The 144,179-nt window shown below is 36.8% G+C and overlaps 8 protein-coding genes and 1 long non-coding RNA gene across 10 annotated transcripts in view; 5 read left to right on the top strand and 4 right to left on the bottom strand.

The window, feature by feature from the left end:
- Window positions 1–2,462: 2,462 nt before the first annotated feature.
- On the bottom strand, window positions 2,463–6,488 carry LOC131436827 (uncharacterized). Its single transcript, XM_058605755.1, has 6 exons — window positions 6,337–6,488; window positions 6,145–6,278; window positions 5,956–6,075; window positions 5,350–5,839; window positions 5,131–5,293; window positions 2,463–3,737 (listed from the first exon to the last, which is right to left on the bottom strand). Exons 1-4 carry the CDS (start codon window positions 6,473–6,475, stop codon window positions 5,633–5,635), a joined length of 600 nt encoding a protein of 199 aa, XP_058461738.1. The 5' UTR covers window positions 6,476–6,488; the 3' UTR covers window positions 2,463–3,737; window positions 5,131–5,293; window positions 5,350–5,632.
- Window positions 6,489–6,656: 168 nt separating this feature from the next.
- On the top strand, window positions 6,657–8,985 carry LOC131436826 (zinc finger protein 317-like). Its single transcript, XM_058605754.1, has 5 exons — window positions 6,657–6,749; window positions 6,813–6,969; window positions 7,030–8,057; window positions 8,182–8,389; window positions 8,454–8,985. The coding sequence occupies exons 1-5, from the start codon at window positions 6,742–6,744 to the stop codon at window positions 8,907–8,909; spliced, it is 1,857 nt and encodes a 618-aa protein (XP_058461737.1). The 5' UTR covers window positions 6,657–6,741; the 3' UTR covers window positions 8,910–8,985.
- Window positions 8,986–9,749: 764 nt separating this feature from the next.
- On the top strand, window positions 9,750–11,164 carry LOC131435842 (programmed cell death protein 2). Its single transcript, XM_058604074.1, has 6 exons — window positions 9,750–9,962; window positions 10,017–10,114; window positions 10,179–10,476; window positions 10,533–10,724; window positions 10,778–10,885; window positions 10,977–11,164. Exons 1-6 carry the CDS (start codon window positions 9,786–9,788, stop codon window positions 11,145–11,147), a joined length of 1,044 nt encoding a protein of 347 aa, XP_058460057.1. The 5' UTR covers window positions 9,750–9,785; the 3' UTR covers window positions 11,148–11,164.
- LOC131435843 (probable 3-hydroxyisobutyrate dehydrogenase, mitochondrial) lies at window positions 11,152–27,841 on the bottom strand. The gene is made up of 3 exons (XM_058604076.1): window positions 27,519–27,841; window positions 11,677–12,182; window positions 11,152–11,624 (listed from the first exon to the last, which is right to left on the bottom strand). Exons 1-3 carry the CDS (start codon window positions 27,672–27,674, stop codon window positions 11,309–11,311), a joined length of 978 nt encoding a protein of 325 aa, XP_058460059.1. The 5' UTR covers window positions 27,675–27,841; the 3' UTR covers window positions 11,152–11,308.
- Window positions 27,842–52,615: 24,774 nt separating this feature from the next.
- On the bottom strand, window positions 52,616–113,644 carry LOC131435154 (WD repeat, SAM and U-box domain-containing protein 1-like). 2 transcript variants are annotated; one of them, XM_058602747.1, is made up of 8 exons: window positions 113,207–113,644; window positions 110,475–110,589; window positions 84,645–84,844; window positions 84,382–84,503; window positions 74,565–74,654; window positions 74,259–74,496; window positions 73,792–74,123; window positions 52,616–52,904 (listed from the first exon to the last, which is right to left on the bottom strand). In XM_058602747.1, the coding sequence occupies exons 1-8, from the start codon at window positions 113,308–113,310 to the stop codon at window positions 52,897–52,899; spliced, it is 1,209 nt and encodes a 402-aa protein (XP_058458730.1). In that variant the 5' UTR covers window positions 113,311–113,644; the 3' UTR covers window positions 52,616–52,896. The 2 variants fall into 2 exon arrangements, with proteins under 2 accessions (XP_058458730.1, XP_058458729.1); XM_058602746.1 differs by lacking the exon at window positions 52,616–52,904 and adding an exon at window positions 59,734–60,425.
- LOC131435156 (uncharacterized) lies at window positions 53,228–54,457 on the top strand. The gene is made up of 3 exons (XR_009230464.1): window positions 53,228–53,324; window positions 53,393–54,128; window positions 54,188–54,457. It is a non-coding gene; the product is annotated as an uncharacterized LOC131435156 (long non-coding RNA).
- On the top strand, window positions 59,291–92,497 carry LOC131435155 (uncharacterized). Its single transcript, XM_058602748.1, has 6 exons — window positions 59,291–59,497; window positions 59,664–59,709; window positions 90,049–90,142; window positions 90,211–90,565; window positions 90,626–90,945; window positions 91,005–92,497. The coding sequence occupies exons 4-6, from the start codon at window positions 90,265–90,267 to the stop codon at window positions 91,233–91,235; spliced, it is 852 nt and encodes a 283-aa protein (XP_058458731.1). The 5' UTR covers window positions 59,291–59,497; window positions 59,664–59,709; window positions 90,049–90,142; window positions 90,211–90,264; the 3' UTR covers window positions 91,236–92,497.
- Window positions 107,903–110,395, top strand: LOC131435153 (anaphase-promoting complex subunit 5). The gene is made up of 2 exons (XM_058602745.1): window positions 107,903–108,438; window positions 108,499–110,395. Exons 1-2 carry the CDS (start codon window positions 108,103–108,105, stop codon window positions 110,377–110,379), a joined length of 2,217 nt encoding a protein of 738 aa, XP_058458728.1. The 5' UTR covers window positions 107,903–108,102; the 3' UTR covers window positions 110,380–110,395.
- An 18,728-nt stretch (window positions 113,645–132,372) lies between the features above and the next one.
- LOC131436252 (aspartate--tRNA ligase, cytoplasmic) overlaps window positions 132,373–144,179 on the bottom strand; it is a 12,742-nt gene continuing 935 nt past the window's right edge. Inside the window, exons 2-6 of the mRNA XM_058604874.1 lie at window positions 134,651–134,753; window positions 133,835–134,570; window positions 133,536–133,770; window positions 133,094–133,476; window positions 132,373–133,032 (exon numbers count right to left, since the gene is read on the bottom strand). Coding sequence (XP_058460857.1) covers window positions 132,869–133,032; window positions 133,094–133,476; window positions 133,536–133,770; window positions 133,835–134,570; window positions 134,651–134,722 — 1,590 coding nt within the window. The 5' untranslated portion in view covers window positions 134,723–134,753 and the 3' untranslated portion in view covers window positions 132,373–132,868. The remainder of the gene's footprint in view (window positions 133,033–133,093; window positions 133,477–133,535; window positions 133,771–133,834; window positions 134,571–134,650; window positions 134,754–144,179) is intronic.

The raw sequence follows: 144,179 nt of genomic DNA, 5'->3' as shown, positions 1-144,179 counted from the left end.
TAGAATCGGAGGTAGTTATTTTTCAACAACACTCAGACAAAAAAACTAGCAATATTCATTAGTTTGCATTATGTTTTTTAGCCACAAGGAATCGGTAAACTTTTCATTGATTTGCCTTATGAATTTAACCGAATCAAGTTTTAAGAGTTTCATATCTTTTTCATAAGGTAGCGTTATGAAATTTAATGATCAAACTAATGGTTTCCAATCTATAACATTTATCTAAATCATGATTTTATCACACAAACATTGTAATTCCTCATATAGATTTCGAACGAAATTGTTTGTGAATTGTTAAACAGTTTTTCTCATATTTTTTGTTTTTAATATTGTTGTATTATGTTAATATACATAAAAATTAATTAGCAAGACCTGGGTTATGAACTTCTGTATTAAATGAACTTTTATCAAATCATTTTTTTTTAAATTTCAATACATTAAAAATTTTATTAGAATATTTATATTGCTTCATACTTTTATTGGTGATGCTCTGATGAATGATGTGAAATACATTCCAAAATATGTATCTGAATTGTAACGATTAATAAACACATTAAAAGTGTTGTGAAATACATAGTGAACGCGGTAATAAAAATATGATTCTAGTGAAGTTATTGTACTGAAAAATTAAGAGACAAATTAGTGATTTAAATTTTATTATGTACATTAACACAATATTTTTAAGTCGAAAATGCCAGCTTGATCAAATCAATAATTATAACAAAAAAATGTTTGATTTGTGTATTATCTCATTTCTTGACATAGATAGTTTACAGTTTTTATCTGCATGTACATACATATTTATAAACATTCAAATTTATATAAAGTTATTGTTTTTCCGAAAAAGGTATTTACTATCAATCTCATGAACACTGAAAGGCGAACCATCGATCTTGCTAATGTCCAAAAACTGTATTGTTCCGGTTCTTTCTTTGGCTTCAAACGCTAAATAATGTTCTTGAAAATCTCCTACCTTCCACTGTCTACACACTACAAATACTTCATCGTTATGTTTAACAAAATCTTCAATTTCGAAAAGATTAATCATTTGCTTTGTCGTTATTGTTATAAATTTACCAACGGTTAGCTCGGTACCTTTGAAAGTGACACTCTGAGCAAATAATACTTCTTCATCTTCAGGAAACGGACACAGAGAAATTATTTTAGAATGATATGGCCTGGATTTAATGGATTGCTGTTTAAAATTACCCTCATTATCAGTAAGAGTGAACAGCTTATTGTAAACGTTGAAACTGAACTGTAAAGATGATTTGAGACATAAAGTATACGCCACATTAATGCGGGAAGAAACCACATTAGCATATTCTTTGAAACTCTGATGTCTTGATTCATTTCTAAAACACATCATACGCTCAATAGGACCACATTCTTTTATAACTTTAGGATAGTGCAGAAGAAAATGTTGCTTAGGTTTAAGATTTTCACAAAATAACTCTTGATATAATCGGTGATGTGAAAGAATTAATAGTTCCATCTCGTTTAAACTAGTTTCAGTGAAAGATCTGGCAAGAATTGAATCAATTATTTTGATTAAAATTTTACAAAAGGTCCATACTGGGTCATTATTTGGCACATAGGGTCCTACTATAAAAGTAAAATTTTTATAGAAAGATCTCGTCTCAGATGCAGTCATTCTAATTGTAATTATTTTGCCTCTGGTTTTCTTATCATAAGTCTCATCGAAATCTGGTATGCGACGCAAGCTTGTATCTAACGATGTACGACTAATGAAATGCAGTCTTGTATTTAATACGGAAACCGTAAAGAATCGTTTTTTGTAAATGAAGTAGTTTAACGCAGAAAGAAAACCATACTTGCAAACACCATTGCTAAAAAGGTCATGCATAGCATCAACGCTGGGATTTTCAATCACGTGGAAGAACTTCAATTCATTGAAGGCGGATCGTCCAACGATGCCAGTGTCAGAATGATTATCTATTCTAACATCTTCTTCATAATTTTCTACGTTTCGTAAACTGTCAGTGTATTCCTCGCAATCACCTTGTAGGTTATGTCTATGTCTACGACAAAACCTACAGTAGTAATTTGCATTAAAGCCAGCAGACAAGAGCAATAATGAATGTACACCCAAATTGTCGCCTTGGAAGAGACATAATACAAAATAAACTCTGACATATTCCTCATTTAATTTCAGAACAATCCCTTCTTCTTCTAATTTTTTAAATGGAATGATCAACTTCTGCACAAGTTTATTCATACCTGTTTTGTTTATAATAACTTTTCTGATCATTCCTGCAACAAAAATATTACACAGCCTAGATTTAAATTCATCCGGAAGCGTTGGGAATTTGTAATAAATTCCACAAATCGAATCAATTTTGCTATGCGAACTTTGAGGATCGTTCACCTCGAATTCGTCAGCGTACAACCACAACGGTATGACATAGTTAACTTCTTCATTATGGTTAAATTTAGATTTTATCTTCTTGTACACATTTCCATTAACAAAATGAACAATTTCACCTGATCGTTCCAATTTTCGCGTATGTTCCATAGTTTTACAAAAAATATTTTCCATTTGAAAAAAGGATTTTATTTGAAATTCGATCTGATTCAATACCAAGCATGACTTACGACATTCTTCAGTAATAGAGATTTTCAACTCATTTTGTTGTAAAGTTAATATATTTGGTGGTTTGAAAATGCCTATGTCCTCTATGTGTTTTAAGAACTTATGATCTGTATCTATAAAATCAAAACTATGCTTCAATTGTGATAGGTATTTTTTAAAAGTGTAATTGATCTCAGTACTATCAGTGCATGTGCTATATTTTTCAATGTTTTCAACAGCTTTCGAACAAAATTTTTGGGTAGCTTTCTGTATTTCTCGCACATCGCTGCGAGCCAAATTGGGTCTTTGATGTAGGTTTAACGTAAATTCAACAGCCAATTTTTTCAAATCGTTTAAATTAGCATCTAATATAGAATCACTGTTATCTGTAGGTACCGTATTACCTTCGACTTTTCTCACTTTGTTTGTTGGCAAATTAAATTCTAAATTAATATCATTTTCTCTGTAATTGTAACGTATAGGTGTAACAACTGATTCCGAACTGAATTTATGATTTTTTAAATGCTTCGTGTATCTATACAGGTTAGTAAAAATTTGTATGCAAGCGGGAAACGTGCATTTATACTCATAAAAAACGGGCGGTCGATGAACATTTTTCACGTGCATTATCAACTCATTTGCCGTTGCAAATGTGTCAGCACATGTAGCTACAAAACATGCTATCATCATTCCTGTTGATTCAAATAATCCACGAGCTTGTTTACACACAGATAATACCCGTTATCCGGCAAAACACCATATATGAATTGTTCGATGAAAACCCAAACTAACTTCGAGAGCTTTGATACTGGTAGTCCTAATATGATGCGAAGTTTCACTAGAACATCAACTCCGCGTACAATTGTTTGAAGCTTATATATTATAGACTTGTAAATCACCATACACTCTCCAGTAATTGATGCAAGATTATCTCCCAGTACAATCAGCTTTGGAGGTATGGGAATTTGTTGCTCTTCATAAACTTTGATGTTTTTTTCCAGTTCAGCTTCGAATTCGTTATGATTTTAAACTAATAGAAATGTATCCGCTTGTGCAGTAGCAACTGTTGGCTTGAATCCTTTTGCAGCTTTTACTGGAATCAAAACGGTGTTCAATGCCAATAGCGTGTGTAACAAACGTAAATCTGCAAAAAAGAACTATATTAATGTATTTACACACAAACTTTTTAGAATTTAAAATTATTAACTGTTTTATCTGCTTAAGATACGAAATCTTATTGTTATCATGTAATACAGTGATGCCAGGTATAATTTTCATGTATTTTTGGATAGAGTTTAAAAAATCTTCCAATTTTAACTAAAATCTGTGTCCCTTTAAGCATGCAAGCGGAATCGATTTAGTGTGGAAAAGGGCCTTGTTAACTTGAAAAGTCTGTACATTTGACGAATAGTTGTAAGCCGTCAAATTACCAAAATTTTACAAAAACTAGTAGCATCTCTAAGAAATTTTCAGATTTTGGCATCTCTGACAAGATAACAATATAATATTCTAATCACGATAGAGTATAATAACGGTGGTCGCATGCGTGATTATGTTAATTATTCTTTATGAACAGGAAAAATTAGAAAAAAAAACAAAGATGCTTCGAATTGTATCTAGTTGTGGTAACTAAAAATAGAATTTAATTCAACCTTTATCCTGTTAATAACATTGTTTTACTTGTAAATAAACAGAACGTACCCCAAACAAAATTTGAAAAGTCTCCCAGTGGGGACGGGTATGGGTTAGTCGATGCCTCTCATGAAGCACACCTGGACTCGATTCCCAGCCCCGATCATAGGGCCAGAAAGAAGACATAATGGAAATTGTAAAGCAGTTCAATGTGATCACCTATACTACATTGCATCGTGGCCCTTAATAGTTTTCAACCGCCACACGTCAAAATTATATGTAATATAGTTGCTATAGTTTTCCTATATATGTTCATATTTCCTTATTTTGATTATACCCTCACTTTTTAGAACCGCTAGGTAAGAATAGATTGCCAAGAAGATCAATTATTATTTATATATCGATGTTATATCATTATTAGTTCGTGGAACCCTGCAGTGCACAGATGAATACAAGGAGAAAAATGTTCTACTGGAGAAACGAATTTAGAGCATATCTAAAATTTCGAGAACAGTAAATCACAATATGATGGATTCGGTGACAGAATTCATGGTTTTCAGACAGAATTCAATAAAACCATAGAATGAATCGAGCAGTTTTGGAGGAAAAACTTCACATAATTGTGAAAGTGCCGAATATTATGATGCAGTATGAACAACATTTTTGATTATAGATAGTGTGTAGAAGAGTGTAGATATACATTAAATAACAAACGCAGCCGAACTAATGGACGAACTGAAATATGTTTTGGTTAGTCACATACTGTAATTCACTAGAGCTATTCGGAAAAGTTTTGAGTATTGTTGGTCGATCAATAAGATTATAACGATATTGAATTTGAATATGTGTCAAGATTACCAGGTACATATAATAAAATGAATTTAAATAGTCTAAAAATATCTCACCGGTGGAATGGTTTGAGTCCTCGATTATCCGAATTAACTCTTTAGATGTAGGATCTTTTGCTCTTTTTGCAATGAATTTAGCGATAGATTGAAATAATGAATCCCATTTTTGACATCCACCGTGGGGGTTTGTTAGGCCAAGTTTTTGAAAGTCAATATCTAACTGAAATTAGAAAAAATATATATTAAATTTGTTTTTCATCGGAACATGATATTTACAAGTTGATAGCCATATTCCTCTCTCAAATGCGAATATGTTTGGATGACTGAGCTGGCTTTATTAAATTTTTGAAGATATTTCTTCCTCACTGGGAAACTGACTTCCCATTGGGATAACACCGTAGTCCAGGGAAATTTATTCAACTCCAACCATGATAGAGTTGCTGTAACTTCTGGAGTTTCGATAGCCTCAAGAGAAACGGTGTTCGGTTGACTGTTTTCTAACTCCTGCCGGTCCCTTTTTCTTTCAGACTGCTTAATATAATTTATTCTGCTATATAATTTACCTCTTGGGTTTGCTTTGCTTCTGCAATACTTGTTTACCGTATATGGACTGCTCAAGGAGTTGTCGTAGTCTGTTCGGCGTCAACAACGGGTTTAAACTGGGACTGCACTTCGGTTGTTCCAGGTCCCTTTTGTCTACAGTGTCTGTTACAATTTCATTTTCCTGATCCTTGAAACTGCTGTTGCAAGCTTCGAATGATTCGCACTGATTAACAAAAGGTTATGACACAGTTAGTCATATTTTTTCTCTCTCTTCCTTAGCTTAGACCTATCGGTCCATAAAGCCAAGTTAGTCACACTTATTTCACTCTATTTACATACCTTATTGAAGTCCATCTCCATTTCATTATTTGAATGAATTTCATCCAAATTTTCAACCGGTTCGGAAACTGTAGATCTATCTACAGGCTTGACGTCAACAATCGTCGCATTGACTAAACCCTGGGAAATAAGAAAAATAACGCAATAATGTACAATATTTAATCGAAAGTTTAAATAATTAATACTTACGTTCCGTTTGCGCCAATTTTCCACCAAGGACCACAATTCACTTGCCTCAATTGTTGGCTTCGGTCCACTGCTGATGGCTTCGATGAAATTGTTTTCACTCAACGTGACCAAGTGAACCGTTTTAAGTCCGACACCTGTACTTAAATGGATTATAAAAAATTAGTTGTTTCAGTTTATTTTTAGTTACGGTACCTTTGAAAATATCCAGGCAGGTCACAGGAGCTTCTGTGAGCCAATCTGCGATTAGCACGAGCTCGTCGAACTCAACGGTAGCCATTTTTTTTATTTCAATATGATTATTTTTCACACTAGTGACAGATATAAAAATCATAAGGCGACCCAATGAAATTTATACGCATGTTCGTTCGGTACCTTAGTTTTTGATTATGGAAATCATTCAAATGGAATGAAATTTAAATGGTTCTTATGAAAACGTGTTTCTGTATTTTTTTATAGCATCATAAGGCAAATTTTATGAATATCAGCAGTCAATTTATCTGAGTGAACGTATGGTAAATAATCTGCCTTTCGTTTCAAGCGAATCCTAATTCCTACTAAATCATCTGGCATCTCTGTTCGCCATCACTCAGCCTAAAAATGAAGAAGTAATTTTGTGTATATTGATAAGCTCGTACCATACTAGGGAAGATATTTTTCTTGTATTTCAGAATGACTTTATTTGAACTAATGAAATTTCCCGACGTTTGTCGAGTTTGCCTGCAACCGGTAGCAGAACAGTTGTTACAACCATTAGACAAAAACCTTACAAACTCGAAATTAACAATCGCTGAATTTTTAAACGAACTTACATACAAAGTACCGGAGGTTTGTGAAGAAAATTGTATCAATGTCCAATAAATTGTTTAATTGATTGTCTCTTTTAAGAATAAACTGGATATGTTACCCAAAACGATTTGTAGAATGTGCGTAGAAGTACTGGAAGGTTTTTTCATCTATCGAAATAGGTTGATACTTACTTTGCGTTTCACGGAAGCATTGATAGATCTCCGAGAATCTAACACAAAACCTATTGAAGATTTGTTCGAGACTAACAAATCGGAACTGACAATACTTTTTAAGGAATTGAGCATTTGTAGCAAGGAAGAGCCAGCTGTGGATGATTTGCTAGCGGAGTTTGAATTATACAATTTTGCAAATCAAATTGAAGATAAAATTAAAGTGGAATTACCGGAAGTTGGAATTGAAGACGATTGTACGGGTTTAACAGTCAGTGATCACGGTAATGAAGGTCTGGATGTGAAGAACTTTGACGTGGACTTACATGATCATATAAGCGACAAAGATAGCGATTGGAATCCGAATGAAATAGTGTATGCGGAATCTCTGAATCAAAAGGATCAAAAAGCATCGACGAAAAGAAACCGAGCGCAGAGAAAAAATTCTCGGAAACGTCAAACATTAGAGGAGATAACGGTGCATTCCGCACAGTCGGATGTTGCTGTTGAAGGGAATTGTAGTCCACGTAAAAGAGGTCGTCCTAGAATACATCCAGGTGGTTCATTTTTAAAAGAACCATGGAGTTGCGATAAATGCAAATTCATAACTAAATACAGAGTAGCTGTCGAAAGACACAAAGCTGTTCACTATAAGCGTGAAAATCGAGCTTATCCTTGTACAGAATGTGATTTGATATTCAAATATTACGAAGAGATGAGAAGTCACAGTTTGAGTCATCCAGAAAATAAAGTAGTGTGCGAGGTATGCGGAACAGCACTGAAAAATGCTTACTCCCTCAAGGCTCACATGGAACGTCACGAAGACAGTCGGAAATATTCTTGTGAGTATTGTGACTACGCTTCTAATACTAAATTGGCTCTCAAAGCACACATGAGCATACACACTAAGGATAATTGGAACAAACGATGTCAGGTTTGCGGTGTCATGTTCAGGACGTAAGTATTAAATGAGCTTAAATCTCAATTCCATGAGTGCAGTCCAACGTACCATTTAGCATTCTATTGTTTTTACACATCTCATTTATGGTTGTTATTTCACCACTAATCCCACCATTCTTAGATCCAGTCGTTTGAAGCGCCACATGGAGAGTCATGAAAACGAACGAAAATATGCTTGTGAGCAGTGTCCGGTCCGATTCAACACTACAAATGCTCTTCGTAACCATTTTATACGAGTTCACTTGGCAATTCGACACTCGTGTGACCACTGTGACAAAACTTTCGACCAGAAAATTGCTTTAAGAGATCACATCGAACGAGTTCATCATGTGAGAGAAATTCTTTACTCTTTTCAATTACTGAGATGCAATTAATTCATTCATCTTATTTCAGATTCAATGTAATTTTATCTGCGATATTTGTGTCATGACATTCGACAGTCAACAAAAGTTAGACGTGCACAAACAACGCCACACGAATCCCAAACCAATGGAATGCAGTATCTGTTTGACACTGCATCTGAATCAAGACGATTTCGACACACACCTGTGTATTAGTTATCAGGAAGATTATCATTGTTGCAACAAAGATCTTCGCAACTATATCCAGTATAATAAGCATATGATGGTGAAGCATGGTATGAAAACAAATGCCCGCGTGAAACCTATCCCAGGCATGTTGTTAGGGCAGCTTCGGGGAGCACGAAAACGCTTGGAACAGTGTCGAAAGTGTGACATTGCTTTTCCGTCTAAAGCACTTAAACTGGAACATTTAGCTATATGCAGTCAAGGGCAGCAGTCGGCAGGACCGTCAAATGCAAGAAATCTCGATTCAAGTGGAGAAGTGTAATGAACAAGATTCAAGAACAAAATAATTTTTAAATGTGTCGTACTGTATTAGAAACTATTGAATAGAAATAATGTTACTCCAGTTTAATCGTGTATTGTTCTTGTTGTAGGTTTTCAATTTCCATTACCTAATTTTGAAAGAATGCAACGATGCATATCGTTGCTTTAAGTTTTCACAATTCTCGGTTGATTCTTCATTAGGGCGTATGAGCAAGTGACAGTTTCTCTTTAATCACTCTCTCTTTCGATTATTGTGATGTGATTAAAAAGATTTTCTTTGATATTCTGTTTGAAAGTCGAACGTTTCGGGTATCATTCCATGCAAAGAGTTGAGTGATAAACGTGGAAACCGCTTGGTAATTAATAGAAAAAAAAGTAAACAAAGAGAAACTGTCACTTGCTTATACGCCCTTTTTTAAAAATCAACCGAGAAATGCTCTGCACCTCGTTTTGAATCGTTTGAAAAATCTTTTTTTTTGGTTTGACGGGTCGTGTTGTTTTTTTAAGTCGTCCAAATTTTTCTGCGTGTATATAATTTTGGCATCTTTCTTATTTTCAATGATTTGCCACAAGGGTTAGAATGCTAAGAACCAGAGACATCAGATTTGCAAATTGATCTGTAAATCTACCGATTTCCTTATTTTTGCGTTGTCAATAACATGACCCGATTTCTTATAATTGCTGAAGATGTTGTAAACATTTTTAAATGTTACTGAGTTGTTATTTACGAAGATATTCTGCAAATCTCAGAAGTTTATTTTAGAGACATTGAAACTGAGGAAACTGACTCTACCCGTTTTGTTTTGCATCGTTAAATCTGGCATCTCTGCTATAAACGTGTTTGGCTTAATTTCAAGATTTTTGGCAAGGAATAGCCATGTGCAGCTCTGTTGATTTAGGATTTTTAGAAACTTGTGAAGAATGGTTATTGACAAACAAGTTTTTTCGAAGTAAAGTAGGAGGTAAACCGGCCTGGCTTGATTTGAAAAACATACCCCAACCGAAGGATTTACTTTGTGATGAGTGCAATGAGCCGACCATCTTCATGTGTCAGGTACGATGCAAAAATTTTGTAGGATAATAATCTTCTAATACACTGCTTTTACAGATATATGCTCCACTGGAAGAGAAGGAAAATTGTTTCCATAGAATGTTATTTGTATTCGTTTGTTTAAAATCGACTTGTTACCAACCAAACCAGTGTAAGTAAGTAAATTTGATGCAAATGCAACTATTTAATAGTACGTAACGATTTTGTTGTAAATCATAGAAACATCAAAATATTTCGGTCTCAACTGCCCCGGAAGAATGATTACTATGAATACAATCCTCCAAGTGAGAATGCTCCTTCGGATCCACTCCCGTCACCTGTTCCGCTCTGCGTTGTGTGTGGGTGTAGGGGACCACAGCTTTGCTCGAAGTGCAAAACTACCAACTATTGCGGGGTAGTTCATCAGCGTATCGATTGGAAGCAGGGTCATAAGACAGCATGTGGTCAGGAAACGACCAGCTCTGTTTCTAGTATATTGTTTCCACAGTACGAGATTGTCACGGAACCGGAAGACATGGTAAGCGAGTTTCCTGCGTGAGAATTGAAATTGATACTTTTAGAACTGTACTTTAGGAACCAGTGAAGAAATTGTCCGATCAAGAAAGTGAGCAGATTCAGATGGAGCAGTATCGTAAGTTGGTGGAAGATGGTAAAGCCGGTGACATGGAAAATCTTTCCGAAAGTGAACTTGAAAGCTATGTTGACCAAACAGAAGACAAATATTTTTCCAAATTCAAAAAAAGAATTGCAACTGATCCTGACCAGGTAAGTTTTGAACAATTAATGCTTCTATATCTTAATTCTTCGTTTTTCTTCAGATTTTAAGATATGAACGAGGAGGAAAACCACTCTGGCTCTCGTCGGTTGTACCAGAAACTGTCACTCCGTGCGATTACTGTGGTTCCGCAAGAATATTTGAGTGTCAGGTGAGTATTTAATTTAAGTTGTTGCTTATAAAATATTGTCTACGTAACTATACCAAATTGGCATTGCTTCAACTAACTTGTGTTTTTTTAGGTAATGCCCCAATTGTTGAACAGTCTTAAAAATGAAAACATTGATTGGGGCAGTTTGGTTATTTACACATGTGAAAATAGCTGTGATCCACCCAACAACGGATATGCAAGGGAATACGTGTTCAAACAGGATGTTCTCAATAATGATCTCCGTAACTCTAAGAATAAATAAACGGTTTTTCATAGAAAGCACATGTATTTTTATATCTATTTACTGAATACAACAAATGCGACTGTTCTTATCCTTCGCAATTAGGATAAAATGATAAATGCATGCTCTGGAAGACGTAACTTTGAAAGTAGAAAATGCTTGCACTTGATTATAATATCGACCTAAGCTTTATCGTTATTTTTAATAAAGTCGTACACGACGGAGAAGTCTTTGTTAGCCAGTCCTTTGGCCATTAGTGTGCGATAGATTTGGTGAGTCAGAGCTCCTAATGGAATTGGCGTATTTGAAGTGGTTGCCACAGCAGAGGCAATCCCTAGATCCTTGGTTATCAAGCCAGTAGCAAAACCTCCAGCGTATTCCTTTGCTGCTGGTGCGTTAGGAATCAGTCCAGGCACTGGGTTATTGACTTCCGAGGCCCAGCAGCGACCAGTGGATGCATTGATAATATCAGCAAATACTTTCGCGTCCAACCCAAGTCTGTGGATAACATCATTATTAACTACCATTTCCGGATAAAATGTGTTCTCACCTGATCGCCAGGTTCATGCACTCAGCCAGTCCGCACATCGAGATCCCGAGCATCATATTGTTACATACTTTTGCAGCTTGACCCATTCCGTAACTTCCACAATGAGTGATTTTCTTGCCCATACCTTCTAGCAAACCCTTGACGCGATCATATTCCTCCTGAGTTCCGCCAACCATAAACGTCAATGTGGCATTCTGAGCTCCAGGTACACCACCGGACACCGGTGCATCGACAAAAGTGCCACCGGCTGCCTTTATTTTCTTCTGAACCGCCTTCGCCACATTAGGATCGATAGTGCTGGAATCGACGAACATGGTACTGGTGTTGATTCCTCCGGCCAAGATGGTGTCATAGGTGTTTGCCACAATGTCGTTGTTGGGCAGCATCGTGATAACAAAATCCGATGCTTTGGCCAAGTCCGAAACATTTTCGTAAGTGGCGGCACCTTTGGCTTTCAAGGCATCTTTAGCGTTCGCCGAAATGTCGAAAACGTGGAGTTTATGTCCCTGAAAAGAGTAAAATTTTCTTATATTATTCATCAAAAGTACGTATTGTATATTAAACATCAAAAGTTTGTATCTCTCCAATATCTCTTCGCCATTAACAAATTTTTAACCGTTGTTATTCTATTGCCCGTTCCGTGATGAAACATTTGATTCTTCTTTAAATATCGTTAAAAATATTGTAATTCAACTGCTTCGGGTTCGACATTACTTCAATTGTTCAAGTAGAAGTAAAATTAACGAGTTTCCAAATTTACGTTGACGTCAAATGTTAATTTGAAAATTCAATATTTTTTTGGTATATAAACACAAAAAACTGCAAAATATTCATTAGTGCACAAATAGTATGATTATTAAAATTTATATTAACACACGGAGAACCCCAATTGTTTCGTGCCCCAGTTATTTTAACTAAAATAATGTTTCAACTAACATATCGGTTGATTTTTACATGACCATATAGGTAAACAAAATTGCTGTTATCGAAAGCTGCCAGTTGGTTTCCTCTTCACTTTACGCGAAAGAGTTCATTTTGAAAATATTAAACGGCAATTGAAGTTTTAATTGTGCTGAATAGATATTGCTAAGGTATAAATGTTTAAATTTCACCTGCGAGTAGTGTATTGTCGAACAGTTCATGCCAATGTAATTAAAAATGCTTGACGCGTGAATCAACAATCGTTTATTTGTATCAGATTTTAACCAATAAAATTCAGAAAAAAAACAACTAATATTTTAGTTGTTTTGCGACCGTCGGCTTTTCCGTGCAGTTGGGAATCCACAGGGACTATAATTAAATTGCATTTTGTGACAAGTGCAAATTAATGTATTTATGTTCCGCGTAAAAACTATACATCAATGGTATATTTATCGGTATCTTGTTTAACATATTATGCACTTGAAAACGAGATGATTAGGTTGGTGAGAATCGATGCGTTCTTATAGCGCTTTTCATACTTGATTAGACACCTGCGAAAAAAATATTTGCACAGTCCGTTTCCCGCAGTACACACATACAAATAAGTCCAGTATATGAAAACTAGTGATGCAACTTATGCAGATTTATACCTGAATTTACAGATTTCTGATTGACGCCGCAGATATTTAAGGATTGTACTTGTTCACCCTCATTCTTGTTTACGACCGAATCCGATACGTTCGAAAGTATATCAAATTCGTATTCCCGTTTACGTTCGAATCAATCACACTTTTAAACATCGTACAACGCCCATCCATCTTTAAACTATCAGTTCTGGTACAGGCTTAAGTTGTAATGAAGAAGGTTTGATAACATTTGTTACTTCTGTATGAAATGTTCAAAACGACGAATGTAACAATGAGAGATTCTCTTTGTTTACTTTCTCTTTCGATTATTACGGTACTCTTAGCAATCCTTCACTCCATTTTTTTTACCGATAATAGTAACTAAAGCTATCATCTTTGAATCTGCACTGAAGAAATTACCGAAAAAATCAGAAATGTTTCACAATAATCGAATAAGAAAGTAAACAAAGAGAATCTCTCATTGTTACATTCGTCGTTTTGAACGTTTTATCAGCGCTGCCAACTATACCGATTTATCGGTATTTATACCGATTTTTGGACTCGATACAGGAATACAGATATGCTCTCTCAAAATACCGATATTTCAATTTTCATACAGATAAATACCGATTTTCAGTTTTTGTGTTGGATTCCATAGGGGTAAATCAGATCGAACGACCTTTTGTTTTGGTCGCAAAATCAGTTTCCGCACTAAATCGATGTTTGATTTTTCGAGAAAGATATTGTACAGATAGATTTTTCCGGTAAATACAGATTTTTGGAAAAAACAGTTGACAGCACTGCGTTTTATACAGATTTGATCTGTTTTTCCCGCTGATTTTGTATCACCACCCGCTTGTAAGGAATTCTGGCAACCGTCAGAAGGCTGGCTGCATTCCGGCAGCTGTCGAAATTGACCAGGCGAAATTGCGTCATTATCTCGCCGTACGTGTCTTGTTTATTTCTCTCCTCTTGCTTTTTTATTTCTTTTTATTCGATTTCATTTGATATTCGTCAATCCCGCATGTACATACAAGAAACGAATCTTGAGACGAGGTAAATAAGATTAAATTATGGATATGTTTGGTAGTGAGAAAGCAATGTTATTGACAATAACATTTTCCATAATTAGTATATATGAAGGGCAATAACTTATTGCCTTTCATATGTACTTTTTATTGAAAAAATAGATCCAAGACGCTAAAAATGTAGAACCGATTCAAAACGGTTCTGCCAATCTTGTATGGCAAGAATCCGACAGAAAAAGAACCGTTAATAACCGCTAGGCGAAATTCTCTGCCGGAAACGGTTGTTGCATTGTTGCCAGACTTTTGCCGGAATTCTGGCAGAATTCCGGCAAAAATGGCTGGCAGATATAGCCAGCCGTCTGGGGGGAAATCTGCCCGCCGCGTGCAAGTGGGCATGCTTGCTTACGTCCGTATCGACTATTCGACGATTCAGGCTACGAATCAGTTGGGTTTGGAAATATACTGGTATAAAGGACGTAACCGACAACACGCATTTTTTCTCTTCGTTTTATTGAAGTCTTTTTGTAATTTCAGAGAGGAAACCAAATTAACGTGCACCTTTCGAAAACACGGAAATCGAAGGTCAGTTCAGCATCTCAATGCACTCCAAGGTCACACACTTGATTGACTCTTGAGATAATTGTACTATCAATGTTATAGTTGAAAATTACAGGAGGTTTAATGATGGGTTTATTTTTCGCAAGTCAATACCCGAATAAAAAATATTTTAGAAAACAATACGATTTGTTGTTACAAAACCATCCACAATTGCTTTGACCATTGAAACAATATTTTAATATATTGTTATACACTATTCAATTAATTGTGAACTTGCTTTTTACAATAGAATGTATAGGTTGTTAAGTATCGTAACAATTCAAATCATAAAATTTTCTCATACATGTTTTGGAAAACAATCAGTTTTACAGTTTGCATATTGTTTGAAACACCACGTTTACAATAAATTCAATTGTGAATCGTAAAAACGATATATTGAGTGGTTGGAAATCTTGTCAAGATAAATAAAATATGTATTAATAAAATGTATTGTAATCCATAGATCTAATTGTGAATCAATTGTTTATGCTGTAAAATCAATGGTTTATATTTTTACGGGTATACAAACAACGTAAGCAGGAATAGTAGTCGCCTGCAATCTTCTACTCTACAAACAACGAGATACAGCTTCAAATCATCTGTGTAGGCTAATTTAAATCCAGCTCCTAGAAGCTGCTCCTTAAGGGCTGAGGCCAGTAGGTCGCGTATAACCACGTGGCTCGCTCTGCGTATTACGTTTCCCCCAATGCTCTCTCGCAAATGTTCTGAATAACTCTCGATGTGGCCGAGTGACCAAGAAAGTTTTGATATTTTCGGTTACAAATTTGACTACATCACATAAAATACAATAAAGCTACCGCTTGTTTGGCAGCCTTGCTGAGCCGATTATTTCTCTCTCATGTTTCGTTACGTTACCAGGGAACTAAAATGGCGCCGACATAGAAACCGACTTACCTCCACAAGAATAACTTTCGCTTAATTTTCATCGCGACAACATTTATGTTTTTATGCACTAATCGCATCTAAACTAAATTATCTAGACATTTTTTTTTTTCATAAATACGTTTATTTCTTAAGGCAGTTTACATAAGTTTTTCTTCGCCGTAGCATCACTTTTACATAATATTCTTATCCTAATTTAATTCTAACATAGTCACAACGTTTTGCATTTATTAAAACATATTCTCTTATTACTTAAATATCATCTTAGGTAACTCGTCATTAATTATGAAATCTACTCGGAAATATTATTTGAACCAAACGATTAACTTCTATAAATTATAAAATAAGCTGTTATTTTCAGACATTTTGTTAATAATTTCATAAACTGTTTCGAGTTTGTTTGTATCATTACATTATTTTTATTCTAATTTAGCTATTGGTTGAACTCATGGACGCAGCTGGGATCAGAACTAAGTCTTGAAAGGGGCCTTTATTAAATTGAAACTCCAGTTTTCTTTATGAAATGATAAATAAGTTTCATGTATGAAAGGTCACGACAAGCAAGAATGTCTCGAACTGGGATATTGGATAGTCTACCTTGGGTACGCAAAGAATTTATTAGTTGAGATCTGACATCACGATACTCCACGCATGTCCAAACGACATGATCAATATCTCGATAACCTTCGCCACAAGCACAATGATTAGTCTCGGAGAGCCCAATTCGAAGGAGATGTGCATCTAACGTGTAGTGATTGGACATGAGTCTGGACATCACACGAATGAAATCTCTACTCACATCCAGTCCCCTGAACCATGCCTTTGTCGATATTTTCGGAATAATTGAGTGCATCCACCGACCCAGATCATCTTTATCCCAAGAAGCTTGCCAGCTGGCAAGTGTTCTTTGGCGAGACGAGCTATAGAATTCGTTGAAAGCAATTGGTCTCTCATAAATTTCACCCTCAATAGCACCACGTTTGGCTAAAATATCGGCTCTTTCATTGCCAGGAATGGAGCAATGAGCCGGGACCCAGACTATAGTGATTAGATAATTATTGTTCAATATGTCGTTCAGGCACTGTTTTATTTTGCCCAGGAAAAACGGTTCAGTCTTGCCAGTCATGTTTGAGCGAATGGCTTCAATTGCACTCAGACTATCTGTGAAGAGGAAATAATGGTTTGGAGATAATGTGACGATTACACTCAAACTATAATGAACTGCTGCTAACTCTGCTATATAAACAGATGCAGGTTCTTGAAGCCTAAATGAGGCCGAAACATTATTGTTGAACATACCAAACCCTGTCGCTTCTTCAATTCGCGATCCGTCCGTGTAAAACATTTTCTCAGAGTCAATATGCCTGAACTTACTTGAAAATATTTTTGGGATTTCCGTCGAACGTAGATGATCCGGGATTCCACGCACTTCGCGCTGCATGGATGTATCGAAAAATAAAGTTGAGTCAGGGACATTTAGGAGGCTGACACGGATAGGAATATATCTTGAAGGGTTGATTTCCTGTGACATATGGTTAAAATATACTGTCATGAATTTTGTTTGAGATCGAAGCTCGACTAGTCGTTCGAAATTATTAATTACCATGGGATTCAGCACCTCACATCTTATTAGCTCCCAAAATCGATCTTTTAATGGAAGAACTCCCGCCAGAACTTCAAGACTCATTGTATGTGTCGAATGCATGCACCCTAAAGCAATTCGCAAACAACGATACTGAATTCGCTCCAGTTTGATAATATGAGAGTTTGCAGCGGAACGAAAGCAAACGCATCCATATTCCATCACTGAAAGTATCGTTGTCTGATACAATTTTATTAGATCTTCCGGATGAGCACCCCACCAAGATCCTGTTATTGTTCGAAGAAAATTTACTCTTTGTTGGCATTTTGTTATCAGAAACCTAATGTGTCCTCCCCACGTGCATTTGGAATCGAACCACACCCCGAGGTATTTAAAAGTTAAAACCTGTTGGATCATTCTTCCCATCATATGGAGCTGAAGCTGCGCGGGATCATGCTTTCTTGAAAAGACGACTAACTCTGTTTTCTCCGCAGAGAATTCGATACCAAGATGAACAGCCCAATCGGACAAGTTATCTAAGGTATCTTGCAATGGTTTATGCAGATCAATAGCTTTGGGTCCAGTAACTGAAACCACGCCATCATCTGCCAATTGTCTTAGTGTACATGGGGTTACTAGACAGCTGTCAATGTCATTTACGTAAAAATTATAGAGGAGCGGACTGAGGCATGAGCCTTGCGGGAGACCCATGTAACTATTTCTGAGTGTTGCCAAATCGCCATGTGAAAAATGCATGTGTTTCTCTGACAAAAGGTTGTGCAAATAATTATTTATAACCGCTGGGAGTCCATTTTGGTGAAGCTTGTCTGAAAGAACATCAATGGAAACTGAATCAAATGCTCCTTTAATGTCTAAAAATACAGATGCCATTTGTTGCTTTTGAGCGAAGGCAATTTGGATGTCAGACGAAAGTAATGCAAGGCAATCATTCGTCCCTTTATTTCTACGGAAGCCAAACTGAGTATCTGACAACAAACCGTTCGTCTCGACCCAAGTGTCGAGACGTCGTAGAATAATTTTTTCGAACAATTTTCTGATGCAGGACAACATCGCAATGGGTCTATATGAGTTGTGATTGGAAGCTGGTTTCCCCGGTTTTTGAATGGCGATAACTTTCACTTGTCTCCAGTCAGGTGGAACAATATTTTGCTCAAGAAACTTGTTGAACAATTCCAACAAACGTCTTTTTGCGAGGTTGGGCAGATTCTTCACCAAGTTGAATTTAATTCTGTCCAACCCTGGAGCGTTATTGTTACAAGACAAGAGTGCTATAGAAAATTCCATCATTGAAAATGGGTTATTAATAAAACCATTATTAGGAGGAGATTCCCGTATAATGCTCTGCGTAGGAACAGAATCTGGGCAAACTTTCCTAGCAAAGTCAAATATCCATCGGTTCGAGTATTCATCACTCTCATTGCCCACGTTACGATTCCTCATTCGTCTGGCCGTGTTCCAAAGAGTGCTCATTGAGGTATCTCTTGACAAACCTTCGACAAAATGTCTCCAATAGCTACATTTTTTGGCTCGAAGTATGCTCTTGTACTTGGTTTCTAAAACCATAAGTTTTTCAAAATTCTGAGGAGTTCCTCCTCCCCGTTTTAGAAACGTCTTGCAAGCATTTTGTTTTGCGAGTTTAGCCTCTGAGCACTCTTTGTCCCACCAGGGGTTGGGAGGCCTTCTGTTAGTCGTTGGCCCAGGAAAGCGTTTAGTTTGGGATTGTTCTGCTGCCTCCAGAATCGAACAAATGAGGAAGTCATATTCTTCAAGTGGAGGGAGCTCTTCCATTGAATTCAAAATACTAGAGATACTACTTTGGTATTTAATCCAGTCGATATTTTTTGTCAAATCATATGGAATACTAGCGGAAGTAGCAATGCAATTGCTACTGCTAATTGAGATGATGATTGGTAAATGATCGCTACCGTGTAAATCAGGCAGTATTTTCCAGGTGCAATCTAGTCGAATTGATGTTGAGCAAAGAGATAGATCTAATGCACTTGGGCGTGCCGGAGGTCTTGGGATCCGTGTCATGCTACCCATATTTAATACCGTCATGCTAAAATTGTCACAAATGTTTTGTATTAAAGATGATCTGCTATCATTGTAAACGGAACCCCACATAATACCGTGCGAATTTAAATCCCCCAGAATCAATCGTGGTGCAGGAAGGGCTTCAACCATTTCATTAAGCTGTTGCTGTCCAACTTGTGCTTTTGGAGGAATATAAACCGCAGCTATGCAAATATCTTTGCCTTTAATGTTTATTTGGCAAGCAACAACTTCTATACTAGAAGTTGAAGGGATGTTTAATCTATAAAAGGAATAGCATTTCTTAATTCCCAAAAGCACTCCACCATACGGAGAGTCTCTATCGAGACGTATAATGTTAAAATCATTAAAATTTAAAGCTATGTTTGAAGTAAGCCATGTTTCGCATAAAGCAAATACATCACATTTTTGACTATGCAATAATATTTTAAATGAATCAAGTTTTGGCATGATGCTTCGACAATTCCACTGCAGGACAGTGATTGTATCATTTGCGACGGGTGATAAATTATCCATCAAAAGATACAAAACCTGAGACAATTGGCCATTGAGCTGATAACTGCTTCAAAAAGGTTCTAGCTATTGGAAGGAATGCCATTATGAGGGTCTTTAAGGGTTCAGATATATTGAATGCTGAGAAAATCCATTCAACAATTTCCGAAAACTTCAGTAATCCTGTTGGTGGCTGTGAAATGGAGCCCACTGGATTATTATCTTTTTCTGTACTAGATCCTGGATTGGTTTGTGAATTTGACAAACCAGGAGGCACAGTCTTTGGTTTTGACTTTTTTTGTTTAACACGGGGATCTTTTTTTGAAGATGAAATTTTAGGTGTCATTTTTGGTAATTTGGAGGAAGACTTCTTTCTCTTAACTGACCCTTGGGTAGTGATAAACGAATTACCTTCACTATTTTCGTCAGAGTCAGAGTCCTCTGGTTCCTCTAGATTTGAAAACCCGTTTTCGGTTTCCAAAGGAGGGACATCAATGACCGTTTTAAGCATTTCTGCATATGTGCGCTTAGACCGTGCTTTTAAAGAAAGCTTAATTTTGTCTTTGTGCACTTTAAATGCAGTGCATACTGAAATATCATCATGAGGACTATTCCCACAATAAATACATTTTTCAATTTCCTTGTTGCAATCATTATCTTTATGAGGCCCTTCACACTTAATACATTTTGGTTTATTACTACAGTAAGTAGCTGTGTGGCCGAATTTTTTGCAGATCGTACAATTCATTACATTTGGAACAAAAAGCCGAACAGGGAGGCGAATTTTATCGACATAGACATGGGACGGCAACGCAGACCCGGCAAATGTCACTCGAAACGAGTCTGATGGGCGATAAACTTTTTTTTCCTCTTCATGAACTACTGAGTACAGTTGTTTGCACTCCAGTATTTTCACACCCTCAAGCATAGAGTTCTTGAAACGACCAACACCATGCTTGAGTAAATCATCTACCGAAAGACTCGCTTCGGTAACAACACCGTCAATTTCGACATCTTTGGAGGGTATGTAAACTTTATACTCTTTATTGAAATGTTCCGAAGAGACAATATCATTCGCGTGTTTCAAATTATTTACCACAACACGAATTTTATCGTTATTTACTTTTATGATCTCTTTGATTGAAGAGTATCGTGATGTCAAACCTTTATTAATTTGAAAAATGTTTAATGGCTTTGATATACGTCTAAAAAAGACTATCCAAGGCCCAGAAGAGCTCTCCTGATATTTTTTCGTTCGTGGGGGTATCGGATTCATGCTAGGATTTACGTCCATGGATTCATCCATTACATTAAAATTTTTAACTAAACTTTAAAATAAAATTTGAAACCAACACTACACAGTACTCAATCAAAAGGAAAAGAAAAAACTTCTACCTTGAAATTGTTGTCTATCTCCGTTGCACTGCCGTGTAGATTCTCGTTGCTCTAGATGTTCTTGTTGGATGTGATGCTACTGCTACCTGACATCCAGCACCACTCGAATTCCGATTTGCTTTCGTCTTCGCCAGCTGTAACCAGCGCAGGTCACCGGTGTATACCTGCGTGTTGTATGGCAGTGGAAAGACCGAGTTGTCTTGTCTCCTTCTTCCTTGTGCTCCGCACCGATATGCTTCTGCACCGAAGTGCCTTCGCACCGGTGTGCCTTTGCACTCTCCTGCTTCTATGTGCCTTTGCACTCTTCCTCTTCGATGTGCCTTTGCACTCTCCTGCTCAGCACTTGTGGCTGTATATTGCGGCCTGGGTAGAGTTTGGGAAACGCCCTTTGTTGTTTCCTTCACCAGCTTGGCCCAGCACTAGGGCTCTCTTATGCAGCACGACTATACGTTTTAACGGCTGCTGCCAACAGGTCTCTACCTGTAGTTCAACCGTTGTCGTATTTAACGCGTGTAAACCAACCAGCGTTATTAAACTGTACGCTTCTATACACAACCTTCTCGGTTGAACGGCTATTACTGAATGTATCTAGACATTGTCAGGATAGATTTTTAATCCATGCTTTCGAGGGCGAGATATTCAATGAACAAGTTGAAAGACGGCGTTTTCAGCTATGAAAAGCTCCCTCAGAAAGAAGACTTCCTCGACGTTCAGAAAGACGATGACGACCTCGACTAATTTTCTAAGAGATTGTCAGTTGGGTTTTTTTATATTCGTCATCGTTTCTGAGAAAATCAGATTTGAAGCGTGAAAATAGCCCTCTAAATCACCCTAAAATACACTGGCCTCAGCCCTCAAGGGCTGAGGACTGTACCGTAAAGTGGTAGGTTTTTTGCTATTTTCCCGTTTCAAATTAAATTTTCTTGGAAACGGTGCAGAATATAGAAAAACCCACCTGACAATGTCTTCGTAATTTAGTTGAGAATATTCTGTGAAATTTTCAGAATGATTCATTGAGTTTAGCGGTCTTGTTGTATTTTTTTCTGACTGAAGAACTGCTGAAAATTGGAACGCTCGGAAATGCATACCTCTACTTGTTCATCGAATATCTCGGTTTTGAAGGCTTGTATCATAAATCTACCGTGACAAGGTCTATATAATTTAGTTTAGATGCGATTAGTACATAAAAACATGTTATGTTATCGCGATAAAAATAAAGTCTTGTATTTTTCTGTGAAACAAAGTCAGTTTCAATGCATCCACCATTTTTTTTCGCTTTGGTTTCCTGATAGCATTCTGAGAAAGGAGAGAGAAATAAAATTGGCTCGACAAGGCTGCCAAACACACAGACATTCAATCTTTGTGAAAGTTGAATATTTTTTCATTGTTCATTGGAATCCATGTAATGCCCAACCCATACGATAGATTAATGTGATAAAACTTCTCATCAAAATAATAAAATGTATGCTGGTAACCCGGTACAGTTTGCTCATATACGAGAGAGAGTACAAGAGAAATACAATGCGCAAAGGGAATTGAGCGAGCCACGTGGTCGATTTAAAACTCAACACGTGGCTCTCTGTCCTCAGACCTTAATGTCCGTCAATTATTTATCACTTACTTTGTATTCTACACACTAAGATTTTATTTCGCTGTTCGGTAACTTCTCTGACGAAAACTTTCGGTAAACATTAGAAATAACCAATTTTCCGGTGTACGAATTTTAGTATTATGTAAATTTTTACAGTACGATCAGTTGCACGCAGTTTTTTTTACAGAATTAGGTTTAAAAAAGCACATTTGATACGGTAAATATGAATAGTCGCCGAGTATGGTAAAAACATACCGTCCGCACTGTAAAATAATTTTTTATTACCGAACTTCGGGAAATATAGAAACGAAAGAAAACTAACTGTCAAACAGTAACCATTTTGAGAATTTTAAACGCGTAGAATTCAAATCATTCTAAAAACGCACTTTTTTGATATGCAATGCGCGCTATGTCAATTTTTATTCCTTGAAGCGACATATAATTGAAAAACATCCGACTGAAATGTCCATTTTGCGTAAACAGTGAACGTTTTCTCACCTACAGATGAGCAGTATGAACTTCAAACTTCGACATTGAAATCAATGGCGAAGAAAGTAATACGCTGGATAAACTCAAACACATTTTTAGTTTGGGTATTTGCCAAATGACGGCTGAAGTTAAATTTTTTCACACTTTGCAGCGAAAAATCAAGGAATACACATTTCTAAAATAGAAAAGCATAATCAATGAATGAAAAGTTTTAATTATTTGGAAATCCGAAAACCTTTTTCAATTGATTTTTAATTTTAATTTCAACCAAAATTAAAAAAATTACCGAACCGTCCGTTAGTTAACACCACTAAATTTACTGAATGTTCGGTAGTTTTTTGACAGGTCAACAAAATTTCCATTACCGAACGCTCAGCAATCAATTGAATTACCGAACTGATTACCGAACGGTCAGCTGTTCAAAATTCGGTAATATTTTTATTCTTTTATATGAATCTATTGCTAACCGGTTCTTGAAATGATTAAAAGGTTATGCGACTTGTTGATGTCAAAAGCATTCGTAGTAATTACCCTTATCAATAAATAACCAGAATCAGCCCACCGGCTGAAACGACCGGTAACATGTGTGCCGGAGTGTGCATTTTACGTAACAATATGAAACACTGATAAGCAGATAGCATATGAGTTTGTATATATGAGCGACCTGCAGACATGCCCCTCAAACACTGTTACTGACGCACAACAAAATCACGGTAAATGAAAGAAATGCGGCCGGCCTCCCAGTAATTTCTTTTCTAAATTAGATATGATTTTTGCTGGCGATGAATGAGAAATGTTCACATGGTTAACAGTACTGACTGTTAAAGTCGTGGGTTATGTAAACATTTAGTTTGAACTTGACATTTCGGTCAATATATCTTCTATATAAATGAGTTAAATTTTATTTGATAATTGACATTTCAAAGACAATATTCATTCCACAGCTGCATGAGTATCTTGAACAATTTTGGGATTGTTTCTCAGTGTGTCTTTTACGGATATTTTTAACAGACTTTTCCACTGGAACTTTTATTGTATTACATTTCTTTACGGTTACTCTCTTGTTATTTCTATAACACATGTCTGATACCTTCTAATTAAATATCTGTTTTTAATGCCAGGGCCCCCTCTGGGTACGAGACTGCAGAAAGATCATAAAATATTTCTCGGTTGATTTTTCATTAGGGCGTATAAGCAAGTGACAGTTTCTTTTTAATCACTCTCTCTTTCGATTATTGTGAAGTGATTAGAAAGATTTTCTTTGATATCACTATTCTGTTTGAAAGTCGAAAGTTTCGGGTATCATTTCATGCAAAGAGTTAAGTGATAAACGTGGAAACCCCTTGGTAATTAATAGAAAAGAAAGTAAACAAAGAGAAACTGTCACTTGCTTATACGTCCTTTTGAAAAATTAACCAAGATTTATCAATCTGCAAAAACCCTGTTTTATTCCTGGTGATTTATCTATGCGTTTATCTTATTACTATTATTCTCATATATATTATTGTGGTATTATTCAAAAAACCTTTTTTAATCCACCTAGTGGTGTAATGATGCCTTTCTCATATTACTTATATTTTCAAAAATATCACTAGAAGATTCTGTGAATTAATTAGAATTTTTCTTTATTTTGCATCGTCGCACTAAATGATTAAACACTCTTTACCCTATAGGTCTGGAACCGGAAATCGGACCCGGATAAAATTAAACAGCAACCTATGAAACTATAGGCACTTCTTTTAGCCTGTTTGTGAAAATCGAACAATTCATCTCTGAGAAAATTGAGTGAGTTTCGTTTTAAACTGTTTGACCACTATTTCCGCTATTTCTGGAACCGGGAACTCAGAACCATTATAGCCGAAATCGGTTCGTTTAGTAACTAATATAGCCTACAAATTGAATCAGTTCTAAGCCAAATCTAGAAGAATATTACCCTTTTTGCATCTTCGCACTGAATGACGGTGTTAAATTCAATAGCAACCTATAGGACTATGAGCTCTTTTATTTTATGAATGACATTATTTGCAACATACGCGCACACATACACGCATAGACACATGATAGTGTCGCTATCATGATTTTTATATAACACTAACAAGTAGGTACAAATTAAATAAAAGAATTAGAAATTTATTTTTTTTGGCTGGAAAAAAATATAAATTTTAATGTGGCAACTCTGCCCTATAATTTCGGAATCGGAAGTCGGATCTTGATAAAATTGCACAGTATATTCAAATACAAAGAGAGCTTTAATTTGTATCATGATTCGTGAGAATCAGCTTAACCGTTGCTAAGAAATCGAAGTGAGTTTCGTTTTTGGAGATTTTCTTCACTATTATCGGTGCTTTCGGAAGTGGAAACCGAGGACTAGTAGCCCCAAAATAGTTTTAAATATTCATTCACTAACAAGTTCTACCAACTAGAAAAATTTAGCAGTAAGTATTATAAAAATGTGCACCTCGTTTTGCTATCGCTTATGAAAAAAATACTCTTGGAATTGAAAATTTTCACTAATCGCACTGTAATCCCGGAACCGGAAGACGGATCTGGATGAACTTAGTCGAATGGTATATGATACTCCGAGTCTCCGTTCAAAAGAGTGATTGAATAGCCTTTCTATATGAGAAAGGCAAACCATTTCATTGAACGATTTGTGTTAGCTTTGTTATGACGTAGAGCCGCCTTGTGCTAGTTTTCAAATTTTATACAGTATCTGACGATAACAAAATACTATTATAAAAATAAAAACTGCGTAAAAGTTACCACAGAGACGGGATTCGAACCCGTAGTTTTCTCCCAACCGAAGAAATTTCATTGACTCTTTTTTTATTCAATAATATAATTTTTAAGGCACACTGCTTAAGCTCTAAAATGCCAAGGACAGATTCAATATTTGATTTGATAATTCTGTGATTAACAATTAACACATTTTATTTTGGAAATCTCGTGTGATTAGCACAATTACTTTTGGAAGAAAAATCTAATAGCTTGAATACGTTAATAGAAAAGAATGACATAATAAGAAAAATAGTGAAGATTCTTTTAGACGCGATTCTTGAGCAATAAGTTCGATGAACAGTGACTTATCTTTGGACTCACATGTGTATAGTTAAACTTAAAGATTATCTAAATTAGGTAATGTACTTTACAACAAAAATTGTTTCTGAAGGCCAGGTTCTTTCAAAAAACGTGTTTTTTTTAAATTCCACTTATTGTTTAAACAATATCTCAGATAAAAGTACACATATTAAACTTCATGAAAGAAATCTTCTTTTTATTTTTTTGAATATGGCAAACTGCTGCTCAAACTCGTTCGATTTGTTGGTGGGTGTCATCATTTCTTGCAAGTCAATCATCGGAAAGTAAAAAGCAAAACAGTTCCATATTCTGTATCGAATTGGATATGATTTGGGACTAGAATAAAAAAATGCCAGAGAAAAAACCCAGTTGAAAAATGTGGTTTCGAGAAAAACCCAAAAAAAGTTTTCATTCGTGACTAATCTTGCCCTGGGCGCGCATAGTATCCCCTTTTTTCTACCAATCTGTCCTTAAAAAATCCTTCAACGAACCTCTAGCTGCGGTGAACCGATAAGTCACAACTAGTTTTTGACAGGGATGTCAATAAAGACATTATGCAACGGTGCAATAAAAATAGTAAACCCCAAGCAGAGTTAAATTTCACGCACGCTTAGCGGATAAAGTTGAACGACAATGCAGCCCGAGCAGTTTAGTTCGAACTGCTATGCACCAATAAATCAAACACGGAACGTAAAGAATAATGTTTTCTAATTTACAACGACTTTTCCTAAAATTGAAATTTTTTTTAACGACTTTCAAAAATTATATACATTATGACATCAGTTTATTCTAGTTTTAAATTTGACATTAGACCTGTTTGAATTTATTAAATTTTAACATTTGTATGGGCTTAGTTTTAATTTGAATTTCCCATGCAAATTTTTCTCTACTAGGAATGCAAATAACATTGCAATTACACTGAGTTTTGTATAAAATATATAAGTTTTGTGTTTTTTGTAAGTCGATGATAACATTTTATATCGACAACACTGATTCGTGATCCAACTAATATGAATACAAAAAATGGGGGCCTGGAAACAGTGAAGACCTCATTACATAACACTAACCTTTGCCATTAGATTGCTGGCCATGGGTCCACCCATATTTCCGAGACCGATGAATCCAACATTCTTGGGTCCACTGCAAAAGGATCTAGACAGCAGTTCAGTGATCAGAGCGGTATGCTTCAAATTATTAGAGAACGATAGAACACGGAAAGCCATGACTGCTGGTGTTGATGATGATTATATCACTTTTAGCAGTCGTATACTGCGTATTTTGACGAAAGTGAATTTGCCAATGACCCTGAACTTGCCGGTCCAAAAACTACACACTCCCTCTCTCGACGAGCGATATTTGATGACTACCTATACAAAACACTGCGGTCGCCCGATATCGGCGCTGTACGATCCGCACCAACATGCAGGATCTTCATCAATCGTTTGTTCGTTTGTGACCATACATAACTAACACCATCATAGGAAAGAACGCGTCAATCGGGATAATTTCTAACTTGTGTGCAAAATATTTTTACTTTCTTTGTACAGTTGGTCGAGAGATGTAGTAGTGACGATTTGATACTACCGGATTAGATCGATACATGAACAATATACAGTCAAGCCCCTGTACTGTGAAACACTTCTAAAAAGTTGAGATAACACAGAAAGCTGTAAACAAGTTGTGTGTATTTCCATAACATATTGTATTTTATCATGACACTCGATATCCATTTAATATAGTTATTGCTGAATGTGTAGTGAGGTAAATGCCGGAATGAAATAAACGCAATAATCAATAAATCAATTCGTAGTATTTTGCTTATTTTCTCCCAATAACCAGCAATTTACACCTTCTCACTAAGCAGTGAATTAATTTTCTTTTTCCTATCAACTCTCCTCATCTCTTATTAGTTATGTCAAATGCAATTTGATAGTGAGTGAAGAGTAATCTAACTTCTCTGTTCAATTCACCATCACCAGCACGGAACGCAATTTGCTACAAAGATTAAATATTTTTTGTTTATTTCATTTCATTACTCTCGTTATCACGTGATTTTGCCACATGCCCAAGGTAGCTCGATTAGCAAGGTTTTTGAAAATTCAGGTGATTAGTTTACAGTAAGACTAGTTATTATTAATTCATCTATATGTTTCAAAATGTTACTCATTAAGTATTGGAAACCAAACTAATGCTTTCTGACGTGAATACGTCTTAATTTACTATGGAGCGCCTTTCCAAAATTTACCCCCCTGAGAGAGTGGTTCACATTTTTAAACGTATTTGAAATTTCTTTTGTAGTACACTGGAATCTCAATTTACGCGCAAAGTCGGGGGTGCGCAAATAAAATAAAACATCACGTTAAGTTCCATTCGATTGTAGTATAAATAACATTAAATTCATTCATTAAATTCATTCTATTATGTACCTACGCAAAAGCATCTATGACCATTTGATTATATTTTGAAACTATGGAAATCCGTAAAAGATATTCCAATATCCAAGAACTGCTAGGAATATTGTCCTCAGGGACTACACTGAGTCACAGTAAGAACTACGACGGCTAATGTCTATTTTTTGCTTGCTGTTCATATTTGTAAAGTTACACATTGCTTACTAGCTTACGTATAACTGTTCCAGGTATGTTCACAGTCATCCAAGAACTTCAGTGAAAACAGATCTCAAGATCTGTACAAGCAAACAGCAGGTTATGAATAACTTTTCAATTCTGTTTATAGTCATGGAGCAACATACTGCTAACTTGTCTAATTTGATCTGATCCAGATATTCCGGTTGATCTTAAGGCCTGATCTCCAGGCATTATTTGGGTGACCCAGAGCATCTACAATAAGCCTACCAATTGTAAGTGGTATCACGAGTATAGACCGTGCAAAATAAAATTGGTAATGCACTTTGTTATGCTGGTAGATCATGAAGTCTGAGCTCCAGGTAGCACAAGCACTTCTTCAGAATTCATCACAATGATACAGCGAGTACGGACCACGAAAAATAAACTCACTAATGTCATCGGTTATGTTGGTAGACCTTAAGGCCAATATTCAAAGGAGGTTTAGGATGAACAAGAACTTCCACAGACATTATCACAGTATGCCAATTTGCCTTATATAGTACTACGAACACATACTACACTCAGAAGTCATACAAAAGTCACCAGTCACGCGTTCATACACTGATTTTTGATTGCCTTAACCCAATTATATGAAACCAAACCATTCTGCATTGTATATTTCATTATATTGAAATCACTGAAGTATGTTGGATTGCTTTGTATTCGTATACATAAAAATTTCCTTCATTATGCAAAAACTTTTTTACGCGATCGTCGCGTAAATTAAATAGAAAATCGCGGTATTTCAAGTAAAAAAGCGTAAATTATAAGTCGCGTAAATTGAGGTTTTAGTATATTTAACGAGTATTTTTTTTATCTCATAATTTTGTACATGATCTTATAACTATTTCAGGTTTGTTTGTATCAGTTCATCACTTTTATTCAATATCATATAGTTGGCTATTTGTTGAACTCATGGAAGAGAAAACAGTCTAACATAAAATAACATTTAAATTGGAATTCCAATGGATTTAATGAAATGATAAAGAAGTTTCATGTATGTAAGGTCACGACAAGCAAGAATGTCGCGAACTGGGACATTGGATAGTCTTCCTTGAGTACGCAAGTAATTTATTAGTTGAGATCTGACATCACGATAGTCCACGCATGTCCAAACGACATGATCAATATCGCGATAACCTTCGCCACAAGCACAATGATTAGTTTCGGAAAGTCCAATTCGAAGGAGATGTGCATCTAACCTGTAGTGATTGGACATGAGTCTGGACATCACACGAATGAAGTCCCTACTCACATCCAGTCCCCTGAACCATGCCTTAAGCTTGACAGCTAGCAAGTGTTCTTTGGCGAGACGCGCTATAGAATTCGTTGAAAGCAATCGGTCACTCGTAAATTTCACCCTCAATAGCACCACGTTTGGCTAAAATATCGGCTCTTTCATTGCCTGGAATAGAGCAATGAGACGGGACCCAAACTATTGTGATTTGATAATTATTGTTCAATATGCCGTTCAGGCACTGTTTTATTTTGCCCAAGAAAAACGGTTCATTTTTGCCAGCAGCGTTTAAACGAATGGCTTCAATTGCTCTCAGACTATCTGTGAAGAGAAAATAATGGTTTGGAGATAATGTGACGATTACACTCAAACTATAATGAACTGCTGCTAACTCTGCTATATAAACAGATGCCTAAGTGAGACCGAAACATAATTGTTGAATATACCAAACCTAGTAGCCTCTTCAATTCGTGATCCGTCCGTGAAAAACATTTTCTCAGAGTCAATATGCCTGAACTAACTTGTAAATATTTTTGGGATTTTCATCGAGCGTAGTTGTTCTGGGTTTCCACGCACTTCGCGCTGCATGGATGTGTCGAAAAAATAGAGTTGAGTCAGGGACATTTAGAAGGGTGTCACGGATAGGAATATATCTAATATTTAACGAGTATTCAACATAGCTTTTGTTACATGCTATGGTAAATATGATTTCTCAGTCGTATGACAATTTTTGAAAATTTGAAAATACAGTTTTCTGAAATATTTGGCATCAACGAGCATCGAAGAGGAAAACTCCTGACGACTAGTGCGACGACGGTTTTGATGTAGTAAGTGACATACTTGGTAGTTCCTGCGTTGTACATTTAAAGTCTCCACCATTTTTCGCAAATAATTACTATGATTGGTATTAGAAAATCGGCATTTTGCATATTGCCTTTGTACGTTCGCATTGCTTACTCTGATATGGGAAAAATTACGGCGAGATTTATTTTGTGCACCGTTTGCAGTGTGAGTTTTACTTCAAACAAGAGCGACTAACAGTTCGGCTGAAAAGTTCGTATCGTTTAATAGAAACACACATTTTTTTGACAAAATTCATTTTTATTATTCAACATATAACGCCATAACCTTACCGGCCGATTGTTGAGTCTTTCCACGCTTTGGGTTCGGTTCATCGCTTGCAGTCCACTCAGCTGACTGTCGATTGGACTCCGGAGTGAAGTGATGGAGCCATGTTTCGTCCAATGTTATATATCGACGAAAAAAATCGGTTTTATTTCGATATAACAGCTCCAAACACTGCTCAGAATCATCAATTCGTTCTTGTTTTTGATCGATTGTGAGCTCACGCGGCACCCATTTTGCACAAAGCTTTCTCATATCCAAATATTCGTGAATAATATGTCCAACACGTTCCTTTGATCTTTAGGGTGTCAGCTATCTCGATCAACTTCAATTTACGGTCATTGAAAATCATTTTGTGGATTTTTTTCACGTTTTCATCGGTAACAGCCTCTTTTGGGCGTCCACTGCGTTCATCGTCTTCGGTGCTCATATGACCAGTACGAAATATTGCAAACCACTTACGAATTGTTGCTTCTCCCGGTGCAGAGTCTGGATAACACTCATCAAGCCATTTTTTGGTATCGGCGGCACTTTTTTTCATCAAAAAGTAGTGTTTCATCAACACATGAAATTCCTTTTTTTCCATTTTCTTCACAATAACAAAAGTAGCCTCACTCAAAATGCAATATCTCACAAACTAATAATCAGACAGCTGTCAAATTTATACACGTATTTTTTGAAGGTTGGTACTAACTGAAAATGGTATGGATTTAATTCTAGTGGCGCCCTCTCCTAGAAACGATACGAACTTTTCAGCCGATCTGTTACATTAGCTGCTGGTCGTTTGAATTGGAACAAAATATTCATAAAAACGAACAACGACGAAGAAAATTCTACAAATCAGTCCTTATAAGGACTATAAATGTTATTAAAAGAGCTACACGCTTAAATTTTTTTGTTGAATCTCGGCGAAATAATTGCCGAGGCACAGCCGGTAACCTTCTGGGCAAAATGTATAATTACTGAGAATCTCGGCAATACTGAATTTGGTAACTGTTGATTATTGCCGAGCTTGCCAGCTCCGCAATAGCGTTTGAAATCAATTTTATTAATGCTCACTTTAATTCAAAATAAAACATGCAAATCTCGAAAAGAAATATCACAAATAAAAACATTTGCTTCCAGTGCTTTTACCTAGAAATAAACAAATACATAAATAAACATAAACATATACAAAAAAAAACATTTTGATTCCACTTAGATTTTCACGCAATACAGAAATCATTTTCTTTCGCCCAATTCGTATATATTTTTCAACTCCACGAGAAATGGCGACGTCCGGTGCTGTACAAAATTTATAGGTGACACTAGATTACAAGTGCCTCGCCGAATTTCAGTAAAAACTAACACACTTTTAGAAATCTCGGCAAACGAATTTGCTGATTTCGGTATATTTGTTGTTTACGGACTAATAGTTGATGATACTTGTGACTCAACGCACCCGTCCTAGAGGGTGCCTTGGGCCAAATGTCAACAAAATCTCTAGTTCAATTCTTATGTAGAAATTACAAAAGTATCTGTTTACAAAAAAAAACACAATAAGGGTCAGGAGATATACTAAAATGCCTAAATGCGGAATATTCAAATACCTTTCATGTACAGTTATAAAAAATGTTAAGTGAAAAATGGCCCAAGGCAGTTGATTACCTGACAAAAATGGAATAATTTCTTTTGTGTATAACTTTTTATTGACTTAGTAAAAAATCAATAAAATTCAGGAAAAAACTAGTTTTGAGTGAAACGTTTATATATGCAAAATTTTGTTACAATCTGTCAAATGATTATCAAGACGGTTTCCAAGCAAGAAGTGCTCAACAAAAAATGTGCGCTGTTATCCAGGCCAGTCCCACATTCAGCAATAAAGCGGGTCGGACTGCATGTCGATTTAAAAAAACAAGTTCAGATTACACCAGATTTCGACATTTCATGCATTTCTAAGACAATCGACTTCAAAAAAAATTTTCGATTTCAAAAATTTCAAAATCCCAATTTGAAAAAAAAAATTAATGTTATACCAGATCTGGATGTTTCATGCATTTTTAAGACATTTGGCATCGAAATAAAATTTTCTTTCATTTAGCGTTTTTTTTTCTACGTGGATTTCCGAAGTTACCCGTTTTTCAATGCGGTACGTATCCCCCGCGTAAAAAGAGACCTTAGTTTACGATAGCCAAATCCCACTCCAGAACTTCTCCCCACAGTTCTGGGGGATTATGAAGAAAAAAGTTTCGGAAAGCAGGTAAGGCCTTCAAGAACGAAAAGGATTCGAAGAAAGTTGTCATTATAATGCACAGATAAAAATATTTTGTGAATTTACATTTATTTTCATGCACATATTTGGAGCAGGTAATTGAATGGAAAGTTACATTACAAAACTAAGCGATTTGTAAATATACAGTCTTGTTCAATGAAAAAGTAAATGCATTTCAATGTAATTTTACATCAATCATGGTTTTAAATCAGATTTTCGTTTCAACTGATGTCTGTTTAATAGTACTATTGGTTTACATGTCGTGTAAGTTTCATCTTTTCGTTCTGTGTGTGTAAGAAAGATGGAGCAAGTTTTGCACAGAATTTGATGGTTATACAGATAAAAATGCTTTGTGAGTTTACATTATTTTCATGCACATATTTGGAGCAGGCAATTGAATGGAAAGTTATTTTACAGTTTTTTATTTCTGTGTAATTTTAAGTCCAACTTGCGGGCATATATCTAAGTACCAACTCGCTTACTTAGCTAATATGTATGTATTTAATTTCTAAGAGTTTGAAAAACATCCGATATAAAATAAATTGTAGGTGATCATTTTTGTCTGATGATTTTTTTTCTCGAGTAAAGCCCTCATTACGTTCACGACTGCATCATTGAAGCTACTGCTGCCATTCAGACACCGACACGGAAATTCATTTTGACTTAACACATGAATCAATAAGTCCCGAGACTAACAATGGAAACATTTTTTTTGCAAATTTTTTTTTTATTCATCAACATAATCACCCTTTAGGGTGATACAATGGTTCCAACGTTTTTCCAATTTTTCAATACCATGTTTATAAAAAAATTTATCTTTCGCTTCAAAATAAGCTTCAGTTTCAGCGATGACCTCCTCATTTGAACCAAATCTTTTTCCCTGGAGCATTTTTTTAAGATCAGCAAAGAGCCAGTAGTCACTGGGGGCTAAATCTGGTGAGTATGGGGGGTGGGGAAGCAGATCAAAGCCCAATTCGTTCAATTTCGCCATTGTTTTCATCGACTTGTGGCAGGGTGCATTTTGTTCCATCGAAAGCAATCGCGGCACCCACTTGGAAAAAACCTTTTTCATGCTCAATTTTTCATGAAGGATAGTAAATACATTTTCATATGATATCTGTGTCATCTCAGCAATCTCACGGAGCTTCACTTTACGATCTTTCATTATAATTTTTGTCACTTCACTCACATTTTCCGGTGTAACGGCTTCCACAGGTCTACCCGAACGTTCCGCGTCATTTGTGTCGGTACAACCACGTTTAAACTCGGCGAACCACCGACAAATCGTTGCTTTTGATGGACAAGAGTCCGGATATCATTTTTCAATCCATTGTTTCGCTTGCACAGTGTTTTTACCCATTAAAAAACAATGTTTTATCAAAACACGAAACTCGGTTTTTTCCATCTTTTAAACAAACTACAAAACGACTTTACTCTAACCTCGATAACTCAGCTGTTTCTGGTCGGATCGACTTAAAATTTTGAGCAAAGATTAGTACCCGTTTCAAGCAAAGGTTAGTACTCTACAAAGACGTGGTTACTGGTTTACTACGAGAGCCATCTCTGCTTTAGTCTCGAGACTTATTGATCCATGTGTTAGCAGTTCCAGTTTTTGAAACCTTTTATTAGTGAATTAACTCTAGGTTGAAAAAAATCCATCGGTTGCCACACGGCTTACCTGTTTCAAGGATTCCTACCATCAAGACAGGTGGATTGATCGTAATGTTATTTTTTATCAATTGAGGAACGCTACCGACATTACACGACTATCTAGGCTGCTTGGAAAGAAAAGTTGACGTTGAAGGTGAGTTTTCAAAAAGCCACAATTTAATCTATTGCATCCGCGTTAGCGACAAACAACGCGGTAGAAACAAACATTCATTACCAGTACAATAAATTTCGCAATTTGAATAGCGCTCGTTGCAGTATATTTCACGTGAAGAAGATTTTGTAATGAAAACTTCTGGAAACGCCTAGCAGGTAGGCAATATATGGTTATAGTCAGTGTTTATTAAAGCTTTCAAATTCAAAGCTAATTTATTTAGGGTTGTGCATACCCGACTAAAGAATGCACACGTCTTTTTAAATGCTTTTTCTTACGCTTTTTGTATCATACTTTCGAAGGAATGCTGATGTTATCTCGACAACAAACATTTTTATGTGAACTCTCAGGGACTTATATTTCCAAGAAATATTATTCGAAATAACACCACATCTTTACGTTTCATGCGTTTCTAAAACATTTGGCTTTAGGAAAGTTTCTCGATTTCGGAAATCTCAAAATTGTTCTAAGTCCCAAAGTCGATATTTAAAGAAACCTGGCCAGACAGAAACAGAAACGAAAAAAAGTTTTAAAAATATTATAGAGCTGTTCTGCCCATACTCGCATATCAGTCCCATATCGATTTTCATCAATTTTGAGTTAGCTTGAGAAATGAAATCTATCCTCAATATACTCTTAGGAATTGCAATAAAAGTTGAGAGTTTGTACAGTAAAATGTGAAAAAATATCAACTCATGTCTGTCCCATATGCAAAATACTCGCATATCAGTCCAATTCAGTGCAAATTTCAATAATTTCATTTGTTGCAATATTCGAATAGTAAAGGTGTATTACCGATATTTCAAGTAATAATACCATGACTGTATTACCGATATTTCAAGTAATAATACCATGACTTAGCATTAGGTTGAACAATAAATAAAAAAAATCGGAAATAAAATTTCAATCGTCTTTTTCTAGACATGCCGATTTTCCATATGGGACTGATATGCAAGTATGGACAGTATACGTTACGAAGTTTTTTGAGGCCTATCAGAGTTAACGCCTGAGTAAAGGTACTATGGAATGTTTTTTTTTGTTCCGATTATAGAGGTTTTAACTTTGAGGTCATTAGCCTCTTCGGGCGCGCGATTGGGAATCGAACCCATACGGGTTGCGTGAAAGGCATCGACTTACCCATCACGCTATACTCGTCGCCAATATGGAAAAATGTTTCACTTCAGGAAGCGTTTCACTCGATAATATCGTGCGTTACGTTAAGTTAAAGAAGATAGGAAGCGTTACATGTGATAATTTTCTTAAATATAGGGTTACTAATCATTTGAGTTATTTTGTGGAAATTATGAATATTAAAAACCGTTATAAAGGATAGATTCTTGCGGTAAACGATGTGTTACTTTTAAGGAAGTTATAGGTGTTACGAAGTGTTATATACATCGCTCTTTTGTAAGTTATAGGCGTTACGAAGCGATGCATGCATTAGTTTTGTGTAAGTTAAAAACGTTACGAAGCGTTACATTCGTTACTTTTTCGTAAATCATAGGCGTTACGAAGCGTTACATACGTTACTTTTTTGTGAATCATAGGCGTTACGAAGCGTTACATGCGTTACTTTTTGTAAGTTATAGGCGTTACGAAGCGTTGCATGTGTTACTTTTTTGTTAGTTATAGGTGTTACGAAGCGTTACATGTGTTGCTTTTTTGTAAGTAATAGGTGTTACGAAGTGTTACGTGCGTTACTTTTATTTAAGTTACGAAATTTTACAGGCGTTACTGTTTGATAAGTTAGAAGCATTACGAAAAGTTACATTCGTTACTTCCAATAAGTTTTAGGCGTTACGAAGCATTACATGCGTTACTATTTTGTGAGTTATAAGCGGTACAAATCGTTACATGGGTAACATTTTTTGTATGTTTTAGGTGTCACAAAACGTTACATGTGTTATATTAAAAAAAAAGAATAAGCGTTACGGCGTTACATCCGGTACTCTTTCGTAAGTTTTGTTTGTTAGAAGCGTTATATGTGTTACTTTTTGTAAGTGACAGGTGTTAAAATGCGTCACAAGAGTTTCGGCATTCCAATTTCAACATATTGAAGAGTCACTTATTTGCGAAAACCACTGGGGCCCTGGTCTCTTCCGAAATCAGAAACAGACTCGAATAAAAAGTCTGAGAAATATAGGGCTGTTGATCCTGTAGATTACACCGTGAGATAGAGGTTTTGAGAGTTACGTGATGGTCAAAACTTCAGTACCGATAAAGCACGCAGTGGCAGGCTCTAAGAAGCAGAGCAGAGTCAAAATCACATAAAGTATTCACTGCATTTTTTTATCGATGTTTTGGTATACCTTATTTGTTGAAATTGAATAAAAATTTCGTTTTGAAATCGTTTATGAAAAGCAAAATGAAAGTTCAGTTTCATTCCACTAACCGCTCAAACCCCAAACATTGATTTTTGTCCGATCTGATCGACATAGAACCATTAAGAAATTCGCTCCTTTTTTTATTCTCATTTATAAAAACACTTTCTCGAATCAATTCATAAAGTAAAAAATGACCGTGACTATAAGACCCATTCATTTGGATCAAAGTTTCGTGGAAATCGGTCAAGTCATCTCTGGGAAAGCTCAAATGAAGACCATAAGTGAAAAAGTATCTAAAAAAGATTCAAATTCATAAAACGCGTTTCAATATGTGGAATTTGTTCAATGCAAACTTAAATGTTACTTAGTACTATGAAAGGTTTGTTTTTGTGTCAAGTTATGACTCGTTCTAAAAGCATTCACTGTTTAATTCGTTTTACAATGTTTGACGAAGAATGATAATATATTGCGCCAGAAAACTGCTTATCACGTCTTGGTTTAACTTGGCCGCATTAAACACCGACATGTCGTGGCAGGTGGAAAAAACTTCGTTTACTTTGGGAAGAAATAATTACCTTTATTCAATTTACCTTTCTTATCTTATCGTTCACAAAGCAGCATCCCAATTCTAATCTTCCACTCTGTCTCTCTCTCTCTCTCTCTCTCTCTCTCTCTCTCTCTCTCTCTCTCTCTCTCTCTCTCTCTCTCTCTCTCTCTCTCTCTCTCTCTCTCTCTACCTCCTTAAAATTGTGTCATGTGAGCTTTTAGTAGTGTCAATGTAATCGAAAAATACAATACAAACCTCAGAAAAAATCATAAATTTGCGCCTAAATTTTAGCTTTGGTCGAACTGTAATGTCAAACTTTACCAGTCTGCAGGATAATATCATGTAGGACATGCCATTCTGCTAATTTAAAAAATTTAAGGCATTGCAATTCGAATCAAGTAAATCGTTCGTTATTACATGTAATAGCAAAACCATAAGTTCACTTACCCCATACTTGAAGCAATAATAAATTCAGAACTTTCCTGCGCCAAGATTATAGATACCTTATTATCACTGATAATGGCGATACATTAAACGATGTAAGCTTCGCGTTTATTAAATTACGGTTATCTGAGTTAGCACGTCACAACTTTGGAAAATATTTGCACTTGAATCTTGGAGGTTCCATTATTTGATGATATTATAGCAGTTATCATAAATCGTAACATCTTTGCCCATCGGTAGTGGCAAATCCATGACACAGATTTGAAGTACAGGTGTTTATAATTTATTTGTTTATTCAACTGATGAAGACTACAAGTTATGATATATTTTCCCTCGTATGTTTTCAAAGACTACGATGTTATATTTTGAAATAGACAGAAAACGAATTAATTGTCACTCATTTTCTCTAGAGTATTCTTTGTAAAGAGCCAAACGTTTTTATTAGGTCCCAATTATCGTGGCACACACCTCTCTGTTGTTTTTTGAAAACAAACTTTTACAACAATGGCTATTTTCCTAAGGTTGTAAGTAGAACCCCAAAACACTGTCCGAAGAGAAAATTGATCTAGAACTCCCTCCAATATGGGCATCGCATAATTCTTATTTCGTTTGCCCGTTTGGTGCCTTTTTGTTGATTCGATTGGTTCTTTCTTGCTTCTTTCTGAAATGTTTGGTATAAACGAGTATGAAATAGGATAACTCATAAGGCGCGTTTGCCTTTCTCGTATTTCGAAAGCTCATAGCTCAGTGATCTGTAGAAGGATTTATATAATTTAACTACCAATAGAATCGAAAAATTTCAACTTGAACGTGTATTGCAACAACATTGAAGTTTTTCAATAGTACACAATTTTTATTATTATTATTTTTATTATTATTATTATTATTATTATTATTATTATTATTATTATTATTATTATTATTATTATTATTATTATTATTATTATCATTATTATTATTATTATTATTATTATTATTATTATTATTATTATTATTATTATTATTATTATTATTATTATTATTATTATTATTATCATTATTATTATTAAAATTACTCTTGCATACCGAAGATCGTCGTTACATTTCAGACCAGGCCATTGCAGTTGTCTCGTACTGAAATTTCGAGAAGAATCAGATATCTTCGAACTTCATAGCTTCAATAAAAATAAACTACCTAGCCTCCTATATTAGCAAATTAAAAAGAAATTGTTTCAAGTTTGGAATATATAGTTGTAGTATAGTAGCTGTTTAATGTAACTAATTTGTACTTTAATGTAGGTGCATCGCTTCAAACTCTATTAGTGAAAAAGGGGAAAGCTTGCACAATTCATACAATCAATCAACTAACTGATATTCGGAAAAGTGATGGGAGTGTGCCAGTTTTTTCGTATTCACGACATCTAGTTATGTCTATGACATGACCCACCCGCCTTTTTTTTAATGCAATAATCTATATGATTATGCAAAATCGCGTTTTTTTAAATTATTCAACAAGCTTCTTGAGCAAAATATTGTTCCGCATGATTCAAGACTGGTAAAAGTATTCATCATTAAAAAAGCGAAGAAAACGGGTACCGAAAATTGCAAGAGAAAATTATTTGGCGACGAATCGATTAGTACCGATTTTCGGTATTTGACCCTAAAACGATTTAATCGAAATTGGGTTTTTATTACAGATGTTGTACAAATAGATTTTTGCAACTAAAACACATTTCTGAAAATATTTTCTGGCATCCCTGATTCAATTCAATACCAAACTGCTACATCATCACGATCGATAGTGTAGACCAAATACAAATAATAATACCCCTAGGTCCCATATATTCGGAGCGTCAATGTTTGGTTCACAGAATGATCAGCCTGTTTTACTGTTTCGTCTAGAGTGACTATAATCAGAGTGGCGACAGCTGTTCGTTTGGAATGACAGCTCCCATTTCCAAACGAGCAAACGACCTGTCAATTCAATGTAAAGCTAATGGAATGTTTGGAATTGTTGCCAAAATTACGGATGAGATGTCGTCACTCTGGTTATAGGCACTCTAGTTTCGTCATGATAGCTTAGAAAAGTTGAAAAAGAATATCTCTGGCAACGCTACGACATCAAAGTATGCTGGTAATTATCATGAAAACAATGCGTCGCTATCGAAGAGCGAATAAAAATAATTTGTATTTGGTGTAGACTTGTTGATTCGGAATGCTTTGCAAATATAAAAAATGTTCGTAACTGTATGGCAGGGACATGTTAGTTTAATTGTGTTAGTTTGAAGTGTCACCACATTGATGTATATTTATATTCCCAATGATCTGTATTTTTCCCGATAAATGCGACAATACTAAGTGTCAAACATATAATGAAAGAGCTTTGAACAAAATGGCTGCAACAATCTTCTTTGCAAAAAATGAACCAAGTTGTCCATCACATCTTAGAATTAAGTACCTTCATTAAATCGCTAGTGATTCTTTTCTAAAAAAACTCCAGTGAAGGTTTTCCTTTCTTTATTTGACGAGCTCAACTCTTCGTATGAAACGAAACATCCATTATCAACTAAATATTGTAAAATTGGTGGGAACGATTATAATCGCATCACAGCGATTCCGACCGCTGTTCCGCATCGCATCTTCCGAGATGACATAGAGAAAGACCAGCTGTCACTTGCTGATGCTCCAAAAATTGTTTTTGCTTATTTGTATGATTCATTGAATGTTTGTGTTTCTAGGTAAAGGAATTGTGGATTATCAAACTAAATCGTTCAGTTTATTCAGAAGATTTGTATCTGCCAACGGTAACAAAAGACATATTTTTGCAAACAAATGATAAAATTAAATCAAAAAATAAAATAAATTAGAACTTCAAAGCAATAAACAATAATTAGCAAATTATTTTATTATTTATTTCCAAACGATGTCATTTCAGAATGAAAAAGTATTTTACAAGAAAATTGAGTGTAAAATCTGTTGACATTTAGATATTCCGATTTGCTTATATGCTGACAATTCGACTGTATGTGCCAAGCCATTTGAAAATTATATGTCATACATTTAGATTAAATCTGCTATTTGGTTGGTGGAATGGAAGTGTATTATCTTTAGAATTTATTGTGATTTCATTTGAAAAAGGATTGAAGTGTTTTACACTCGCATTTGAAGTGTCGAAAAAAGCGGTAATATCAATTGTAAAACACTGTCCACTGTCGATTTTTATCAGTGCATGATATTGATCATGTTGTTTGGAAATGCACCAAATATCGAGACGGCAGGTCTCAGCTCAGGAAGCAGAACAAATTTGCTCAGGTGACAAGTTTCCCTGGCTATTGGTAATTTTTCATCGATTTTAACAAATATATAAATGAAAAGTCACCTTCATAAATAAATCTCAAACTTGATGAGGGTCCAATTTTCGGTTCCTGAATTACAGGGTCCTCCATCTAACATTTTTTTTTGAACTAGCGGTTAATTCGACATTGGTAACCTCAATATCACTTTTGAAAAATAGTGCAGTTTTACTTTGAAAATCAGACGAAGAAGACGCCGATTTTTGTCAAAAAATCATCTTCTCGGATGAGGCATATTTTCATCTCGGCGGGCATGTTAATAAGCAAAATTGTCGCATCTGGGGGACGAAAACCCCCCACGTTATCATGGAGAAGCCGATGCATCCTCAGGGAGTGACGGTTTGGTGCGGATTTTGGTCTGGCGGCATCATTGGGCCCATTTTTCTTCGAAAATGAGGCAGGAGCCGCCGCCACGGTCAATGGCGCCATGATTAGCGATTGGTTCTTTTCGTTACTTGAAGAGGAAGACTTGGACATTATTTGGTTCCAACAAGACGGCGCTCCGTGCCACACAGCCAACGCTACGATCGATCTTCTGCGCACAGTCTTCGAAGATCGAATTATCAATCGAAATTCGGATGTCGTTTGGACGTCTCGGAGCTGTGATTTGACGCCATTAGACTTATCTTTGGGTGGGCTGTCAGAGATAAGTGTTATGTGGACAAGCCAGCGACAATTCAAGCCTTGAAGGACAACATTCGTGCAGCCATAGCTGAAATAAAGCTGCATACAATCGAAAAATGTACTAAAAAACTGGACCGACCGTATGACGTACTGGAAGGCCAGCCGAGGCAGCCATTTGAATGAAATTATATTCCACAATTAACCGGAAGGATTGTACTTTAATATTTGATAATAATATTAATATGAAAAAATAAATTTTGAAATCGGACGAACCGTTTGTGTTTTATTGCATGTTTAAAAAAAAAGTTACATGGCGGACCCTGTACTTTAAGTTTCTATTCCGAGAATGTGTTTTTATAAGTGATAAGTATAGACAAGATGCCAATTCTTTAATATCAGTAAGTAAATTAGGCGGACGGTCGAAAGACTAAAAAGTTCATCGTGATAGCAAAATTGTGTGCGTGTATGTCAAAAATACTAATACTGACTAGATTGATATTCGCAAAATAAAGAGTTCAAATATAAATAAAAAGTTATGTCCGGTACCTGAATTACAAATTTGGATATTTTGAAATTTTTAAATGTTATTAATCCGTAATAAAGATTCAAGATATGAATCAAACTGTCAAATGATCTCACTAAAAATAATGTTGAAAATAGGTAGACTTCAGTAAAAAAATGCATAAAATGCATTTCCGTTTCACATCAACATTTTGATTACTAACATAATCAAACGCAAAAACAGTTGCTTGATCAGTTCAGATTTCTGAACGCACCAAAAAGCAAAAGACTTAGTTTCACAAATTATTATATCATGTCCCCTCAACAGTCGAATTGGCGTGTTTATTTGTTTCAGTGGTAATAACAAAATACCTGGGTCGAAAGTTCAGAGTATTAGGCGCTGGTCTAACAAGCCAGATGACGTCTGCTCGAGTTCTGATCTATAATGATTCTTAGTATCCGTAGGATCGAAGTACTAGCCATGCAATAAGTCCTGTACACTTACGAGTAGGCTGCGGAATCGAGTTGAACAGAAGGTCAAGTTCCGCATCGAAATGTAGCACCCTGACTTTTCTTTGCTTTGATTATACCTAAATGAGTTTGGTTCGAATCGGATTGTCTAATACGTCATGTCTATAGAATATTGAAAGCTTCTGCTAAATCAATGGTTTTAGATGTCGTTTTACTTTGATTTTTTTGAATTGTACACTATCCATTAGTTCAACCTATTTGCATTCCACAGAAAGAATCCGAAAATTTCATAACTAAACTGCTGTTGTACTGTTGTTCAGATTTTAAACTTATTAGTGGAATAATCCAAATACAGCCACTGATTGCATGGTGAGCTAAGTTTCTTGTCAACTTGTACAGTATGAAATGATTACAAATTTCTTGTTCGACCGAGAAACCGTATGTAGATTGCTGACTATCTTGTGATGTTTGTACAGCGTTGTGAATTATTCGAAATATATATGGTTATTTAATGAGATTTATTCGTTTATCTTATCTTCTTCACCTGATGCAGACGTCTGTCATCAAAAGCATGCATTGTATAAACACTGAGTATCTGCCAAGACGCCATGAATTGAAAGTCTAGATTTAAAGCATCGTTTTAAGATTGATTTGTACTTTTAAGTAGTGGTTTGGAATGACATAACTTTCAACATAATTTTTTCGAAAGTTCTTATGAACCAAAACTTGGACAACCGGCTTCTGAATCAAGAAACCAATAAGCATTCAAACGATGCCAAATATTTTTTTTAATAAGCAGATCTATAATTGCATTTGAAGATCAATCAGTCCTACATGCAACTTTGAAGCTAATATAGAACCACAAAAAGCGAAATATTTGGCTGTAATAATGCAGCGATTGATTGCTTGATTTCTGCATTAATATTTTTATACAATGACGTGTAGGTAATGTCACAGACATAATTGGAGGACATGAATACAAATAAAACTGACATTCATCTTTCCCGCATTCGAATATCAATAATCATTCGTATTAGTGGATTGATTGTGTGATTTTTGAAAGTTTTTCAATGTTACGGTGCATCTATACTAAAGTATGGTTTGCAGACGACAAATATATTCTACCACACAGATAACGCTGAACGAATAAGAGTTATATAATACAACAAACAACAATGTTATAGTTGTTTTTTTTGTGAAATTGTTGTACTCTGTGGAGGCAGACCCTGTCAGCTCGGAGCGATATCAATCTTCAGTTCAGCAACGCCATCGCACGGCATCACATTCAACATATCATGTCAATTGTGCTGCTATTTTGTCGCGCACCAATTTGACATTTCTCTTTCCTACTTCTATGTACGAGATTCGATGTGGACTCGCCAGAGGGCGCCATGCTCAACAACCTGCCAATGATTTGTTCGGGTAATGTGAGAGCTGGATATCTTGTTAATATGATGTCTTTGGTGGAGGCAAACTTCGCATAGTTCTTTAAGAATATTTTAATACTAAACAAAAACGATTTATTTATCTTCCCCAGAACCTGAATTCTGGAGCTGCAACCAAGTTAAAGAACTCATTTTCCGAACCCAGTCTTCGAATTTAATTCTAGAATTGAATTATCACTTCCGGGGAAACTCTCAACGGGTGAACACGTTGTATCGTGTTAGTCCGAAGAAAATTCGAGTATTTCGAAAGTAAGAAAGGATTTTTATCCGTACTTTGACGACTCGATGTAGCCACACAGCGAGATTTTCGCTTGTAGTCCAGTGAAAACAAAGTCCATTGGACTATAAACGAAAATTACCTGGGAATATAGCCTAATGTGTTGTGCCATCAAATCGGCGTCATCTCAAGTGAGGTGACGCCAACCAGAAGAAAGAAGAGGAAGAAGAATTGAATTATGAACCTGAAATAAGGAACTAAATTTGTAACGGTTTGTACTTTTGCACCGATCTGGTTCAAAATAATTGTCGCTCTTGTACATATTAATTAATAATAATAATAATAATAATAAAAATAATAAATTAGATTGAAATAATATTTTGCAATAGGATAATGAGGAAAATAATCCTCGCGCTTGTACATACTTGGTAGCAAACCATAGAGGATTGATGTCTTGGATAAGTCTCGTAATGGTTTGGGTCGTGGCTATTGGTGATGAATCACGGCGGCTAATATCGCTGATGAATAATCTCAAATGAACAGCTCGAAGGCACGCTCAAGTGAGTAAATGACCGCCATGCCAAATTTTCGCGATTACCTGCAAAGTCCGCCGCAGTAAAGCGTCGGTTGAAGGTTTCTTGCGTAAGAAATCCGATAGACTCGCTCATTTCGTTTACGAAGCGGCTGGCATCCAGATGTTCTGGAAGTGTAGTGTAACTCTTAGTAAGAGCTAAAGTAATTTTTATAGAAACTTAAAAGGTAACAGTGAGAGAGAATACAGTGAAGAGGTTAAGTGAGATATTAATAAGTTTTTTTTTTAATTTTGCATTAATTCAGTTCCTTGAGACCGGAATCGGTATGCATAGCGACTAATCGTGAGTGTGTTCGAATTCCAGTGAACAAAGGTAACGTATAGACTAACTTTTGGATTTCTAAAGTAACTAAAGTAATTTCGCGTTGGACAGCAGCGCTCGTCCAACGGGCGGTTTATATTGGGCTTAAGTTCTTGGACCGACGGACTATCTATTCTCTACGCGTGACGGAGAATCTCCGAGGCTCGTGTGCAACGCCAAGGCCCGCCATTTTGGTAGTCAAACGGAGTGGTTGGTAAGTTCGCATATTTCGTAGCGAAATTCTCACAGCGGACACTAATTACCGCTCGTGTATTCGAGAGCAGGCACTCGGGCTGTACGTTGTCAATTGCGTACCGAGTAGCCTGGTATGAAGCGGAAGTTCATTCCGTTCTGAGGTGGTCAGCAGCGGAAGCTTAGTACGCGAAGGCCATCCAGAGCACGTTGGCTTTCGTGTAGGACCTTCCCGGGAAAACGTGCGCCACTTGTGACGCTACGTCCGCTCTCGCAAAACAAAGAAATCGGAAGCTTCCGTCCAGCCGCGCCACCCTCCGCATCTTCAATTCGGCCATATCGCACACGAGTCCTGTTACGAATCGCCTTCCCGCCGTTGCCGTTGCCGCGGGCGCGTCACTCGCCGCCATCGTTCCGGCAGCGTCACCAGTCGCCATTACGCCAGGTGTCATCTGCAGCCATCACCATTGACCGTCGCCCATCTTCGTCAGCAAAAACCCTGGTCGCAGGTAGGTGGAAACTTTCATGGCCATATCATTTATTTCCGCCGCATAGAGCTAAGCTGTCCAATACGAATGAACGCAATGAGTCAATAAGAGAATTCGAATTTCCAATTATTGAGTGTTAAGACATCCTTTCCGTTTCTTCCGTTACCTTAAATAAAGTCTCTCTTAATCTCCTCACACGACTTGCGTTATGTTTTATTCGAAAGCTCTATACGTGTCAGCCCATGTTTACCAGATGAGCAGAGTGTTAAGTTGAAGGGTTTTGGCGAAACAAATATTTGGCGAAGGCGAAGATTGTCGTTAACGTTCACAATAGCCGTTCGGGTCGTTCCCTGAGATTCTCAAACCAGAGTCGGGCAGGCAAACGACCGGTGACCTCCCGATTGCGGGAGTGGCGCATATGTCACCGAGTTTTCCTGAATTTTGTGGCTCGACGCACGAACGGTTACAAATTCAATTCCAGAACATAAATTCTGAATCCAATTCCAACATGTAGGTTCTGAATTCTGAATTTGAATTCTGGAACTGGATTTAGGAATTAAATGCTAAAACTAAATTCAGTAATCTGGATACGGATTTTGAACTTAAATTGAGGCACTAAATTCAGTCAAGAAACCAGTTCTAAAAATCTAGTTCCAGAATCTAGAATTAGGATTCAGTTGCAGATGCTTAGTTTTAATTTTTGAACCTGTATTCTGCAACCATATTCTGATACTGAATTCTAAAACTAAATTCTAAACCTTAAATTGAGCTCAGTCACAATACAGGTGCACCAGAATCCAGGTTCTGAATTCAGTGGATCAGAATCTAGGTTCTGAACCGTCGTCCGAATGCGAGAACGGTAAGCAAGCGTGATTAGTTTTCTCTCTTGTTTCCTAAAGTTTGAGAAAACTAAACATTTGAGTTATATATGGTCTTTTATTGTTAAAAATTTACTCATAAATTGCTGATCATATTTCTTAAGGCATAAAAAGAATTATGTTGTTGTGTTCAATACAACTCGAGATATTCACGATTAAGTTCTACCCATTCTTCCGCAAGGCGAATTTCGGATAGGCGCCCCATAGCAAAGTCGTACGTGTTCGCGTAAACGTTAATAAATTTAATACAATAACCTTCTCTCGGACACAGTCACAAATGTTATTTAAATACTCAATAGTTCCAGAGGGAAAGTATGAATTGTCTATTGAAAACACTGCTAAAGGGAAAACCGAGAATAAAGTATATAAGCAATCTTCAGTAAGGTTACTTTTTCATCTGAGGGCTCCGCACGAAACAAAATCCTGAGTACGGGATTGGTCGTTTAAGTATTTCAATAGTATACCCTTGATAAATCGGTTTAAATTGACTTATGTTTTCACGGGTCAATCACAGTTCACCTTAATGGTGTCATCCTCTCGATCATACGAACCATCACACAAAACGCAATCTATAAATATAAGCTCCCTTGCATTTTTTTACTTAGTCAACGTCTGGCTGTAAGCGATTTTAATTCTCCGGTAATCAGCAGACCAATTTGGAACTATGTTTGTATCTCGTTGATTTGTTGATGGGTTTCTTCCATTTAATTTGATTCGAAAGGATTACTTCAATATTTTACGCTTAAAATGGATTGATTTGTCGACAGGGTCGTGTGCATACTGGAATCACAATTTACAAACGAAATTTTTGACTTGCAAACGGATTCAGCTCAAAAATGTGCTATGAAGGGCATCATAGATATTTTTTCACTAAATTGGCTAAACACAAAGAACTATCTCCCAGTTGAGCCTCTAGCAACTATTATTAAACCGAAATTGTCCTCTCCATTGATACTCTGATTGTAATGAAACACAACTTAGACGACAACCCGATTGAACAATACTTCGTTCATGTTCAGATTCGAATGACCAGTGTCCCATCTCAGATCTCACAGTAATCATAATTTTCATGGTATTCACGACAAAATGAGTCAATTTTATATTTGAACCCTTTTGTAAGAAACATTTAAAACGCCTTTCTTTTTATAAATACCTTCTTAGTAACTTCCTAGTTTCATATGTATATGTGTTTGTAACGTACTTCCGTACTTCTTCGTCACATTCGATCTACAATACCTTTGGATTCCATGGCTATGAACACTTGCTACTCCCTCCTCTTTATACAATTTTCTATGATATCTTTATATAAACGTAATTGCTCAATGTATTCCAACTGATAATGATTATTTTATAACGAAAGGCTGTCTAACATCATAGCTACATTCGTACTATAAAATAACTTTTATATATAATTTATTTTACTCCGGCTTTAACCATGTTGGTCGTTCACCGGGGAGGAAAACTCATAGAATAACGATTCAGTTAATATAAATGTTGTTGTAAACTTATTTCCATCACCTTGAGTAGATAGTTTTCTCAATTTACATTAAAATGCACACCTTGATTGTATGATTTTGTCAATTCAGATCAATTTTGAGAATACTTATTTCCCCTTCCTCTTGTACTCGTGAAGAAGTACCAACCCGATCAATTTTCCCTTCCACTTTCCATGTTCGGGGCACTTGCTACACTTGAGGGTGAGGGGTTGAGGTCCCTTATAATCTCTTTTGATTTAGCTTCCTTTTTGTCAGTGAACTTACAACAGATCTCCTCCATGATTACCCTGAGTAGTGTGAAAAGTATCTGTGCTTTTCAAAAAATATCGATTCCCTCCTTTGGTACATGTGCCAAACTTGGTGGCGATTAGTTTAGTTGTTTCGTAGTTATGCTGAGACTTAAAAACATTTGCGTTCATATGCAGATAAAGATTATTTTCCATTAGTTCTTTGAATTACCCGGCAAAATGGAACCAGATCTTATGAAATTATTTAAAGAAAATTGCGTTGCATTCAAATTCTGCGACCTTGAAATGCTTGCCACTCTGTTGTTTTACAAAAAATGAAAGATGAAAATTTAAACCCCGCATTCTAGTCTAAATGTCGATTCTCTTTCAGATTATATAAATTTCGTCATTGACCTCCTCCCCCCATGTTAAGGACACTTGCTATACACACTTCCCCCTGACAATATCCTAATGATCATCTCTAAAGAGCAAGAAGTATATGTGCCAAATTTAATAGAAATCCGTTCAGTAGTTCCGGAGTTATGCCGTTACATCCCCCTTTTTTGCTACATCCACCCCTCATATATATCTTATCTAAGGTATGGAAAATGTTTGCATGGTCTTTAAAAATTATCGATTCTTGTCAAATTTCATGAAATTTTTCACTCTCCCCCCACCGAATATCTTTATAATTTATTTATTTATTTATTTATTAAACAAAATCCATCGGACTGATGTCTAAATGGACTAACAGAGTGGGAAAAAGCCCATCTGAGTTGAAAAATGTATATCATTCTCAGATAGGCATAAAAACCACTATCTTTTAAAACAATCACAAAAATTATATGATAACTACACAACTACTTAAAAGCTATTACAAACAACTTATAACAAATTAAATTATCCATGGTCAGATTATTTCAGAACGCTTGATTTTTTCAACGAAGCGGCGAGAAGGCTCTCCAAACTCAAACAACTCTTCTACTGCAGTGAATGTTTTTATGCATGCCGTAATTGTCTCGTTGTATCCGAATACAGTCCTATGGAATCTGTTCTGAAGCAGGTTTGTGTTATGCAGTGATCTATTCGGTATTCGAACATTAAGGTCATAAAGCAGTTCAGGAGCATCAATCTCTCCGTTGATCAACTTAGCAATTATCAATGCCTGTTGAGTTTTTCTACGTCGCTGTAACGAGTCGATTCCCAACAATTGGCATCTGTCTGAATATGGTGGCAAGTTTACTGGATCTCTCCACGGTAAATTTCGTAATGCCATACGAACAAATCGTTTCTGCACTCGTTCAATTCTAAGGCTACACGATACTTGATACGGAGTCCAGATTACAAATCATATCTAAGTTGTGCAAAAAGTATTTATAATCTTCAAAAAGTTTGATAGATAATTTGTTATGGACTCTCCCCCCATAAAAATACACTTATGAACATCTCTGAAGAGCTAGGAGTACATGTGCCAAGTTTGATAGCAATCCGTTCAGTAGTTTCGGAGTTATGCCATTTCAAGCATTACACCCCCTTTTTTAAAGACACTTGCTACATCCGCTCCTCGTATATTTATATCTAAGATATGCAAAATGTTTCTATGATTTTCGAAACGTATCGATTCTTGTCAAGTTAAATGATTATTTTCATGATTTAATTTTAGGCATTTTTACATCTCTAAGCTTCTGATGAAAACTATTGATATTATTTCTAATCATTCCAGAAGCGTTTGTTTTATTACGTAACTTTGTTTTGTTTACTTGTTAACTATTGACTGAATTGAAGAGTGGTGAGAAACGTGTAAGAAATACGAAAGAGTTTGCAAGCATAAACTTGAAAACAGACAAAGTTAATGATTAAAACAGGAACTAATGAAGTTTAATGTTGTTTACGACGATGCAGTATATCACGAGTTGGACCATTGAGAAAAATCATAAGTTGAGATTTGAAATCACGGTACTCAATCCAAGCCCGAACGACATGATCAATCTCGCAATTGACTTCAAAACTCATCATAACTGAAAAACTCGCAAGCATTGAGTGCATTGCTTGACGCCAACGCTGCCTCCAAAGCAACGCTTTACGTATTATCCATCGCGCAAAAATCTTTTCCAACTGCCGACGCAGTAGGCGTATTGACATCAACAACTGAAAATTTCTTCATTGTTTGTTTGAAATTGAAGGAATCAAGATGCTGAATCGCTTCCAGTCCGCGTTGGTGCCTCTGCTGATCGTGGCCAGTGTTTTGGCGACCCATGCTGCTTCCGTAGGACCGGAAGCTATTCAAAGCTATACGGAGAATGTGCTCGCGAACGAATCCGGCACGAGAATGATTCCCGATAGTGGTACTTTCCACGAAAAAGCCGGTACTGATTTTCAACTATCAGACGAGAATTACCTGGTGGCTTTTGAATGCCTAGAAGACGATTGGAGGTAAGTTTTTTTTCTAAAATATCATACTTTTTCGGGTTCAATTCCCCACAGCCTTGTGGGTACTTGTAATTAACCGATGCGGTGAGATGCGAATCGATCCGTAGTAGGAATTTGGGATTTTTTTTTAGGAATAAAACATCCAGCAGTGAAGAAAGAAGTGATTTCGTTCCAAGTATCGGGTGCAAGAGGTAGACTACGGTTACTCCCCAGGACATGGATTTTTGTTTAATGATTTTTCGCTGAACGTTGGATCTGATGAACTTGATGACAAGTAGAGTCGTATGGTCCAATTCCGTTTTTCGGGAAGTATCAAGCTTGCATTTTCCACGACTGGAGTAACCGGAACCATGATCACCGGATCCTTTGGTCAGATGTCACCGGGCATCTTTAGAACGTCGAACACACCAGAATCAACTGAAGAAGTCCACAGCTAAGGATGTTGCAAGTGTTGGAAAACAGGCTGAAGATTCATTAGCTGCTGTTATGTAAATTAAAGCGATTGATCGAAATAGTTGAATAAAACTTTTGTTTTAGAACCCTAAGTATTTTATTTTTTATTTTATTATAAATTTTCAAAAGTATATGAGGAGAAATGAAGTAAATGGTCCGGTAAAAGCTCTTCAATCAATTATCATTCCTTTTTTTGACGTTCGATCCGACTTGTATCGTTTCGGTGATATAAAGTGTTATCCGTCTTCGATTAGTTCCGTTTCGTGTCAGTGCAAGCTGTCTGTGAGAACGATTGAATTACGCTTAAAACTGAACTATTGATCTCTCAAATTAGGGTGGCCATAAATCTTGGGAATTCAGATATGTTTCTTCTCATATGTTTAAAAAATCAGGCTTCAATGCGAAAAAGTGTGCAACCGGGTTAAATATCTGAAATGGAAGCTTAATTGAGTAAACCATATTATCGTTTCTACATTAAAAATCTGGCTTGGTGAAAAACAGTCCAAAAAGGTTCCGGGAGGAAAGTTTTAATTTTAGGTCGGATTTATACATAACCTTCAAACATATCTTGAATGTGGATCTAGTTGTTAAATCATGAAAGAATTTTATATTTTTCCTCTGTATTATTTTTATTGATTTGTCATTTTTTTACCAAGTCCCGGACTCCTACGATTACGAAATAGAATGATCATATAAATTATAATTTTCGTTTTAAAATGAATATTTATTGTATGTATTTCTTATTTTTATGATAGCGTGAAGTGTTGGAGTGTTGCAGAACTGCGAATGAGACGATACACAAATTCGTTAGAAGAGAAGTTTGAATTTGAATTGATTATTGACTATGATGTAGGCACATAAAACTTTAGTAAAACCGATATGAAAATGTTAACGCTATTATTATCATATCGTTACAGGGTTCATTTAGGAGTTCTGGTGAAGAGGACAATGTCTTTACTTTTGTAACATGGATGGAGTCGACGTCATACACAGATGTTGAGACTGAAACTGGTGTAGATGAAGAAGTACCCTTTGTATCAAGTGCATTTGATGAAGTGCTCATAAGTAATCCACGTGATAAAGAAGGAATCGCTTCTGTAGAGATGCTAGCAATACGAAAGCAACCAGCTGCACAGGGCTCTAATATGACATTACCAATTTATATCATTATTACATATTTTTATTTATCTTTACTTAGCTATCTATTTGTCGTCGTGAACATGAAACCGTTGTTCTCATCGTCGGGTGATTTGAGTATTTTTACTCATTCGGGTAAGAATTTGTCATTATTAGAAATCCTATGAGTTAATCATACTTTTTTGAAAATTCATAGGTAATAGAATAACATTGTCCGATGTCCCTGCTGCAGTTCCCGCTGACGTCGATGTTGGAGTAAATCCAAATAACGAATCCATAATCGCACCAACAACCGAAGAATCAAATGAATGTAGTGGCGATACATTCGAAGATGCACTTGGCGTTACTCCTGAAGATTGGAGTTTCCCCGTTTCAAATCGAGTTTCATCAAACATCTCGGAAGTTGGCGCTGCTACGGTGCGCTCAAATGAACATGCTGACTTGTGTTATCCTGCTGGTCCAAGCTCTGCTATATGTGATCCTGTATCGGTTAAAAAGTTAGATTTGCCACTGGTTGTAAGTGAATTGAATTTTTTGAATACTATCGAACTATATTACTATTATCTCTTTCACAGGAACCTTTAAACAGAGATGGAACCGACATAAACGCAGCATTGATAACTCTGGCTTCTTCCGCGTTAAATCTGGCTGATTCTCGGTCCTCTCAGTTTATGTTCATGGAGTTGCATCGTGAATTGGATGACATTCTCCGAAAATTATCAACGATTGAAGCAATGAAGCTCGGAGTTAGCATTTTGGAACAAGCGAATGAAATTTTGGAAAAGAATCGAAGCCAACAAAAGTAGATTAGCCTCATTGTTTCTATGCTCAATTATTTTTACATTACATTTGTACATCTACATGGGATTATCATTTGTAATAATAAAAACTTTATTATATCAAAACAAATTTGATCTGTTTCTTCATAAACTAAATCGAACTCCATTTCATCGAGGGTTATCCGATGTATTCTCAAAGACACTTCGCCTATTGAAGAAGTAATCCTCACTTTGATTGAATGAACAATTTTGAAACAATTCAGATACATTTTAAATTTTACACATCCTTACCAAAACTATTAGCAAATAAATTGATTAGGGTTTGTACTGCAATCGTGAAAATATGTAAACTTGAATTAGGAAAATTACAATATTTTATTTTGTATTTAATAGATATTTTTTATTCAGGTTGTTTTGCGTACAAGCTTTACGTGGTCGATTGAGGTGATTTTTTAATTAAACTATTTTGTATATTGGATCTCCTTGTCACCCTTTTTTTTGGGGCGAGAGGGGCTTCCATTTCCATCCAGTGAGGATTGAGGAGCACTTACAATATTTATTAGATTGAATTCGTATCATGACCATTCTGTAGTGTTATACTACAGATAACCCACATCCAAGCTCATACAAATTTATTTTTTAAAACCTGTTTAAAGGATACAAGTGAAAATTCATTACACATCATAATTTCGTACGATTTTGCACTCATGAATTACCACTGTGTGCAAGATCAAACGCAAGAGTCCTTAAGTTATTGCTGGGCTACCCAACGCGCAGAATTGCTGCTTAACGATCAATATGCCTAGTAGTAGTAGGTTATCTATTATCTGTGATTCAAACGGATGGTCACATGGTCCCTTAGGCTATTTTATTCACATATGGTTTTCGATTTCAGAATGTTTAGAAGTGATGTTGTAAAAAAGGGCCACGGTATGCTTCCCCATCAAGATTGAATTTGGAAACCCTTCAACCTTAAATCTTAAACTTTGATTTAAATGAAAAGTCTCATGGTCCCAGAGAGATTCATTGAATTCCATTTGGATACAACTACAGAAGTACAGGGTGATGAGTAATAAACAATTCAAATCATTTGAAGTGACGATGAAAAATACATACAAATTTTTCCAAATCCTTTCAATTTGCAGAATATGTTGTTTGATGACTAAATTAGTTATGTCGGCCTCCAGCTCCCTACTCCGAAAGATCCAGAAATAATGATCAAAATCTCCAAAATGAAACTCGAATCTTTCATTTATATATATATATATATATATATATATATATATATATATATATATATATATATATATATATATATATATATATATATATATATATATATATATATATATATATATATATATATATAAATACTAAGGTTTTTTTTTATGCGGCTTTTTATGCTACTTTTTTATGCGAATTTTCAGAGTTATACGTTTTTTTCATGCGGTTTTTTTTATGCGGTGCGTAAACTCGCATAAAACAAGACTTCAGTGTATATAAAAATGGATGTAAGTTTGGATGTTTATAACGCTATAACTTCGGAAGTACTGAACGGATTGCCACCAAACTTGGCATAGGTACTTCTTGCATTTCAGAGATAATTTAAGGAGTATTTTTATAAGGAAGGGAGCGTAGCAAGTTTCATAAACAAGGGGGGGGGGGTCATGGAAAAAATCATATAACTTGACAAGAATCGATACATTTTGAAGACCATAGAAACATTTTGCATACCTTAGATATAACTATACGGGGGGGTGGATGTAGCAAGTGCCTTTAAAAAGGGGAGTGTAATGTTTGTAATGGCATAACTCCGAAACTACTGAGCGGATTGCCATCAAATTTGGCACATATACTTCTTGCTTTTCTGAGAAGGTCATCAGGGTATTTTAATAGGGAAGGGAGCGTAGTAAGTGTCTTTAACAGGGGGGTCATGAAAAAATTTGTCTAATTTTACGAGAATCGATACTTTTTAAGACCATAGAAACATGTTGCATACTTTAGATATGATTATATTGGGGGTTATGAAAAAATTCATATAACTTGACGAGAATCGATACGTTTTGAAGATCATAGAAACATTTTGTATACCTTAGATATGATTATGGATGGATGTAGCAAGTGTCTTTAAAAAGGGGGTGTAATGTTTGGAATGGCAAAACTTCGAAACTACTTAACGGATTGCTATCGCACTTGGCACAGATGCTTTTTGCTCTTCAGAAATAGTTGTAAGGGTATTTTTATGGGGGAGGGAGCGTAGCAAGTGCCCTTAACAGTAGTCATGAAAAAATGTATTCAATTTGACGAGAATCGATACTTTTTGATGACCATAGATACTTTTTGCGCAACTTTATACGGGTATTCGTGTGAGGTGGATGTAGTAGGTGTCTCTAAAAGGGGATGTAATGCTTGTAACGGCATAACTCCTGAACTACTGAACGAATTGTTATCAAATTTGGTACAGTACACCTAAAACCATTTCTTGAGCTCGGCATAATAAAATACCGAAACTGATCAGCAACACTTAAATTTGCTGATTGCTCAGTAATCAATACGCATGTTTCTGAACTTTGTTAAATGCATTCACTGATATTTCGGTAAAATGCTTCACTTTGCCGAAATTTGGCATAATTGCTTGCTGAATTTATTAGTAAATAACAGATATGCCGATATCAGCAGAGACGTTTGCCGAGATTTCGGAATATGCGCTAGCTGTTGCCGAGATTCAGCACAACAGCTGTCATTAATTGCCACGTAACATTTTCGGTTCGCATTGCGCGATTATTTTCTGATGAAATTCTCTAGTGAAAAAACGGATAATCTTCGAAGAAGTGTGGAACCACTTGCAAGTAAAAATATTGAATAAATAGCTTGAATGTTTCGCTTTATAAAAAGCGTCTTTATCAGAGCACTCGCGATTATAAGGGAAAACACCCAACTCGGAGCTCAAAGCGTCCTTGAGACAAAACTTTGGGGGATATGCGAAAAAATAACCCAATGCATGGAATAATTCAATGGATCAAAGTAAGTTTATTTGAACAATACCGTATATGCATCATTAAATATTGAAAATTTTTGTAAACCAGAAATCAATATATATATATATATATATATATATATATATATATATATATATATATATATATATATATATATATATATATATATATATATATATATATATATATATATATATATATATATATATATATATATATATATATATATATATATATATATATATTTATTTTCATATTTCCATTATAAAAATCGCCACACGAAAATTTTTCAACTTCTTTGTATAGACGCCAAACAAAAACTAACCGTACGATATGCGTTAAAATTTGACAGAATGTGTATAAAAGTGTTGCCAACGTTGAGAGAATAAAAGTTTACCGATTGGACAAGCGCGGAAATTTTAAAATAAAAATTCCAATTCTTTTTTGATCATAAGGTATAACACTCGGCCCTCCGGGCCTCGGTTCAAAGGTCGGTTTTCACAGTGATTGCATAACCTTTCTATATGAGAAAGGCAAAACTTCCTAAACGTATTTGAAAATAATATATTAGTAAATAAAGGTTCTAACTTCCTAAAACCCTAGCTTTAGAATCCTAGATAGTGTTTCACAATTATTCGCCTATTTTTCAAATATAAATCTGTTGATGAGAGAGTTTGAAAATTGCATTTTCGATGTCATCATGATCGGTCGTGTCTCGTACACAACCCTGTAATTTTTTTTACTGTGTATTACGTAAGTGCTATCAAACTCGAAGGCATGCGAACAAACTTTTTTATAAAATACTTATTCATAAAACGTGTCCTGATTAGACAGACGAGTTAAGCTAACACTGGGAAAAAAAATGCTGAAACTGAACGATATCTGTTTGTCAAACTTGTCGCAATCATTCTTGCTGTTTCGATTGACTACGAAAATTTCATAAAAACGATTCATTGTATTCATGGAGACCCATATAAACCCAAACTAATCTCTGAAAATCCTTAGACGTCGTGAATTCCCAACTACTGAATTATTTAGTCAGCATCAGTGACAAAACATTGATGGTGGAAATTTACCATCTCGCGTGCTCTGCATTGTTTATTCATTAAAATGGGTTCATCCTTCTTCAAAGTGTACCGTTACGGATGTCAGAATCTGACCGGCACATAGTTACTACAACTCGCTTCAAGCCAGGGCTTTCGAATAAAAAAGATACGTTTTACTGGTACTGTGCTCGGCGATGGGGGATATCTTATCAATTATCACATATTTGTTCATTTCACAAGTATGTCTGAGTTTTGGTTTACATCTCGAAGGAACCAATGGAGTTGGTTGGTGGCTTCCGGGAGGGGCTGCAGCAGAAGCACCTCTATAGAGCGCTTCTAACCGAATCTAGCTGCTCATTCAGTTCCAAAACGTGGAACGCACAAGTTGTACATTTCCCCTCAATCAGTTGAATAGAATACGGCCCCCTATGATCACCAATGGATCAGTCCCAGTGTTTTGGGCTAGTGGTTTATGGAAGCAACTTTCCATCATTCAGCGTAGAGTGTGACTATGTGTATGAAATATTCAGCCGAAAAAAAAACACGAAAAACCTGCGGATCCGGCAAACGAACGAGAGGTTTCGGTAAATATTCAACCACAAACGGTGATGTACCTGTTCTACCAGACTAAGTACACAGAATACAACTACCACGTTGTTGAACCCTTTCTCGAAGCGAAAAGTTTGTTTAACTAGCGGATAGGTGACGGAAACAAAGGGAGGGCAACGCAACGATGGAGCGCACCGCGGAGAGCGGAAATCGTTTTGTAGAGTGGGCGCTTGAGTGTCGCAGGTATTGCTCGGTGCAGAGATAAGCTCGATGGGTCCAATTGGTCTGTTCGGAAGCAAGGGAAACGGAAGAGGGAGGAAGCTAGCAGTGCGATAAACATGTGATAACAATATGATAAAATTGAAAACGTCTCACCGCATGCGATAAAGTCGACCACGCCGGCGAAGTGCGCCAGTTTACGATCTGCCGCGAGCGTATGTGGTTGGGTGCACAACCCTATTCATCCCGATGAATTCCCCCGGTCACTGTCGTTGGAACTGTTGCATTCAAAGGTAGGGCAGTGCTTTTCGAATATGAAAATAAAGAGAGCTATCCGTCGACAGTAGGGATATGATTCACTGTCATGGAATTGCTCTCTTTATGTACAATTCGATATTCAACGTGTATTTTTTCTTTGCTGCTCACGTGATTTGCTGTCATCACCTGTTATATCACTAGCGTTGACAGCTTTTCTGGTGGTTCTAAGTTATTGGGCAAGAATTCGGTATGTATGCTAAATCCGCACAGATGATATAGATAAAAATATGTTTATTAGAAATGGTTTCTCTTGTTCGCTACAGTAAAGTATATGAAAGTTTAGGCACTTTTAGATTGATTTGGTTCTGCTGCCATCTGTACTCATTTCATCCAGCATGGCAGTATAAGCAGTGTAGTGTCATCATTTATCATTGCACAATCACCATCACCGTTGGCCCTCGTGGTTTCACACATTGCTTCTGTTATCACATTTCCCAGTGAACATACGCTACCTACTATAGCTATCAATACTAGTACAGACAAAAAGAGTTAAAATTTTTATGGTTCTATCCGGTGATTCTTGCGTTTTCCGCATACGAGGCAAGCCCGATTTGTACTGCTGTTCGGGCAAACAAGATCATCTAAATGAGTGCAAAAATTAACTACCTTTCCACTAACGACATTAATCTGAATAACATCTACAATGTAGTCAGGTGCTCTTGATAGTTACAATATTATCACATGTTTTCTTCCTTATTTTACTACGTGCGAACTTCACCCAAAAAAAATCAACCTATTTAAAATCGTCCAAATCAAGTGATTTGATGTATTCGTCGATTTTCTGCTTCAGCTTTCCATTTTCCACCAACTCGTTGGTGGTGAGTTCCACGTTCGTCATCGGGGACATGATCTTTTCACGACTGAACCATTCCTGAATGGCAGTACGTTCGTATGTGAATCCATCTAATGAAAAAGACAAGTAAAAAAACAACAAACACATGATGAGAGCGTTATTCGCGTTTCTTTTTTTGTTGTTCTAACTAAAACCAATCAATCACTCCGGTACAATGGCAGTCCATGATAAATTATCACATCTTTGTCCTAATTGACAAAGATGATGAAAATGAACGAAACATTATGAAATGTTGCTTCAAATAACATTGAATGTTTGAAATCATCGAATGTTATTCACCAATGAGCAGCTCCAGCGATGAGTAGCAAAAGTTCTTATACTCCGATCGGGATGAAACTTTGCACTCGTTTTCAATATGACGAACCATTTATTTTGAACGAATGTGCATGGAACTGGAAAATTACCTAATATTGAATACTTTACACCAAATATACTATATATCAATATGGATCACTCCTGCGATTCACGAGGGACATCACAGTAATGCCCCGTTTACACTTCTGCTGGCTGCCAGCATGCTGGTGTCAGTGTGCTGCCCTCTTGGGAAAAAACGTTCAACTGTGGTCCAATGATCCAAAGCAGCAGAAGTGTAAACGGGGCATAAAGTGCGGTGGCAAAAAAGGTTACTACTACACTACAAATTTTTTAATGCACATATGACAGTTTTCCAAATCAGTACACTCCAAATATCTCGATATACACTGCACGAAAAAATAAGCTGTAAATACGGTTTAGAATCGCAATCTGATACTAATTCGGATGAAAACATTTTGTTTTTATAAAAATCCCTATTTATACAAATATGTGTGGAATGTGCACGCAGAACTAAACAAATTAATCTTAATGTTAGTTCCAGAATTTAACCAACATTTCCGAATTATGTACTATAATTTCTTGATTTGAAAGAATACGGTTACGGTGATAGGAATATACAATATTAGATTGTTTAATAAATAAATAAATGCTTCAAAAAAAAAAACTATTTAGTATATGAATAAACCGTAATTCGTCTCAAAGAGAGCTATCAATAGAAGTAAAAGTAATAAGTATAACTTGTACTTTTGCTTACTGCATTGCACTTATCATACTATTAATTAACATTTTTTCAGTCCTAAACAAACTTTCTATTTGTCGAATTTTGGAATGGTTTGTCTGTTGAATGAAATTCAATTACTTTTCAGAAAATTAATATCGAAATTTCAAAATTTGACTAAAAGTTTAAACTATTCGCAAAACAGTGCACAGCAAGGGGCAGATCGCTTTGTACATACACTTTTGATTATAGACAATTTATAGAAATGATTATTTTCTTTTACATTCTAACTTTCCCTGAGAGAAAAGATTGAATGTCATGAACGCAATGAAAAAAATATCACAATTGAAGTAACTTGTGATACACCGTTCATTTCATTTTAATTTTGTTCTATATATCAGAAGTGATCTGCCGAACATTGCCTTCACAGCCTATAGGTTTCGTCTTTTCAGCACTATTCATAACATTCATGAGCAAAGTTAAATACTATTTTATAACTCTTGAAAGTGAAGACGATAGGTCTAAAAGAGCATAATTCTACATTATTTATAGGCGATATTTACTTTCGTCAGAAAAAAAACACATTTAAATATGAAAATGTTCACACCTCTATGTGGGCATCATGCTCAAGTATTTTTGACATTTCACTTCTAGGTGCACGCTAAACGCATACTATTAAACATGACTGAACTAATAGCCTTTTTCGTCACGAGATGGTGTTATTGTGATGTCTTTTTCTATTTGTATTGAATTCGTTAAAGTGATCCATATTGATATATAATATATTTGTTTACACCCAACTTCCAGTTTCCATTCAATAATCGAATTTTTAGGCTTTAAGCAGTTTCCATAAGGACTCCCAAAAAAGTACACGTGTGTAATGTCAGAGACATAACTGGATGTCGTGAATACGAATAAAACTGTCACTCTTTCTTTATACTTTCGAATATCAATTAGTTGATCGATTGTGTGAATTGTGCAAGCTTTTCTCTTTTTCACTACTAGAATTTGACACCATACTCCTAAACAGTATAATTCTTTATGATAATATAATGGTTCTGAAAGGAATCTTTCATTAATGGCTTCTAAGTCGGTGCTATGCATTTTATATAGCAAATCAGTAGAAAGTTCTACTACAAACTACAAGTGGTTGAAAAATGGGCCGTATACAGTATAGTGAAAAAAATTTCGCTTAATTCTTTAGGTATACAATTATTGTTCTAAACAGAAACATACAGAATTTTGATGTCAATTATTTCGTTTCGAATTTAAATATTTCAGTGAGAAAAGTTATCAAAATACCGTACGAGATAAATTTCTGGCATTCAGAAGGGCTAAATTGTGTAATTCTCTAAGATATTGAAAACTGTTGCGAATTTTACACTGCGAAAATTGCACAAAGCTAATAAAATTATCCTGAAACTGGCTCTGTGACATGAGCTTTTGAGGCTTTACACCACGCAAAAGGTCTACTTTCATTGCCAGTTTTCATTCAAAGATTACCTTTTCTATTTGTTCAGTAGATTCTGATATGTGCCTGACTACCTCAAAACCGTCGTCTGGATGCGAAAAAAGCAAGCAAGCGTGATGAATTTTTCTCATTATTTGCAAGTTTTAGAAAACTTTCTTATTCAATTATTTTTAGGGTGTTTTCACGCTGTTGAAAATTTAATCACGAATTCCTGTTCATATTTCCTATAGCTTGTAAGAAAATATGTTGGATTAAGTACATCAAAAGATATTCGTGGTAAAGTTCTGTCCATTCTTGTACAGGGTAAATTTTGAAAAGACGCCCCATAGTAAAGTAAATCGTATTCAGGACAAAAGAACCGATTTGAAGAATTCTGGAATTAGGAACTGGACCTGAGCTCAAGAACTAGATTCAGAACTTAGAACAGACTCAGAATTCAGTTGGATTTTAGTAGACTACAATTTCGAAACCGAAATCAGTTTCGGAATCTTTTTCCAGAATCCAGTTCAGCACGCAGGCTCTGAATTCTAAACCCATATTCCGGAACTAAGCTCTGAAACTTGACTCTTCGTCGCTGCTGGTTGATGACATCGCTCCCTCCACGACCGGAAAGCAAATGAGAACTGCGACCTGAGCGTTTGAGGTTTTAATAACCACGCAGAAGGTGCGGTGCACACGACCGAAAGCAAATAATAAATCATTCTCACGACGTCTGCTTCCATCCAACATACAAGAAGAAATGATCGATTTTCGCCACGATTCCCCTTTTACCTATACGCATGAAGATATGTGCCTGACTACCTCAAAATCGTCGTCCTTGCGCGAAAAAGTCAAGCAAAAGTAGAGTTTTCCGCGTTGTTTTCAAAATTTTAGAAAACTTAATTTTTGAGTTGTTTGTGGTTATCTCACACTGTTCAAAATATTATTCTAAATTCCTGATCATATTTTTGATGAAATGGTGAAAGAATTATGTTGCTGCCGTTAATACAAGTCAAGATATTCACGATTAAGTTCTGCCCATTCTTCCATGTGGCTAATTTTGAAAAGGCACCCCATAGTAAAGTAAGTCGTATTCACGACAAAAGAATACTGATAGACAGGGCTTTTTTCGTGCCTCTCAAGCAAATTTCGAAAACATCACCGTGACTCATTCGGGGAATTTTTAGGCTGATCATACTTATCAATCCGTAAATGAGTTTCGTCATCAACTAACCAGACCAGCTTATCGGAATAACGTTGATACCAATCTTGATGGTATGCCCGTAATTTCAGGACCGGAAGTTGTATCCGGATGAAATTAGGTAGAGTTATATGAGACCTTTCACTTGAACCTAAGTTTGTGAAAATTAGATGAGCGGTCTCTGAGAAAGTACACATTTTTAGTTCGTAACTCTTGAACCGGAAGTCGGATCCAGATGAAATCTAATAGCATGCTATGGGACTACAAGGCCTTTTATTTGACTCTAAGTTTGTGAAAACCGGTCCAGAAAATCGAGTTTTAGAAATAGAATGAAAATAGAATTATTATTTATAGAGTGCTTTTTTCCAAAATCGACTTGAAACATTTCTGAAGACACCAAACCAATTTGACCAACTATAATCGAGATATATGTTTTTGTGAATTTTTAAGAATTTTTTGCCTAGTCCCTTTTCAGATGTTAAGCTAGACCCAAAATTGTCCTTTTTGGTTATGGAAAATTTGATTCAATTTCTCAGCTAAAACAATTTGAAAGCATTTACAAAACTTCAAGTTTCTGAAAGAAAAATGCCATTTAAACACTAGAATATGACATTACAGAGCAAGAACTATGAATTTGTTGATAGTGATTCTTCTCATAGAAGTAATTTTTATCAAGATTAAGTATAAAAGTCGAAGAACTAGCTAAGACCAATAAATTTGCCTACCCCTTAAAGACCCTCATAATGGCATTCCTTCCAATAGCTAGAAATTTTTTGAAGCAGTTATCAGCTCAATGGCCAATTGTCTCAGGTTTTGTATCTTTTGATGGATAATTTATCACCTGCCGCAAATGATACAATCACTGTCCTGCAGTGGAATTGTCGAAGTATCATGCCAAAACTTGATTCATTTAAAATTTTATTGCATAGCCAAAAATGTGATGTATTTGCTTTATGCGAAACATGGCTTACTTCAAACATAGCTTTAAATTTTAATGATTTTAACATTATACGTCTCGATAGAGACTCTCCGTATGGTGGAGTGCTTTTGGGAATTAAGAAATGCTATTCCTTTTATAGATTAAACATCCCTTCAACTTCTAGTATAGAAGTTATTGCTTGCCAAATAAACATTAAAGGCAAAGATATTTGCATAGCTTCGGTTTATATTCCTCCAAAAGCACAAGTTGGACAGCGACAGCTTAATGAAATGGTTGAAGCCCTTCCTGCTCCACGATTGATTCTGGGGGATTTAAATTCGCACGGAATGATGTGGGGTTCCGTTTACAATGATAGCAGATCATCTTTAATACAAAACATTTGTGACAATTTTAGCACGACGGTATTAAATATGGGTAGCATGACACGGATCCCAAGACCTCCTGCACGCCCAAGTGCATTAGATCTATCTCTTTGCTCAACATCAATTCGACTAGATTGCACCTGGAAAATATTGCCTGATTTACACGGTAGCGATCATTTACCAATCATCATCTCAATTAGCAATAGCAATTGCATTGCTACTTCAGCTAGTATTCCATATGATTTGACAAAAAATATCGACTGGATTAAATACCAAAGTAGTATCTCTAGTATTTTGAATTCAATGGAAGAGCTCCCTCCACTTGAAGAATATGACTTCCTCATTTGTTCGATTCTGGAGGCAGCAGAACATTCCCAAACTAAACGCTTTCCTGGGCCAACGACTAACAGAAGGCCTCCCAACCCCTGGTGGGACAAAGAGTGCTCAGAGGCTAAACTCGCAAAACAAAATGCTTGCAAGACGTTTCTAAAACGGGGAGGAGGAACTCCTCAGAATTTTGAAAAACTTATGGCTTTAGAAACCAAGTACAAGAGCATACTTCGAGCCAAAAAATGTAGCTATTGGAGACATTTTGTCGAAGGTTTGTCAAGAGAAACCTCAATGAGCACTCTTTGGAACACGGCCAGACGAATGAGGAATCGTAACGTGGGCAATGAGAGTGATGAATACTCGAACCGATGGATATTTGACTTTACTAGGAAAGTTTGCCCAGATTCTGTTCCTACGCAGAGCATTATAAGAGAATCTCCTCCAAATAATGGTTTTATTAATAACCCATTTTCAATGATGGAATTTTCTATAGCACTCTTGTCTTGTAACAATAACGCTCCTGGGTTGGACAGAATTAAATTCAACTTGGTGAAGAATCTGCCCGACCTCGCAAAAAGACGTTTGTTGGAATTGTTCAACAAGTTTCTTGAGCAAAATATTGTTCCACCTGACTGGAGACAAGTGAAAGTTATCGCCATTCAAAAGCCGGGGAAACCAGCTTCCAATCACAACTCATATAGACCCATTGCGAAGTTGTCCTGCATCAGAAAATTGTTCGAAAAAATTATTCTACGACGTCTCGACACTTGGGTCGAGACGAACGGTTTGTTGTCAGATACTCAGTTTGGCTTCCGTAGAAATAAAGGGACGAATGATTGCCTTGCATTACTTTCGTCTGACATCCAAATTGCCTTCGCTCAAAAGCAACAAATGGCATCTGTATTTTTAGACATTAAAGGAGCATTTGATTCAGTTTCCATTGATGTTCTTTCAGACAAGCTCCACCAACATGGACTCCCAGCGGTTATAAATAATTATTTGCACAACCTTTTGTCAGAGAAACGCATGCATTTTTCATATGGCGATTTGACAACATTCAGAATTAGCTACATGGGTCTACCGCAAGGCTCATGCCTCAGTCCGCTCCTTTATAATTTTTACGTGAATGACATTGACAGCTGTCTTGTAACCCCATGTACACTAAGACAATTGGCAGATGATGGCGTGGTTTCAGTTACTGGACCCAAAGCTATTGATCTGCATAAACCATTGCAAGATACCTTAGATAACTTGTCCGTTTGGGCTGTTCATCTTGGTATCGAATTCTCTGCGGAGAAAACAGAGTTAGTCGTCTTTTCAAGAAAGCATGATCCCGCGCAGCTTCAGCTCCATATGATGGGAAGAATGATCCAACAGGTTTTAACTTTTAAATACCTCGGGGTGTGGTTCGATTCCAAATGCAAGTGGGGAGGACACATTAGGTATCTGATAACGAAATGCCAACAAAGAGTAAATTTTCTTCGAACAATAACAGGATCTTGGTGGGGTGCTCATCCGCAAGATCTAATAAAATTGTATCAAACAACGATACTTTCAGTGATGGAATATGGATGCGTTTGTTTTCGTTCCGCTGCAAACTCTCATATTATCAAACTTGAGCGAATTCAGTACCGTTGTTTGCGAATTGCCTTAGGCTGCATGCATTCAACACATACAATGAGTCTTGAAGTTCTGGCGGGAGTTCTTCCATTAAAAGATCGATTTTGGGAGCTTTCATCACGCCTGCTAATAAGATGTGAGGTGCTGAATCCCATGGTAATTAATAATTTCGAACGACTAGTCGAGCTTCGATCTCAAACAAAATTCATGACAGTATATTTTAACCATATGTCACAGGAAATCAACCCTTCAAGATATATTCCTATCCATGTCAGCCTCCTAAATGTCCCTGACTCAACTTTATTTTTCGACACATCCATGCAGCGCGAAGTGCGTGGAATCCCGGATCACCTACGCTCGACGGAAATCCCAAAAATATTTTCAAGTAAGTTCAGGCATATTGACTCTGAGAAAATGTTTTACACGGACGGTTCGCGAATTGAAGAAGTGACAGGGTTTGGTATGTTCAACAATAATGTTTCGGCCTCATTTAGGCTTCAAGAACCTGCATCTGTTTATATAGCAGAGCTAGCAGCAGTTCATTATAGTTTGAGTGTAATCGTCACATTATCTCCAAACCATTATTTCCTCTTCACAGATAGTCTGAGTGCAATTGAAGCCATTCGCTCAAACATGACTGGCAAGACTGAACCGTTTTTCCTGGGCAAAATAAAACAGTGCCTGAACGACATATTGAACAATAATTATCTAATCACTATAGTCTGGGTCCCGGCTCATTGCTCCATTCCTGGCAATGAAAGAGCCGATATTTTAGCCAAACGTGGTGCTATTGAGGGTGAAATTTATGAGCGACCGATTGCTTTCAACGAATTCTATAGCTCGTCTCGCCAAAGAACACTTGCCAGCTGGCAAGCTTCTTGGGATAGAGATGATCTGGGTCGGTGGATGCACTCAATTATTCCGAATATATCGACAAAGGCATGGTTCAGGGGACTGGATGTGAGTAGGGATTTCATTCGTGTGATGTCCAGACTCATGTCCAATCACTACACGTTAGATGCACATCTCCTTCGAATTGGGCTCTCCGAGACTAATCATTGTGCTTGCGGAGAAGGTTATCGGGATATTGATCATGTCGTTTGGACATGCGTGGAGTATCGTGATGTCAGATCTCAACTAATAAATTCTTTGCGTACCCAAGGTAGACTATCCAATATCCCAGTTCGAGACATTCTTGCTTGTCGTGACCTTTCATACATGAAACTTATTTATCATTTCATAAAGAAAATTGGAGTTTCAATTTAATAAAGGCCCCTTTGAAGTTCTGATCCCAGCTGCGTCCATGAGTTCAACCAATAGCTAAATTAGAATAAAAATTATGTAATGATACAAACAAACTCGAAACAGTTTATGAAATTATCAACAAAATGTCAAAAAAAACAGCTTATTTTATAATTTATAGAAGGTAATCGTTTGGTTCTAATAATATTTCCGAGTAGATTTCATAATTAATGACGAGTTACCTAAGATGATATTTAAGCTATAAGAGAATATGTTTTAATAAATTCAAAACGTTGTGACTATGTTAGAATTAAATTAGGATAAGAATATTATGTAAAAGTGATGCTACGGCGAAGAAAAACTTATGTAAACTGCCTTAAGAAATAAACGTATTTATGAAAAAAAAAAATAAATTTGCCTATAGTAACTTCTAAAAGGAAGGCGGAGCCGTCTTTTAATTGTTGTAATTGATAGTTTTCGAGTAACATTGAAACTCCGAACTGCAAACATTTAAAAAAATTGCATACAGATCTGCGCCGTTTAAAAAATCAATATTCCTACAAAACCATTCACTGAATAAGAACTTAGCTCCTACTGCATATTAAAACATGATTTTGCATTGACAAATAAAATTTGTTCTTGATATTTATCTTTGAATGAAAAATTGATCACAAACAACTTTTTTGAAGACACCAGCAACAAAAATATATTGTTTAGTAGTGAAAATATTTTTGTCTCGCTAATTTCCCATTTCGGATCGCTATGCACTGATGGTGAACAACTTCTAGCAATAAGGCAAATGTAAACATGCAGATTGGAACCGCTTTCGACAGTTCAATTGGGATCATAACAATCACCCCGGTTCTGTATTTCGTTCGAATCGTATTGTTTCGATCGAATATGAAATTTTGCATTCTGTAGCTCGATCGAGTTCGAGTTTTCCTTACAAAAGCATCACTCGATCGAATTACAGAGTGTAAATTTTTACATTCGTTCGAAAAAATCCGATTCGATCGAAATACAGAATATCAGTAACTGTCTCCGCTGATTTCTGGTTATAGGATCACTACGGAAAGCTACACCCTCATTCAACATAACTCAAAATTGAGTGACACACCACTCATATTTATAAAAAGTGCACCAACTCTAAGCTTGAGTTAGCATCTATCTATTCATTTTTGAGTTAAGAGACGAAGCTTTCAAAACTTGAGTATTTTTTACTCAAAATATAATATCAACCGAGTTTAGCACTAAGCAGTTCAATTTGAACTGCTCTGCACTGATGAGTCAAAGACGAAACGTAAAAATAATGAAAACGGTTATGTGCCCTAGCACAAAATTTGGCTAACCCCTAAATGACCATACCTGCATCGGCCAGAAATAGTCGAAAACACGTTTTCGTTCGGCACGTCAGAAAAGACATTGTACTTCGTTGCAAAACAAAAAGTGTTCTGTAAGTAGCAGAAACTTTACGTCTGCTTAGCGGTTCAAATTGAACTGCCGAGTTTAGCACTAAGCAGTTCAATTTGAACTGCTCTGCACTGATGAGTCAAAGACGAAACGTAAAAATAATGAAAACGGTTATGTGCCCTAGCACAAAATTTGGCTAACCCCTAAATGACAAAATATAATTTTTTTTTCAATATTTGAGTGAGTTTAATTCAAAACTTGAATTCCTTGCACTCAAAATAAAGACATTCTTATTCGTAAATGTTTATATATAAAATTGTCCCGGGTTGGCGGTTCTATGCATAGGGCACTGGTCTAACAAACCAGTTGTCGTATGTTCGAGCCCCGACCTGGAAGAATTCGTAGTGTCAGTAGGATCGTAGCACCAGCCATGCAATGGTTCTGTACACATTGAATCGGCTGCGAAGTCTGTTGACACAGAAGGTCAAATTCCACTACAGGAATGTAATACCAAAACTTTTCTTTTCTTTATATATAAAGTCATTCTTCTTTCTTTTAAATGGAATGCCTAGAATACACAGAAAGAAAAGATGAAACTTACACGACATGTAAACCAATAGTACTATTAAACAGACCTCAGTTGAAACGAAAATCTGATTTAAAACCAATATTGATGTAAAATTACATTGAACATTTACTTTTTCATTGAACAAGGCTACAAATTTACAAATCGCTTAGTTTTGTAATGTAACTTCACATTCAATTACCTGCTCCAAATATGTGTATGAAAATAAATGTAAATTCACAAAATATTTTTATCTGTGTAGCGATTCAAACCCGTTTCCTTTTGACCGGGTTGGAGTCGAAATTGAACGATGTTAATATTCTTATGTTGTACTTCTCACCATAAATAAAATAAACCTTGATTCCCCAGTGTAATAGTACTGTAGTTTAGCAACCCGTGACACCAAAAGCGCCTTCTGGTGTAGAATGGGTGCGTAAATGCTCCTAAGATTAACATAACCACAGTAGCTAATGGAAAAAAGTACACCCGTTTCTCACTAGAAGCGCTGTTAGTGTCTCCGTACAATTGAAAATCTATGTTTATTTGATTAGTGTTCTCACTTAGCATAATCGAAACCACAAAAATTCTATTGAAAACATCTATGATTGATGATTTATGGTTTCAAAAACCAGATCTAGAAACGGCAATGAAAAACGACGTATTCTTGCATCCTTAAATTCGATAAGAATATTCCGATAAAGAAAACGCACTAAACTGCTAGAAGTATTTTTTTTTTGAAAACTCAACGCTTGCTCTATTGTATGAATAAATGCGAGAGAACTTATAGCCTGGGCAAATTTTACTGAAATCCATATTCAAATTTTGACATACTGTCCAGTTTATGAATTTGAGTGATCGCAACTCAAACCATGTTCAAAGAGCGTGTATAGCTTCACTATCTGCACAAGTTGTCAGACAAAAATAGAGGAAAAGGGGGTAAAATGTTACTCCGAAAGGCATTTTCTTCAAATTTTACCATTTTTTTTAAATTTTTTTTCAAATTTTTATTTTTATAGTTGTGCTCTCCATATGTGAGTCTGTTCACTTTTGTTTACTATTATTCATTAATTTGAAACGTGTTTGACATCATGTTGAACCACCTATCGTACGGACAGCTAAAATCGGACGTCTACGATGGGCTGGAAATGGTTCTTGAATCTAATCCGACTGGTACAAGAAGAAGAGGAGCGCAGCGAGCAAGGTGGATCGATCAAGTGGAGGGTGATCTCAGAAGCATCCGTGCCTTGAGTGGCTGGCGACGAGCAGCCATGGACCGAGTTATGTGGAGACGTATGCTTGATACAGCAAAGGACACCCCAGGCCTATAGATGTTAGGTAAGGTAAGGTAAGTTGACATCATGTTGAATAAGAAAAATTATCGATTTTCGTTCTCTCGTACAACCTTATGTTTTACAGGACGACGAAAGAATCCATAGAAAAATTGGATAAAAATTATAAAATTAGTAATTACGCCGTAAGATATTTCTTTCGAGAATTTAGTGGTGACCGAAACCCCACTGTCGAATAAATCCGCTGTGGCTGGCCATTCAATGCGTTTACACAAGATAATGTCAGAAAATACATGAAATTGTGTTGGAATGGGAAGAGGCTCGAGCTAGCCGATGTCACAATGATTAGTGCACACGCTACAAATTGGACGAGAAAAATGGCCCATCCTCTGGGTGTTGCGCATGCTGACTCCGAACCAAAAACGCAAACGCACTTCGAAAGCGTGTTTGGCCGTAATGATGCGGAACAGTTTTGACACTTCGACAACATAATGTGTTCGGTTGCTGTATGATATTCCTGTTCAGGAAGCTGTTGAAAAACTGTGTTGGAGTAGGGTACATCATCATGAGCCGCATATTCACGGATTTGGATCACCACCTTCTTGTGAGTCAACCGTCCGGTTCGTGTTTTAGCTCGATGCACGATTTTAGACTCAGCTCTCAGCTTACCTGCGACATGTCAGACGGGGAGTTCAGGGTTCCGTTGGAGACAACTTGCCGTTCTATTAGATGTTTTCTCGGCCTCCTGGTTTAATTTTTTCACGAACACTTTTATTACGTTGGGCACACTTTCCCTAACTCAGGGTGCGAGATAATTCGGATTTTCGCAAAGCGTGAGTAAAATTTTTAAGGTTTGCTCATCTGGTTTTGATGTCATTTTCACAATTTTTTATCTTAGTCCTCTTAAGGCCTGAGGCCAGTGTGTTTAGGGTGATTTAGAAGGCTATTTTCACGCTTCAAAACTGATTTTCCCAGAAACGATGACGAATATCGAAAGACCCAACTGACAATCTCTTAGAAAATTATTTTAGATAATTCTGTGAAAATTTCAGAATGATTAATTGACTTTAGCGGTCGGGAAGTTCTGAAGGAAGAATTGCATAGCTGAAAACGCCGTCTTTCAACACCTTCAAAAGCATGGATCAAAAATCTATCCTGACAATGTCTAGATAATTTAATTTAGATGCGATCAGTGTATAACAAAAATTTATGGCGGCACCTGTTTTTTTTCTGCTCCAATTCCCTGATAACGTAACGAAAAATGAGAGAGAAATAAAATCGGCTATAAAAGGCTGCCAAACGAGCGTTTTTATGTGATGTAGTCAAACTTCTAACCGAAAATATCAAAACTTTCTTGGCCACTCGGCCACATCGAGTGTCATTTTGTACATTTGCGAGAGAGCATAGAGAGAAATGTAATACGCACAGCGAGCCACGTAGTTTTACGCGACTTACTGGCCTTAGCCATTAAGAAGAGTCTGCCGGATAACCCGACATGTTCTCCCAAATACCCAAACAACATTGAAAAGAATTTAAACCAAGTTCTAAATTCCATACCTATCAACCATAGTGTCGCTAAAGACAACATTCACAGCTATACCGAGTCATCAATCCCTTTCTATCGTTTACTGGATAAAGACAGCTGAGATGCATTTTATTCCCGTATTGAGTTAGTATCTTCTGTTCGTTGTTTTATAGGGCTACTTCTGGAATGTAGCTTTCTCATGTATTCAGGGTATCTTGATCTTGATCGAAGATAGACTGCATTTTCGAATGAATAATGGTGACGTTGTTCAAGACGAATCTTCTAATCAAGTAATTAATCAAGCATTTGAAATGAATAATCATGCAGATATTGCAGTGATGAACAATATACGAACAGTAATGGACAGCATCAAACAGAAATAACGAGTGAATGGAAAAACCCTCTAACAGAAAACGTGCCAATCAAAATGAAACTGATACGCTATTTACCTTCTGCATACACCGGTTCCTTCATGATTTCGTGTGTAATCGGACAGATAAACTCCAAAGGAATCTCGCTGGATTTGGCAGCAAGAGTAAACAGCAAATTTCTGATACCGACGATATTGGAGTCGATTGTCAGTTTATCGTTGAGATCCCAAATGACGACTGTGCGATCGTTTGATCCGGATGCGAGCACCGAAGAGTCACCATTGATAGCGAGGCAGTTCACGTACCGTGAGTGTTCCGAAAGTGTCCTAAGACACGTTCCCTGTTGGTTCCAAATTTTAATTTTCTTATCAAGGCTGCTCGATATCAGCATCGTACCAGTGCTATTGAATCTGTAGAGCACAAATGAAAAAAAAAATATCACAAAAATAGAATATTGGACAGTAAACAAGATCGGTTCATATCGATTGGACAGTTGAAATAACAGATAACGAAGAACTGGCGGCGAGACTCTTTTCGGTACCCACCTAACACATGTTACCGAACTGCCATGAGCGGCAATCACCTGGACGCAGCTGGCATTCATAACTTCGGTACTGTAAATGGTCGACTGACCAGCAAAGTGCTCCTGAGGTGTGGTGGGGATAAGGCGTGACCTCTTACTTCGGTCCACGTTAGCCGGAATGTAGAACAATCGCCAGATCTTGATGAAATGGTCTGTCCCACAGGTAGCCAGCGTGTAGATTATCGAGCAATTGTCGGCGGCTGCACAGTTAGATTGGCAATTGAATTAATCATTGAGGATGTCACTCAACCTTCCAGGTGATACTTACGATCGACGTGTATTGTTCTGCAAAAGTCTGCGGATAGCACGCCCATATCGTGCGCACCGTCGATTAAGCAGTCCGCTTTTGATATTTCGGCTGAAAGTCAATGCAAAATAGAATTTATAGTGATATTAATATGATTTTATTAAATGAGATTGGAAACGAATGTGATGAATTGTAATTGTAATTATAAAAGATAAAATACTAATCAAACCAATCGAATTGAGTAACTATTTTTGCCTTTCTCTTTCTCTCTATAAAAAGGATTTAGAAATGTTGGAAAACCTGACTTTTGTTACCCGCTCAATTTTTTCGGAGAAATGGTTTACAACAATATTCAACTCGTTTGAAAGCTACTATTGGCTCATTGGTCAAGCTCGACAGAAGTGGTGGACACTTCCGGGCTCGGAGATATAATAATATAATTGATGTATCCGAAAAACTGCACTTTCTTCTATTCACCTCAATTTTCTCGGATATGAGATGTAGTTTCCGATAATGTTAGGCTCGTTTGAAAGCCATTATCCGACTATTGACCAGGTCTCTCAAGGTGACGACTTCCGATTCTGAAGATATGTCGTATAAGTGACAAAACCGACAACCCACACTTATTTCAAAACCTTCAATTTTTTCTAAAATTTTGATATTTTTAGGCTTTCATGACGAGCTTGAGCGACAACCCCTAAAATTCAATTGAAATAATTTTTCCGGGATGTCCCATTTTGAGATATCGTTATTTGAGAAAGGCATATTATCTTGTTAAATTGTTCCTAACTGTAGAAACAGACAATAAAAAAAATCTTCGACTAAACGTTGCGCCTTTTTATGTTCTTGAGTTCCTTAGACCTTAACTTTATTGAGAAAATTTAAATAAAAAAGTTATTAAAAAATAACTGCTTTGTCACAAAGCACCCTAACTTAGGATATAAACACGGTTAGAGATACAGACAAATATACTCTATATCAATATGGATCACTCTTGCGATTCATGAGGGACATCACAGTAAAGTGCGGTGGCAAAAAAGGTTACTAATACACTACAATTTTTTTAATGCACATATGACAGCTTTCTCAATCAGCACACTGAACCAAACAACTCCAAATATATGGAATATTTCTCGGTATTTACTGCACGAAAAAATAAGCTGTAAATACGGTTTAGAATTGAAATCTGATACTAACTCGGAAGAGAACACATTGTTTTATGGAAATCCCTATTTATATATATGTGTGTGAAATGTGCACGCAGAAATAAACAAATTAATCTTAATGCTAATTCCAGAATTTTACCAACATTTCCGAATTAAGTATTACAATTTCTTTATTTGAACAATAATTCCATTTGCATTCATGTTTCCTGTGATAATGATTACGGATTACGGTAACTTTTTCTTATGCTTACTGATTAATAACATTTACTATCATACTATTTAATAACATTTTTTTTAGTGCTAAACAAACTTTCTATATGTCGAATTTTGAAATGGTTCATCTGTTGAGTGAAATTCAAATATTTTTTAGAAATAAATATAAAAACTCAAATATTGACCTAAAGTTTATACTATTCGCAAAACAGTTCACAGCAAGGGTCAGATCGCTTATAGTATATCAACTTTCCCTGAGAGAAAAGATAATGTGCAGTTAATTTAAATTCAATGTCATGAACGCTATGAAAAAAATATCGCAATCAAAGTAACTTGTTCAGTTCGTGCTCGCATCTCACCCGACACAGTGGAAAATCGTTTACGGTCGAAACAACAGAAACAAAGATAATACAGTGCAGTGAACAATAGAGTGTACGGAATGGTCAAATACGATTTAACAAAGCCTCAAACTTGACCTACAAGACCAAATTCAATTTGTATAGACTTCAAGCGTTGCAAAGTTGGACCAGCAGCAAATGAAATTGAAATCTTACTTAAAGAACGAATGTATCTAGACGCTAACAATGTAAGTGAGATTCAATTCAACAAGGCGTCTAACTGCGTGTACATTATGTTTAAACGTGAAAGCGATGCAATTGCATTTGCTTCGGTTAATAACGAGGTGCACAGCGTTGAGTGTGACAACATTAAATACAAAATCCCTGTGCACATGGTGGACAATGCCATAGAAGTACGCGTTCATGACCTTCCCCCGCAGGCCAGCGATAAGTTCGTTCGGGACAATATGTCGCAGTACGGCGAAATCCTTTCCATCGAAAGGGAAGTATGGCATCCGAAATGGCGTGCGAGTGGTACGTATGCAACTACGTAAGGCAATTCCATCTTACATCATTTGTGGTCAAGGTGGGACACACCCGTGTAAAACGCTGGTTACCTATGAAAATCAGCTGGTTACATGTCAGTTTTGTGAACAACCTGCACACTACGGTAAACCTTGCACTGAAACTGCGAAAAGGACATCTTCAACCCAAGACAAGGTCAACCGTTCAACAAAGAAAACTAATGAGCGCAGTACTCCTGTTTCACCACCAAACCAACCAGCAAATGAAACCAATGTACAACAAGGCGCATCTACAGCAGCTATCAACGAGCTCAAGACTGCGAACAACAAGGAAAACGAAAAGAAGATGGAATTCAATACCACCGATGCGGCAATGGATGACGAGACGAGTCACGAACAAAGTGCCCCTCAATCCTCGCAGGAGAGAAATAGAAGCCCTTCTCCTCCTAGAAAAAGAGTGACAACAAGATCCACTTCAAAAAACGCTTTATTCAAAAAATTGGCTAATTCGGCCACGTAAAGCTTGTACGCAAATAGGCTTGAATAAAAAATATCTTTAAAAAAACAGTAACTTGTTATACACCGTTCATTTAATTTTAATTTTGTTGATATATTCTACCCAAGTAAAAAATGTAACTTATTGAACTTTCAAGATGTTTCACAATTGATTTAGAAATGTTATTTATGTTAGATATGATTAGAAATATACATTAAAATTGGTTGTGCAACTTATCACTGTTAAGTTTCACAATACTACCGACAAAATTACTGTAGAACAACTTTAAGTACATCTAAAACAATTGTACAGTAAATCACCAACTTGTTAATGTTTCACTAGAACCTCTACAAAAAATTTTACATCGTCATGTAAAACGGGAGTAGCTATAACAATTGTGCAACTTATCTAAAACTTTCCAAACGGCTGTCATAATTGTACCCGGGTACCTCAAAATTGCTACAAAGCTCTTGTGGAAGAAAAATTAGTGAAATGATTGATGCTCTCCGCAAGGCAAAAAGTGCTAAGCCGAATTGATAACCTTGTTGTAAAAAATATTTTTCTGCAGAGTCCGCATTGTTTTGGCTGCTTCATGAATTTTTAGATCAGTGTGCGCAGTTTTCTTCAGTTTTAGAAAAACATTGATATAAAATTCAAAACTTGCAAAAAAGTTGTGCAAGATGTTTGAATTGAACGAAAAACTTGCAGACATGAGATTATTATCATAAAAGTTGCAGGAATGCAGCGTTATATACGCAATGAAAACAAAAATCAATCAGATAATTTGTGTTCGGTTTTCATCTCGAAATAAAAAATAAGCAGATCTGACATCACTTTTCAAATATATTGAACGAAAAGTTAATTTTATCATAGTTACTCTCATAGTTATATATTTCCGCTTGTGCAACTTGTTTTTGCAACACGGACTTGCCAAAATATATACTGATTATACTGTATTGTTGTTTAATTCAACTAGAAGATTAAAACTGATAAAAACAAAACGTAGAGAATTTCTTTCCGAAATATTAACATGTTAATGTTTCCTGTTATTTAGATAATATATGTCATTACGTTGGGTGAACTATTTTCTTTTCAACTCACTGTTACAGTCGATGCCATATTGGAAAATATTCAAGATAAAATCATTTCGAGATTTTTCAGGTTTAATTACACATTAGTTTGATCAAAATCATCTGAGAATTTTAAAGAATGTTTGAATACACATATTTTAAACACCATTCCGATGATTCTCATTAAAAATAATAGACTGTTATTTTCACAGAAATTTGTGTACAATCATCGAAACACGTTAATTTGAAGGCGCTTGAAAATTTCGGGCGTACGAATACACGTTTCGCAGTTCGTTGTTGATTTTTCATTTACAAAAACACAAAAGATTTATTCAACAATATGTAGCATTATCATTTTTCACGTGCAGATTATTTTACAAGATCCATGTTTGTGTTGAGAGCAGTTGTATTGAAAATCAAATGTGAAACTTATTTATTAGAAATTATGTTTGTTATGTTTTTGTAAACGTCATTTCATTTCTTTTTTATATTACGTTGTAGATTGCACGAGTTTCACAATTGTTTTTTTCGCTGATTTTATTACTGCCTTTTTGATGGGATCGACGCATAAGTTTTTGCATCAGTTGCACAATCGTTGTGAACTAGGACAGGACCTGACAATTGTTAATCCACTTCTAGGACCAATTTCGGACCAGCTCGTGATTGGTTGAAATTGACATAAGCAAGTACAAGTTGTTGAAATCAAGATTACTGCAGGGTGGTAGAAAAAGTGTTGTCAGTATCGTCGGTAACAATGTAGCTTGATATTGGATATTTTATTTTTCGGGTCATCTTTTCAAAATTATTGATTTCAATAGGATTTAAGTTCATTTTTTTTTTGAAATCCTGTCAATGCGGAAAGTATACGAGTACATTTAACAATCACTGGATGATACAAAAAGAAAGCCAGAAATCACGAAGTGTGATATGGACGAGAATATTGATTATGTTGGTTGAGAATAGCACCCAATCTTTGGATACTTCTGTATGTTATTATTTTTCTCAAATAGAATATGTTGAATACTTTAGTTGATAAAGCTGCAAAAATTAATTACCCAAAATTGAGTGTTTTAGAAAAAAAATTTTAAGCTACTTCAACTAAACGTTTTCTTCAAAACAAACATCTGATCAAAATGAATCCAGAGCTATATTTTTGAGCGATATAACATTTGTCTAAGTGTTTTCAAATGATAAATAATTGCATGTTATAAGGGGAGAAAGTTTTCAGAATGAATAATTATCTCTACTGGCAACAGTGATCGCGAGGCATTTATTATTTACAGCAGGGAGCAACCGGAATAAGAAGAAAAATATTTTTCTGGAAAAAGAAGCCAGTTGTCTGGTCCTGTCCTAGGTTGTGAAAAAATGTTCGTAATAACGGATGAACTTGACAGTATGTTGCACAACACAGAAAAATTGCGCTTTTTCCATAACACAACAGTTACTAGAATAGTGATATAAACTAACTTGATAAATTGCACAATCTCTAGAAATATACAGGACAGCAACTTAACATGCTACTTGGGTATATATCAGAAGTGATCTGCCAGAGATCGCCCTCATAGGCTATATGTTTCTTCTTTTCAGCACTATTCATAACATTCACGAGCAAAGTTGAATACTGCTATATAACTCTTGAAAGTAAAGACGATTGGTCTAAACAAGGGTAATTCTACATTATGTATAGGCGATATTTACTTTCGTCAGAAAAAAAACACACTTCTATATAAAAAGTTCACACCTCTATGTGGGCATTATGCTCAATTATTTTTGACATTTCGCTTCTAGGTGCACGCTAAACGCAAACTGCTTAACATGACTGAACTAATAGCCTTTTTCGTCACGAGATGGTGTTACTGTGATGTCTTTTTCGATTTATATTGGATTCGTTAAAGTGATCCATATTGACACATAATATATTTGGATACAGATCTAATATTCTCAACAAAGTTGCTTAAAATTGATTATTCCAAATTATTGTAGAAGGTTGCATTGTTCTATCTCATCCATGTTTCAAATAGCTTAGTGGAATGTAGTCCCAAAATTGTGCGCAAAATTTTAACCGCTTGAGTTGAATGAATCGTCGCACGAAGCATAACAGGCAAAACCGACACATACAGGGTGATCACCTGTGGTCACCTTCATTATCAATTCAAAATTACTCCTTTTTTCTGCATTTGCATTATTTTTTCGAGCATCTCGGGTATTATAGCGTCGATTTCAGCACAAATGTTTGCCTTGAGCTCGTCAATAGTTTGAGACTGGTTGGCGTAGACCTTGCTTTTCATACAACCCCACAAAAAGAAGTCCGGGAGGTTTAAATCAATAGTATTATCAGATGCTGCCTTTTTACGCGATATTTTTTTCTGATATACACGTTGAGTTAACACAATGGAACGACTGTTTTCGATGTAAAGTGTCACTATTTCAATGCCTTGCTTCGGTGTGAAGCGATCCGTGGTAAAAATTGTATTGTATTGATATTATGCGTTTACATACCGACATAAACGATGTATTGAATTGTATTGTATTGAATTGGCGTTTCCAAAACATATCTGATGCAATCGCTCGGTTGGTAAATGTGAAAGATATTATGCGTTTACATACCGACATAAAAGATGGTGCACCCTGTAGAAACAAGGGATATTAGCTTGTAAAGTAGACTCTTATTTATTCGTAATTGATATTTGAATATTTCATACTGTGAGTCTATCCCAATTCAATCTTTATTGTTATTGATTACTATTACACCAAAAATATGAATCATGAGTATGTATAATTCACTAACATGAGGTTATATGTATGATGGAATACATTTTTCATAAACGCATATATTTATGAATTGTGTTTCTGGAACCAGGTTATATGAATGTTACATGTTTCAATATTCTAAATGAACGTTTTGCCTCAATCTGAAGAAATTTCTATTATATGATATTACACAACAAAGAAAAATCAATGCATTGAGCTAAGCAGAGTTGGACATTACTACCATTATAAACGTCAGTTACCTTAGAAAATGAACGATTTCTTATAATACCCATTGTATTGTATACAACTCGTTGTTATTTCAACACAAAACCCAATGCATAAGTAAGTATTTTATTTTTTATGTAATGAAATATGAGTATTTTATTTTTTATGTATATATCTATATGAAACAGCTGCGCGCAAGCAATATAAAAATCTGTTTTAAACCACCTAGTGATGTAATGATGCTTTTCTCATATACAAATGTGTGGTATAATAATTTTTTTTGATTTCTAAAAAATAAAAAGGTTTGTCCATGAACTAGTATAACCTACAGAGTGAAACAGTACTCAGGTCGGTTATGCCATCTCTGAGGAAACGAAAAGAGGTTGCTCCGAAACTGGAATCTGGGAACCGGTATAAGCGAAGTTGGTTCGAGAAAACCGACTGGGATTTGGACCAATCTACAGCTACAATCTTCGGCCATTCATCAAAAACACAAGGACAAGGAAAGCCGAATTAATGTTTGGCCGTCTACTGACAATGACTACCGATTGGAAAAGTTTTTAGGCAAGTTTAAAAATTATTCTACTTTTTATTTCCGGTGTTTCCGAAATCAGAAAACGAGAACCAGCATAGCCGGAATCGAGTTGTTTCGAGGCAAGTAAGGAATTTTTTTACGTGTTTTGTTTCGCCGCTTCAAGTAACGGTATTCAATTTTTAATACACTTCACCATATAATTCCGGAACTGGAAGTCGGATCCGGATGAAATTTGGAAGTTTTATATGGGACTATAAGGCCTTTCATTTGAATCTAATTGTTGAATTCGGTCATGCCATCTATGAGAAAAGTGGAGAAGTAATTTTTTTCAGCGATTTATTATTTTTTAGTTGGTTTGACGTAAAGCCGCCATAACTAAGTTCAGTTTTGCAATGACTGAGCGGAAACATATATTGGAGAAGCCAAATGAATGAAAAACTAACAGAAAAGATGATTTGTTGGAAAAAGATACGCTCAGAGACAGGACTCGAACCTGCGTTCTTATGCATTCCGTGCATACGCGCTACCATTTCGCCACTCTGAAACTGAACTATTTTTCAGTTCTAAAATTATCCCTGTGGAATGAAACCGTAAACGTTTATACATTTCAAAAACCAATTACAGCTCGACGAAGCAAAATTTCAAAATTCTTATATTCAATTGCAAAAAATAAATGTTTTTAGTTTGTAGAAATTCTGCCTAATTTTTTAATAATTGATCGAAAACTTGAAGCACGCACTCCGCTACATTCCACCTTAACAATTTATCTAGACTAGTTTTTTGAAACAACATCAATTACGTTACTACCTTCATTATACCAAGTAAATGTGCTTTTTTTCTTGCGTTTTTCCGAACCTTTTCGAGTGCCTCAGGTGGTACATCGATGATTTTGCCGTGTGTGGACATCAAAATTCGTTTCCGAAAATCAGATTCAGTATCAACTATTCGAGAGACTGCTGGACCGTATTGCACCGTATTACTTGCATTTTATACGGAAACAAACGCAAATCATAGGTCATAGGAAACGTTCTCTTGGACTGTTTCAAAAAGTTCATTGGAAGGTCATAGCCGTTGATGAACAATTCGTTTACGATTTCCCAATGTCTCGTGCTCAGCTGAAATTAGACACTAAACGACAAATAGTACGATCAGAGAGCGGTTGTATGTCAGGATATCTTCGTCGTTACGCACGTTTAGATAACACAAATGAACGACTATTTTCCATGTAATGTGTTCACTGTTTAAAATTGTACTGGATGGAAGCCGCTGAAGTCAAGTCAATCGGTTGTCAAATGTCAAAGCTATAGAATGTTTCAAAACCAACATAAGAAATAAGGCACCCTGTATGTGGACTACACTTGCTTGACCAAAATAAATAAATAGAATCGTGAGCAAAAAAAATGTTAATGTTTATAAAAGGTACAATTTGAAAATTCTAGGACTTTTTAAACAGCGCGGCTCCTAGTGTCGGATTAAAATTTCAGACAGATGGCGACACTAGGAGCTGCGCTGTTTAAAAAGTCCTGGAACTTTTGAATTGTACCTTGTAACATTCAAAATGTTCCTTACTGGATCTCGTTGTTCCTCTTTCTCTTAAGGGAAAAACAGTTGGCTCACAAGTCGCATCTTCGTTTTTTTGTGGTCGTTGTTGTTTTCGGTATCGTTTTGCACGCTTAGCAATCTTGATTTAAATAATGAAATCTTTCGTTACTAAATCATTGAAAAAACTAGTTGGATGTTTAGTCAATGTCGATTGGCATTGAAAATAACATTTGAAAGTTGAAACAGAAAGGCCAAATTCCACAACAGGAATGTAATGCCAAGACTTTTTATCTCAAAAATATTTTCAATAGAAACTGGGTAAATCTCCCATTAACGTTAAAAATGGAATAACAATCGAAATGAGAAACGTGTGTAATAAAACATACACCGTCATAGGGTCAGTCTCTTACTGATGTTAGCAGAGAGATTGTTCATATACGTCATGTGCTTATCATAGAATGACTTTCGAATTATATTTTATTGTATTCCATTCTTATCCGGAAATGAAACCGTGGCGAAGCACAATTAGTCATAATTCCATTTTTTCTTAATCTTAATATCGGTTTTTACTAATCTTTCTATCGATGTATGCTACCGCTTTGAAATTAGACATATACTTTTATATCATCTAAGAAAGTTAAATTTTCATAGCCCTAAAATGTTTGTTTAATATGTTTTCTTCGATTTTTGTTAAAGCTTGTTTGAAAACAGTACCGCTGAGCTGTCAAGGATGAATGCTTTGTGCTTCATTTGTGACGTCACGATTAAAAAATCTAATGGGACTTCTTACCAATACAGACGATGATCAACCACAGTTTAACGAAGTGAGTCAGTGATCAATATTTACACGCTACATCCCTCTTGGAAAACAGGAATATTAACATGTTAGCCTACTCGTGTAGTATAAATCATTCGAGTTTCGCCAAAAAAAACTAATCAAAATTAGGTAACATAGTGCCAACATGTGCAATATCTCACCTTCAAAGTCATCCTCAACGGCATAGAACCGTATGTTTCCAAGCGTGCAGGCTGTCAGTAAGACGCTCGAATCCGCGGAGAAAGCGATGGTGTGAATTGCCTCGTCATGAATCTTCAGGTGCCTGGTTTGAAAAGAAATACAAACAATATAACATGTCCAAAGACTTGCTAACAGCATCTTCAAATTGGAATCGTGTGCAAGTGTTTGTTCCTTCACGTGGTCACATTCGAATAACCGGAGATATATAAACTGCGTCGATTACCTTTTAAGATTCTTGTCCTGTCCCCAGACGCAAATGGATCCACTGTCATCTGCGCTGACGATTGACGAACCATTGGGACTGAAGATGCATGCACGAATTGCTTCGCCCCCTTCCTGTGTGAGGACATCGGTTTCCTCGCCGGTGGCAAGGTTCCACAAGATCACGGTACCATCCACTGATGCCGATGCCAGCACAGCGCCCTAGAAAGAATGAAGAATCTTTTCGTGATTATTGAATTTTCACGAACAGCTTGCTGAGTTGTAAAATTATTTTTCGGGAAGCTCTCTCAGAGAATAGTCGTTTAAACTGAAAAGAAAACCTTATTTAAATAATTTAAATTTATTGTTATTTAAATTTTTCCAATTAAAAATGCTCCAAACTACAATTCAACGGATCATGAATGGATCGATGAAAAAGTTTAACAAATGACAGGAAATTTAATAAATTGAGAATCATCCATCTGCAACCGGTTCTCAAATCTCACTCTTACCCACATTATCAGATCCGAATGGATTCCGAAACAATTCCGAATCGGCGAGAAATTTTCATTCGGAATTTCATGTGGAAATCATGGATTCCGAATCAATTCCAACTCCAGTGCAACAACCGATTCCGAATGAACCGGTTCGCCTACAACCGGTTGATTCGGAAATAGTGATGTCGTAATATCGATCGATTAATCGAGTAATCGATTAATTACCTAGATAATCGAGTAATATTTAATCGATTAGCTTAAAACTAATATTCGATTATTGAGCTAATCGAATAATTAAAAAAATCCCATAGTAATAATCGAATGAATAATCGAGTAATCGATTAATATCCCAGATAATCGAATAAATTTCAATCGATTAGTTTCAAAATTATACTCGATTATTAAATAATCGAGTAATTCGAAATTTCCGACATCCCTATTCGGAAATCATTCGGAATTGAGTGAGAAGATGCGGACTGAATTGTCAATTCGTCTTCTTCTTCTTCTTTCCTGATTTTGCACGTTTTCGTGCTGATTTTCAGTATATTTTTAAACGACAACATTATATAACTGAATATACATATTTAAATCTTCATGTTTTTCGGATATACAGAACTAGTAAATAACCAGTTCTTCTTAGAATCCCAACATAAACTATTGAAATTCGCTGGAAATTAACAAAACGGCCTACCTTAGTCAGCATCATCCATTCCTCTAGCTGGAGTGTAGTGAAATGGCTTAAGTTGCTTAAATTTCACACTAACACATTCATAAAATGAGCGAATATTCAATGACATTTATAATGTCACTGTCAATCAGCAGCCAACTCAGGCGAAAATTCTAGCACTGAACCGATCGAGCACTAAAAAATCATGCAGTCGAGAAAGAATTCATTGCTCATTCCGTCATTTCGATAATGTGGGTAAGTTATTGCTGGGCTACCCAAAGCGCCGAATTGCTGCTCGAAAAATATGTACAAACTTTTTCTAGATTTGATTCAAAATTCTTTCAATTTGCACAATATATTGGTTGATGATCAAAATATTGACCAAAATCTCCAAAATGAAACTGGAATCTTTCATCTATATATATCGTAGCAAGTGTCATAAATATAGGGGGGGGATGGGGGGTAGAATCATGGAAAAAATCATATAACTTGACAAGAATCGATACGTTTTGAAGACCATGGAAACATTTTGCATACCTTAGATATAACTATACGGGGGGTGGATGTAGCAAGTGCCTTTGAATAGGGGAGTGTAATGTTTGTAATGGCATGACTCCGTAACTACTGAGCGGATTGCCACCAAATTTGGCACATATACTTCGTGCTTTTCTGAGAAGGTCATCAGGATATTTTAATGGGGAAGGGAGCGTAGTAAGTGTCCTTAACAGGGGGGTCATGAAAAATTGTGTCTAATTTGACGAGAATCGATACGTTTTGAAGATCATAGAAACATTTTGTATACCTTAGATATGATTATATGGGGGATGGATGTAGCAAGTGTCTTTAAAAAGGGGGTGTAATGTTTGGAATGGCAAAACTCCGAAACTATTTAACGGATTGCTATCGCACTTGACACAGATGCTTTTTGCTCTTCAGAGATAGTTGTAAGGGTATTTTTATGGGGGAGGGAGCGTAGCAGGTGCCCTTAACAGGGATCATGAAAAAAATTATTTAATTTGACGAGAATCGATACTTTTTAATGGCCATAGATACTTTTTGCGCAACTTAGATATGATTACAAGGGTATTCGAGTGAGGTGGATGTAGTAGGTATCTCTAAAAGGGAATGTAATACTTGTAACGACATAACTCCGGAACTACTGAACGAATTTCTATCAAATTTGGCACAGATACTCATTGCTCTTCAGAGATGATCATTAGGACATTTTCAGGGGGAAGAGTGTGTAGCAAGTGTCCACCCCTCATATATATCTTAACTAAGGTATGGAAAATGTTTGCATGGTCTTCAGAAATTATCGATTCTTGTCAAATTTTATGAATTTTTTATGACCTCTTATGTTAATGATACTTGCTACGCTTCCTCCCCTACAAAAATACCTTTATGACTATTTCTGAAGAGAAATAATTACCTGATATCTGTGCCAAGTTTTATAGCAATTCGTGTAGTAGTTTCGGAGTTAGGCCGTTACAAACATAACACTCTCTTTTTAGAGGCATGTACTACATCCACCTCACACGAATACCAAAAAGTATCTATGGTCTTCAAAAAGTATCGATTCTTGTTAAATAAAATTTTTTTTCTGTGCCAATTGTGATAGAAATCCTTTCAGTAGTTTCGGAGTTATGCCTTTACAAACATTACATCTCCCTTTTTGTAGGCTATATCCCCCCTCCACATATATCATATCTCAGGTATCGAAAATGTTTGCATGGTCTACGCTTCCTCCTTTATACAAATACATTTATGACTATTTCTGAACAAAAAATATCTGTGCCAAGTTTCATAGCAATTCGTGCAGTAGTTCCGGAGTTACATTACACTCCCCTTTATTGAGGCATATTTAAGTTGTGGAAAAAGTATTTATTATCTTCAAAAAGTACCGATTTTCGTCGAATTAGATAATTTGTTATGGACTCTCCCCCCATAAAAATACACTTATGAACATCTCTGAAGAGCTTGGAGTACATGTGCCAAGTTTGATAGCAATCCGTTCAGTAGTTTCGGAGTTATGCCATTTCAAGCATTACACCCCCCTTTTTAAAGACACTTGCTACATACATCCCTCATAAAATCATATCTAAGGTATGCGAAATATTTCTAAAGTCTTCAAAAAATATCGATTTTTTTCAAGTTATATGTCAAAAGTATTGATTTTCGTCAAGTTATATGATTTTTTTCATGACCCCCCCCCCTTCCCCCACACTTGCTACATCCGCTCCTCGTATGTTTATATCTAAGGTATGCAAAATTTTTCTATGATTTTCGAAACGTATCGATTCTTGTCAAGTTAAATGATTATTTTCATGATTTAATTTTAGGCATTTTTACACCTCTAAGCTTTTGATGAAAACTATTGACTAATTCTAATCATTCCAGAAGCGTTTGTTTTATTACGTAACTTTTATTTGTTTACTTGTTAACTATTGACTGAATTGAACAGTGGTGAGAAACGTATAAGAAATACGAAAGAGTTTGCAAGCATAAACTTGAAAACAGACAAAGTTAATGATTAAAACAGGAACTAATGAAGTTTAATATTGTTTACGACGATGCAGTATATCACGAGTTGGACCATTGAGAAAAATCATAAGTTGAGATTTGAAATCACGGTACTCAATCCAAGCCCGAACGACATGATCAATCTCGCAATTGACTTCAAAAAACTCGCTACGCATTGAGTGCATTGCTTGACGCCAACGCTGCCTCCAAAGCAACGCTTTACGTATTGTCCATCGCGCAAAAAAACTTTTCCAACTGCCGACGCAGTAGGCGTATTGACATCAACAACTGAAAATTTCTTCATTGTTTGTTTGAAATTGAAGGAATCAAGATGCTGAATCGCTTCCAGTCCGCGTTGGTGCCTCTGCTGATCGTGGCCAGTGTTTTGGCGAACCATGCTGCTTCCGTAGGACCGGAAGCTGTTCAAAGCTATATGGAGAATGTGCTCGCGAACGAATCCGGCACGAGAATGATGACTCCCGATAGCGGTATTTTCCACGAAGAAGCCGGTACTGCTTACCAACTATCAGACGAGAATTACCTGGTGGCTTTTGAATGCCTAGAAGACGATTGGAGGTAAGTTTTTTTTTCTAAAATATCATACTTTTTCGGGTTCAATTCCCCACAGCCTTGTGGGTACTTGTAATTAACCGATGCGGTAAGATGCGAATCGATCCGTAGTAGGTATTTGGGATTTTTTTAGGAATAAAACATCCAGCAGTGAAGAAAAAAGCGATTTCGTTCCAAGTATCGGGTGCAAGAGGAAGACTACGGTTACTCCCCTTTGGATCTGATGACGTTAATGACAAGTGAAGGAACGTATGGTCCGATTCCGTTTTCCAGGAAGAATGTGTTGGAAGTATCAAGCTTGCATTTTCCACGACTGGAGTAACCGGAACCATGATCACCGGACCCTTTGGTCAGATGTTACCGGGCATCTTTAGAACGTCGAAGACACCCGGATCGACTGAAGATGGCCATAGCTAAGGATGTTGCAAGTGTTGAAGAACATGATGAAGATTCATTAGCTGCTATTATGTGAATAGTTCGTTGAATAAAACTGTTGTTTTAAATCCCTAATTATTTTATTTTTTATTTTTTATTATTTTAAATTAGCTCACGTATAAATCACAAAGTATATGAGGAGAAATGAAGTAAATGGTCCGGTAGAAGCTCTTCAATCAAGTATCATTCCTTTGTTGACGTTCGATCCGACTTGTATCGTTTCGGTGATATAAAGTGTTATCCGTCTTCGATATGTACCGTTTCGTGTCGGTGCCAGCTGTCTGTGAGAATGATTGAATTACGCTTCTCTCAAATGAAGGTGGTCATAAATCTCGGGAATTCAGATATGTTTCTTCTCATATGTTTAAAAAATCAGGCTTCAATGCGAAAGTGTGCAACCGGGTTAAATATCTGAAATGGAAGCTTAATTGAGTAAACCATATTATCGTTTCTACATTAAAAATCTGGCTAGGTGAAAAACAGTCCAAAAAGGTTCCGGGAGGAAAGTTTTAATTTTAGGTCGGATTTATACATAACCTTCAAACATATCTTGAATGTGGATCTAGTTGTTAAATCATGAAAGAATTTTATATTTTTCCTCTGTATTATTTTTATTGATTTGTCATTTTTTTACCAAGTCCCGGGCTCCTACGATTACGAAATAGAATGATCATATAAATTATAATTTTCGTTTTAAAATGAATATTTATTGTATGTATTTCTTATTTTTATGATAGCGTGAAGTGTTGGAGTGTTGCAGAACTGCGAATAAGACGATACACAAATTCGTTAGAAGAGAAGTTTGAATTTGAATTGATTATTGACTATGATGTAAGCACATAAAACTTTAGTAAAACCGATATGAAAATTTTAACGCTATTATTATCATATCGTTACAGGGTTCATTTAGGAGTTCTGGTGAAGAGGACAATGTCTTTACTTTTGTAACATGGATGGAGTCGAAGTCATACACAGATGTTGAGACTGAAACTGGTGTAGATGAAGAAGTACCCGTTGTATCAAGTGCATTTGATGAAGTGCTCACAAGTAATCCATGTGATAACGAAGGAATCGCTTCTGTAGAGATGCTAGCAACACGAAAGCAACAAGCTGCACAGGGCTCTAATATGACATTACCAATTTGTATCATTATTACATATTTTTATTTATCTTTATTTAGTTATCTATTTGTCGTCGTGAACATGAAACCGTTGTTCTCATCGTCAGGTGATTTGAGCATTTTTACTCATTCGGGTAAGAATTTGTCATTATTAGAAATCCTATGAGTTAATCATAATTTTTGAAAATTCATAGGTAATAGAATAACATTGTCCGATGTCCCTGCTGCAGTTCCCGCTGACGTCGATGTTGGAGTAAATTCAAATAACGAATCCATAATCGCACCAACAACCGAAGAATCAAATGAATGTAGTGGTGATACATTCGAAGATGCACTTGGCGTTACTCCTGAAGATTGGAGTTTCCCCGTTTCAAATCGAGTTTCATCAAACATCTCGGAAGTTGGCGCTGCTACGGTGCGCTCAAATGAACATGCTGACTTGTGTTATCCTGCTGGTCCAAGCTCTGCTATATGTGATCCTGTATCGGTTAAAAAGTTAGATTTGCCACTGGTTGTAAGTGAATTGAATTTTTTGAATACTATCGAACTATATTACTATTATCTCTTTCACAGGAACCTTTAAACAGAGATGGAACCGACATAAACGCAGCATTGATAACTCTGGCTTCTTCCGCGTTAAATCTGGCTGATTCTCGGTCCTCTCAGTATATGTTCATGGAGTTGCATCGTGAATTGGATGACATTCTCCGAAAATTATCAACGATTGAAGCAATGAAGCTCGGAGTTAGCATTTTGGAACAAGCGAATGAAATTTTGGAAAAGAATCGAAGCCAACAAAAGTAGATTAGACTCATTGTTTCTATGCTCAATTATTTTTTCATTACATTTGTATATCTACATGGGATTAACTGTTGTAATAATAAAAACTTTGTTATATCTAAAAAATATTTTATCTGTTTCTTCATAAACTAATTCGAACTCCATTTCATCGAGGGTTATCCGATGTATTCTCAAAGACACTTCGCCTATTGAAGAAGTAATCCTCACTTTAATTGAATGACCAATTTTGAAACAATTCCGATACATTTTAAATTTTACACATCCTTACCAAAACTATTAGCAAATAAATTGATTAGGGTTTGTACTGCAATCGTGAAAATATGTAAACCTGAATTAGGAAAATTACAATATTTTATTTTATATTTAATAGACATTTTTTATTCAGGCCGTTTTGCGTACAAGCTATACGTGGTCGATTGAGGTGATTTTTACCTTTTTTTTATAAATATAGAAAATAGGTATAGAATACGCTCAAACTTTAGAAAAAAATTCCGAGGCCGAGTGTCATATACCAATCGATTCAGCTCGACGAACTGAGCAAATGTCCGTGTGTGTGTGTGTGTGTGTGTGTGTGTGTGTGTGTGTATGTGAGTTGTCAACAAAGATGTCGAGATCTCAGAGATGGCTGGTTTTCCCGTCACCCAGAACGCTATTGAATGGTTTTGAGATAGGATGTTTACTTTTTGAGATATACAAAGTTTTGTGTCAAAATTTTCAGTTTTTTGACAATATCTGTCACACTTGTCCTTGAAAACAGAATATGTTTCCAGACTTAGATTCCGCACGGTAATGGCTATCCAACAAGCCATTGATTGTTAAAATCCGTCCATTGTTAACGGAGATATCGACATTCTTATGTTAGCGACTTTTCCCCCTATTCCAGTAGAAGGAGTTTTGAGCGCTGTTTGACAAAGCAATGCTTGGGAGCAATGTGAAACACGATTTTTAATACTGTTACATACAATTGTTTCTAAGTACCACAAAGACTGTGTACAGCCTCCTTTTTCATGGTATTTTGCCTCGGAACGATTTTAGCACGGTTCGTTTTTGGCAAAATAATCGTTCGAATATGACATGTAAAACAGATGATGGTAGAATTTTCGAGTTGAAAGCAATCCATAATTATATTGGTTTAAACTACTTACAGCAATAAATGCTGGAAGAACATAACTCCCATATACCATTCGAAGCAGTTCGTCGAAATCAGCAAATGCGTGTGTGACAGTTCGACTTAATACTAAAGACTGTCCCAGAAAGTAGTTTGATTTCACTGTAAATAATTCACAAGTGTTAGATATTCAAATTCTATTCGATATACTGATAATATTAGACTACAACAACGAAATATTATTCTCAACATTTGCTACTTAGCCATTGTAGACTAGCTGGCGCACCTTCTTGCGAACGTTCCTCATTAAATTCCGTACAGACTTCTTGGCGACAAGTTTTGACACTTTTTTCCAATCTTTTTCGAACTGTTGAATGGTTTCGGCTACCGAGACATGTTTCCTAAGACGTGTCTTCGTTAATGCCTAAAATTCCTCAATTGGTCGAAGTTGTAGGCAATTTGGTGGATTCATGTCTTTTGGGGACGAAAGTGACATTTTTGGTAGTATACCATTCTACCGTTGATTTCGAGTAGTGGCAAGAAGCAAGATCTAGCCAGAAGACAACAGGATCCTTGTGGCTTCGAATCATGGGTAGAAGTCGTTTTTGTAAACATTCCTCGATGTATATTTCGCTGTTCATTGAAGCAGTGGTGATGAAGGGTTTTCGAAATCTTACCGCAACTTCAAATTGCTTGCCAGACCATAGCTTTCTTGCAAAAATTTTCGACTCCGATCGATGTCTCGGACTGGTTCAACACTTGCCCTTCTCGCACCGTATAATATTGTGGTCCCGACAAGGATTTGTAATCGAGTTTCACGTAGATTCCGTCGTCCATGATTATGCAGTTCAAATTTCCAGCAACAATCGTATTGTAAAGCTTTCGAACCCTCGGCCTGATCGATGCTTCTTGTTTCGGACTACGTTTTGGTTGTTTTCTGCTTCTAATAGGTTCGAAGACTCAAACGTTTCTAGCACGAAGAACATTTGACTTCGAAGTGCCCACTTTTTGGCCACATCTCGAACTGAAACCTCCTTCTTTTGCTCGAACGCCTTCAGTATACGTTTATCCAATTGACGGTTAGCAGGACCTTTTTTTCGACCCGTTTTCGGTTTATCCTCAAAGGTGTTATCCTCACTGAACTTCCTGAATGCATTTCGTACGGCTTTTTCACTTACTCCTTCCATTTTTGCTATCTTTCTCAGTGACAGTCCGCGTTCTGTGCAAAATTTATACACAATTTTTCGACGTTGTTCTGCTGAAACTCCACGCATTTCGAAACAAACTAATGAAAACGAATAAACAACTGCACGAGTGGTTAGAGAGCGTAAACAACAGGACGCAGTCATAAAAATTGACAGATTCTGAACCATTGCGTAATGGCAGCGGTTTTTGGTTGCGTCCATACTATCTGGGACAGTCTTCATTTATTCGTCATATTAATTTAAGGCCATACAAATCGTTCCGGGTTATGCTGGTTTCTAAATACCGGCTCTGGATATACCGTAAATAACCGTAAACTCTAAAGTGGAACTTACTTTGATATATCGTGGAATGTTTAATCGATTATTACACGTTTAGATTCAAATTCGATCCGATTTGCAGTTTCGACACTACAGGATAATGAGTGATTAAAATCTGAAATTTCCGCTTGAAACAACGGTCATTAAAATAATGTCATGAGAACTGTAACACCGAAGAATATTCATGCAAAAAACACATGCGGATTGATAAAAAAAGGTATCATCTCACTGCTAGGTGGATTAAGCACGTTTTTAATTAAACTATTTTGTATATTCGATCTCCTTGTCACCCTTTTTTTGTTGGCGAGAGGAGCTTTCATTTCCATCCAGTGAGGATTGATGGGGAACTTACTATATTTATTAGATTTGATTCGTATCATGACCATTCTGTAGTATTATACTACAGATAACCGACACCCAAGCTCATACAAACTTATTTTTTAAAACCCGTTTAAAGCATACAAGTGAAAATTTATTGCACATCATAATTGCGTACGATTTTGCACTCATGAATTACCACTGTGTGCAAGATCAAATGCAAGAGTGGTGAAATGTAGCGTCATAAAATGCGCGCAAAATTTTATCCGCTTCAGTTGAACGAACCGTCGCACAAAGCATACCAAGAAAAACGGACACATAGAAACAAGAACTTTTTTCAATGATTGAGCGCAGTGGGCTTACCTCTCGTTATATTGGCTTGTAAAAAAGACTGGACGTAATGGATTTTTTTTTTTGTTTCGATTATAGAGGTTTTAACCTTAAGGTCATTCGCCTCTTCGGGCCAGAAAAACTTTCTGACTCTATGTGCGGGGTTGGGAATCGAACCCAGGCGGGCTGCGTGAATGGCATCGACTTACCCATCACACTATACCCGTCCCCTGTAATGGATTTTTGAATTCTTCACACTTTGAATATATGCTAATTCAATCGTTATTGTTAGTGATTACTCTTACACTAGAGCTATAAATCATGAGTAATTATGAATAACTAACATGAGGTTATATGTATATGTATTAAATAACTTACTGAGATAGACTTTACGTAAAAGTATTAACTTGACTCGCATGATAGAGCGCGGTCCAATTTATTTATCGAATACATTCAATACCAATATATTCCATTCTACTTGACTTTCATTATCATCTTCGAATAAGTAGAAAGTATTATTTATGTTGTGTCAATAGAATCGTAGCACTAGCTATGAAATCGAAGCTTTGCTATAAGTCGGCTGCGAAGTCTGTTAAAACAGAAAGGCCAAATTTCTCAGAAGAAATGTAATTCCAAGACTTCTACACCCAGACATTTTCCTGGTGTGGATTCAGTATTCTCCCAATTCGTTTCCGCCACTCCTGCTGTGCGCTAAGAATTGGCTGCGAAGCCTGTTGAAACAAATGGTCATATTCAACAATAAATGTAATACTAAGACTTTGCTTTGCTTGATGACGTTTATTCGAGTTGTTTATTAACAATGTTGAAATTTGATTCATTTACAATCACTTATGTATTTTTTATTGATATCAATTGGTTTTAATGCAATAAATTAATATTTTTTCGACTTTTTACTCATATTTTAAACATTTATTATTTAGTTCGAAGGAAATGTATAGAGTTTTGTCTACCTACTTTGGACATAAGTAATTGCTCCCATAAAACATAAGAATAGTTATACAAGGTTTATTCATTACAAAGCAATATAGTTAAACTGTTTAAAAATTTTAGTATTAGTCATAAGACCACAACAAAACCACAATCTTTGTAAATATATACACAATTAAACAATTGCACTTTTTATGAATCATTTAATTCTACTATTTCACTTTCACATCACTACACTTCCGCTAAGTATAACAAACGTAACAATACAATATTTCAGACTGTTATTTGCAGCCTTCGTCAGTGTATAAATTTAATAAATTTGTTGAAAGGATGCTGTCGTGTTGCATTTTTATAAGAAACGTATGCGGATAGTCTAAAGGTTGAATATTATCTATGTTCGTTGGTGTTGAAAGGCAAAGTAGACTTATTTAGTTTGACTCGATGCAATAAGGTAACTAAGTTATTTTTGAAAAAATTCACAAATGACTAGTGTTCGCTTTATTTGTTCGATGTATATTTCAGGGTGGCAAGTGAATTAGCGATGTCAATTTCCCGGTTTTTTCCCGGTTTTCCCGGTGCGCGAGATAAAAATTTCCCGGTTTTTAGAACAGACACAAATAGCTTAGTTTTAAAATATTTGTCTCATTTAAGCTTTTAATAAAAATCCCATGTCCAAAAGAACACCGAAAGTTGAGAAATGAAGTATTTTGCGGGTATCTTCTTGGAACTACGTTTAAAAATCTCATCCACAGTTTGTTCAAACGTTCATCTTCTGAAGTGACAGTACCACCCTACTCAATGTATTCCATCTTTATTTTGTATGTTACTTCGCCAGAAACATCGATGTAACAATAGGATTAAAATAAGAAACATATCTGGCCAACGGTTATGAAAGCGATCAGTCTTGTATATTTAGAGCTCAAATATACACAGTTCGAAAAATTTTTGTGATTTTACAACTTATCAGATGCACATAAATGGAGCGTCATATTTGACACAAATGTATATTCAAGAACATGTAAAATTGTGTGATTTGAAAATTATATGGCTTTAAAACGAATGGAATAAAAATCAAAAGATCGACAGCAACTTGAACCGAAAAACATTAGATCACAAAGCACACCAGTTAGTCGACTGAGCCACAGAAGCACATATCTGCTTGGCTGGTAAATCGTGCATATAAATTCATACAGTCTGATTTGTTGGCCGAGTGCAAATTACACTCGTAAACAGCAAATTTCTGTACGAATGGAATATTGCGTCATTTGAGAAGTTAAGTAGTTATAAATTGTATCGTTTGTAGAATTATGTCACCTGTGAAATTCATAATTTCTTTCTGTGTACTTGCAATTTTCTCGAAAAATCAAACAATTTTATTCATACTTCTTGCTTTCTTTAATAATGCTCTTAAGCGCAGCTTTCGCATCAAATTGGTCGATTATTGGTGGTGTTTTTTAAGGTTTCCAGAAATATCATCAGGCATTTTAAAGCCTAATAATGGAAAATTAAATTTAAAGTCATTAAAAAAAATATTTTTCGAGTTATTCAAGCTTCTGCCAGACTACCACTCAATCAGTCTTTATAAGGCTATCTGGAAAATCAGTCCTTAATAAAACTTATTCAAATTAGGAGTGTATTCTAGAGATGGGCAAAACCGTTCATTTCAAAGAACCGTTGAAAACTTAATAGTTGTACCGAAAGAATTAGTTCTATTGAACCGTCATCTCGTTTTTCTGAAACTTTGTATGTCTCTTCGAAAATAATATGAGAGCAACAAATTATATTTTGTAGAAAACAGATTCTATAATAGTGAGTGCTTTTTGCATGAGTTCTACCAGTGTTGGTGATTGCCGAAAATTTGACAGAAACTGCTATATTGCTATCTATATTGTATACAACATTTTCAATCCGGTAGAATGTAGATGCTACAAGAAATCGTGTCTCTCAATGCATGAACCGTGAGAGAATTTTTCTACATTTCTTCGCTCCACTTCATACTCTGAGTATTTCACGCCCTTAAAAAAAATTACAGTCTGATAATGATCGTTGCTGTGTGGAATTCCCCAAGAGAGAATCGCAAGTTGACAATTATCGCAGAAAATCGAATCGATGATTCAACTTGATGATTCTCATACTAGGTTGCAATATTTCAAAACCCTTGTGTGGAGAATTCACATACATTGTCATAGACACAATTTATACAAAGGTTATATGCACATAGTTAGAATAAGCGACAATCGTAAAATGATTCTATCGCAATTATCAACTGCCCGTATAGAATCGGATCGCGAAACGAGAATAAGCGACCATTTTTTGCTTCAAAGAGGATCCCCACAGCGGCGTGCTAACCTTTGATTCTCAGACAGGTCATCGAGAGAAATTCGCTCTCGCACTGGTGTCTATTCTATGTTATATGAGCCATGCCGGGTTTTTGTTGTTGCGATGATTTCCAACTCTCTTTGATGGCACTGATTCAATCGTTGAAGAGTTGCCAGTGAACGTTCTTTTATACGATAAAAGCTATCCTTGAGTTCTACCAATAATCATACTTTTTTGTATACCAACCCGTAAAACCGATCCCTTCTAACAACATATACGATATTCTTTCAAAATTGGCTTCTGGCGAGACAGAACAAAATCTTTCTAGAATTTCTTAAAATGTACGCTTGTCACTTTGGAAAAACAACAACAATCTATGCCTCTAGTGACTGAGATGATCTAAATTTGATTCTCCTATCATCGACAATCTTCGACTGCTTCTTCGTCGACATCAATATGCTGATAACCTTAAAAAAACATAGATTCACTGAACAAATCAAACCATCTTCAAACCATTCTAAGGTTCTAACAAACTCTGTAAAGCCAATTTCAGCTGTCAAAGAAGAAAATTAAACATTCCTTGCAAACGGTGGATAAGGTGAGAGCTTTGAGACTGAGACAATTTTTGATGAAATTAGGAGAATCATTGGCTGACACTCAAAAACATGAATGCTCCTAAGAATTCTTTAAAAATTATTAAACATGTTACCTGATGTTACTTTTACCATTATGCATACTTATTCTGAAATTAAATAGAAATCCAGCAGAAGCATCCAAATTATCTTTACTTTCATTTGAGCATTCATTGTGCTGTTATTGATGACAACTATGAAAGCTCTTGTTGATTTAAAATTTTTGTCAAACCCTTACAAAAACCGTTGAATGAAACATGGGGTGTTGGCCCTATTTTCATTGGATTGTACACAGTTCAATCTGTGTGGGGCAATAAGATGTTTTAAAACTTGTACTGAACTTCTCGTTCAAATATTAAATTGAGTATTGTCTCCAACTTTTCATTTGTTGTATCAGACGAAGCATGATGCTAAAAAATCGTTACTGAGATCAGGGCTAGTAAATTTTTTCCCGGATTTGCACTTAAATTCCCGGTTTTCCCGATATTCCCGGTCACTTGCCACCCTAATATTTGTCCCAATGAGAACACTAGATTTTATATACGGCAGAGTTTCTCAATTTATCTAGGATCTTTTGTGAAAATTACAATAGTTTCAATCGATAATACTTACTGCAGAATACTAAATTCATTATTTTATATGTAATTTTTGCTCACGATATAATGCCACCGTGCCCACCGTGCATTTCTCACACCACCTCAATACGAAACAGCAGCGCGCAAGCAATAAAAAAAATGCGGAAAAGTTTATGTAAACTTTTTCAAATTTCAGTTGTTTTAGCTGAATTTTATAATTTTGAGTTGCATTTTCAGATTCTTTGTGAAATTCTTCTACAAACACTACTTTTCAGTACTAAAATCTTCCCCGTGGAACGGAACAGTGACCGTTTATACATTTCAAAAACCAATTACGGCTCGGCAAAGCAAATTTTCAAAATTCTAAGAATACTTAGTTATGATAAATTTGATTTCGAAAACTTAAGTGTTTTTGGTTTTTCGAAAATCGGTCTAGTTTTTGAATAAAATGTACATATTTACCAACCAAATATTATTGATCATCGTTTATTAAACGTTTAGAAAATTTTCTTAGGCAGAAAACCTTCGCAGTACGATCAATCTTTTCTGCTTCACGATTTCTGTTGTCATCTTTGCTGTCAAAGGATATGATGAAAATTGGAATTTTTGACGACAGATGAAAACGCACATGTTTTGTTTCGTTTTGTAACTGGCGACGAATAATGGATCAATTTGAGACAAAGTCATTCAGCAGCATGAAAACGCTCCCGCACATTCAGCCAAAGTGATCAATGAAACAGTTTCTCCGCTTAGTCGGGAACTCCTATTTCATGAGAAATATTTCTAAACTTATTCATAATGGTTTTATTCTTTTTCATTACATAAACATATATACACCATTTTATTGTAATGTATTCTGAAACTCAAGTTCTTTCTCCAATTTCACGAAGCTTTTTGAATAGGTAAAGAACTGTTTCTTTTACAAAACTGAACCGATATGTTTGAAGAAAGGTCAAATTCTACTAGAATTTTTATTATTATTTTCTGAAAAAAATTGAATTTAAAGTATCTTCTTCACACGATTTTCGTTGAAAGAAACCCCTCCGGACTCGGACTTTTTCACCAGGCCCGGAAATTCAAAGATTTAAAAGTTCTCCTATTCTTCGTAACACCTACAACAAACAAAAAAGTACCGTATGAAACGCTTCCTAACACCTGTAACATACAAAAAAAAAAATAACACATGTAACATAAGCGTAACACCTATAGCATACAAAAAAGTAACGCATGTAACGCTTCATAAGCAAAGTATGTCAAATTCGTCCGCGCCAAAATAGCAGCACTGCGCACCCATACAATTGACATGTGATGCCGTGCGATGCTTGGATACACAGTCGCGACTCAAATTGTACAAATAACTTCCATTTGATGTCCCGAAACACTGTTGCATTTTAGGTAAACAAACAAGTTATTGTGAGAGAATCGACCCACAAATATCATGCTTTCGCCTAACGAGCAAGGTACACACTTATAACCGATTCTCGAGCTCGGTATAATAAAATGCCGAATAAGAACGGCAACACAACATTTTACTGATTGTTCAGTAATCCACATGCTCTTTCCCGAAATTCGTCAAAGCAATATTCTGATATCTCGGTAAAGCGTTTTTTTGCCGAAGGCATAATATTATGCTGAGCATGTCAATAAGCAACAAATATACCGAAATCAGTAAATCCGTTTGCCGAGATTGCGAACAATGTGTTAGCTTTTACTGAAATTCGGTGAGACACTCATCTAATGTCTCTTGTAAATTTTGCAAAGCACCACGTCACCTTTACAAGTTGAGCCGGAAAACATATAAATTGGATGAAGGAAAAAGATTTTCATGTTTCGTGATTTTAAATCTATATACTTTTCATATACACTATACATAAACATCTGCTTATTAACAGGTATTAGGCTCTCTGACAGCTCACTTACAACCACAAATGCAAATGAGATTGGTTTGTTTTCATCAGGAAACGAATGCATTAAACACAGTTCAGACGATCAATCAACTTCGGTCGACGTCCAGATTGGTTTATTGATTTTATTTAGCCGAATATTGCTCACGTATCCGACATTAAAAAAGTTCCGTGAACTTGACGTAGTGTCCTTTCATATGAATTGCTTGAACTTAATGTTGTTGTTCCGTAATCGTTCCATACAGGTGATAGCCGCTTGATGCTGCGTGTGAATCGCTTTTACATATAGTTTTGTTTTCATCAGGAAACGTGTTGGCCACCAATTTTTCAGTAGGGCCACCGTTCATTTTTCACCGGGCATAGAAACCTCAATAGGCGTTGATGAACACTAGAAGCTAGTGATGTTTTCTGTTGTTGATGTTTATCTTTTTTGTATGGTGAATTAAGGATCAAGAGTAAACCAAGTTAATTAGTGTTGGTAATTTGTGTATTACGTACATTTTATTTGGTACGTATGTCATAGATCTATGTATTCATGTATGCAGTGCAACCAGTATATCAAAGTGGCTTGCACGATTGAGTTTCATACAATCTTTTTAGCATCAATTTATTCTCAAGCGAACGTTACGCCAGACTTTTTGGATGAAATATCAGTTCTTTTTCACCAACGTTTGATGGAAAATTGCTTACACTTTATGAATGTAGATTTTAATTCCCTAATAAAAAAGTTAGCAACACTGCTTCAATGCGTTTGTATTACATTGCGCCACACAAAACTAAATATTTTCTGTTACAATAGCAGTTTTTCGAAAAAAAAATATATAGTTTTACGACAACATTCCATATCCATTGCCTTTCGCGTGTTAAATTAAAGATTCCTATTGTGCGGGCTTACTTATAGAAGGTACGTAAATCACAGACTAACAGACATGACAGTATGAGTAAATTCTTATAAAAATAATTTTTCGTGACGCACTAGTTCCACCTATATTGTACTGCGCGAACTATTTACTATCTGTACACCCCTTGTGGTATGTAAAAGTTTTTTTTACTAGTTGGTTTCCCCTCGTTTGTCAACAGCGATCAGCTGCTTGCAGGGATGCCTGATTTCATCGAAATATTTGAAAAGGAATCGTCACAATAAATTATTGGATTACGTTGATAATATATTTAACTTTTTCGCGATGTTGGAAGGTAACCATTTATTTGACTCAACGTTGCTCATCTAGACTATTTTTTATTGTGTTGGTAATTTTCACCCGAAATTAAGTGGCGGCAGACCAGAAGCAAGTAAATATTGTAACAAAACAGGTTCGATTTTGTATTTCGTTGGAGAATGAGAAGTAGGCACAATTATGTATATGGTTTTGGCAATATGTATTAAATCTGTATCCTGCATGAAATTCGCATGGACGTATACAAATTAATACATTACTGGTGATTCTGTATAAATGGCAACTCTGTTGGTAAATGAAAAAAATAAACACAGTCTAGATGACCGACAGGATGTTTTTGATAGGGTAACGTGGCGCCATCATGACGCATGTGAGTACTGTCCCAAATAAAGGAATATTCGAAATGACCGTTAAAATGATTGAAGAATTTAATTTGAGTGTCCTGTCTGTTAGTCTGTGCGTAAATCTTTATATCGCAATAATTTCTGCAAGAGAAAATGTGTTGAGTGGGTGTAAGCTGAAACTGAAATATTTTTTCTTGAGCAGTTTTAAGGAAAGCGGAAGAGTTTTAGACTAAAATTTTCGCTTTTCTTGAATTGCAATTTTAAGTAGAATGATCCGATTGATTTATTTTTCAACCATGTAGAAGATTAATTGATTAAAATCAGGAAAAGAAGCGTCGGAGTTTGTTTTTACGCACACATTGTTGACATTACTCATACGCTTGCAAAGAATCTTGCTCCTTAAGACGATCAAAAATAAAACACCCCTTTTCCCCCTTTCGCCCCTTTTTTAACTTAATCTTTTGTGATATTTATATCATACAATAATGAACCAACATTCTTTCTACGTTCACTCGGACATTCTCGATCGAATCCTGATCGCTTTTGCTGAGCTAACTGCAAAAACGCTACCGACAAGTTCGGCAATAATTAACAGTTGACAAATTCAGAATAGCCGAGATTCTCAGTAATTATAGATTTTGCCGAGACGATTGCCAAGAACTCGGCTGTGCCGGTCTCAGCATTTTTGCCGAAATTCAGCAATCAAATTTAAGTGTGTAAACCAAAATACGATTGAACCAATTGTTATTTATTTACGTTTGCAATCAGCTGATTTTCTAATGTTCCGATTTTGGTCTCATTAAAATAGCACCGTTATAGGAGTCCGAATTTTTCGAATTATTCGATTATTCAATCAACGTTTCCAGGTACAGCGATTTATTTCTCGGTTGATTTTTCAGAAGGCCGTAAGAGCAATTCACAGTTTCTCTGTGTATACTTTCTCTTCTATTAATTACGTTTATCACTCAACTCTTTGCATAAAATGATACCCGAAATTTTCGACTGTCGGATAGAATTGTGAATCCCAAGCAAATCTTTATAATCACATGACAATATTCAGAAAAGAAAGTAAACAAAGAGAAACTGTCACTTGTTCTTACGGCCTTCTGAAAAATCAACCGAGATTTAATCTCAACTCAAATGAAAATTGTTGACATTTTTTCAAAATTCTTCCAACCATAGAATCGAATTTCTGTAATAATATTTGGAAGAGCAACTGTGTCATATTGGCCTTTTAATCATATCAGCTTTATCATTCATCTCATATCACATCAAAGGATAAGACAAGAAAAAATATGTGTTGATGCCAATTTACATATCTGAAGACAAATTAACCGAGCTCTACTGCACATTCGGCAGAAACAGATTAGTTTTATCATTCGAGCAGTTATGATAGTGGTAGACAGAGTTTGCGATATAGGCTTTCCGGCATATTCCACGTAATATGCTTTCCGGTAGAGACAAACTTTGTTCATATAATAATGTACGCAGACTATATAAGGGCAGTGCAGATCAGATCAGGCACGATACCTATTACGGTATTACGGTATTACGGTACTACAGTACTACGGTACTTCGATAGTATATTAAGTTTTTATATTTGTCGTGATTGTCGTAGTCATAGTAATTGTTTGTCATAGTCATTTTAATATACTAGTCAGTTAATCAGGAATAAACGCGTACCAGTTTATTACATCACATCCGAAGTGTTCCGCGGTGTCCCCACCCGTGCGAAAGCCGTACCATGGCTTAATGTATTCGAAGTGTCCGCAGTGTCCCAATCTGCACGAAAGCCGTCCCAGGCTTAAGTTGGAAGCCGTCCCAGGCTTAAGTTGGAAGCCGTCCCAGACTTCATATTTCCGTACAATTTAAACACAACAACCCGTTAGTTGCATTGCTGTTCGCTATCGGTTTACTGCAGTGCGAATGCAAGTAAGATCGACCGACAAAATACTGCCGTCGCTTCGCGGAAATATCCTGGTGAGGATTTAATTAAACACAACGTAGGGTCCCGGCTAGCGCCAACATATTTTGGTGCCGTGACCAGGATTATCATCGAACCGAATAGTCAGTTACAGTTTTCGGAAGTCTATCGGTCGCGACGGTCGAAATGTGAAATTTTCTCACGATTTTCTTACGGTTTTTCATACCGCACATATTCAATAAGAGCAAGTGTAATGGCTACGAAGAAACTGAAATTAATGTCTACCATGTGAGAAAGTGCAATTAACAACTCGAAACCGCCATTGTTCAAGTTTAAGAACGATCTTCATAGTCGTTCACATTCAGTTCGCACATAAAATAAAAGTATTTGTGACAGCCCGCAGCTGTCTGTGTTTCAATTATGCATTCTCTATTGTGCGGCGAAAATCCATCCGTATCGATAGAAACGGTCAGTTGGAAGTACTCAATTCAGTGTAAACCTTTCCCACAGTGCGAAATACCGATCAGAAAATGTGTTCTGACATGTGATTGCTTAGTTGTGCAATGACGACGCCGCCATTGTAACATGAACTTTATCAGCGGGGAAGAAAATTACATGTGCTAAATAAATGAAATTGCCGCTATCTCCATTAAACAACGCTAATCTATCCACGAACCCATTCGATTATCAAAATGTGCGCACCTTTATTCACCCATCATGAGATATGTGCAGATTCCATCTCCGCCCGAAGGCGAATGTCAGCTTAACACGAGCGAACGGCATACATCAGTCATTATTCTAATGTCATCAGTTTCATTTTCGTCTTGCTCAAACCTATAAACACGTGTGTCCTGTAAAGTACATTTTCGATACAATGTCCGCGAAAGAAGATCTAGTTGACAGAGGCTTTGTGGAGACCCTCACTGGTTATTGTCTGTCTCTCGGTGATGATGGCCATCTATCGAGATCCGAAGAAAATTTTATTCGAGCCTGTTTTGAGCATTTGAAGGAGCGATACGACAAGCATAATGCACAGCTCACAGCTAAGGGAGTTCACAAATGGAACCGAGCAGAAGTGCTAGATCCCGTAGAAGACGCTGCTCTCAAACTACTTAAACATCTCCGTCGGAACCAGCCATGTGATCAACCGAAAGCAAGCAGTCCAGAGCAGTGCGATAAGCCGAACGTCACAAAGTTCCCGTTATGCTACGTATGCAAGGAAAGACACTTCCTTTACTACTGCGACATTTTCACCAGTTGGACTTCCACCAGGCGGCTGGAGTTTGTCGAAAGGATTAAGGTATGTCTCAACTGCTACAATGATCGTTATGAGACAGCCAAGTGCACGAAGCCAGCTCGATGTCTGATGTGCACGGCAGCGCATCACTCACAACTCCACTATGGGATCGTCCTTCGAAAATAAACAGCAACAGCAGACCCTCAGCAGTTTTTTTTACTTGGTTTATTTCTCGGATCACTAATTTCATGGACATGAAGTCCAAAATTACTTTGTTTATTTTTGCGTTCGGCGAGCAAATAAATTGATCCTTTCATTTTGTATTTACAATCGAGATCATGCTGGAATCCATTAACCGCATGGCCGTGGAAGGTTTCAGTCCTCGTACATGGTTCCCGCAAGGTTCATCGTGCTAAAGGCAAGTTAAACAATCATCGCATTCAGCCACCGGGCAGAAATCCAATCCTGTTCGGGACAAATCGCCAGACGAGTTCCTGGCCCAAGCTCGGGGGAATCGAGCGGTTCCAGAATCAGCTGTAAAGAGCACAAGCCTCGTCGGTGGGTTCGTAGAACCCCCGGCTGGGACTTGACATCAGTTAAGTACCCTTTTGTTTCATCATCCACTCTTGTATTCGTACGGACTTTCGACCTTTCAGACTGTTCATTTATATGAAACGACAATGTGAATTCAACGTACACAAACTGCATCGGACCCAAGAGATGTGGATGAGGACAGCAAAACAGAGGACAGCAACATTCAAACAACCGCAATCTAACAACGAGTGATTGCGTTTGTGATTTGGTAGCAGATCGAATCAGTAGGCAGTGCGATCATTTGTCAGTCAGCTTGCACATAGTGCAACCAGCGAGTTCTTCATCAGCAGCATGACATACACAGCTTACAATCAATCTTCCATACATTGTCATCTTGTGCATCGAATATTTGGCCAATCAACGGTGCTTTTGGCAGTCAGCAATCGTCGCAGCTCCACTAGTGGTGGAACCAGCGGAGTCGCTCGGGTCTTGTCTTATCGACGCCGGCTGCATAGCAGTTGACGGAGTCGAATTCAAGTCTCCCGTCCTCGACGCCCATGGTTCACCAAAGGATCACCAAGTGCAGTAAACAACACTTCAAATCATCGTGAAAATTTGTAAGCAGGCAGACTAGACTCACGTAATTATTTTGGACATGTGATAACAGCAGTTTTAGAAATTATACAATGTGGCACAGCAAACAAGATTCGAGTGCATGTAAACAGTAGCTAGGACAGTGCTATTAAATCAGATAAATTTATTGAAAGCATAGTCTTTCAAGGCGGGCGGTATGTTGATGCCAATTTACATATCTGAAGACAAATTAACCGAGCTCTACTGCACATTCGGCAGAAAAAGATTAGTTTTATCATTCGAGCAGTTATGATAGTGGTAGACAGAGTTTGCGATATAGGCTTTCCGGCATATTCCACGTAATATGCTTTCCGGTAGAGACAAACTTTGTTCATATAATAATGTACGCAGACTATATAAGGGCAGTGCAGATCAGATCAGGCACGATACCTATTACGGTATTACGGTACTACAGTACTACGGTACTTCGATAGTATATTAAGTTTTTATATTTGTCGTGATTGTCGTAGTCATAGTAATTGTTTGTCATAGTCATTTTAATATACTAGTCAGTTAATCAGGAATAAACGCGTACCAGTTTATTACATCACATCCGAAGTGTTCCGCGGTGTCCCCACCCGTGCGAAAGCCGTACCATGGCTTAATGTATTCGAAGTGTCCGCAGTGTCCCAATCTGCACGAAAGCCGTCCCAGGCTTAAGTTGGAAGCCGTCCCAGGCTTAAGTTGGAAGCCGTCCCAGACTTCATATTTCCGTACAATTTAAACACAACAACCCGTTAGTTGCATTGCTGTTCGCTATCGGTTTACTGCAGTGCGAATGCAAGTAAGATCGACCGACAAAATACTGCCGTCGCTTCGCGGAAATATCCTGGTGAGGATTTAATTAAACACAACGTAGGGTCCCGGCTAGCGCCAACAATATGTCTTCCGCATTTTTGTACATCGTTTAAAGAACTTTTGCACAATTTCTCCGTTCAGTTTTCTCTAATATTGTTCATAAAGAATTGATACGAAGTTTTGGTAGCGAATCCATTACTATTGGTTGGTTTAATAGACACTACATTCAATAGAGCTTACCGTCAAATTTAAAAAAAATCATCACTTCCGAAAACCTACCTTTTCTTAACGCGCATGGTCATATTTTGACCAAATGAAAACCGCAAAGTCGTTGTCCAATTTACAAGTCCCCCGCACACGGCGTCACTGACTTTTTTGTTCAAATACCACTACACACAAGCCGGTATGCAGGAGTAAACGTCAAATCAAAATTCAAAACATTCTGTGTTGTTTGGTTCCTGTGCTATACTGTTTCGCTTTCGCTGTGTTTTTGTATGCCGCAAACGAATCAAACGTTGAAATATTGATTTATCGTCATTGCAATTCCTTACGGAATCCATTGTAAAATATGAGTGCCAAAAAGGAACCTGAAACAGTTGGTTTTTGGCTACCGAACCAGTGCTCCGCTAAAATGGACGTTTTAACACCGCACAAGTTAGCGGTGGTTTTTCTCATACAAGAATATTTGTCGCTGAAGAAAGCTGTCGAGGAAAATGTCCAGTTGGACTTCACAGCGCGTGACAGACGAAGGTTTTGCCTTCTACTGCTTAAGCTGATTCAGTATCCGGATATGGCCTACAAGGATTTGTACGGATTGCTTACCTCACCGGTCTATGGGATACATCGAACTCATTTAGAAGAGTTTGAAAAACTCATGAAGATGTTGAAGACAGTAGGAATAGAGGTGAGAAAATATATTAGTCATTAACATTCGAAATGAATAATTAGGTGTTTCCGCTTTTAGGTTTTGTTTGATCTGTATAATGTGATTGATAAGCTGATTACCGACAATGCCAGTAGTTACCAGATCGGAATAGTAGGTCTTTACTTTCGGCGAGTCTATATAACACTCGATAAAATGAGCTTTCCAGAGTTTATGGCACTGTACAAAAATTCTGTGGCATACTATGAGAAGGGTGTCAGAGCGGTTCAAATTAGCAGCAGTTCTTTCACCAACAACGAAAGCTTTATGAAACTTGAGGCGCAAGCAATTTACAAAGACAGAAGTTCGACTTGTAAATGGTCTATAAAGCAATCGGAACTATTCGTTGCTCAACAAAGCTCGTTGTTACAGAACAATGAAATCAATGCCCTTAGTCCGAAAGAAATGCAAGCGAGATTGAATGAAATTATCCATGACCATCCATTGTATTCACAGGCTTATTTTTTGACATACCTAAACAGTGTGAGAGTGAGGGACTTCTTCAACGCAATTGACGCAATACACAGATCTTTCGATAGAAGCACACTGAATTCACTAGCCCTTGTTCAGGATAGCAAGGAATATCAATACTCAGCGTTGAATTTAGCAATTTTACATGCACAATTTAATCATAACGAGGAAGCACTGGCAAGCATCAAAGAATGTATAATGTTAGCACAGGAAAACAGTGACAAAATATGTCTACAATTGGCTCATGCGTGGCTCTGTTTGTTAGATAATAGTAAATCGCAGTTTTCAGAGAAAAATATAGCCAATAAAGAGCTTATAACTCTGGTGCATTCCATATCCCTTGGAATCCAGTCATTGGTAAAATCGTCAGCATCGACGGGTTACACTCCGGCGAAGCTTTTTGAGGTATTACTCAAAAGTGATATTCTAAATTGTCAAACATCTATGATGGATTTGATTGCTAATGGCATTGCAGAACGTGCAGCACTTTGGGCTATGTATGGTAAAAATGAAGTATCGTCGCTTTGCTCCCAGTTGCTTCTAAATTCCGATCTGAAATCACTTGGTAAAACATTCAACGGTGAAGGGATATGTCAAGCTCTGTGCTCGTTAATAATATGGCTAGCTATACAGGGCGAGTTTAATTTAGCCTTAACAGTTTTGAAGCATACACGGGAGCGATTCCCGCGGTACCCTCTGTCGAAATCATGGATGACGGCTGACTACTACATTACCTCAATACAGGCTATATTTCGTCACGATTGGACAGAAGCTAGTAATGCTTGCTATCATCTTTATACCTTAGACAAGCATCTCTCCCTACTGCAGAGAGCATATCTGTCACTTACACGGCTCAATTTCAAATCAGCTGACACGCTGTCACGTCAACTTTTGGATGATGATACAATTGAACCGCTCACACGGGTCAGGGCCCTTCTGTTGACTGCACACATTTTGATCCCTTCTCCTGAGACAGCCAAAATGGAAGTCATCAATGTTCTAAACGAGGCTTTAGCCATTGCCAATAAAAATTATTTGGACTACGAAAAAGCGCTAATCGAAATGCATTTCTCCTATGTGCTCTTCACGATGAAATTACCACACCAAGCACTGAAAGCTGTCAAGAACTGTTTGGAGAACATTCTGGCTAACGGTGGAATCTACGACAAAGCGAAGGTTCTGTTCTTGTTCGTGAAATGCATCTTAGCCGTTGAACAGGAACCCGTCAATAAGCTAGCGAAGATTGATAAGTGCTTACCAATGCTGGAACAAGCCGTAGAGTACTTACAAAAGTTAGAATGTTACGTAAAAATGAAGGATGTCTACATTTTTCTAGCTACCTTGTATAACGAACTAGAGATGAGGGAAGAACGTAACAAATATGCATACAAATATCGGCAAATCGAAGAGCAGTTTCCTACACCGAGCGAGTATCTGAATATGTTCTTCTAGCTTTGATTGAAGAGTACCTTCTTTCTATTTATTAAAATCCGAAATACCGCCCCTGAGAACCTAGATTTGTTGTACCGATATTCGTTATTTCTTACCTTAGGTGACACACGGACACTGGTAACTCCATACTTGTGGCCTTGCAATGGTGAAAATGCCTCCTCGCAGAAGCCTCTTCCTGCTGTCCAACGCCAAACCCGCACAGTTTTATCACTGAAATTAATGGGTACAAAATAAGGATATGTTATAAAATTTGAGTGTTCCGTTGTTTTTTTTTTATCGGGTATGCAATTTATTCTGAACTCCCATGCACTGATGAGACAAAAAAAAGAGATTCACATCGGGCTTGTTAAAACGAACCCCAACCTGTTCTGAATAAACAATGGAGTAGATCGTTGAACCGTAAAATTATTTTGTTCATTTCGTCAAAAACTTCGATCAATAATGCAAACGGTTTGTGATATCCGAAGGCAGTTGGCAGATATCTGGATGACTCTCGGATGCTCAACGATGACTTCCTCATGCAATAGCTTTGCGACAAATTTTGCAAGTTGGATAAAACGACGTCAATGAAGAGTTTCTGTATTTAGTAGCCTGCTGTGATTATGAAACGGTGGACGATTAATCGAATCACGCCAAGGAAGGTTCGGCGACGCAAATTCCATGAACTTTCGCTTTCTCGTCTTCCAGCATCACGAATTGATTTAATATTGCTTGGAGGCAAACGCTAAAATCAATAGATCGAACGATGAGGTAAATCTTCCAATCATCGGCATACGCAATTTTACATGCAGGTCTTAGAATTTTTAATATGCCGTTGATATATAAAATGAAGAACAGTGGACCTAGATTACTCCCCAGGGGTACCCTGAACAAATAAGTGAAACTTGAGAATTTAGCTGAACCAAGCTTAGTGCGTGGCGTTCTACTAGTTAAATATGATTACAGTTAATTGAAAACTCTCAGTTCATATAATTTTGTTAGTTGTATATCATGGTCAATTGTATCGAAAGCAAGTTTAAGATCAGATTAGATTACATCATCTTGAGTTCCGTGTTCAAAACAAACTGTAACAAATTGGATATTTGTGGTAACTGGTTACTCGGGGAGGAATTCATGTTGATCGTTCGAAATAGAGCGAGGAAGAGCACCCAACTAACCAAAAGTTCGGATAAAAGGAACTGATTTGGCTTAAGCAGCTCTCAAAGTTAATCAATAGCATTCTAAGCAGCCCATTTTTTAAGTAATTATCCACACTTGAAAGTTCGCGCGACGCAGCGGAATGAACTTCTAAGCTGCTTCTAGAATACATTGTTCAGCTTCTATGCTGCGATAAAGTTCACGCGGAACTTGTTCTGTACTTTCAAGTTGCTAAAAGTACCACGTGCACTCTTAAGCAGCGAGAAAGTTCACGCGGAACTTGTTCTGTACTTCGCACTGTCAAAAATTGCCACGTGTTTTCTTAAGCAGCTAGAAAGTTCACGTGGAACTTGATCTGTACTTTCAAGTTCTCAAAAGTTCCGCGTGTACTTTTAAGCAGCAAGAAAGTGGACTTTTTAAGTAATTGTGGAACTTCTGGTTGCTTGGGCAGGCACTATTCATTTTACAATTTACAAAATTGTGGATGCGGCTTGCGGACTCCTTAAAAAATAAAGACCATAAACGAATTTATGGTTATAAATTCTGCACAATAGATCGACAAGTAAACATTGAACATATTGCGGCAAAACACTACAGAAGGTATACCATCCGGACCAGGCATAAACGAAATTGTTAGTTTCCGAGTAGCTTTCCTAACCATATCAGGTTACTAGGAACATTCAATACTTCCAAATCAATTTCACGCTTAGTAACGGGTTGTACAGTGAACACTCACGAGAAATAATTGGCAAACAACTCGAATTTCGCTGAACTTTTTGACAATTCAGTATCGTCACACGTTTACAAGCTTGCGAGCTCTTTCTTGTAGAAATAACATAGTTACAGAACTTTTCGGGATGTCGTCTTCAATTTATTTGCACCCGTAAAACGTAAGGTTTTATAAAACCACGAGCTCAGATTACAATACTCATTGGACGATAAATTGAAACTGTATCTATTCTCAGCTGATCGGTGACTTCGGAATCGTCGCAGCAGGGAGTTATGTACTCCATGCAGGAGAAACACCAGGGCCACGAGTCGGCACATGAGTATCCATCCAATTGTTATGTACAGTACATTTCATCAGTATTCGTCATCATCATCTTGTGTTATGTACGATTCAGACGATCCGTTTCCGTCACCGGAACGTCAGTCTCCGTTAAAATTAGTTTAATAATTTCACACGTTCCGTCCGTCAAGACGTTCCGTGACGGTGACGTTACGTGTGAATGTCTTTATAAGAATGCATTCAACTAATTTCGACGGTGACGGATCGTCTGAATCATACATTATGATTGTGAGATCAGTACCGTTTACCGGAAGCTGTCCGATGTAGAAGAAATTGTTTGGTTGAAAGCGATTGAAACTATATTTGCAGTTGTTCAAAAGTTCAAAACTGTATTTACATTCACGTTTCTATCCGGCAAAATACATAAGTTGTAATAATAAAACTGATGAATAGTAGTAAATTTAGTTAAAACTCAGATTGTATTACGATTTGTTCTTATATTGATTAAAATGGGAAAGGATCGTGAATAATTTATTTAGTATTGCTAGAAACATCAAGAGTGCTTTTTTTATCACCTGTCTCTTCGGGGAAAGTGCATAGACTATGTGTGACATATACTCATATGCATAAATCCTATGTTTAGATTTACTTCGTTATCAATGTATTGAAGCGGGTATTTACCTTGACCCAGTAACAAGCAGTGAATTTCCGAAAAAATCCACCGATGTGACATCGCTACTGTGACGGCTTATTTTTTGCAATATCTTTGTCCTGGAGCCACTCATGTTCACAGATTCGGTTATTAACACGTCAGTTCAGTGCAATTATTCGCTAGAATACAGTCCCCGGCCAACTGTTATCAGATAAATGAAAACCGCGATAACGACGACAATTCGTACGCCGATGTATGTGCCAAACAAATAATTAAACCATTAATGGTGTATCCAAAAAAACGATTCGGTGTCCCTTATTTTGAAATGCACTTCAATTCTCGCCCTCCAACAGGTACGAGTTCCACATGAATCAATGAAATGACTGACGTACAGAGATAAAACTGTGCTCCTGTTATCAACTAGCGATGTGTGCCAACTGAGTTGAAGTTTAAAAGAGAATGATTTGATAAAAACATTGCTCAATCAACGTATTAGTCATTGATTTGCACCAACACATACTCAGCATCAGTGGATAATAATGTGTAGAACCTCGTGGAAAATATGTATTAATTTGAAAAAGGACATGTGCGCAAGAGGGCAGTTTCTAATCTTAGAAAAACAGCAACAGGTATTCTTCGCTGGCAGAAATTCAAAAAATAAATTATTATTTGGTGCATTTCCTTAAAAAAATGCTTTTTGAGAATCGGATAAAAGGAACTGTTTTAGCTTAAGCAGGTTACGAAGCTTTCACAGCACTCAAAGCAGCCCATTTTTTAAGTAATCATCCACACTTTCTACTGTACTATCCTTTCAAATTGCCAAAAGTACCACGGGTACTCATAAGCAGCGAGAAAGTTCAAGCGGAGCTTGTTCTTTGATTTGATTCCGTTGTTCGACAATTTTTTGACGTAAACTTACGGTAATCATTAGAAGTAATCGATGATTCGGTACATGAATTTCTTTTTACAAAAATTATGCTAATTTTTACCGGACAATCAGTTTTATGCATGTTTTCATTACAGAAATCTGCAAACAGGCTTCCCAGCAGTACTGCTTTTCAATGACATCCGCCACGAGATAGCATGAACTGTCGGAGCGCAAAGTCGAAAGCCCAGTCTACAATATGTGTGAAGCATACGCCGAACTGTAATGGCAACAGCGCTCGCATGCCTAAATGAATGCTGTCACTGAGACAGTTTGTACTCGCCAGATTGATGAGAGTATTCTATCCGGAGAGTAGTCAAACCGAACGGGCTGTTTGTATCCTGTTTCTTTCTGTTCGCTCATTCGCATAAAATGTTACGGAGACAGCCTTTGAAAATCGAAGACATCCTTTGATTTTAAGGGCATTACTGTTACGAAGGGCTGTCGCAAGCCGGCTGTCTCATCAATGTCTCTTGAAGCAATGAACCGGCTGTTTCTGGAGACGAGCCGTGGGTCATAGTGCGCTCGCACTATTTCGGCTGCCTCAATGAAATGGTACTAGTACATACGATTGCGTTGTTGGGATTACCTTTGCAGGAAACTTTAGTAACGTTTCATTACAATACCATTGTGAAATAAAGAAATTGTTTTAGATTTATATATACTGTCGGCGAAGGCAATGAATTTTAATAACTAACGAATATTAAAAGATAAACACTGAGTTTTGTGTAACGGCTCATATGTATATATGAATTTCTAAAGTATTGATCCTTACTGCTTCCTTCTTATTCCTAAAGAAACAGATACACTTCCATTCATTAACAATACTCCGAAAATGTCTTATGCACCCTTATTCTGAATAATGACGTTTGATTTTTGGATCGAATCGTAGCTACTTTTCACAACTAATTAATTATGTAGTGTATTTAACGTTACTCCACCAATAGTCGGCACACTTTGGTACCCGTGCCTCACCGATTTCGTTGAAACTATAGAATATGATACTCTGAACCCAAATAAGATGTTTGGTGCACTTTGAATAGTTTTCGACCATAAAATTGAATGGGCAACTTTTATGTTTATATGTGAACATGTGCTTTCAGATTTTCGCTAAAAGTGTTTTAAAAAGAAAAATATAATGAAACCATTATTTTTCCCAAAAGCATCAAATTTTTTGGTTTACCCCAAACTTTGTTACAAATTTAGTATTCTCAATTGTTCTTTTCCACATAGGAATCAATCAACTAATAGCTTAAATTTATTTAAAATAGCTTAAATTTAGTTGTTCATTTAACATTCACATAGGTTTTGCCAGCAGTTGAAGGAATGAGAATATAAAAAACGTTGAGTTCTTAATTTGTTACTACCTTTGAGAACAGATCTTCAATAAACCTCTTTTGTTTTCATAAATATCACAAAACTAGAAAAATAAGTTTATAAGTTTTTTTATGGAATTCAGTGCCTATTAATATAGCTTCATTGCGGCTTAAATTGACTTTCCCTTTGCTCTCATTGCAAGTTTCTAAGTACTCCCCGGACCTTGTAATTGAGCTCTTTTTCGTTGAGGTGGTAGATCTTTTAGTACCATCTACACAAATACAGGGTCCGCAACCATGAAGTTGATTGGGGGAGCTCTCAGATAAAAAGTAGTTCAACAGATGGTTGTTTATGTGAAGAAAAGTTAAGAAGAAATTTTCATCGCAAATCATTTAATCATCGCAAATCATTTAATTAAAAGCCTTCCATTTAGTTTCATCCATATTCGACTTCTTGTTTCGAAATTAAGGGATGATCAGTACCAAAACTGGGAATTTAAAAATTTAATTTTTGAATTTTAAATAAATGAAAGACAAATTCGTGTCATATACAGCTCTTAAATTCTGTTTCTCCTAGGATAACTAAAACAATGAGTTTCTTAGGGTCGGAAATGACTGCTACAATATTATTATTATTATTATCATTATTATTATTATTATTATTATTATTATTATTATTATTATTATTATTATTATTATTATTATTATTATTATTATTATTATTATTATTATTATTATTATTATTATTATTATTATTATTATTATTATTATTATTATTATTATTATTATTATTTTCATTATATCTTTTATTTATTCCCGGTTTCAAACTTAATTGTTCACCGGGGATTTACACCTACATTTTTCAGAACATAATTTCTTTTTAGAAAGAAAACTGTTAAATATGTGCAAAGAACTCGGCTCTCAGAAAGTTTGACTATTTAGTTACAATATTTATAGTTCCAAACGTTTGATTTTTTTAAATGCAGACACAAGCTACTAAGGCAATTAGATTTTAGAAAATTTTCGACATTATTAGACTTTTAACTGCGGAAGTCGGATCCGAATTAAATTCAATAGTTCGCTTTGCTATTCACGAATAACTTTCCTTTTCCGTGAGGGCGTGAGAGTCGACTCAAACAGAAAACGAAAAATGTGTACGAGAATTGTAGCGAGCGCATATAAACTGGATGTGCTGTTTGAAATTTCAATGCACCGCATCTTCTTCTGCGTGCGGCTCGTGATTGCAACATCTACATTTCCAAAATTGGATTGAGCGTAAAAGCACATAAAGGAAATGATTGAGATACTTCTAGAAGTTTACATGAAATTGTCCTTTTAACTGTAGATATAAATTTGGGCCTCAGTTACTTTTATAGCAAGTTTTGTGGTAAACAACGACATTAAGTTAAAGAATTCAAAATATACTGACACAAGCTTCTACTTGATGAAAGATACGCTTTAACCGAGTTTTAAATTTTACAATGTAAAGTGACAGTTTCAACGTGTGTAAAAGTCGCGAACTTCTGGTAGCTATGACCAAAATAATGTAATAGTTAATATGCTGTTTCTGGAAATAAGATAATTCTATGCATAACAGGAAGAAAATGATTCAGCAGATTATCAGCACAACCCTATATCATATAAGTAACCGTACTATATCCGATTTTTTTTTGGAATATATTCCAGGGTAATAGAAACACCATACTATTCATATATAGAAGAGAACTTGATATGTATGGAAAGCTTGAGACCACATTACTCAAGAAAGACATTATTACATAACTTGGGGAATTAAAACTTTTTTTCTAAATAAAACAAAATAAACATTCGAATCTGTTACGGGCAACCATGCTGCATTCCACGCTTGGAAACATATTTTTTTGAAGAACCGGAATTTTTCATTCAGTTTTTGCATTCAAAGCTTTGTTGTACGGTACCTGAAAATAAGATGTTTCTGGATGATTTTTGCCTTGCAAATTCCGACTCCAAATTTTTCACTCAAGGTTTTTATTCGATTGGTGGTTCAACGTATAACGAACTTAACGAGCCAGGTTTTGTATGTTTCATTCCTGACTTGAAAGAATTCTTAGTGTCCGTAGTATTGCAGCACTGGCCATGCAAAAATCCCGTAGACTTACAAGTCGACTGCAAAGCTAACGCTAACGAGTATCGAATACGGAATCTTTGATTTGAACATATCTTTCGCTACGAACATTTATTTACCGTTAACATATAAATCTAAAATCTGATTCAATTGGCTTTTACACTCTTATATAAGGAACGATTGCGCCTTTACTATCCTGAAGGAAGAGATAAAGAGGATGAAAATAATGCTCCACGCACATCAGTACGCGCATACACTATGAATGTTACAGCCCACAAACCGACCGCAAACTGCCTGAAAGGAGCACGCCGAACTGACTCAGCTATTAAAAAACATTGCTCTTTAATTAATCGATCTATCAATTCATAGAAGATCGACCAAAATATAAAAATTAACTTTCATTAAAACCAAAGTCCGTTCTTCAATCCGTTTCGTATTAGGAGTTTCGTATATTATTAATTATCAATTATATTGTTATCAATGCCCTACCAACGGTGATTGCTATGCGCAATGATCAACCGCTGCGCAAAGCAATCACCAAAGGCAAAACTAAAACCCACATGCTTGCCTCGAATCTTCATAGCAAACCAAGAGCAACAAATTTGAACCGCACCGGTTACTGTCGCAGACCTGGTCAAGGGAGAGTAATATTTTGCTCTCGACAGAAACAACGCAGTGACTGATACCCGAAGCTTACTGTCGCAACAGCGAGAACTTCATGCTTCTTCGGCTGTCGTGGACCATGACAAAATGTCTTACGATGGAATGAACTGTCGAACGAAGTGAATGACGGCAACGTTGGCTGTACAGAACTATTTGTCTAAGGGCTGTCGTGATGAAACCTATCACAAGGCTGTCATGGAAAGAGTAGCATGACATCCTCAATAATAATGTCGCGCGGCGGTACATTTGGGAAGCCTGTCTGCAAATAATATTAGAATTCATACAGTAAAGCAGAACAGTAGCCGAGTACGGTAAAAATCATACTGTGGAGCTGGAGCTAACAGCTATAGGCCTGGGGTGTCCTTTGCTGTATCAAGCATACATCTCCACTTAACTCGGTCCATGGCTGCTCGTCGCCAGCCACTCAAGGCACGGATGCTTCTGAGATCACCCTCCACTTAATCGATCCACCTTGCTCGCTGCGATCCCTTTCTTTTTGTACCAGTCGGATTAGATTCAAGAACCTTTTTTACTGGGCTGTCGTCCGACATCCTTATGACATGCCCAGCCCATCGTAGACGTCCGATTTTAGCTGTCCGTACGATGGGTGGTTCTCCTAGCAGCTGTTGCAATTCGTGATTCATACGCCGTCTCCACGTTCCGTCTTCCATCTGCACTCCGCCATAGATGGTCCTCAGTACCTTTCTTTCGAAAACACTGAGGGCGCGTTGGTCCTCTGCCAGCATAGTCCAGGTCTCGTGGCCATAGAGAACAACCGGTTTAATGAGCGTTTTGTAGATGGTCAATTTCGTGCGGTTGAGTACTTTTCTCGATCGGAGGGTTTTTCTGAGTCCAAAGTACGCACGATTCCCTGCCAAAATACGTCTATGAATTTCTCTGCTGGTGTCATTATCGGCGGTCACCAGTGAGCCCAAATACACGAACTCGTCAACCACCTCGATATCGTCACCGTCTATCAATATTCGTGGTGGGAAGCGTAGTGTTTCTTCTCTAGAGCCTCTTCCTCTCACGCATTTATGGCCAGTCCGATACGCCTAGCTTCAGCTTTCAGTCCGATGTAGGTTTCCATCATCTTCTCAAGGTTACGTGTCACAATATCAATATCGTCAGCGAAGCCAAAATATTGTACGGACTTTCGGAAGATCGTGCCACTCGTGTCGATCCTCGCTCTTCGAATCACACCTTCCAGATCAATATTGAACAAGATACAAGAAAGTCCATCACCTTGACGTAGCCCTCTCCGAGATTCGAAGAGACTCGAGAGCGTCCCAGAAACTCGGACGTAGCACATCACTCTATCCATCGTTGCTTTGACCAATCGCGTCCGTTTATCCGGGAAACCGTATTCGTGCATTATCTGCCATAGCTGTTCTCAATCGATTGTGTCGTATGCCGCTTTGAAGTCAATGAATAGGTGATGCGTGGGTACATTGTATTCACGACACTTCTGGAGTACTTGTCTTATCGCGAATATGTGATCGTGGCGCGGGCTCCAGTAAATCATATTGTCCGTATGATAAAATTGTCTTCCAGTTACCGAACTGATGTAAATACTGATTGTCAAGGGAACTAGCATTCAAACAGTTACTAAAAATTTTCAGTAGGTATATTTTTATTATTCAAGCGAAAAAAAATTGAGAGGTTCGTCGAATGGATTAAGGTACCGGTGCACATGTTTTCAAAACATTAGAACTCCTCGAAACTTTTTTTTACTTATAGGCAGAAAGTAACTTCATATCACTATGTCCACTTGCTGCCAACACATATCGTTCGAGGGTAATTTCTGGTGGACTCGACGGATTGTGCGGTGTTCTGGAAGACGCTCATAATTTCGGTCAACCGGGACATTATGTCACAAGTTTTTCTCAATTTTCATCGGCTACTGATGAACATATTTTTCTTTTATTCGTAGATATGTAGGGCAATAAAACCGTAGGAATTGGTTCTAATTTGCTTCATTCGTTTCTGTAAAAAATACCCAAATCCGTAAATGAAACATTTGTGAAATGGTGTTGCTTGAGGAAAGGCAGACCTTTTTGTCATGCACTCCTGTTGAGATATAAATGTCGCTCTCCAATCCACAGGAACAGATGGTAGTGTAATGCGTAGTGTATTCCAACCGGCCCTTGTCACGACGCCATCTTGATGAGATCAAAATCGGAACTTCAAAATCAGCTGATTGCAACGTCAACAAACAAACAGTAATACATTTGTTTTATGCGTTTACCTTTTCTTAGTGCACGAAAATTAGTGAATTTTGGGTCGACTCTCTCACAATAACTTGTCGGTTTACCTAAAATACAGCAGACAGTGTTTTGGGACATCAAGTGGAGATAATTTTCACAATTTGAGAGTCGCGATGAGTATCAAAACATCGCAGTGTTTGGGGCTCGAAACGCGAGGGGCTCAATGGTCGTCAAATGGTGAGATAACTAAGTCCTCACAAGTCCCTATCTCATGCCTCCCCGAGCGTCTATGATGACATTTGGTCAATAGAACGGCGTCGACTGGGTGCTATCGCCTTCTGCGTTAGTAGCAGAATGAGAGGGTGCGAAATGGCTTGTAGGTTGAAGCCCATCCTAAAATGCAGTGTTTATCATAGTATATTACAACATATAATTCTGTTGTTTATTACATCATGTATTATTATTATTATTTTTATTATTATTATTATTATTATTATTATTATTAGAAGAGCGTAACTTACATTACGACATCAACTGTTATATTGTATCATAGCATATTATTTCATATATTATGTTGTGGTGGATACAGGCCCGCTTTAGTCATTAAAATAAATAAATGATATCGAAACTCCGACGCAGCATAAAGCGCGATCATTGCCACCGACAGAGCGGTGACCGTTTTATGCTGACGCGCTAAAAAGGGTCACGTAGCCACCGCCCGAGTAGGGCCTAGCGTTAAGAAATATTGAAATGAAATATATAGTTGGAGAACGACTCTCGACTGCGAACATCGATGTATCAGTTGTTAAGAAAGAAATTCTTGCCACGCAGTGGCTCAAGTGAATAATGAATAGTTCTTAATTTTAAAAACAATACTTTGATTTTTCATGGCGATCCTTTGCCATTCGTGTTTTCGTTACGGGAGTGTACCTGGCTAGAACCATTTGTGTTACATAGCAATACGAAGTGTGCGAAAAAGATTGATTAGAAATGAGATTTGATCAGTGTTACATAGCAATACGAAGTGTGCGAAAAAGATTGATTAGAAACGAGATTTGATCAGTGTTATCCGCCACCGATCTAACCAAGCAGCATAGCAATGATGGCGTACGGAGTGACCAACTGTGTTAAATAGCAGTATAAAGTGTTTAAAAATGAAATGATTAGCAATTACATTTGAAACCAAACAGCATAGCAATTATGGCGTACCAAGAGTGACCAACTGTGTTAAATAGCAGTATAAAGTGTTTAAAAATGAAATGATTAGCAACTACATTTGATACCAAACAGCAGAGCAATGATGGCGTACCGCGAGTGACCAGCTGTGTTCAATGGCAGTATAAAGTGTTTAAGAATGAAATGATTAGCAACTACATGTGATTAGTGTTCTGCATCGTCAAAATAACAAAACTACATACACTGATGGCGTACCGCTAGTGACGACGATTTATAATTAGTGGAAACACAAAACTACATACACTGAGGGCGTAAATCGCCGTTACTAGATTTATAATTAATGAAGTGATAGAAAAGAGCAAAGTGACATTATGGGCTGGTTTAGTGCTGACGAAATAATTACCAGCACCAATGCTCAGTCAGCCGGGCACGAAGTTTATCAAACTATCGCACTGTGTGTTATGGCACTAGTGGCGGTAGGATATGTGCTAGCCCGAGCAGCAATAAAGTTGCATAGTGAGCAAACGCAACGCGTGGCCGAACGAGCCGTGAGGCTCTCGGCACTACAAGTTTAACCGAAGTGTGCAACCAAAGAAAAGAAAAAAAAAATAATAATAAAAGAGAAAAACACTCAGATACAATGGCGACGAGAAGAAACTATAATGAAGAATTGGTAAAACAGTGCACAGACTTCATGGATCGTGAAAAAAAATACTGGCAGAGGCAGCAACAGAAACGGAACCCAGTCAGCGAGGAAGAAATTCAGGCGAAACACGCACTGTTGAGTGCATGCCTTAACCTAGGAGCGGGTGCTGCCGTACTCGAAGGACGAAATACGCTAAAAGAAGAACTCTCGTGGGCGTACCGCGATGTGGTGTACGCCATAGAAAGTTACCAACGGGAGATGGACATGGCCATAACGGGGAACCCGTTAAGCTAAGTAGACGGAACCATATATTATACATATAAATTATTGAACCATATATTATACATATATATTATTGAACCATATATTATACATATATATTGTTGAACCACATATTATACATACATATTATTGAACCACATATTATACATATATATTATTGAACCATATATATACATATATATTTTTTTTTATTATCACAATAATAATTTAATAATATGTTTATATAAGAATATTCCAATATTCTTATATATATCAGTGATATACATATATATTTGAAAAAAAAAAAAAGAGAAAATACGAAGAAATGAAATATTAATCAAAAAAAAAAAAAAAAAGGAGTTTATACTGAATATAATTCAAAAAAAAAAAAATGATAATATAATAGTGATGTTACACTAAAACAAAAAAAAAAAAAAAAAAAAAAGGAGGAAAAAAGAAAAAAAAAAAAAATTTTTTTTCCCTCTCTTGTCTCTCCTTCTCATTCCTATTTTTACTAATAACGAATATAACGTTTATATATATAAATCTGATGACAATATATCACATATAAATTTGATGACAATATATCACATATAACTTTGATGACAATATATTACATAAAATGGAATGGACAATTTCCAATTCCAAAAAATCGAGCAGGAGGTCGACAAATTTTATAAAAGCCTGCAAGTGAGGAGTCACTTCAGGATAGAAACAAGACAGATAAAAAGGGAGAAATTACTCTACTTACAAAATAAAGCTAAATTGATCGCAGTTAACGCGCAATCAACTAGCAAACAGACTTATTTTGCAACCCGATACAACGCATTAAAGAGATTAATTGCGGAATGTTTAAAATTATTAGACACTGAAGCTGAGGTATCCGCTTCAGAGTTGCTTCCTATAAAGGAAATAGAAGAAAATTCAGACAGTGACTCCGACAATAAGCCCGAAATGACTGAGGAAAAGTTAGATTTAGGGATTGCCTTGAAGGTAATCGACAAATTCGAAGGGGAAAGCCTAAATTTGGGGCATTTCCTGGAAACAATAGACTTACTGAGAACGTATTCTGCTAATGTTCCAGAAGGTCAAATAATAACTTTTCTAAAGACAAGACTAGTGGGATCGGCACATGGATGCATTGAAGGTGCCACCACTCTTAATGAAGCTAAGCGAATGCTTGCCGAAAAATTCGCAATAAAACTGACACCAACGGCATGCGAAGCTGAATTAAAGCTCGCCAAACAGAAAAATAAGGGTATTACCGAATTCGGAAGAGAAATTGAGCAGTTGGCAGCGAAACTAGCCACTGCCTATGTATCGAATAATACATTCCCAAACGAGTCAGCAGCGGGAGCAATAGTTCAGCCCGTTGCTACCAACGCATTTATAGCTGGACTAAACAGCGCGCAAATGGCATTCTTCGTTAAGGCGAGGAATCCGCCGAACCTTAATAGAGCGATATCGGATGCACTGGAAGTGCAGCCGCAATCGTCACCAGAATCTGCCCTTTGGACGCAGGGATTCACATTCAATAGACTTAATTTTCGTGGAAGAGGAAACCGCGGAAATTACAGTAGGGGTTATAACTCCAACCACTACAACAGTAATAGTAATGGTAATAGAGATTTCTCTCACCAGCGAGGTAGAGGAAACAATCATAGAACTAACAGTAACCGCCGAGGTTATGGAAGGTATAACCATAACCAAAACTTTGACGGAAACCAAAGAAATAGACAACAGAACCAGGGTAACAGCAATAACTCGGCTACCCGAGTAAATAATAATAACCCTAACAACCGAAACAACAGTCAACCCAGACGGAACGTGCATGTAGCGGAGCAACCAGAAGGTGCAGCCGCACATGACGAAGAAGCAAACGTAAACGAGTTTTTTCGTGAATAATTTAAACAGCGAGAGAGCTTTGAGATCCAAGTTCATCATAGAAAATGAACACCTCAACCTAGTAGTAGATAGTGGTGCATCATGTTGTATATTAGACAGACGCCACCTACCAGGGAAATTATACGCTTGCATTGACACATCAGAAACCATACAGATACATGGTGTTAATGGTATTACTACCACGCTAGGAACAGTGAAAACATTTATGGAATACGATGGGAGTAGCTACCCCATTACTTTCCATATTGTTGATAAATTACCACAAAATATCATAGGTCTAATTGGTACAAATTTTCTTAGAAAATTTGACGCCAACATAAATTTTGAGACGCTTACACTAACATTAAGAAAACCTTTGTTTGCGGAAAATTTTATTATACCCAAACGAACTGAGGTAATGACATTTATTGAGGTAAATTACTCTGAATCTATGGTAATATGTAGCCAAGAAATTCAGAATGGAGTCTACATAGCAGGAGCTATAGTGGAACCAACTAATGGAAAAATACCCGTGAGAATATTAAATGCAAAAAACAAAGCTGTCGAAATAAAAAATTTAAAACCAATGTGCAAACCCTTTGCGAATTATGACGCAATTGAAATTAAAAGTGCCTATAAGTATAATGACAATAGAGCACAAGAAATATTAAAAGAATTAAATTTACAGGAGCTAAATGAGCGGGATAGAATAACAATCGAAAAACTTTGTATGAAATATAATGATATTTTTTGCTTGAAAAACGACAAGCTAACTGTAACGAAAATTTATCAACCTTCGATTACTGTAAAACCTGACACACATCCTGTGTATACAAGGCCCTATAAGCTACCACAAACCCAAAAGGACGAAGTTCAAAGGCAAGTGGATAAGATGCTTAAGGATAATATTATAGAGGATGCAGTTTCAGAATGGAACAGTCCACTACTGCTGGTTCCTAAGAAATCAACTAATGATAACAAAAAATGGCGTTTAGTTATCGACTATCGGAAACTAAACAATGCCCTACAAGATGATAAATTTCCACTTCCAAATTTGGAGGAAGTGATCGAATCATTAGCAGGAGCAAAATATTTTTCTCACCTGGACTTATCGCAAGGATATTACCAGTGTGAACTAAGAAAGGAAGACAGGCCAATCACAGCATTTAGTACTAACAGGGGACAATACCAAATGACTCGTCTCCCAATGGGATTGAAGGTAAGTCCTTCAACATTCTCCAGGTTAATGACAGTGGCTATGTCAGGCCTAAACATGGAGAAATGCCTAGTTTACTTAGATGACATCATAGTGTTTGGCAAAACCCTTGATGAACATAATAGAAATTTGATGAATGTGTTTGAAAGATTGAGAAAAACAAACCTGAAATTAAACCCACTGAAATGTAATTTTTTAAAAACCGAATTACTTTATTTGGGACATTTAGTATCTGTAGAAGGCGTAAAACCAGATCCTTCTAAGATAGAAATTATCAAAAATTGGAGTAGCCCTCAAACAGCAGACGAAGTTAAAAGATTCGTCGCATTTGCGAACTACTATAGGAAACATATAAAAGATTTTGCTAAATTATGCAGTCCATTGAATAAATTGACTAGAAAAAATATTGAATTTCATTGGACCGACGAGTGCGAACTCTCTTTCCAATATTTGAAAAAATGCTTTATGAACCCTCCAGTACTTGATTATCCAGACTTTTCCGAGAATAACATATTCACGTTACATACTGACGCATCAGGGAAAGCACTAGGAGCTGTATTGAGTAATAATAATAACAGACCAGTTGCATTTGCAAGCAAAGCATTAAACAAAGCTGAATTAAATTATAGCACAATAGAGAAAGAACTTCTAGGTTTAGTATGGTCAATTAGACACTTTCGACCTTACTTGTACGGTAGGAAGTTTGAAGTGTACACAGACCATAGACCACTAGTTTATCTATTTACACTAACAGACCCGTCGAGTAGACTGACAAAATTTCGTCTATCACTCGAAGAATATAAATTTGACGTAATATACAAAAAGGGATCGGAAAATGTTGTAGCGGACGCGTTATCACGTATTTCGATCGATGACCTTAAGGCTCTGACACCTCAAATAAGCTTAGTGACAACAAGAGCACAAACTTCAAAAATCAACAAAGCCCAATCAATGGCAAGTAATAGCGCAAAATCGAATACAGAGAAAGTCGACTATATTCAGATAGAGATATCTAAAGATGAGAAAAACGAGAACATTAAAAAACAACTCGAAGAAGAAAAGATTTTACTGAATCCTAACATGTCATTTACTTACCTACGGGAAGTAATGAAACAATTAGTGAATTTCATAAAATCGAGAAAAATTAAAGGCCTTGTTGTGAAAAACACAACCGAAAGTAAACAATTAAAAAATAAAATCGAACAACTTAACTTAAAGGGCATGCCACCTATTATAGTAATAGGTAATAAAATACGAGTAATAGAGAACGAGAAAGAAAAAGACTAATTTTGAATGATTTCCACGTATTGCCAACTGCAGGGCATGCGGGGATAAAACGAACATTAAACACGATAAAACAGAGGTATCATTGGAAGTCAATGGATACTGACGTGACAAACTTTATAAAGAAATGTGCGAAATGCCAAAGAAACAAGGATAATGTGACAAAATATCCTATGAAAATAACAAGTACAGCCAGTGAAGCATTTGAGAAAATATTTTTAGATATAGTTGGCCCTCTTTTACCAGACAACAAAAATAATCAGTATATACTAACTACCCAATGTGATCTGACAAAGTACGTAACAGCAACACCGATTCAGGACAAATCAACAGACGTTGTGGCCAAAGCATTTGTTGAGAATGTCATATTGAATTATGGTATACCCAAGCAAATTCTGACAGATAGAGGTACAGAATTTATGTCTACCCTGTTCACCAGAATTTGCGAAGTTCTAAAAATCGAAAAATTAAATTCTACAGCTTACCACCACCAGACAATAGGAGCACTGGAGAATTCACACAAAGTATTAGGGAATTTCTTACGCATACAGACAGACAATTCGTATGGAAATTGGTCAACCTGGGTACCATATTATAAATTTGCATATAATACTACGGTACACAGTGCAACAGGAATGACCCCATATGAACTAGTATTTGGCAGACAATGCACTTTACCAACAAACTTATCTGGACAGAACGAAGTTGACCCTGTGTATAACATAGATGATTATGCTAGTATTATGAAGTTTCAATTACAATCCACCCAGCTGAAAGCGAAAAGGAACCTGATGAAGCTGAAAGCGGATAGGGTTCTGGGATATAATGAAAAACTTCAGACTAGAATTTTTACAAAAGGGCAACTAGTTCTTGTAAAAAAGGAAACTTCAACAAAGTTGGAAAACAAATACAATGGACCCTACGAAGTCATGGAAGACTTGGGTTCCAATATAAAAATTAAAAATATACAAAACAATAAAATAGATACGATTCACAAAGATAGAGTGAAACAATTTATAACAAGTTAAAAAAAAAAAAAAAAAAAAAAAAAAAAAAAAAAAAAAAAAAAAAAAGGGAAGAGAAGAGAGAAGAAGAGAAAAAGAAGGAGTGAGAATAAAATTTTCAAAAAAAAAAAAAAAAAAAAGTTTAAAATTTTATCAAGTGCCGCAATCAATGTAAGTTCTATTAAAGCAAAGAAACTTATTGGCTTCTATTTATTAAATTGAATGTAACGAAGTAAATTCTACTAAAGCAAAGAAACTTATTGGCTTCTATTTATTAAATTGAATGTAACGAAGTAAATTCTACTAAAGCAAAGAAACTTATTGGCTTCTATTTATCAAATTGGATATGACGAAGAAAATCCTATTAAATTAAAGAAACTTATTGGTAAATCAAAGTAAATTCTATTATATTGAAATTTGTTACTTTCTGTTGATCAAATTGGATATGACGAAGAAAATCCTATTAAATTAAAGAAACTTATTGGTAAACCAAAGTAAATTCTATTATATTGACATTTGTTGCTTTCTGTTGATCAAATTAAATATAACGAAACAAAGTCTATTGCATTGAGGAGATTTATTGATTGTACTTACAATGATAGATTTAAAAATTAGAACTGGAGACTAATTTTTAATTCAATAAGAAAGGGCGTGTGGTGGATACAGGCCCGCTTTAGTCATTAAAATAAATAAATGATATCGAAACTCCGACGCAGCATAAAGCGCGATCATTGCCACCGACAGAGCGGTGACCGTTTTATGCTGACGCGCTAAAAAGGGTCACGTAGCCACCGCCCGAGTAGGGCCTAGCGTTAAGAAATATTGAAATGAAATATATAGTTGGAGAACGACTCTCGACTGCGAACATCGATGTATCAGTTGTTAAGAAAGAAATTCTTGCCACGCAGTGGCTCAAGTGAATAATGAATAGTTCTTAATTTTAAAAACAATACTTTGATTTTTCAATGTCTTACACTATTTTATGTTATTATATAACATGTTGTATGGTATTATACTGCATTGCATTATATCATATTATATTGTATTATATTATATTATATTTTATTATATTATATTATATTATATTATAGGGTTTATTATGAGTAGTACTACGTACCTCTGCGCAAAATATAAATTTGTTTTCCTTATAAGTTATCATTTTTAAAGTAACTTTCAACTAAATATCAAGGTCGTCACAAGGTGAGCTTGGTTCTCACTGGTTCCTGTTTCATGCCTACACGTGTGTCTGTGGTGACAAATGGTCTATGGAATGCGTTGATGGCAGAATGAGAGGATGAGAAATGACATATAAATTCAAGTAATATAATATCATAGCATATCGCAACATATCATTTTATTTATTCTATTATTTATTATATAATTCATTGTACTATATTATATTGTTTTTTATTGTTATTTTCATAATTATATTTATTGTTATTATTATTAATTTGTCATCAATAATAATAACATATATTATTTTTATAGATGTAGATATTATTATTGTTATTAGAAGAGAAATATTCTACTTCCTGCATTATTGCGAAGATAGAAGAGCATAACTGACACTCTACATTAACTGTTATTTTATATCATGTTTTGTAATATATTATATTATATTGTATGACATTGTATTATATTATAATTAATTAAAATATATTATATTATATTACGTTATATTATATTATTTTGTAATCTATTATATCATTTTATGTTATATTAATTTCATTACACTATGTTTCATTGTATTTATCAATATAAAACATTTTGCACGGGGGCGTAAAGAGGAGGGAGCATCAGCGCATCGGACGAATTGATAACTGGACGAGGGATTGTGGAAAGCCAGCCCAAGTCACTTGAAGGAAACTTGTTTCCTTCTGAAGGTTTGACATGAGTCTGACGCGCCCTTCTCAAACAAACCATCAGGCGGGTTCAAGCATGTATAGCGATATGCTTCATCCATGCACTGGATATTATGGTTGGAAGAGCATCTTTTATTCCCGCGGAATACGAGTAAGTGACTCTACTTACGTATCCGCCCAACCCTTTTTGTTCGCTTTTCGGTAACAGCTATAGTAAGAAGGTGAATGGATGAGTCATATCGGGGCTACTGTAAGTCTACCCGCATCCACTGGCAAGTCCATGAACTGATGGTGGCTTCACTTCACATCACATCACATCACATCACGAAACGCGAGGGGCTCAAGGTAATCGGTATACTTTCAAATAGCTGGTGCTCACATACCGGTGTCAGATTCCAACGTATACGTCCATTATCTTGTACCTCGTAATCAACCTTCGTCTACTTCGTCATGTACAGCTTCCGCGGTCGTGTTCTGAGTGATTTGTTTAGCTTATGCTAACGAATTCGTGTAACCATGTTTTTTTAAAGTCGACAGTCCGGCACGGTTTTTACCTCTATGCACGGTATTAGACAACCCTCTAAGCTTGTAATAATAGAAATCCACAAATCTGATTCGGTACTATTATACAGAAAACATCAACAACAAAACAATCAGTTCGCTTCCTCATCTCATCCAAGTCAGTTGATATAACAAAACCGCTTACGTTCGGAACAGAAGAAACCAAGTACAGTATTGTGTAGTGAACAATAGAACGACCTCGGAATGAGTGAACCAAACGAATAAAAACTACCGCCGACACGAAAGAATACAATTGTTGTTGACTTCAGGTAGTGCAAAATTCGACCTTCGATACGAGAACTTGAAGGTTTGTTTAAGGAGCAAATGCAACTTGACATTAAACGTGTGCATTTACTTCAATGCAATAAGACCAATAATGTTGTTTATATCCAGTTCTATAAAGAGTTGGATGCAATTCAATTCGCTAAAGACAATAATAACGTGCACTATGTAGAGCATGAAAATATCAAGTACAACATTCCAGTATATATGGAAGATAGTGCTATAGAAGTGCGTGTGCATGATCTTCCCTCAAGCGTCATCGATCCTTATATTCGCAAAACTATTTCCCAATACGGAGAGATTCTCTCTATCGAAAAAGAAAAGTGGAAGAACTTTTCCCCGATATTCTGAATGGGGTACGTTTGTTACGCATGCGCTTGAGGAGGCCTATAACTTCTTATGTGACATTCGGTCAGGATACAAGAATCCCGTGCAAATCACTTGTGACCTATGACAATCAGATGGCCACATGTCAATATTGCCAAAAAGCTGTTGACTACGGAAAGCCATGTGATAAACTGAACAAGGAGGCAACTACACCAAAGGACAACGGTGCTTCCTTAACACCAACCTCAAGCAACCTCAGTACACCTGTGACAGCCACCAACAACAATGAAGCATCCCCTTCAACGAATCCATCATCATCCCTTATAGAACAAAGTACATCAGCTGCAGTTAACAACCTACCCTCCAACCAACCAGCAACTGCAACCAATGTACAACAAGGTGCATCTACAGCAACTAGCAACGAACTCAGGACTGCGAACAATACCACCGATCAGGCTATGGATGACGAAACGAGCCACGAACAAAGTGCCCCTCAATCCTCGCAGAAGGAAAATGGAAGCTCTTCTCCTCCTAGAAAAAGGGTGACAACGAGATCCAACGGTAAAAAAAAATTATTTAAAAAAAAATTTAAAAAAAAAACGCCGAAATATCTGGAATAGCATCCGATGCATTCGCGACGTTAGACGGATTGAAGCAAGGCAATATACTCTTTATTTTTTTGTTTAAGAGTGCTCGAAAGTGCAATACGAAGATCCTGTGTGCAGAGAAATGAGCCATGATTAATGAAACTCACATGTTTCTTACGGACCTCATTGGTATTATTGGTGATGATTGTAGAGCCGTGGACGAGGCTTTCGTTCGTTTTAGGGGATAAGCCGCAAGACAATGGGTAACCACCAACTCTACCAAGACAAATTACATGGTGACTAGTAGAAAACGAGGCAGTCCAAACGGTGTTGGATACGAGGAGGGAACCGATGCGGTATTTTTTTATTTGTTGAACTAATTAATTTGACAATTAATAGAACACGAAGTTCAAACGGTCAATTTATAAAAGGGAAGAACTTGATAGTTATTGTGAGAACTGTGTAAAATGCTGGAATGCGTGCTGTTATTGGTTTAAGTAGTCCGAATGTAATACGATGAAACCTCGGTTGAATTAGACTAGACGAGCGGAGAAATCGTTGAGATGCGCGGAAGTCAATAAGATATCGCAATTGATTACATTAAACACGAGTATCGCTTGCAGCATCTGTCTTCGGCGCTCTAGAGATTCCAGGAAAATGAGACGTTTGCGAGAAAAATCCTGCGCTCAATACTTAACGGTGAAAAAGAGAATAGAAAATGGCACAATGCGGCCAAAAAAGCAGCAAAATTAATGAGCAAAATAAAGTAGACAGCGAACGTAACAATAATGCCGGAAGAGTGATGTTCTATAGAAATTCTACTCATAATTGTCCCATATCCTATGGAAGTGCAGGGCATGGGAGGTTTCTTTCCAAATTAATCATTTCAGTAGATATACGGATTAGTTGTAATGTACGTTTCACTGGAGCTTCACAAAGGCATGAATACGCAAACATTCTGATTATCATCCTTTAATCTTTCGTCTTTCGATCAAGCTGAAAATCCTTGCAAATTCATCTAATTCAGGTTCCAATTAAGTATTACACTCGTTCTAAACTGTTGATTTACTTGTAAGTATTAAGTCTTTTCGTCGTTTGATCTACTTTTATGTATAGTTTTAGTTCCCTCTGGTCTCAATCGAAACTCAAGACTTTCTATGAAAGTGTAGGATATTAAAAACTGTGGTCACTGACACCCGAAGAAGAAATTTAGAAGCAAATTAAACAATGATTGAACTGGTATCATACCCTAGCTTCCAGCACAGCTCAACCATTTCGAATGAAACGTGGAATTACGGGAAAGCTCAATGATAACCGAGGGAATGGTGGCGTTGATTTCCGTAGAAAAAAAAACAACACCAATAACTGTGATCCTGGGGCATGCTCTTAGGGCGTAAGTCTCTTCGGGTCACGGGGAAACATCGATGTTTTTCGGATATTGTCGAGACCCAAGTACAGCATTACGACTCGCTCCAAACCAATACCGCCTCCGGCATGCGGTGGACACCCAAAACGGAACGCTTCGATGTATGCGGCAATTTTGGAAATGTCTGGGTGGCAAAAAGTTTTGTTATTTTTCAATGGATATGAAAATTCTTGGGAGTTTGTTACCAATTGCGTGATGCTTTGCGCGTTCTACCAGATACTCAGGATCGTGAATACGCTGGGCACCGGACAAAATTTCCTCTCCTCGCATGAACATGTCGTACGAGTTCGATATCTTGGGATTCGACGGATCCGGCATGGTATAAAATGGCCTAACTGCCAGAGGAAATTTGTCCAGGATGTAAAAATCAGTATCATACTTTGCTTTGACCAGTCTTCCGAGTAGCTTTTCACTGGGCGTCGATAGATCCTCTTCGTCGTCCATCGTTATGCCGGCTTCTCTCAGCATCTGGACAGCTTGTGCGAACTCTAATCTCAACGGGGGTTCCAAGAATTTGAACGGCTCTACGTTGAATTGCTGACCAACGGCAGTGATTTCGCGAGCGTAGCTGAAAAAAGTTAAGTAGTTAAGCTGGATTCATAAAACTCACCAACCAAGCTGGCTTACCTATCGCGTAAACCTTTGAAAATTTCAGTGAACGTATTTCCAATAGTATCCAACACCTCATGATAATGATATTTGAATGCCATTTCCAGATCGAGTCCAACGAACTCCGTCAAATGTCGGTGCGTGTTGGAGTCTTCCGCGCGAAATACTGCACCCACGGTGAACACTTTGTCGAAGTCAGCCGCAATGGCCATTTGCTTGTAGAGTTGCGGTGATTGAGCGAGATATGCTGAGTCTACGATTAGTAAATAGAAACCATAAGTCAAAAAAGAAACTTGTGGGGAACACCTTGCACCAACCTTTGAAGTAGCTAACCGTAAACACGTTCGCACCTCCTTCACTGGCTGCCGAAATAATTTTCGGAGTGTGAATCTCTGTGAAGCCTTGTCGGGCCAGAATGTCACGAAACAGTTTACACACTCCAGCTTCCAGTCGAAATATTGCTTGATTCGCCGGAGTTCGTAGGTCGAGAACGCGGTTATCCAACCGGGTGTCCTGATTGACGCGAATACGCAATGCTTCCGGATCGTCGGATTTCTCAGGACGTGCCGCATCTTCAATTTGCAGCGGAAGTTGAGCTTTGGCAGACGACACCAAATACAGTTCAATCACATGCAGTTCCAAATCTTGCTCTGTGCAAGCTTCAATTTTATTCGCGACCGGTACAACCCGCGCCTTTATGTCGACTATACTTTCTCGTGGAACGCTCCCGGAAAACTTGACCATCTGCTTCGACACGGTATCGTCGTTTACAGCCACCACGCACTGTACCGTACTGCTCTGCTGACGAAGGACCAGGAAACACTGCTTTCCTTTACTACGCGTCGTATGGACACGACCGCGGACCCACGCGAGTGAATCCTTCGCCATAGCGCCAAGCTCATGAACCGGTACAAAGTTTCGCTCGGAATGTTTCACTGTACTTTGTATCATCTTAGTCACACCGTACAGGCCCTCCGAATAATCGGCACTGTCGGTGCCCGCTGTATCTGGCTGAGCTTTTTCGGCAGCGGCGGCCGCTTTGTGTTCTGCTTTCTAAACAAAACAAAAAACAAACATTACGGCGATGATTTGGTTACTCATATCGGGTAGGAAGCTAAGAATAGTAATCTTACCTTAGCGGCTTTGGCAGCATCCTTTGCTGCTTTTTTGGCCGCATTCTTCGATTGCTCATGTTCTTCGACCATCGTGGCGCACAGAATACTGTCCTTCGTTAGACTAGGATAAGAATCAAGCCGTCGATAAAAAAAATACATTTTGATTAGTAAAGAGTGGATGATGAATACTAGAGCTACATCAAAATAAAGGGTGATTTATTTGCTGGTATTTTATGATCACTATTTCGGATCTGGGATCTGATGTGGCCGAACAAGGTTCGTGAGGCCAGCAACTAACATAACCTACAAATTTAAATAGTTTTTAGTAAAAATTTGAACGATTTGATTCCTTTTTTTTGCATAAATATCTGTTTAAGAACCATTTTTCACTGGGCTGTCGTCCGACATCCTTATGACATGCCCAGCCCATCGTAGACGTCCGATTTTAGCTGTCCGTACGATAGGTGGTTCTCCTAGCAGCTGTTGCAATTCGTGATTCATACGCCGTCTCCACGTTTCGTCTCCATCTACACTCCGCCATCGCTGGTCCTCAGTACCTTTCTTTCGAAAACACTGAGGACGTGTTGGTCCTCTGTCTCGTGGCCATAGATTGGTCCAGGTCTCGTGGCCATAGAGAACAACCGGTCTAATGAGCGTTTTGTAGATGGTCAATTTCGTGCGGTGGCGTACTTTTCTCGATCGAAAAGTTTTTCTGAGTTCAAAGTACGCACGATTCCCTGCCAAAATACGTCTCTGTATTTCTTTGCTGGCGTCATTGTCGGCGGTCACCAGTGAGCCCAAATACACGAACTCGTCAACCACCTCGATATCGTCACCAAGTACAATTATTCGTGGTGAGAGGCATAGTGTTTCTTATCTAGAGCCTCTTCCTCTCATGTATTTTGTTTTCGACGCATTTATGGCCAGTCCGATACGCCTAGCTTCAGCTTTCAGTCCGATGTAGGTTTCCATCATCTTCTCAAGGTTACGTGTCACAATATCAATATCGTCAGCGAAGCCAAAAAGTTGTACGGACCTTCGGAAGATCTTGCCACTCGTGTCGATCCTCGCTCTTCGAATCACACCTTCCAGGGCAATACTGAACAAGATACAAGAAAGTTCATCACCTTGACGTAGCCCTCTCCGAGATTCGAAGGGACTCGAGAGCGTCCCGGATACTCGGACGAAGCACATCACTCTATCCATCGTTGCTTTGACCAATCGCGTTGGATAGAGTGATGTGCTACGTCCGACCATAGCTGTTCTCGATCGATTGTGTCGTATGCCGCTTTGAAGTCAATGAATAGGTGATGCGTGGGTACGTTGTATTCACGACACTTCTGGAGTACTTGTCTTATCGCGAATATGTGATCCGTTGTGGCGCGGGCTCCAGTAAATCCCGCTTGGTACGGCCCTACGAATTCCTCAGCTATTGGTGATAGACGACGGTAAAGGATTTGGGAGAGTACCTTGCAGGCGGCGTTCAGCAATGTGATTGCGCGGTAATTGCAACAGTCTAGCTTACCGCCCTTTTTGTAGACGGGACATACCACTCCATCCATCCATTCCTGCGGTAGAATCTCCTCCTCCCAAATCCTAGAAATCATCCAGTGCAGCGATCTAGCCAGTGCCTATCCTCCATGTTTGAGCAGCTCGCCTGGCAACTGGTCATTACCCGCGGCTTTGTTGTTCCTCAGCTTGCCGATCTCCTCACTTATCTCCGATAGATCAGGGGCTGGGAATCTGTCGTCGACTGAGCGTGCACCCAGATTGATTCCTGTACCGTTCTCTGTATCTTGTGCTTCGCCATTCAGATGCTCGTCATAGTACTGCTTCCACCTGTCGATTACCTCACGTTCGTTCGTGAGAAAGTTACCACTGGTATCTCTGCACATTTCGGCCTGTGGCGTGTAGCCTCTACGTGAGCAGTTCACCTTCTCATAGAACCTCCGCGTGTCATTTGCGCGGTACAGCTGTTCCATCGCTTCACGATCTTGGTCTTCCTGGTGGCGCATTTTCTTCCGGAAAACCGTGTTCTGTCTGTTCCGCACCTGTCTGTATCGTTCCTCGTTCGCTCTAATGCGGTGTTGCAGCATCCTCGCCCTTGCTGCATTCTGCTCTTCGACCAACTGCTGACATTCGCCGTCAAACCAGTCATTTCCTCGATTCGATAACCTCGTACCTCCAGCCGTCTTCAAGAGTCGCCGCGCCAAGCTGCTCTTCCGTTGGTAGCACTAGTTTTGAGCGCATCCCTAACCTAATACGTACAAATTATCCCTAACCTAGTATCCCTAACCTAATACGTACAAATTTTGAATTATTTGTAATTTTATATTGTACAGAGATTGAGCACCCCTCTTCAAATTTCGTGCAGTATTGTTCGAATTTTTGTTCTAGTATATCCAGGGAGGCCATCTCATGTACTTCACTAGTCCTTGTCCAAGGAGGCAGATTTAGCATCATCTTTAAGATCTTACTTTGAATGTGCTGGAGCCTAAATTTGTGCGTTCGTGCACAGCCCCGCCAAACAGGGACTGCGTATTCAATGGATTCTTCAGCCACAGTTTAGATGTTCTACAAATCAGCGGATACAGAGACCTAATGAGTTTGCTGCATTTTTGAACGATTTTGTCAACATGTTACCAGAATATCAGATGTCTGTCAAGTGAGTCTTAGATAGATAACTTCGTCGGACCATTGGGTGACCTCATCACTGAATCGTATTCGGCATTAGCTTGATGGAACAAGTTTTGGAGATCTTGAATGTGGACACAAGATGACCTGAGTTTTTGCTGCATTGATCACAATTTTCTAGCTTGTAAAATATTCAGTAAGAGCTTCCAGACCTGTCTGTCGTTTATTCTTCAGAGCATTAATGCTCAAGACCTTTGTAAAAACCTGTTTTAATCCACCTAGTGGTGTAATGATGCCTTTCTCATGTATAATATTGTTGTATTCTATTCAAAAATTTTTTCTTCGATTTTTGAAAGAAACCAAGAGATTGTTTGTGCATTAACTAGTACAACATACAGAATAAAACAGTGCATTGATTGCGTAGGTTATCCTTAAGAAAACGAAGTGGGTTCACTATTATATGCACTTCCGGCACCGGAACCCGAGAACCGGTATAATCAATGTTGGTTCGTACGGCCACCAACTAACATGACACACAAACTCTACTAGTACGACACTCTGAATTACGATTTGAATGTTTGTTGCATCCGAAAATATATTAATTGACGATGTACAATATTGAAAACACTTTACCCTATAACTTCGGAACCGGAAGCCGGATCCGGATGAAATTCAGGAATTCCGTATAGGACCGGAAGACCTTTCATTTGAATATAAGTTTGTGGAAATCGGTCAAACCATCGCTGAGAAAAGTGAGTGAGATCTATTTTGGTATATATGACCACTATTTCCGGTACTTCCGGAACCGGATACCGGGAACCAGGATAGCCGGAATCGGTTTGTTTAGTTGCCTACTGATAATGACTATCGATTTTTGTAGTTTTGAGACCAGTTTAGAAATTTTTTTACGTTTTTTGTTTCGCCGGTTTAAGTGACGGTGTACAATATTGAACACACTTTACCCTATAATTCCGGAACCGGAAGTCGGATCCGAATGAAATTCTGGAATTCCGTATGGGACCACGAGACCTTTCATTTGAATCTAAGCTTATGAAAATCGGTCAAACCATCGCTGAGAAAAGTGAGTGAGATCTATTTTGGTATATATGACCACTATTTCCGGAACTTCCGGAACCGGATACCGGGAACCAGGATAGCCGGAATCGGTTTGTTTAGTTCCCTACTGATAATGACTATCGATTTGTGTAGTTTTTAAACCAGTTTAGACATTTTTTTACGTTTTTTGTTTCGCCGGTTTAAGTGACGGTGTACAATATTGAACACACTTTACCCTATATTTCCGGAACCGGAAGTCGGATCCGAATGAAATTCTGGAATTCCGTATGGGACCACGAGACCTTTCATTTGAATCTAAGCTTGTGAAAATCGGTCAAACCATCGCTGAGAAAAGTGAGTGATATCTATATTGGTATATATGACCACTATTTCCGGAACTTCCGGAACCGGATACCGGGAACCAGGATAGCCGGAATCGGTTTGTTTAGTTGCCTACTGATAATGACTATCGATTTGTGTAATTTTGAGACCAGTTTAGAAATTTTTTTACGTTTTACGTTTTTTGTTTCGCCGGTTTAAGTGACGGTGTACAATATTGAACACACTTTACCCTATAATTCCGGAACCGGAAGTCGGATCCGAATGAAATTCTGGAATTCCGTATGGGACCACGAGACCTTTCATTTGAATCTAAGTTTGTGGAAATCGGTCAAACCATCGCTGAGAAAAGTGAGTGAGATCTATTTTGGTATATATGACCACTATTTCCGGAACTTCCGGAACCGGATACCGGGAACCAGGATAGCCGGAATCGGTTTGTTTAGTTGCCTACTGATAGTGACTATCGATTTGTGTAGTTTTGAGACCAGTTTAGAAATTTTTTTACGTTTTTTGTTTCGCCGGTTTAAGTGACGGTGTACAATATTGAACACACTTTACCCTATAATTCCGGAACCGGAAGTCGGATCCGAATGAAATTCTGGAATTCCGTATGGGACCACGAGGCCTTTCATTTGAATCTAAGTTTGTGAAAATCGGTCAAACCATCGCTGAGAAAAGTGAGTGAGATCTATTTTGGTATATATGACCACTATTTCCGGAACTTCCGGAACCGGATACCGGGAACCAGGATAGCCGGAATCGGTTTGTTTAGTTGCCTACTGATAGTGACTATCGATTTGTGTAGTTTTGAGACCAGTTTAGAAATTTTTTTACGTTTTTTGTTTCGCCGGTTTAAGTGACGGTGTACAATATTGAACACACTTTACCCTATAATTCCGGAACCGGAAGCCGGATCCGGATAAAATTCAGGAATTCCGTATGGGACCACGAAACCTTTCATTTGAATCCTAGTTTGTCAAAATCGGTTCAGCCATCTCCGAGAAAACCTAGTGAGATTATTTGACACACACACACACACACACACACACACACACACACACAGACATTGCTCAGCTCGATGAACTGAGTCGAATGAAGCTTGTCTCTTCGGGTCTATTTTTACTGGACTATTTTTTCAAGTGATCGCATAACCATTCTATATGAGAAAGGCAGAAAACGTTAACGAACTTGAAAACTTGTTGAAGGAACAAATGTACCACGGCATTAAAAAGGTTGAAGAGCTACAATTGAAAAAGTTTAATAACGCCATAACGTAACAGCTTCAGTTGTCATCTCATCTCCAGTAAAAATGCAAAGTCGACACTGACACTAAGAATCCTTCCAGCTTGAGGCTCGAACTCTCAGCTCCAGTAGTCATCTCATATACAAAAACCATGAACTCAGAAAACAGATATACAGTCTCGCATATGAACTGTGTATAAAGTTTGCTCATTCAGCGTGGCGAACACTTTTAGATGTCACTGCGGTCGACACTATTTTGGGGGCAGCTCATATCACATCCGGAACTCTTTCCCTCCCTACTAACACATATTCTATCCCGTGATTCTCGAGAAGATACAGTGGTACCCGCGGTCTCTAGAAACAACGAGTATCGGACTAACATTCCTTCATTTTTCTCAGTAGCACAACCTTTGATCGTAGCCGGCGTCGTTATTGATCATTTTATGAAAAGTTAGGAGTGAGAGGATATGTACAGAGAAAATTATTTGCTTCTCCCAAGCTTCATTTTCTTGGTTCATGGTACATTTCCACTTATTCGATCGATCACAAAGTGCAACTACGGGCGATCTACTTCAGCTTAGCTCAGCGCGCAGATGTCAGGGCGAAAAGACACATTCAAGCAGCGGCATCGGAGAGCGCACCTTCTGCGTGGTTGAAAAATGTAACGCACAGGTCGTAGCTCTTATTTGCCTTCCGGTCGTCAAGGCGAGAGGACGCATTAAACTACTGGTCGTTTGCATTGAGGAGAAAGAAAACGAAAAGTGAACAACATTATATAAAATCAGCCGTTCTAATGGCTCTAAATGTTATCTAAAGAACTATTAAGATTACTTCTTTGCAAATCGAAGGTAAAAATCATGAGTTTAATGAAATTCCAAAATAATTTGATTTGCTCCGTGCACTTTTCGCTGTGTGAAAATCGTTTGAGAAAAATGTTCCAAACTGTGCTAAATATCGTAGAGAAGTCCACAATTTGATCCTTCTAAAAGGCAAGAATGAATCCTGTACGGTATCTTAATAGTTTCTTTCAATGAAATATGCAAATCCGAAATGAAATAATCGACGTCAAAATTCTATGAGTGTCTATATGTGTGGCCGTTGGAATCGCCCATTTGTGAAAAAGATACAAACGAAATCACGTAAAACGGGGGAAAGCTTCACAATTCACACAATCGATCAACTATTAAGTCGAATTCGAAAGTATAAATAAATCGTGTCAGTTTTATTCGTATTCACGACATCCAGTTATGTATCTGACATTACACACCCGTATTTTTTTTTAAATATTTCTTTTAGAAATTAAGTATTTTATGGAAATCTCGATTTAGAAATAGGAAATATTCATTATGACAAGTGCAGCTAACAATGGCAAAAAGTCTTTCTTACATTTTTCATATAGAGAGGGGTTATGCAAACACTGTGAAAGCCGATTTTCAAACCAAGGCCCGAAGGGCTGAGCGTCATATACCATTCGAATCAGCTCGTCAAGCTTCATTAGAGACTGTTTCTTCGATTCGACAACCTCCTTGAATCGATTATATGATTTTGACGCTTAGCCGCAAGATTTTCAATATGTTTTTGCTCAAAACTATGAGGATTTACTTGATAGAAGACTCAAGATTTCAATAATCCTTGGAACTACGTTTAAAAATCTCATCCATAATTTGTCCAATCGTTCATCTTCTGAACTGACAGTACCATCCAGCTCAATGTATTCCATCTTTATTATGTTTGTTACTCCGCAACTAATGTTATTAGATTTTTTATCGTGACGTCACAAATGAACAAGCATTCATCTTTGACAGTTTAGCGGTACTGTTTACAATCAAGTTTAAACAAAAATCTAAGAACACATCTTAAAAAATCATTTTTACACTTTGCAAATTTTATACTTTCCTTTCCGATAATAATCTTAAGGTGAAATGTAGCGTCATAAAATGCGCGCAAAATTTTATCCGCTTCAGTTGAACGAACCGTCGCACAAAGCATACCAAGAAAAACGGACACATAGAAACAAGAACTTTTTTCAATGATTGAGCGCAGTTGGTTTACCTCTCGTTATATTGGCTTGTAAAAAAGACTGGACGTAATGGATTTTTGAATCTTTCACACTTTGAATATATGTTAATTCAATCGTTATTGTAGTGATTACTCTTACACTAGAGCTATAAATCATGAGTAATTATGAATGACTAACATGAGGTTATATGTATATGTATTGACCAACTTGCTAACCATGTATATGCCTGTTGTTTTTCAATATTTATCACATTGTTTGTATCACGATAATACTTGGTTTGTATTTCATTCAGTAGCTTGTCAATGATGAAGTTATAATTTGCTATAAAAATTGCTACAATCTAAAATAATACCTGTCATACGATATTACACAGCCAAGCTTTATTGCTTCAGCAACATCAATGCATTGAACTCAACCGAATTGGACATTATTACCATTATAAATGACAGTTACTTAGAAAATAAACAATTTCTTACAATACGCATTTTATTGTATTCAACTCGTTTTTATTGCAACAAAAAACGCAATGCTGCATAAATTCGCGTCATAATTTTATATGTAATTTTTGCTCACGATATAATGCCACCGTGCTCACCGTGCATTTCTCACACCACCTCAATACGAAACAGCAGCGCGCAAGCAATAAAAAAATGCGAAAAAGTTTATGTAAACTTTTTCAAATTTCGGTTGTTTTAGCTCAAATTTTATAATTTTGAGTTGCATTTTCAGATTCTTTGTGAAATTGTGCTACAAACACTACTTTTCAGTTCTAAAATCATCCCCGTGGAACGGAACAGTAACCGTTTATGCATTTCAAAAACCAATTACGGCTCGGCAAAGCAAAATTTCAAAATTCTAAGAATACTTATTTATGATAAATTCGATATCGAAAACTTAAGTGTTTTTGGTTTTTCGAAAATCGGTCTAGTTTTTGAATAATTGATCAAAAACGCGATTTTCGCATTCCGCTACATTTCACCTTAAGTGCAGCTTTCACCCCAAATTCAATTTTTGTAGGTGTTTTCTAGGTTGGCAGAAATACCATCAGTCATTTGAAAGCCAAATAATTAAAAAATAAATTTAAAGCCTTACTACTTCGATCAAAAAGTTACCGGAATCACCACTGTGTGACGCTCTCAGTCACCCGATTAGTTTTTTATGTTTTTAGGTTGCCACATCTGACATTGATATTCTATCAAATTTTAAGTTTGATATTGGGCCATTTGTAAAATTTACGCTGTATTGAGTACATCTGCGATTGTGCGTGTCCTCAATTTTGCACAAATCCAGCAGAAACATTCAAATTATCCTTATTTTTCATTATGAACATTCTAAGTGCTGTTATTGATGACAAATAAGAAAGCTCTGATGCTTCCAGATTAATCTAAAACTGCTGTTAAACCCTTTAAAATTTTTGGTAAAGACATGGGGTGTTGCCTCAATTACCAATGGAATGTTCAATATAGAACCTGTATGTGACAATAAGTTGTTTACTTTTACTGATCATCTCGCTCAAACGCAAAATTGGGCATCTTACTTTTCACTTGTTAAAAAATATCATGATGTAACAACTGTTACTCACTTGTTTACTTCCGTGACGTCAGATAGGATATTGCATTTTGGTACAATATCTTTCGAGTGTTACATAAATAGTGTAAACTTCGCGTCTGCTTAGCTGTTTGAAATAAAAATAACGGAACAACGTAGCAACAGTAACAACGTAGCAACAGTAACAACGAATCAATGGACGAAGGCGCGATAGGTGAACCATAAGCCCCCAAGCAACGATGAATGGAAAAATATTTCTCTTCCAAGGAAAAGATTATCGAAGATATCTAGCACAAAGAAACATTAGTCATTTTATTTATACTTCAAGGATCTGTCTAACTTCAAGGATCTTGATCCATGGCTAATGAATAAATGAAACAAAACATTCAATACAAACTTCATAGAAAAGCTATTTGCTATAGGAACCTAGCCAAAAATGTTCCAGGATCAGCCCTCAGTGTTGTTCTAGTTGTTGATATATCCAAAATTGAATTGCTCGAATAATCTCAATAGATTGACAATCAATTTTACGATCACAAACTCTTCCTTTCCTCACATACAACATTAAATTACGCTATATTGCAAAAAAATAACCTCAGCCAAGTTAACGAGAAATTCACTGCCACGGTCAGTGTCACTACCGGCTCTTGATCAGCGAAGCAGACGAGTTTATTGCGTGCATCAGATGAGCAGAACCCATACATC

Source organism: Malaya genurostris, chromosome 3, assembly GCF_030247185.1.
Source record: "Malaya genurostris strain Urasoe2022 chromosome 3, Malgen_1.1, whole genome shotgun sequence".
Taxonomy (NCBI): Eukaryota; Metazoa; Arthropoda; class Insecta; order Diptera; family Culicidae; genus Malaya; species Malaya genurostris.
Note: the sequence above shows the minus strand (reverse complement) of the source record. Positions and strands in the feature narration are given on the sequence as shown.

Excerpts from the sequence above, each read along its gene's own strand:
- LOC131435842 (XM_058604074.1), top strand. The coding sequence starts at position 9,786 with ATGTGCAGCTCTGTTGATTTAGGATTTTTAGAAACTTGTGAAGAATGG. Across the intron at positions 10,477-10,532 it reads TCACGGAACCGGAAGACATG|GAACCAGTGAAGAAATTGTC; the intron begins GTAAGCGAGTTT and ends ACTGTACTTTAG. Across the intron at positions 10,725-10,777 it reads TTGCAACTGATCCTGACCAG|ATTTTAAGATATGAACGAGG; the intron begins GTAAGTTTTGAA and ends GTTTTTCTTCAG.
- LOC131435153 (XM_058602745.1), top strand. The coding sequence starts at position 108,103 with ATGAGTGCCAAAAAGGAACCTGAAACAGTTGGTTTTTGGCTACCGAAC. Across the intron at positions 108,439-108,498 it reads TGAAGACAGTAGGAATAGAG|GTTTTGTTTGATCTGTATAA; the intron begins GTGAGAAAATAT and ends TTCCGCTTTTAG.
- LOC131436827 (XM_058605755.1), bottom strand. The coding sequence starts at position 6,475 with ATGATTTTTATATCTGTCACTAGTGTGAAAAATAATCATATTGAAATA. Across the intron at positions 6,279-6,336 it reads CTGCCTGGATATTTTCAAAG|GTGTCGGACTTAAAACGGTT; the intron begins GTACCGTAACTA and ends ATTTAAGTACAG. Across the intron at positions 5,840-5,955 it reads TGGAGATGGACTTCAATAAG|TGCGAATCATTCGAAGCTTG; the intron begins GTATGTAAATAG and ends TTTGTTAATCAG.
- LOC131436826 (XM_058605754.1), top strand. Across the intron at positions 6,970-7,029 it reads TTACATACAAAGTACCGGAG|AATAAACTGGATATGTTACC; the intron begins GTTTGTGAAGAA and ends GTCTCTTTTAAG. Across the intron at positions 8,058-8,181 it reads TGCGGTGTCATGTTCAGGAC|ATCCAGTCGTTTGAAGCGCC; the intron begins GTAAGTATTAAA and ends CACCATTCTTAG.
- LOC131435155 (XM_058602748.1), top strand. The coding sequence starts at position 90,265 with ATGGAGTCGAAGTCATACACAGATGTTGAGACTGAAACTGGTGTAGAT. Across the intron at positions 90,566-90,625 it reads GAGCATTTTTACTCATTCGG|GTAATAGAATAACATTGTCC; the intron begins GTAAGAATTTGT and ends GAAAATTCATAG. Across the intron at positions 90,946-91,004 it reads AGTTAGATTTGCCACTGGTT|GAACCTTTAAACAGAGATGG; the intron begins GTAAGTGAATTG and ends TCTCTTTCACAG.
- LOC131435154 (XM_058602746.1), bottom strand. The coding sequence starts at position 113,310 with ATGAGTGGCTCCAGGACAAAGATATTGCAAAAAATAAGCCGTCACAGT. Across the intron at positions 110,590-113,206 it reads CTGCTTGTTACTGGGTCAAG|TGATAAAACTGTGCGGGTTT; the intron begins GTAAATACCCGC and ends CATTAATTTCAG. Across the intron at positions 74,655-84,381 it reads CGTTGAGGATGACTTTGAAG|CCGAAATATCAAAAGCGGAC; the intron begins GTGAGATATTGC and ends ATTGACTTTCAG.
- LOC131435843 (XM_058604076.1), bottom strand. The coding sequence starts at position 27,674 with ATGGCTTTCCGTGTTCTATCGTTCTCTAATAATTTGAAGCATACCGCT. Across the intron at positions 12,183-27,518 it reads CCAGCAATCTAATGGCAAAG|GGACATAAACTCCACGTTTT; the intron begins GTTAGTGTTATG and ends TACTCTTTTCAG. Across the intron at positions 11,625-11,676 it reads TGCATGAACCTGGCGATCAG|ACTTGGGTTGGACGCGAAAG; the intron begins GTGAGAACACAT and ends TGTTATCCACAG.